Consider the following 144,179-nt stretch of genomic DNA (forward strand, 5'->3'; position numbering starts at 1 on the left):
AACAATTGGCACAGGGAGTCCCAATTATCCTTTCTTACCTGGGTAATTCAAAGTTGTTATTTCAGATTAATTATCACAGATTGATTGTTCGCCTTTTCCTCCAGGAAGTCTTCGTGACTGCTTGAGGATGGAGAAGATGCCTTCTTTTTCTCCTGGTACCCCAGCTTACATATTTTAGAGCATCCTACCATATTGTGTGCAGATTATCTCCACTAGGCTACGCAGGTTGAAAAGAGGAGCTACGGTTTATCCATTTGTACCTCTACTGTTTTACATGGTGTGCTCGGTAGACGTTGGTAGAATCGAGGCAATATAAAACATTTAAATAGGATATTTACCAGGAAAATGGAAATAGATCCCACGTGTAAACAAGTTTATTAGATTTTTAGTGCAGGGAATCTAGTTTGAATTCATTATACAGCAGCCGATGTAGTTTACTGGATGTTTTCCCTATCTGAGGCTTTCTAAACTAGGGGAGTGACTGCAAGAATGTAAGTGCCATGAGGACAAGGAGTCTGTTGCTTCTTTTTACAGAATTGGCCCCAAACGATACCCAAAATAGATTACTACAAATAGATCAAGTCAAAGAACATGCATATTGGTGTTTTTTTTTTTTTTTAGGTACACACCATTTAAGATTTTAAGAATTTGACCATCTACTGGATTTCATTTCTTTTATAAATGCTGGTGATGCTAGTTCAAAAAAAAATAATGGGTGAGAATCATAATATTTTCATTCATATTCTGATGATATGCTTAGAGTTTAGTATGTGTCTTAGGGTCGGACACACCTGGATTTGTAACCAAACACCATGATTTTATGTTGTGAGACCTCAGGAAGTTTATTTAATTTCACTAACTCTCATCTCAAAAGGACTAATATGTAGTATCAATTTGTAGCAAGTTAGGGAAAAATTCAAAAAACGTATAAATTAGAAGCTCGATACCTGACACAGTTGTTCAGTAAGTATGAGCTTGTAGTTTTAGAGGTATTAATCTTTCCTTACCAGTGAGATTAAACATTTGACTATGTCAAAAATGTTATCTTTGCTTTTGAGTACTATCTCTGTATTATCTTTATTCACCACCTATTGGAGGTAAATTTCTCTCTATTACTGAACTATAAAAGTTTACGGTACATAAAGACCAAGTCTTTGTGACACATATTTTCAGCATCTTTACCGATTTTGCCCTGTTATTTAATGTCACTGACAGTTTATTTTACTTTCATACCCCGAGAGGAAATAGTCTAGCTTTGCAAACATTTTTAGTTCTCTGCACTTTCCTGCTTCCTTTGCAGTTATGAACGGAGTCCCATAACTTGCTTTGACCAATAACAAGTGGCCAGTAGTGATCATGTGAGCAATAGTGTTTATGTCACATCTGGACAAATGAGTGAACGGCCAGGGCACAGTTGCTCTTCCATGCTGATCCTGGCAGCAGACGTAGAGCTGGGGACCACGTCAGCCTGCACTCCAAGGGACTAAAAAGAGTGGAGCCCTTCCTCCCTACAAATCATGCAAACAAGATAAACTTTTACTATGATGAACACCTGAGATTGGGGGCTGCTTATCACTACAGAATAATTCAGCCCTGTCCTCACCAATGCAAGGATATTTTTATTTGGTGATTTCCCCTCCTCCCCCAGTTTCATTGAGATATAATTGACATACATCACTGTGTAGGTTTCAGGTGTACAGCATGATGGTTTGACTTGATATATTGTGAAATGTTTGCCACAGTGAATTAGTTGGCATCTGTCATCTCATAGATACAATGAAAAGGGGAAAAGGAAGAAATGTCCTTGCAGTGAGAAATCTTAAGATTTATTCTCTTGGGATGCCCGGGTGGCTCAGTGGTTAAGCGTCTGCCTTCAGCTCAGCTCGAGATCCTGAAGTCCCACATTGGGCTCCCTGCATGGAGCCTGCGTCTCCCTCTGCCTGTGTCTCTGCCTCTCTCTCTCTGTGTATCTCTCAGGAGTAAATAAATAAAATCTTTAAAAAATATATTTATTCTCTTAAAAACCTGGTATCATGCAGCAGTGTTAACTATAGCCACCATGCGAAACATTACATCCTTGGCACTTGCTCATCTTGTAACTAGAAGTTTGTTGCTTTTGACCACTTTTCTCCAGTTCCTCCTCCCACCACCTCCACCTCCGGTAATCACAAATCTGATCTTTTTTTTTTTTTTCCTATGGCTTTGGTTTTCATTTTTTCTTTTCCTTTTAGATTCCACATGTAAATGAGATCATACAGTATTTGATTTCTCACACGTCACTTAGCATGATGCCCTCAAGATCCACTCATGTTGTCGTAAATGGCAGGATTTCCTCATTTTATATGGCTGAAGAGCATTCCATTGTGGTTGTGTGTATCAGTATTGTGTACGTAGTTGACATTTGAACGCCACAGGTTTGAAATATGCAAGTCTAGAAATAAGTGGATTTTTATAGGACAATACTGCCAATGTATTTTCTCTTACGATTTTCTTAACCTCTTCTTTAGCTTACTTTATTGTGAGAATACAGTATACGATACATGAAACATACAAGGTATGTTGATTGTATTCTTGATAAGGTTTCTGACCAACAGTAGGGTGTTAGTAGTTTTGGGGGAGTAAAGTCATACACAGATTTGCAACCACATGGAGGGTTGACACCCCTAATCTCTGTGTTGTTCAAGAGTCCACTGTTTATACCATAACTTTTTTATTCATTCATCCATCATTGGACATTTAATTAAGTTGTTTGCAGGTCTTAGGTATTGTAAATGGTGCTGCTAGGAACATGGGGGTGCAGGTATCTTTTCAAATTAGTATTTTGTTTTCCTTGTGTATATTCCCAGAAGTGGAATTGCTGGCTCATATAATTCTATTTTTAACTTTTGGAGGCTCATCCATACCGTTTTCCATAGAGGTTGTACTAATTTACAATCCCACCAATAGTATTCACAAAGGTTCCTTTTTCTACTTCTATAAAAGGGTGCCTTAGAATTTTGAAAGCGATTGCATTTGGACCTGTAGATGGCTTTTGGTAGTATTGACATTTTAACAGCACTCTTCTAATTCTTGAACATAAGATACGTTTCTATTTATTTGTGTCATCTTTTTTAAAAAAATCAGTGTCTTATAGTGTTCATAGTAGAGCTCATTCACCTCCTTGATTAGGTTTATTCCTAAGCTTTTAAAAATTTTATTTCAGGGATCCCTGGGTGGCGCGGCGGTTTGGCGCCTGCCTTTGGCCCAGGGCGCGATCCTGGGGACCCTGGATCGAATCCCACATCAGGCTCCCGGTGCCTGGAGCCTGCTTATGTCTCTGCCTTGTCTCTGCCTCTCTCTCTCTCTGTATGACTATCATAAATAAATAATAATTAAAAAAAATAAATTTTAAAAATTTTATTTCAGGGACGTCTGGATGGCGTAGCGGTTAAACTCTGCTTTTGGTTCAGGGTGTGATGCTGGAGTTCAGGGATCAAGTCCCACATCAGGCTCCTTGAGGGGAGCCTGCTTCTCCATCTCCCTCTGCCTAAGTCTCTGTCTCTCTCTCTCTCTGTGTCTGCCATGAATAAATAAATTAAATCTTTAAAAAGATAAAATAAATAAAAATTTTATTCCAAAGTTTTTCATTTTGATGCTGTTATGAGATCATTTACTATATAGAAACATTACTGACCTTAGTATGTTAATTTTGTGTCCTACAGTTTTACTTAAAAGAATTTGTCGATCTAACAAGATTTTGGTGGAATCTTTAAGATTTTCTCTATAAAATCATGTCATCCACAAACAACTTTACTTCCTCCTTTTATTTCCCTCAGATTATTCTGACAAGGACTTCCAGGACTATGTTGAATAGGAGTAATGGAGAGGGGCACCCATGTCTTATTCCTAATCTTAGAGAAAGAGCTTTCAACCTTTCAATGTTGAGTATGATGTTAGCTGTGGGCTTATCATATTTGGCCATTATGTTGAGGTACATTCCTTCTATACCTCATTTCTTAAGAATTTTCATCATGAACAGATGATGGATTTGTGAAATGTCTTTTCTGTGTCTATTGAGAAAATCATACAATTTTTCTCTCATTCTAGTAGCATGATGTATTACATTAATTGATTTGCATATTTTGAAAGATCTTTCCATCCTAGGTATAAATCCCACTTGATCATGGTGAACGATCCTTTGAATGCACTGCTGAATTCAGTTTGCTTGTATTTTATGAGAATTTTGGATGTATATTCATCAGTGATATTGATCTTTAGTTTTCTGGTAGCATTTTTTTCTGGCTTTGGTATTGAGTAATGGTGGCTTCATAAAAGGAATTTACATGTGTCTGTTCCTCTTTGACTTTTTGGAAAAGGTTGAGAAGGATTCTTTAAATATTTGGTAAAATTCACCAGTGAATCCATCTCATCTAGGCTTTTCTTTGTTGGAGGATTTTTGATTACCGGCTTAATCTTCTTGCTATTAATCGCTCTATACAGATTCTTTTTCATTCAGTCTTGGTAGTTTGTAGTTGCTAAAATTTTTTTCCATTTCATCTAGGTTGTCCAGCTTTACAATTCTTTAGATTTCTGTAGTATCAGTTGTAATGTCTCTTTTATATATATATATATTTTTTTGATTTAGCTTCTATTTCTTTTTTCCTTGTTTAGTTGAGCTAATGGTTTGACAATTTTGTCTATCTTTTTAAAGAACCAAGTTTTATTTTGGTTTATCTTTACTTGCTTTCTATTTCATTTATTTCTGCTCTGATCTTTACTATTTACTTTCTTCTGTTAATCTTTAGGCTTAGTTTGTTCTTTTTCTAGTTTCTAAATGCATAAAGTAAATTATTTAGGATATTCTTTTTTTTGAGATCTTATTTATTTATTTATTCATGAGAAAGATAGAGGGGGGGGCAGAGACACAGGCAGAGGGATAAGTAGGCTCCCTGCAGGGAGCCCGATGTGGGACTGGATCCCATGACCTGAGCCCAAGCCAGACACTCAACCACTGAGCCATCAGGTGCCCCAGATCTATCTTTTTTCTTAGCGTAGGCATTTATTGCTCTGAACTTCCCTCTCAGAACTGATTTTGCTGCACCCCATAAGTTTTGGTATGTTGTGTTTCCATTTTTGTTTGTCTCAAGGTACTTTCTAATTTCCCTTGTAAATGATTCTTTGATCCATTGATTGTGATAGGAGAATGTTGCTTAATTTCCATGTATTTATGGATGTAGCATGAATGAATGAATTTTGAATGAAAGAATTTATGAATTTTACTCTTGTTACTGTTCGTTTCAATCCATTTAGATAATTGGTATGATTTCAGGCTTCTTGAATTGGCTAAGATATGTTTTGTGGAATGATGTATAGTCTATCCTAGAAAATGTTCCATGTGCACTTGGGAAGAATATTTCCTCTACTATTGTTGGATAGAATGTTCTATATACGTCTGTTAGGTTCATTTGGCCTATAGTGTTCAAATCCCATTTCCTTATTTTTTTTTAAAACTTTATTTATTTATTCATGAGAGACACAGAAAGAGAGAGAGAGAGAGAGAGAGGCAGAGACACAGGCAGAGGGAGAAGCAGGCTCCATGTAGGGAGCCCGATGTGGGACTCGATCTCGATCCCAGGTCTCCAGGATCAGGCCCTGGGCTGAAGGCAGGTGCTCAACCACTGAGCCACCCAGGGATCTCCTGTTTCCTTATTGACATTCTGTGTAGATGGCTTGTCATTGTTGAGTGGCAGATATTAAAGTACCCAACTCTATGGTATTGCTGTTTATTTCTCCTTTTAGCTCTGTCAGGTTTGTTTTATGTATTTAGCTGTTCCAATGTTGCATGCATAAATTTTTATAATGGTTATATCTTTTTGATGTAGTGATGTAGTGTTGTTGTTATATAACGACTTTCTTTGTCTCTTTTTACTATTTTTGAAGTCTATTTTGTCTGATATAAGTATAGCTATTCCTGTGTGTGTGTGTGTGTGTGTGTGTGTGTGTGTGTGTGTGAAGGGTTACTTTTGCTTGAAATCTTTTTCCATCCTGTTACTCTGATGTTTTCTTTAAGGCTAAAGTGAGTCTTTTGTAGGTAGAGTATCTTTGCATCTTTTTTCTTTTTAAATCTATCCAAACTTTCTGTGTCTTTTGATTGGAGGATTTAATCCATTTACGTTTAAAATAATTATTGGTAAATAAAGACTTAGTATTTCTACTTTGTTCATTTTTTTTTATCCTGTTCATTTGTAGATCCATTACTTCTTTTTTCTTATCCCACTGTCTTTTTATATGTGTGTTTTGATGTCTTTTGGAATCAGTGTGTTTGGATTTGTTTACCATGGTCTTTGTATAATTTCTTTTGTGTAATTCCTTTTTTGTGTGTATGTGTGGTTACCATGAAGTTTACATAAATTATTTTAAAATTAGGGACGCCTGGGTGGCTCAGCAGTTAGGCGTGTGCCTTCAACTCAGGGCGTGATCTTGGGGTCCCAGGATCAAGTTCTGCATCAGGCTCTCTGCATGGAGCCTGCTTCTCCTTCTGTCCATATCTCTTTCTCTCTCTCTTTATCTATCTATCTCTCTCTCTCTCTCTGTGTCTCTCATGAATAAATAAATAAAATCTTTTTAAAAAGTATTTTAAAATTAAAACATATTTTAAATTAATGACCTGATTTCTTTACACCCTAGTCTTTACACTTTTACTCTTCCCCTCACATTTTGGGTTATTGATATTACAATTTACCTATTTTTTAACACTGTGTAACTAAGATTGTTGTAGTTTTGTTTTGTTTTTTCTTTTTTACTACATTTGTTTTTTAACTTTTAATTATAACCAGTTATAATTAAATTATTCAGCACCACTACCATATTATAGGATCCAACTTTGACTATATATTTATCATTACCAGGGACTTTTCCATTACCTTCTTATGTTTTTTATGGTGTTAGTGTCCTTTTATTTTCTTTCAGAGAGCCCCCTTTAGCATTTTTTGTAAGATCTTATAGTAATAATTCTGTAAACTTCTGTTTTTTATGGACTCTTTATTTCCATTTCCATTTCCCAGTTTCACCTGGGGATAGTATTCTTGCTTGATAGGTTTTTTTGTTTTCTTCTTCTTCTTCTTCTTCTTCTTCTTCTTCTTCTTCTGCTTCTGCTTCTGCTTCTTCTTCTTTCTTTCAGTATTTGAGTATGTCATTTCCTTCTCTTCTGGACTAAAAACTTTGTGTTGAGAAGTTTGCCAATAATCTTATGGGAGTTCACCTGTGTATAGCTTTTCTCTTTTCTCTCATTGCTTTTAAAATTCATTTTGTCTTTGAATTTGCCAATTTAATTGAAATCTGTTTGGTGTAGCTCTACTTGTGTTTAATCTACTTAGGGTCTTTTGGGCCTCCTGGTCTTGGATGTCTATTTCTTTTGCCTGGTTTGGGAAATATTCAGTCATCATTTGCTTTAAATATACTTTCTGTCCCTTTCTCTTTCTCTTCTGGAATACCCATAATGTGAATATGATTTCTTGTATCCCATAATTCTCATAGGTTTTCTTCATTTTCATTTTTTCTTCTTGCCCCTCTCACTGGATAAGTTCAATTGTTCTGTCTTCCAGGTCACTGATTCTTTCTTCTGCATCATAGAGTATGCTTTTGAACCTCTCTATTGAATTATTCAGTTAACTTATATTTTTCAGCTCTAGGATTTCTGGTTTTATTTTTTTAATGGTTTCTATTGTTGTTGTTGGTGGTGGTGAAATTCTTGTTCATGTATTATTTTCCTAATTTTGTTTAGTTGTCTATCCATGTGTTCTTACAGTTAACTGAATTTATTTAAGAGCATTATTCTGAATTCTTTGATGGATGATAGACCAATTTTTTGGATCTATCAGTTTTAGAACTTTCCTAATTTCTTTTAGTGGTGTTATATTTACTTGTTGTTTTTTTCCCCCGATCTTTAATTCCTCATGTTGATGTATGCACATTTAAGAAAGTGGTTACTTCTTACAGACTTTGTAGGTTCATTTTGACAGAGACACTTTGTTAATAGCTCAATTTCTATTTCTGATTGTGTTTGCTGTAACATCCTTGAGCAAGTGGGACCTGCTATTGGAGTTTATTTTTGGGCAAGGCAATTGCTTGACTTCTGAGGTTGGGGATAGTGTGCCACTGGCTGAGAACAGCTGGATAGGACTGCTGGCTTGGTGCCCTGCTCCAGTGAGGTAGTAGGATAGATGTCAAAGTTTTGTGGATTCTGTGGTCAGGCTTACTAGACATTGGGATTGGGTACTACACTCAGTAGTAGGTGTGTCTTGAATTAGCTTCCCTGCCTTGAGGGGGTGGCAGGATGGGACTAGGGCCTACATCGCTGATTGTTTGGGAAGTCAAATTAGCCAAGTATGTGCAGTGACTATACTAGTGAAGCGAGGTCTTTTTTTTTTTCTCTCAAAAGATAGGGAAACCACTCCACTCAAGTACTGCTGTAAACAGGGCTATTCAGTGGGCTCCACAGCTTCCCAACAGCTCTGGTTAGATTTTCTGGTTGGGTGGGCTGAAGGCTGTATTCAGCAATAAGTGGGGCTACAGATTAGTTTAATTGCCCAAGCACAGCAGGAGAAGCAGCTTTAACAATTCTTTGTTTGGGATACTGACTCAAGCTGATGTGGGCTCCAACTTTCCTGACTGAACAGGGCCACTGGTTTTAATCATGAGGCAATCAGCTTTGCCTTCCCTGCCTTTAGACTAGAGAGATGCTGGGTTATGCAGATTTCAGGTGTTCTCACCAGTTCTTTCTGTCAGGTGGAGCTGACACTATGACTCAGGGTCCTATGTGGATAAGACTAGGAGAGCCCACTTCAGGCAATTCCCAAATTTTCCTAAACTGGCTTTCTGGTCAGGAGGGGTTGGGAGCTACCATCTGCAGTAGTAGTTTCTGCCTGGGCATGGTCAGATGAAGCTCCAAGGCCTGCAGAACTCCTCATTTGAGGGCCCACGTTAGGCAGACCTGAACCCCACTGAATTCTTAGGTCCGACTGTGCTACAATCTGACTCTGCAGATGAACAAAATTGTTGGTTGGGAATACTAGGTCTCTGTAGGGAGGAATTTGGTTCCACAAGACCCTAGTAGTGCTGGTTTTTGGAAGCCCCTTCTCCCTTTCTCTATCTCAGGCTCTCAGTGGTAGAGTCCCAATAGGGAAAAACCAGAGTCAGGGATCCCATAAAGCACACTATAATGCTGGGAGGCTGGAGGTCACCCCAGGCTGTTGGTTCCCATGGGAGGAACTATAGTCTCAAGGGAAATCTCTTGCTATGGTGTTGCTTCAGCCTGGGGGAGAGGTAGTGCAGTCAAGATGAAGCCATTACTTTTACCCTTTAATGTAGTCTATCTTGGTATCTGTGGTACAGGAAGGTGGCTCACCCTCACTCCCAGCTCTTGGATTTTTTCAGGGACATTCTATCTATGAATAATTGTTACATGTTCTTATGGGTGGGAACAAAGTGAGGAAAGACCCACGTCTCCCTCTTGGTGGTCTCATTCCTTTGGTTATTATTTTTAAATATTACATTTAGACATATTTTCCTTAAAAGTACCTGTCTTTGATATTATGCTGTAAAAGCCCAGGAAGACCATTCTATTGGGGTGCCCAAACATTGACTGAATGGCGTTACCTGTACATGAATGTTTTAAAGCAAAAGTATTGGCTGAATGTCAGGAATTCTGTGTAGTTATAAATTATATGAGTAAGAAGCATAGTTGACCTTTAAGTTTCCTTCCAGCTGTTTGGATAATAAGTATAGTGCATAGTTACTACTCTCAAGAGACTTGCAATATACCTACTATTTGCAAAGAGAAGATAGAATCTGGGATAAAAAATCTTCCATTTTTTCCCCAAATAATAAGTGATAAATATGCAGGTAAAATAATCCCTAATTTGTAGAATAGGTGGGGATTTCCATGACTATATATTAAAGTTCTGTGCATGTCAGTATCTCATCAGTGACTCAATTTGGCCTAAACAGTACGAAATAAAAAGTAATACCTTTTTATACAAATTGAACAGATTTCTTATTGAGAACGTATTTTGGCGGTGGTGGTGTTTGAGTTGTTATATAGCTGAATTAATAAGACAAGTATTAGAGATGTAGAGCCCTACTGGATCCAAGAGGATGAATTCAAAGCACCATTAAATAAAGAAAAGAGTATTTCTCATCTGCTCTGACCATGGCAGCCCTTGAAGAAGTTGACACGGGGGTCTGGCAGGCACTGAGCTGCTACAGTATCTCATATCAACAGCTTTCTTTATTTTCTGTGCCATCAAAGGACTCCTTGAGGGCAGGTGCTCCCATTCAAATGGGCTCCCAGAAGGTATTTTCCACTTCTAATTGCCATCCTTCCTTTTTATTCCTCATGGTTCTTGAGTTTTGGGAGAAGACTAAAAAAGTTTAAGGTTAACTAAAGATAATTTGAAGAATTGTGTAAACATTTTCTTCCAAACGACGTATTTAAGTTCTTGGAAGAGAACCATCAAAGGATGAGCTATTAAGAAGAGTATAACATTAAAATTTGATTAGTAAGATTTCTGCTTTTATCCATCTCATGTATACTTTTTTAAATGATTTTTTTTCCCTTCATCATCAAAACTTTCTTGTTTCCATTCATCTCAGTGCTTTCACCTTTGGCAAGCAAGTGTAGGTTGTCTGTTGCACAGAGAAGACATGTTGGAGAAAGCAGGAGGGAAGTGAAATTGAGTCCTTTGCTGCCATTATTGTTACAAATATCTGAACTCAAAGCTTTTATAAAATTATCCTCTAACTTCTACCTTTTAACAGTGACATTGGGTGACTAATTTTATGCACCAGTTTCAAAATCCTGGAGGAAATATTCTGAAATATCTAACATTTTCTTCAAAATATACCTTCCATTCTACATGCATTTTTGAAATGTAGGCATGTACAAATTTGCATAATCCCTCCTGCCTTTCTCCTCTTCCATTTTCATTGCCTTTTCACTGAGCCTAGCATCCCTCTGTCTGGACTCTTTTTATCTTCTTGAGAAATTAAACATCCTGTGTTCTGTTGTGTTGAGAGGTATAATTCCCCACTGGGGAGGGAACCTAAAGATGTAACTGCCCTGTAAACACCCTGCAAGTCCATCTTATCTTCTAGAGGTAGCTGATGCCACCATTTCTGCACAAAATAGATCAGGTTGGCTATTGACTGGCTTTTTCTGTTACTGGCTTAGATTTTAGGTTTCTAAGGTATGTGTTTTAACTATATATTTTTCACTATAGTTCAGCAGTTTTTTATGAGGAAGAAAAATGATATATGTGGGTTTAAACAGTCTTCTTCTCACAGAAGTTCTCTAGATTCCTTTTTAACCACAGTGATAAATGGGTTTAACTTTAAGACAATGGTGCTTATTTCCCTATTTATTGTAGGAAATATGCTTACTTGTCATATTTGTGTTATAGGAAATCAAATTTGAGTTTACATTAAACTTGTAATATTTAATCAAGTGATAGTAACTTCCCTTCCTATTAACTCAAACAAACATAAAAACAGATTTTTTTGAACTAAGGAAATAGCACCTTTTTTCTCCCTTTCTTCAAGTATAGTGAGTTACTCTGTTGATTTTAACAGTAAAACTTTAAAACACTATGAAGAATGTTGGCTTTCACCTCCATGGAGGAATTTACAATGATGTAATGTAAATTTCAATTTACAAAAATTATACAATGATTTTTAAACTAAATTCCAATACTAATTGATTACATTTTCCACTTCTTTGGAAGATGAAAAGGGAAAGGAATATCTGATGTTTGTCCTTGTACATTTGCATTCTGATTTTAAAAATTTAAAAAAATCAAAAATAAAATATAATTGGGAATAAATGGGATAACCCAAAAAGTGACAATAGTGGCTTTTCATTTATCTGTAATATCCCTGGAACCAAGATTGAGTATACATTCATTGTGTTTCTTTTTTTGAGAAATAATTGATATAAATAACTGTATAGGCTTAAGGAGTGTGGCATAAGATTTGATTTACATATACTGTGAAATGATTGCCAGAAATAGGTTCAACTGACATCTATCTTCTTTTATAGATACAATAAAAAAAGACAAAGAAAGAAAAGCATTTTCTCTTTTTGATGAGAATTCTTTTTTTTTAAAGATTTTATTTATTTATTTATTTATTTATTTATTTATCTATCTATTTATCTATTTATTTATTTATTTGAGAGAGAGAATGAGAGCACAAGCAAAAGGGAGAGGCAGAGAGAGGGAGAAAGCAGACTCTGCACTGAGCTGGGAATCCAATGCGGGGCTTGATCCCAGGACCCAGGATCATGACCTGAGCCAAAGGCAGTTGCTTAACTGTGTGAGCCACCCAGGCTCTCTCCCATGATGGGAATTCTTAAGATTTACTCTTTTAATAATTTTCCTGTATATCATATAGTAGTGTTAGCAATAGTCATCATGTTATATATTCTATCCCTAGTACTTATTTACCTTGTAAGTTTGTACCTTTCAACTGTCTTCCTCCAATACCCCTCCTCCAACCCTCTATCTCTGGTAATCACAGATCTGATCTCTTTTTCTATGGGTTTGGATTTGTTGGGGGGATTTACATAAAAACGAGACCATACAGTATATGTCTTTCTCTGTCTGACTTATTTCATATCCATCAGGATCCATCCATGTTGTTGCAAATTGTAGAAGTTCCTCACTTTTGTGGCTGAATAACATTCCATTATTATTATACATACATATATATTATTACACACATACATATCACAATATTATTTACATACATACATACCACATTATTATTGCACACACATGCATACATACCACAGTAACATATGCACGTTACTATGTACACATACATACATACAAACCACAACTTCTTTATTCGCTCATCCATCAATGAACACTTTGCTTACATCTATGTCTCAGCTACTATGTAAATAATGCTGCTATATACATGGGGGTGCAGGCATCTTTTCAATTTAGCGTTTTTGTTTCCTTTGGATATATTCCTGGAAGTGGAATTGTAGGATCATATGGTAGTTCCATTCTTAATTTTATGAGAGAACTCCAGACTGTTTTCCATAATGTCTGTATTAATTTACAATCCCACTAACAGTGTATAAGGGTTCTCTTTTTCCAAATCCATGCCAGCATTTGTAATTTCTTGTCTTTTTGATGATGACCATTCTAATAGGTGTGAAGTGACGTCTCATTGTATGTGTGTGTGTATGTGCGTTTTAAGATTTATTTATTTATTCATGAGAGACACAGACTGAGAGATAGAGGCAGATACACAGGCAGAGGGAGAAGCAGACTCCTTGTGGGGAGCCTGATGCAGGACTCGATCCCAAATCCTGGGATCACAACCTGAGCGGAAGGCAGGCGCCCAACTGCTGAGCTACCCAGGCATCCCATCTCATTGTGGTTTTGATTTGCATTTCTCAAATGATAAACTATGTCCAGAATTTTTTAATGTACCTGTTTGCCTTTTACCTATGTTCTTTGGAGAAATGTCTATTTGGGTCCATTTTTTGAATTGTGAGTTTTTTGGAGTTTTTTTGTTTTTGCTATTGAGTTGTGCTAGTTCTTTATATAGTTTGGATATTAACCCCTCATCAGACATATGATTTGTAGATTTATTTTCCCATTCCATATATTATCTTTTCACCTCATTGATGGTTTGCTATGCAGAAACTTTTAAGTTTGATGTAGTCCTATTTCTTTTTGATTTTGTTGCTTGCACTTTAGATGTCGTATCAAAAAAAAATAATTACTAAGACTCATGTCAAAAAGCTTTTATTTTTTATTTTTATTTTTTTAAAGATTTTATTTATTTATTCATGAGAGACACAGAGAGACAGAGGGGCAGAGACACAGGCAGAGGCAGAAGCAAGCTCCATGCAGGGAGCCTGATGTGGGACTTGATTCCGGGTCTCCAGGATCGGGCCCTGGGCTGAAGGCAGCACTAAACTGCTGAGCCACCTGGGCTGCCCTCAAAAAACTTGATTCCTGTGTATTCATCTAGGAGTTTCACAGTTGCAAGTCTTATATTTAGGTCTTTAATTCCTTTCAACTTGATTTTTATGACTGATGTAAGAAGTGAGCCCAGTTTCATTCTTTTACATGTAAATATCCAATTTTCCCAGCACCATTTATTGAAGAGACCATCTTTTCTCTATTGAATATTCTTAACTTCTTGTCAAATATTAGTTGACAATATCTGTTTAAGTTTGTTTCTGGGCTCCTGATTCTGTTCTCTTCTTCTATTTGTTTTTATGCCAGCACCATACTCTTTTGATTACTGTAGCCTTATAGTCTAACTTGAAATCAGGAATTGTGATGCTTTCTGCTTTGTTCTTCTTTCTCACATCACTTTGGCTATTTGGGATCTTTTGTAGTTTCATATGAATTTTAGGATTGTTTTTCTACTTCTGTAAAAAGTTCTATTGAAATTTTGTTAAAGATTGAGTTGAATTTATAAATGGCTGTTGGTATTACTGACATTTTAACAGTATCAGTTCTTCCAATACATGAACATAAAATACTTTTCCATTTATTGTGTTGTCTTTGGTTTCTTTGATCAGTGTCTTATAGTTTTCAGACTAGAGATCTTCATTTCCTTGATTAAATTTATTCCTAAGTATTTTATTGTTTTTATGCTATTGTATTTTTTGTCTCTGTTTCCATGGTTTCACTGAATATGTTTAGATGTATACAAGCTTTATTTTAAATTATCTCCTTTATATTCTAAATCTCAAAGATGGGGATATTATCTTTTGTGTTTTTAAACCACATCCTATGTCTGTCTTAGCACAATGCTAAGAGTGGTATCAATTTCTGTACATTTAATAAAATTATGGCTAAATTTGTATTACTTGGATCTACATAGAGGCTGGTTAAATATTTAATTATCCAAAAAGATGAACCGCAATGAAGATAAATAGATAAAAATCAATAAAACAATTTTTCCTATGCTAATTCTTTTTTTAAAAAAATAGTTGACATGCAATGTTACATTAGGTTCATGTAGGTGTACCATTTAGTGATTTGATGAATTTATAGATTATATTCACCACAAGTATAGCTACCATCTATCTCATTACAGCGCTATTATAATATTGTTGACTGTATTCCTTATGCTGTGCCTTATATTCCCATGACTTACTCATTCCAAAACTAGAAGCCTGTATCTCTCTCCCCCTTTTAGCCATTTTCTCCAGCCCCCTACCTTCCTCCCCTCTGGCAACCATCAGTTTTTTTTTTTTTAATTTTTATTTATTTATGATAGTCAAAGAGGGAGAGAGAGGCTCAGAGACACAGGCAGAGGGAGAAGCAGGCTCCATGCACCCGGAGCCCGACGTGGGATTCGATCCCCGGTCTCCAGGATCGCGCCCTGGGCCAAAGGCAGGCGCCAAACCGCTGCACCACCCAAGGATCCCAACCATCAGTTTTTTTACTCTGTATTTATAGGTCTGACTCTGCTTTTTGTTTTACTCATTTTTTGTTTTTAGATCAAAACTTATGAGTGGAATCATAAGGTATTTGTCTTTCTCAGTCTGAATTATCTCACTTAGCATAATACCCTGTAGGCCTATCCATGTTGTCTCAAATGGCATGGGTGCATGATACTCCTGGTGTGTGTGTATGTGTGCATGTGCACACGGGCACACATATACGTTTTCCTTATTCATTTATGTATTGGTAGACATTTAGGTTGTGATGTTTACTTTAAAAAACAAAACTACCTACTTCATTTGGTTTCCTAGATATTTTCATGGCCCAACAATCTCCTTCACATACACCCAGTGTTCCTTTCTCTAAGGGATTTATTCTGAAGATGAATGCCTTGAGGTACAGTCCCACATTTGAAATAAAGTTCTTATTTTGTTCTTGGGCTCTACTTAAACAAGAAATTATTTTTGAAAGATTATTTTAAAGTAAATCATGTTTATTTGCTGAGCTCTTATATACAAGTTATTGTAGTAGGTGCTTGCAGAATACAAAAATAATATATAGTCTTATTCATTAAAGATTAGAATTATTTATTTTTTAAAAAAACTATTTATTAAAAAAAAACTATTTATTTATTCATGAGAGACCCAAACTGAGAGAGAGAAGGAGAGATATAGACAGAGGGAGAAGCAGGTTCCTCGCAGGGATCCCAGCTCGATCCTGGATCCTGGGATCACGACCTGAGCTGAAGGCAGGTGCCCAAACTGCTGAGCCGTCCAGGCATCCCAAGGATTAGAATTTAACTAGGAAACAAAATAGTCACAAATAAAAATTTAACTAACAATTCAGGCGCCAAACGAGAATGCTATGTGAATTCAGGTAAGAATATCATCAATGATAAGGGTACTAATAAAGTTAGTAAACATTTACATAGCATATATTATGTTCAGGGGACTACTCTGAATGCTTTACATATGTTAACTCACTTTAATTTTCACAGTAAACCCATATTGTAGGTACCTATTATGTCCCTTCAAAAGAGTGATAGATGCACAGATAGGTTAAGTAACTGCATGAGATCACATAACTGGCAGCGAAACCTAGAACAGAACTCAGATCAGTAATAATGTAAATATCATGGAGGGCCAGTAATATGAGTTGGACATAGAAGACGTTAATCGCCAGGAAGGTAATTAGAAAGCTCCAGTTCGTGTAAATCAAAGTTTGAAAGTAGAATATGCAAAACTAATTCAGTCTTTAAGGATGTGAGATATTATCTAAGTATAAAATAAACCTGTAATTTATTTTTTATGGAGACATTTTTGAGAATGAAAGGGGTTGCTAGCTGTATATGATGTATGGTCAACAGGCACAAACTGAGACCCATGGTCATCCTACTATTTCCCTTGCTTGTTCAGAACAAGGACCCCCATGCCCCCATGTCCCTAAACTGTTTCTGGCTATGGTGAGTGTGTGGTCAGCATTGCCAAGCCCATAGCAAGTTGTGCAAAATGTAGAAGAGAAATAAAAGCTTTAGCTCCACTCTCAGAGTTTGGTTCAATGTCTGCATTTCAGTGCAATTATCTTTGACGGTATGAACTCCTAGACTTTGCCTTCTTAGAGCTATTTTTCTTCTTTCACTGTTTTTGCATTAATGAACTTTATAGACACAAACTCTGACCTGCTTGAACTTATGCAATCCACTTGATCATTTGGGGTATGTCAACAACGGCAGGATCTGACCTACTCACTGTTTGACTTATGGAACTTGTCAGACTCTTCCTGCAGAGCCAAAATTATGTCGTTTGTGTAGTTCTAGCTACTCTTAGCTAGATCTGGCTCTTTACCACCTATCAAAATGATGACTTTTAAATATAGTGTAGTTATGGGACTGAAGTTGGAACGGATCCTACATGAAGTAAAGACATTTTCCTGTAGATGGGGAATAGGGGTTGGAGAGTCAGTTATTAATGGATTTGGGGCAGGCAGAAAAAATGACAAGATGAAAGTAAAATAGATCTGCTGGGATATGTAGGATAGATCACAATGGGAAACGGAGGATAGCAAACCAGTCAGGTGGACATATAATTGTCCATAAGTAAAGTAAAAGATGTCCTATGGTGGCAGCAGTGTGAATCCAAGTAAAACAGGTTGAAGAAATATTACAAAAGGAGAATTTTCAGAACACAGTGACTTTTCCAAACCTGGAGTGTGGCATAGAGTTCCTTGGGGTCAGTGAATCAGTGAATATTCTTGCTGATTTATTTTGTGTTAAATGGGTAAGGGAGTGTTAGTATTTCTTCTTTGTTTTCCCAAAGAATACAAGAATGCATCCTATTAGAACATATCTTTTTTTAAATTTCTGTTAAATGCATTTCCCTTAGCATCATCTGCTTCAGAACCAATGGGACATTTAGCTTTTTATCTTCAAGATGAAGCTTATTGGCTGGAATTGGCTGGCACAGGAAAATGCTCTAAGTGGTTGCTTTATCAGGTTAGCTAAGAGGGAACTATGTTTCCATAAATTTCCTTCTCTGTATGGTTCCAGGGAATGGGAACAAGTTACATGATATTTGGAAGGTAGATGTGAAGCAGCAGCCATTTTTAATACATTTCATGCATTTTTAAGATCAATGCATGAACTGTGACAACTCGTACGTGATATTGCTGATCTACTAGTTCACCTTATTAGCACCAAGCAGCACAGTATCGGTACTTAAAGAAGCAAGACTTTGACTAAGAATATGGCATGGAATAACAAGTGAAAGTAAGGAGTATAATGGGGTTACTTGGTTGCTTGTAAGTGTGGTAGAGAATTTAGGGAAAGAAGATTATGAGCTCAGAGCCTTAAATTCTCAGCTCAAAGTCTGGGAAGAAACCAGGAAGCTTCAAGTCTGCCTTGAAGGAAACCCTTTTCTCCTATAGCCTCACGGCCGAGATTTCTGAATATTAAATCCAAAGTTTACACTTGACACATGGTTAAATTGCCAAAGTCACAGAGTCTGTTATGTTAATGTTAAGGCATTCATTTGGAAGTAGTGGTATCCTGAAAACTGGGTTCATATTTGCAGATTTCATTGAATCTGAGGATGTTGGACCTTTGAATTTTCCTTTTTTTGTGTGTGTGTCTTTACTATTTGAAGTGATTCTGTTTTCTATTCCTTTCTGAGGAGGATAGTATCCCTTGCCTGAAGAAAGTGAAACGGACCCCATTTACCTTCCAGAGGACTGTTGTTCTTTCTCAGATCCAATACATAAGTGTTCCATTGCTTCTACATCTATAGAATGACAAGATTTTGCCAAATTATACTGACAGTAACGGGGGGAAAATATAGGAATATATTCTAAGTGTGGTAAGGAGAGTGGAAGGAATAAAACGTTGGGCTTGCATGCATCTGTTGATATGGCTTACTAAACAGTAATTCTGGATTCAGTACACACCTTAAATAACTGGTAGTCTCTCTAAAAGTCTGCTTGATTGTTTGAAATTTGTACCCCCCAAAGTCTCCCATGAAGTTGAAATGCCAAACAAAAAACTAGTGAAGTAGAAATGCCAGAACTTCCTTGGCATATTGTAGAGGAAGAGATCTCAAGGCTTAGTGAGCCCTCTATGCTAGAATACATTTCTCAATTAAACTCTGTTGATCTGTCCCCTAACTGTTCCCCAAGAGGGTCCAGAAGACAATTTCTTCACCATCACTGTGGTAAAACATTTGCGAGGAGAATATCGTTTTAAGAGCTTTTTAAATAGCTGTTCTCTGAATTCCTGCCAGTAATTAGAATGAACCTGGAAGAGGAGCTTGAACCCAAAGTGAGAATACAGCTGGTTGACACCTTGATTCCAGTCTAAGCAGAGAAGCCAACCACCTTGTGTCAGACTTCTTGCCTATGGAACATGAGCTAATAAATAAGTGTTGTCTTAAGCTAATAATTTTGTGATCATTTGTTATGCAGCAATAGAACATTAATATAGGTAGCAAAGGCCAAGCAGAGGCCATTAAAATTCCCTTTTTCTACCAAAATAGCTTGATAATACCACCACCCGCCACATTTTGAAAGGGATTGCAGAATTATTGTCATTATAAAGGACTTGAAATATGTAGGAATGGGGATTCCCAACACATTTCCATTCAATTAACCTTTTTGGCCTATGAAGAAAACAGACAGATCTTGAAAAATGCCAGTAGATGATCATGCATTTAATTGGATGATAACTCCCATTGCACCTGTTGGTCCAGATGTGGTTTCATTGTTATGGCAAATTGGCATGTCACCAGGTATGCAATTATTTATCCGGCAAATGATTTTTTCCCCTGTACCTATTAGCAAAGACCACCAGAAGTAATTTTCTTTCATCTGGAGGGTTTAGCATTATATACCTTTATTATTTTAACTCAGGGCTATATCCACTCTCCAACCCAATGTTGGATCTAATCGAGGAGACCTGTCTTCACCTCTCCAGTTCATGGGATAGCACACTCTTCCCTTACATTGATTACATCATGATAAGTAGATCTGATGAGCAGGAAGTAACACAATCTTTTGTTACTTGATTTAGACACTTGATAGAAGATAAATTTCTTCCAAATTCATTATTACCTAATATTCATTTCCCATTGCTGATACAACAAATTACCACAAACCTAGGGGGCTAAAAACAAAGCAAACTTATTGTCCTACTGTTTTATAAGTCAGAAGTCCTCTAATCAAGATCTACCCTCTAAACCAAGGTAGGACTGTATTTCTTTTGAAGACTCCAGGGCAGAATTTGTTTCTTTGCCTTTTCTGCCTTCAAAAGATTGCCTAACTTTATTGCCTTGTGGTCCTTTCCTGTATCCCCAGAGCTCATAGCATAGCATCCTTTAAGCTCTCTGCCTTTCTCTCTCTCTCTGACCTTTGCTTCCTTTATCACATCATCTCTCTGATTTGAACCCTCTAGCTCTCTCTTATAAGAACACTTGTGATTATATTGAGCACACCTGGATAATACAGTGTAATCTTCCTATCGTCAGTTAATCACATTTGCAAAGTCCTTCTGGACATATAAAACATTCACAGATTTGGGGAAATTAAGATGTAGACATCTTTGGGAGGACATTATTTTGTCTACCATATATCTCAATGAAATTTTTCAGGGTCCTTTGATGTGAAGCAGTCAAGATAATCTTTTCAAAGTGAAGGGAAAGTTGTTGCATCTGGTTCTTCCTACTACTAAGAACTATCCATAGTAATTGCGATTTGTATTTTGGAGGGAACATGTGCTTCGTTTGGACATGTTACAAACATTTACTGAGTAATCTGAAAAACCACTAGTTTTAAATTGGGTTTGGACAAGGAAGAGGAAGCTTTATAATAGGTCCAGTGGGCAATGTAAACTGCTCTGCCTCCTGGGCTATATGACCCAGGGGATACATTAGTCCTTGAAGTATCAGAGAGGGATGCCTTTGAAAGGCTCTTGTAAGCAAATCACGTTGCATGCCCTCAGGAATTTAGAACATCATTATGTTAATCTCTGAAGATAATGATTATCATTTTGAGAAACTGCTTCTGGCCTCAGGAGAGACTGAATACTTGGCCTCGGACTACCTAATTTCTATGAAACCTAAAATGCCCATTATTAGGTATGTACTATCTATAATGCTATGCATTAATCTGAGTATACACAGCAGCACTTTATCATAAAATGGAAGAGATATCTATAATATAGGGTGTAAGCAGATCCTGAAGGCACAGGTATACACTCCTGAGTCTAATGGCCCAAATGTCCGTGTATCATACTTATGCTGTATTTCCTCTTCCCTCTCAACATGTACTTGTGGTCTTAAGGGAATTTTCCTGTGGAAAAAAGACAGTGGTGAAACAAAATTCATTCAGTGAGCATAACTTCAAGTGATATACTTGGCTTTTGGCCGAGAGGACACGTGGCAAGAGGTATGGATCTCTACTGATTTGTTTCAAGTACCAAATGGTTTGGCCTGATGGTCGGAAGTTTAGAAGAAAAATAGTTGGATATTGATGACAAGGAAGTCTGGATAAAAATTTGTATTGACACACCTTTGCAGATTAGCAGGATTTGTGAGATTCTTGTGTCATGTAAATGCCCGTGAAAAAGTAACTTCATTGAGGAGGTTATTAATAATTGAGTAGGGAAGATAATGTATCCTGTGGAATTAGTCAGTCTCTCTCCCTAGACCCCTCTGAGCTTACCTAATGAATTCATGAACAAAATGACCAGGCTGGAGGGAATGAAGATTATGCCTGAACTCAGCAACATGGACTTTCGTTCACCTGAGTTGATCTGGCTGCTGCCTTTGCTGAGTGCTCAACCTGCCAACAGCCGACACTGGTACCAAGTCCATGATAAGATCCTGTTTTCTCATGTCATCTGACAAAAGTCAATGAAAGATTACTACAACCCAATGTGGATAAGACTGTTAATGGCTCAAACCATTCTGGATTGAAGGTATAGATCATCCTAGCAAGCAAGGAACTACAGGTGACTGAGGTAGCTGCTGAGGGAATATGGAAGGAGTCGTGGAAGAAGGTGATTTTAAAAAAACATGTTTAACCATGTGACAACTTATGGAATAACTGTGATTATTATGAGTATATCTATCTTGTTTTGATATGAATATACTTTCTATATTAACCAACTCAATTCTTTTTTTCCTCCCTTCTCCCATTTTTTTTTACCATCTAACATAATATATGTTAATAGTATTTAACTTTATGTTAAAGGTAAGTAAGGGGATATGTCATAGCCAGATGAAGAATGAACCTTCCCAAAGATGAATAAACAGCTTTGTATCCTCTTTGGGGGCAAGAATTAACATGTCTTCAATTTTATGAGGGACAGTTTCAAAAAGTTAGGTAAGGCTGGTCTTTCTATTTTGTTTATTTGGAAGTTTTAAGTATGATTAAAAGAGGACTATGTGGATGCCAGGGTAATAAGGATGAATTCTAGTGGCTTTGTACTTACTCTTTCAAATTAGTTAGGCTGAAATTACCTTTTCCACAAATCCATTCCCTGTGCACTACATGATTAAGGTTGGTCACAGGAGAAATTTGTTCAATATTTTGAAAATGGAAATAAAGCAGCAACCATTTTTTGTGCTTTGGAGATTATTGTAAGACACTAGGAACTATGGAGGCTCACATATTTTGTTGCTGATCTGCTGGCTGACCTTCTTAGTGTAGTGTTATCATTAAGGCCTGCAACTTGTCTAGTTCCTGGCATATATTCTTTCTAACCTCCCAGTATCCTGGCCCAGATTTGTCTGCAGATACATAGTGAAGGGCATCAAGCTCTCTTGAAGATCATACATATTACCAAGTAGGAGGCTATGAAATTTGGATGCATATTCTAGTTGGTCCTCATGGGATCCAGTTCTTATGAGTTCTAGTTTATGCTTGTTTTTCCCTATTTCTTTCCTGACTACTGAGCTGGTTCAGTAGTTCAACCAAAACCAGGCTCAGAAAAAAAACAAAAAAAACAAAAAAAAACAGGTTCAGAGATGACAGCCTTGTACAGAAGTCCCCAACAGCTCCTATATTAGCATAAAATAGAATTTTTCTAAGTCCCTTATTCTATATCAGAGTTTCTACTTCTCCGATAAAACTCTCTCTGCTACACGCTATAATATTTGTTACAATGAATTAGTAAAATATGACTGATCTTTCAGCTTTAAAGATAACATCTGTTTTAATTATAGTCAAGAAATAAGAACATAGAGAATGTGCTGGAGGAAGTTAATAAAGTTGATACTCAGGAACACTGGTTACCCAGGTGGAGAGGTCAAATGGTACATAGATATATACATGGAATGGAGATTTAAGAATGTTTGGGTTATTGAGGGCTAGTTTCAGGTCTGCATAAGGAATATCTCATTCCACGTTGGGTCATAAGGACTCTGGAACCAATATGAAGAGAATACCACTCGCCAGATATGGGGTAACTCAAGAAATAAGTGACAATAACCTCAAATGATGAAAACATTTTAAGCATTTTTAAATTCACAAATAATAAAAAAAAATCACTATTGGATGATGCTTGGAAATTAACTCATTACTTTGAAACCTGGTAAATTAAAAAAAAAAAGAAATAAAACATGTAATACTGGTTTTGTAAACTGTACCAGTTGGTAACTAATTAATAGAAGAATACTTTTTTATGACAGTTTTTCAGCTAATAAACAAAGTAGAAATGATAGATTTAAAGCATTACCATTTTGTAGCCCCTAATGAATTACTAGAGGTAGGCGTTCTTCACTAACAGCAGCTGACATTACAAAAGGATGCTTTCTAATGCAATGCACACCACAATCTATGAACGTTCTAGCTAAAGGTAATTCATATCAATCAATTATTCCAACTATCAATTTATAGTAAATAATAAGTTTATTTAAAAAGAATAAAATATTTTAATAAAATTTATAAAAACATAAAAATAAAAATATTGAAATCATAAAATATAAAAATTATAGTTAATTTATAAAAACTAAATAATAAAAAATAGAGAAACATGTAAAGGTGTATAGAGGAATGAATGCAGTAAAACTAAAAGTCTGAGAAACTGCAGATAGAACAAATGACCCAGTTTCTTCAACAAAGGGACAGAGCTGGAGAGAAAACCTATAGACTAAAAGAGGCCATGTAAACTTTGTGAAATCATTGACTTGTAAACTTACCATAAATGCATACTATGGTGTGTCTATTATACTTCTATTAACTTGGTTTAAAATACAAAAAGAAATTTAAAAACTAATCAGTGACTAGATCTTATTTGGATCTTGATTCCATTAAACATTAACCAATAATGGATATTTAACACACAATTAGAAATTTTAACATTTACAAGGTGTTTCATGACATTAAAAATTTTTTAATTTTATTCTGCATTACATCGATATTGTGGTCATCTGGTTTTAATGCTGAACATGCTTTGTCTCATGCCTGCTTGCTTTGGATGCTATATGTTGAGCTTTAACAAGATGTCACTTTATTTGTATAACAGCTACTTGCTTTAAATCAGTAGATTCTGGATATCTAAAATAAAAGTATTATATATAAAAAGAAAAGGAAACCATTGTTTTCAGATATATACTGAAAATGCAATAAAAATGCAATAAAAAGTTTGACTTCTAAAATTTAAAATGACACTATAAGTGTCTTTTGCAATTTCAGATTATCAGTGGAAAGTGGATGCAAAATGGTATTGATCTTTAAGAGATTTTGGTAGGAAGGTTCCTTTTTGGGGGCTAAAAGAAAGATTTCACAGGGCTCCTCAGATTTAGCCTACAGTTTCACTTTGATGCCAGTAGGTGCAGTGCCATTCTTGCCATGCTGGCTCAATTTTGTGTCCAGTAACCATGGCCTCATATACTATTTCCACTTGTTGCTGGAAAGATCCACTGTTAGTTCAGAAAAGTATTTTAAAAATAATATACACACATCACTCCAAATAGAGACAAAGATCAAATACACAGAGAAGATAAACTTATTCAAAGTTACCGTACTCTTCTCTGAAGCATTTTCCTAATTTGGGTAATTGCTAGCCTATTCAGAGTCACTTAAATGGCATGATTTTTTTTTTTAATTATCTTAAATAGAACGCACATATTGTTAAGCGACATTTATTTCCTAGAATCTTGAAAAAATATTTTAATGTACTTAGCCGATGCATGATTGGAAGTGCATAACTGTGACTGAATTTATATCAAAGAAGTAGGTAATTTTATGATCATTAATAATGGTTGTAGCTATGCAGGCCAAGACAATGATATGGGTAATTGAATCTCATGCTTCAGAGGACAAAGTGATTGCCATGACGAAATCAGGGAAAAATGTCTTGCCTTATGTAGAGCATTATGCATTTGAATACTTAGGTAGATGGAGACGAAGTAAGATCCCCTTTTCCAGAGGCATGATGGATTTTATGCAGAAGAACACTCATTGGATAAAACAGCGACATTGGTTCTGCATTAAAATGAATCATAATTTCTTTTCAACTTACATGTTATATGGGACTGTGGGTATGATCCTGGTTATGGCAGTGCCAGCTCTTGTCTGGCACATTGAGCAGGCAAAGAAAACAGTCTTGAGATACGTGGAAGGAAGGAAGGAAAGAAGAAGCAGAGGGGATGACAGGAGTTCATTTATGAAGTTCCAGAACCGAAGACATCTGAGAAACAGACTCTGAGCCAAAAAGTGCTGGCACTGCTGAATAGAAGCAAGAGCAAGACCAGCTGGTCATTCGACAAAGGACCACTAGTAAGTAAAAACTCAGTGTTTTTTTTGTTTTGTTTTTGTTTATTTCTTTGTTTTCGACCAGTGGCGATTCCTGTAGGAATTGTTCTGTAGAACAACATCTTGCCTCGGATTCCTCGCAGAGAAGATGACAGGAATGCATGTACCACCCAAGCAGCTTTTCACTAGAAAATATGGCCATCCTTCTCAGCTCAGCAGACAAAATGTTTACATACATTCTGTTCACTCAACAAATACTTTGGAGCATGCCCTGTGCCTGTATGATCCAGGAGAGGAAAATATGTAAGGATCACTCTCAGCTTCCCTTTATACCTTGATTCATTTCTTTTTACAAGGGAGTGAGTAGACCTTTAGTGGTAAGCCAACTTTGGCTACAAACACAAAGCCATATTGTTCAACCATCTTTATCAATCTTGATTATTGATGAAGATTATCTTTTGCTTTTTACCTGCGTATCTCCTGTTTCTTGTTACTTCATTGATTCTAAATGTGGAAGAGGGGGAAAATGGCTCAGGAAATTCCCAATACTGAGGACTGGAGAAAATAAAAATAGTAGCATCCATTCCCATCACTGTGCACATCACAGCTTAGTTTTCTAGATCACTTTTTTATTCCATAGTCCAGGTACCACCTTCTCATGAAGTGTTTCCTGGATCTCATCCCTCACCAGGCTTGGCTTAGGGGTTAAAACTTAGATTGATTTAAAAAGGCGAATTGGATCTGAGATTCTCTTTGCTTCTGGTCCTTTTCTTTACTGCAGCACTAAATACATTATATTAAAACCGACTGTTTGGTTTTCCTATTTATCACCACTGCTAGATAGTTGTCTCTGACCCAAAGGGACAAGTTTCCATATTTGTATTCTCAGCTTCTAATACAGCATTGTGGTACTTGGCCTTCAGAAATAATTTTCTGAGTTGAAATCAGTTGCCCTCTGGGACTTGCCTAAAGTCTTAGTGCCTCTTATATTTGACACAATATATAGATTTCATATGCCTGATATTCCATGCTGTTTACTGGGAAGGGCTGGTAAATATGCTGGTGTCCTTACCATAGTAGAGAATTACAGGGATTTCTCTTGTCTTTATCTTCTTAGAAGAGAAAGTTGAAGTGCACTTTATGGCCCAGACATCTCTGTGAGAATCATAAGCTATTCTTCTTAACCAGAAAGTGACCCTGGCTGTTAGAACTAATCATTGACCCATTGGGGCTCTCGCTATTGCTCTGCTATTGGTCTTGGCCCCCTTATGCTTACCTCTTAGTCAAAGCACCGGCTTATCACAATATCTTCTTAACTGTATGTCCTGTCCTTGCTTTTATTCTCCAAGTAGCATATGATAAGAGGAATTCTGGATTAGAAGAGGCATGCTTAACTGAGGGATATTGGTTAAATTATTTAATTCTTGAGAATTTGATTCTTCTTTTTTAAATAATTATTTAAGTATTTATTTTTAATTTTTTTAAAGCTTTTTATCCATTTATGATAGACACACACATAGAGAGAGAGAGGCAGAGACACAGGCAGAGGGAGAAGCAGGCTCCATACCGGGAGCCCGATGCGGGACTCGATCCCGGGACTCCAGGATTGCGCCCTGGGCCAAAGGCAGGTGCCAAACTGCTGAGCCACCCAGGGATCCCGGATTTGATTCTTCTTGACAGAAATAAGATGAACTCTGGGTTCTTCATCTCTGAAATGGAATTGAAACTTGAGATTGCTTATGATTCCTGTAAGATTTTGAAAAAAGAGTGAATTTCTAGAATGCCTTTGTAAATTTATTCAGTTCACATGTTTTCCTTCTCTAAGGTCCTAAAGCAGTTAATATTCTGTACCACACGGTTCCTCAGTTGATTATATATTGTCTAGTAGTGTTCACTAATTGTTTCTTATATAAAAATCTTGTTTCGGTAAATAGATTGTATACTCCTTGGGTTTAGGAAACACGTCTTCTGCTTCCTCATATTCCCTACACATTGGCTCTTTCCAAATCTCTCTCTCTTTGCACCCAGGTAACTCCCTGGTTTCTGTTCTCTCCTTTAGTTCTAACATGAAATGTTTTCAGCTCTTTAAGCTTGTAGGATTTTCTTAGTACAGTAGGACATTTGTCTCTCATCTTAATCATGGGAATGAAATATTACAATTATCCACATTTTTGTAAATGAGAAAGCTGAGTCTCAGAGTTGAGATTGTTTTTTCCCCATTGTCTCTTTCCTGAGTTAAGTAGTGAGATTGGGAGTGGAACTAGTTTTTTTCCCCTAAAAATTGTTTTTTAACCATTTATCTTGCATTATGGAAAAAGAAAATTTTAAAAAAGACAAAAAAGAAAAAGATATAGGGCATCAAGGAATTTTCACTATTAAGTTGTGACTAAGTGGAAGCAGTACTGTAAAATACTTGCAGACAAGGGTTTTTTGTTGAAATGAAAGAATGTGAAATGAATATACGAAGCACATAAGAGTATGTAGCGAAGTTAAGACAGCCTTCCTATATTTGAGGTGACATCCATGGAAAAGACGGTTGCATTTCAATCTGTAATCAGTGCAGATGGGAATGTGCTTTTCCCCTATCTCATGACATCAACCATCAGGAACACAATGAGCACCACAGAAGTAGCAAAAGGGTTTCTGAATGACAAGAATAACATAAAAATTCAGACCCTTAAGATCATATACATTTTTATAAAGTGTTTTCAAAGGCCTCAGAGCCTACCCGCTTGCATGTAGCTTTACTAACTTTATCACAGTTTTGATTATCTGGAACTTCCCATCTCCCAGAAGAATAGAAATATACGTCTGTTAGGTGGCAAAACTGTAGGAAGCACTGGTAGAAATGGTCATAGTGGTCAATGGCAAGAATTAATTGCATGATAGTAAAAGATAAGAGGAAAAAGCAAAACGATGGGTCATCGCTCTTAGAGCCCCAAAAATCTTCTATTAGAACTTAAGCTATTCACCCACTCATCTGTCCATCCATGAATTCACTAATTCAGAAAGTATTTGTGTGCCAGGCACTGTTGAGTGTCTTCCACATGAAGATGGATAACATGTAGTCCTTTTATCTATTTTGCTCAGAGTCTATTTGGGGCAAGAAGTACGCAAACCAATAATTACAATAATGTTAGGGTAAATAGTAAGAAAAAGAAAAGGAATGTAAATGTATCAGGTGTCTTGGGAACACAGAGAAGAGATATCTAACCCTGCTGGTGGAGAAGAGGAGGGAAGGAGGGAAGGAAACCGGTAAGAGAGTGTGTTGTTAGGTAAGGGAACAAATCTTGGACTCCATTAGAGCCCAGATAACAAAGAGGATACTCACACCAAGCCATGGTAGCAACAGCTTCTAATCAGTGTAAATAGCTAAAAAGGAACAAAAGTGGAGAGTGACATAGGAGATCCAGCTCTTCTCAGTGTGTATTTGAATGTTTTGTGGGATTTGTCTTTGCGGAGTCTTTCAACCAGGAGGAAGTAACTATGTTAATAAGGCCATGTTCCTTCTTTAAGGGCCCTTTCTGAACAGAATTGGCCACCTGCATGGTCTCTAATAGCAGTTCTGCCTCCATGTCTGAAATCCTAATGGTACTGATGCCTTAAAATACTGAAATCCTTTGTTCATATCATTATTATCTAGTAGGTTTAACATATTAATTTCAGAGTGGTAGTTAACAGAACTGCTAATTTGATTTATCAGAACCCTGAGGTAATGAAATGGCTCACAGGTATGCTTTGGTAGGGGTGTATATGTAAGTAGGGTTGGGAGTATTGCAGAAAAGGTAATTCTTTATCAGGAATGCTACTAGCTTCTGGAAGAACTTCTGAGCAAATATAGGAACTCAAGGATGACTAGTAGGGAGTACTATGATAGAGAATACCCAGAAAGAGAAAAAATGAAGGGTCAATATGAGCTGGGGCACCACACATATATTATGTGTGTGCTTCTCCTTTCCAGGCAGGAGTCCAGATTTAATTCAGTGCATAAGGACTGAGAGCACGGTCTATACCTCTCTTAGCCTTTTATCATCAGCATCATCAAGAGTGAAGAGGGAGCAATAGAAACTCAACTCTGCAACTCCCCCCTCTCCCCTGCAACATGCATGTTATCTCTTATTAGTTATCACAAGAAACTCTAGGCCTCCTGGTCATCCCTTGACTCCCAACTATAATTCCTATGGAGATGTGCACATGGCCTTATTCTCTGTCCTTTATCTTGTCCCCCACCACCTCGCTGCCGCCCCAACCACATCTTAAACATTTCCCACTGTGCCATTAGCAATTCATAATCAAGGGCTGGCAAAAATCCTCTATCTCTGCAATGCCTTCTCTGAGCTTCCATTCACCTTATTCTTCTAATGAAGGGTTTCTCAGCTTCAACAGTATTGACATTTTGGGCCAGATAATTCTTTGTTCTGGGAAGCTATCCTGTGCATTGTGGGATACGTAACTGTATGCTTGACCCTTATCTGCTAGATAAAGGTAGCCTTCTGCCCCAACTTCCAGACATTGCCAAATTGTCTCACATTGAGAACCACTAGCCAAACAAAGTGGCTCACTCCAAAGACATTGCTTCTCTTGAAATACTCTCAAGGTGTGGTGTTTCCCCATACCTGCACCCTTAATCCTCCTATAACTGGGACTGAGATGAGTAAGTAACCTCTTTGCTACTCTGACATCATACCTTCCTCCTTTCATTGTTCCCCCACCTCCTAAACATTTTAGCATGGAATATCATGTCATTAGATTATATCTCCTTCTGACCCCTCCCTGTAGTTTTACCTACTGATTTTGTATCATTTTCCCTTCATTTTTGATCACCTTAGCTGCTGGATCATTGTATTTGCAATTTCAGAACAAATAAATGTGATTCTTCCAATACTCAGTTTCTCAATTTTTGGATTTTTTTCCAACGACCTTGTCATTTACCCTATTCGTCTTCTCACTCTATGGGCACATCCTAGACATTGTAATTATCAATAACTGCAACTCCTTCATGAACTCAGTTCCTTTTCTTCAGTCTCCAGCTCCTGTCTTTTCAATTCATTCATTCTAATGCCCTGAGTTACTTCTGGTTCTCAGAGAAGCATATAGCATAGCAAGTTGGGATTAAAAATACAGGAGGCTTATTGGGGGAAAATGCTAATGAAGAACAAGAGGGGAAGCCGGAGGATGTTGGCAGATCCTTCAGACTGCAACGTAGATCCCTGTGGAAGAGAAAGGGGAGGTAGGCAGAGTGGGTAGGACAAGTCTTTGAACGCAGCGCAGCTCTAAGAATGTTTTGGCAGAGCCATCCGGGAGTCTTTGTAGTAGTTCAGTCACCAGTCATTGGGTGGAAGTTGGTCTTGGGAAGCTTGGTTTCAGTTCATTGGGCAGTGATACTCTTTGTACTTGTAGATCTTATAGATGCCTTCTCGTTGCCACCAGAGATCCCTGTTCCAACAGTCCTCACTCTCCCCATCCCCAACCCTATCTGGAACTCACCGATCTTGATTGAAACAGTTCTGACCTTCCCAGAAACCAGAAAAATCATCCTTTTTTCTTCTCTTTCTTTCACTCCCTGTATCCAATCTATCAGGAAATCCTGTTGACTCTATCTTCAAAACATCCACAATCTAACCACTTCCAACTACCTTCACTGCACGCAGGTTTCCATACCTCCATTTAGACCTGGATTCCTGCCAGAACATCCTTGTTCCCACACTTACTCGTAGTTTATTCTCAACATGGAAGTATTCTGTTTCTAAAACAAATTTATTTTATTTTTTTTTTTATTTTTTAAAGATTTTATTTATTCATGAGAGACACAGAGAGAGAAGCAGAGACTTAGAGGGAGAAGCAGGCTCCTCGCAGAAAGCCCGATGCTGGACTCGATCCCTGAACCTGAGATCATGCCCTGAGCCAAAGGCAGATGCTCAACCGCTGAGCCAGCCAGGTGTCCCTAAAACAAATTTAAATTATATCATCCTCTGTGCAAACCATTGCAGGGACTTCTTATTTCAGTGAGAAGAAAAGCCAATGTCTTTACAGGGGCTCTAAGCACCACATGGTCTGCCTACCTCAATTCCCAACCCTGCATTAACACCTTAACCTCTATCTCCCCATTTTGCCCAACTGCAGTGACTTTGGCCTCTTACTGTTACTTGATCATGCCAAGAACACTTCAACTTTTGGCCTCTCCACTGACTTTTCCCATTGTCTGAATCTCTCATATATTCCTTTTCTGTTTTTCTTTTTTTTTTTTTTAAGATTATTTATTTGAGAGAGAAAACAAGTTGGGGGGAGGGGCAAAGGATGAGGGAGAGAAGCAGACTCCCTGCTGAGCATGAAGCTCTATCTCCAGACCCTGGCATCATGACTTGAGCCGAAACCAAGAGTTGGACACTCAACCGACTGAGCCACCCAGGTGTTCACCTTTCTATGCAAACTTAATTTTGCTGTTTGAGCTTCAGTTTAATTGTTCAAAGTACTTTACGTATAAAAATGCTCTATTTTAAAGATGCAAAAGTACTAGCGATTATATCTTCCCACTAAGATTTTGATTGAAACTGAAAAGCACACATAAAAGGTTTTTTTGTTTTTTGTTTTTGCTTTGTTTTGTTTTTTGCCCCAAACAGAATGGGCCACTGAACCTTGGGCAGATCTACCCACACAGGTTAACAACCCTAGCTGATCTAAGAAAAAATTCTGGCTACCATTGGTGCCCCACCAACTGGGCATCAAGCCTGTCAAACCTGGACATTTAGCTGCTGCAAAAGAGCTTCCCTGTTTCTCTGGCCAACCCACCAGGGACTGTTTTCAGCTTTCAGGTTTGAATCTCAAATTCATGTGAGAGCAAGGTAGGACCGGCCAGAGTGCATTCTTGTGTCATGACTGATGATTTTCTGTGAACTATCTCTGGGCTGAGGGCTAAAGAGAACCACACAAGATCTCCTGCCGGCAGAGCTCCTGTCTGAGCTCTGTCTTTCCAAAACTCTTCAAAAGGCTACACACTGGGCAAGGCAGCAACCAATGTGGTGATGTCTGTTGGATGTTGATGTTTATTCTTTGTTTGGGAAAATGCTACACATTTTTCTAAGGCTATAATCCTGAAAAAGGGTAATGTGCATGTATGTTGAGGAAAGGATGATTACATTTGCAACTATGAGTGACATTATTGGAACTCCCTTTGTGGATATGCCGTGGGAGGTCAAGGGGTAATTATTAATCTCATCTGAAGCCACAAAGAAGTCATTTCCCGTAACTAGAGCTAGTCTACCCTTAAAGAAATAGAGAAAAGGAGAGAGGTAGCTGAAGGTTTTTTGTTTCTTTTTTTCCATCTCACTTATTTTATATCACAACAACCTGTTGTTGCTAATAACAGCTTGGAAGTGAAAGATTTGAACTTTGCTTTGGCATTATCATGTTATCATCACTGCAACAAAAAACATTTGGTTGCCTGAATTTTTCGTGGGTATTTAGAATTAATTTCAGTTGTCGTAGTAACAGAAATGGAATGACCTGGTGGTCAGCAAGGCCTTTGGAGTTGGATAGCCATTATGGTTCATTCCTGGTTCTGTCACATATAGTTGTGACCGAGTTCTTTGAGTCTCAGTTCCAAGCCATAACATGGGTAGTATAATATCTGTTCCATAAAATACTGGGAAAATTACCTTTTCAAAAAGCATTGAAAACATGGGGAGCAGTGATTAGCACTTAGTAAGCTTTCCATAAATGCAGTTTGTATTATGCTAAATATAGAGGCAGTGATACAAAGAATTCCAACAGTAAGTAATGTAAAATGATTGGTACTATTTTTATTTATCTTTTAATTCTGAATTTGACTTTTTCTGGATAGTCTAATGACATTTTAAGAGTGAAGCATCTTTCCATACTTTTTCTTATGACACCCCCAGTTGGGGTAAAACATGCTGTCTAGAAAGCAAACAAACAAACAAGCAAACCAAAACCAAAAAAAAAAAACAAACCCTGATTTGTATCATTTGCTAATTTCTCTGATATAAATATTTTCACTGTGGCCGAGGTTAGTCTACCAGCATTTTAACAACCATCTCATAAAAGTTCCGAGTATTAACAATCGGCTCTTGTGAGCCTGTGGAACTCAGCAAACTTCTGCCTTGGGAGCAACCCGAGTTCAGTAGTGTTTGTTTTCTTGTCAATGATCAAGCAATTCCTAAGAGGCAGAGTTAGAGTGGGAATTCAGACCTGCCCATCTAGTGCTCTTGCTCTTATTCCATCTGCCTAAAATTGTCTGGGATCACAAAGCTGGATTGATGATAGAGAGTAAAGGACTTGCTTCCACACGGGTTAGTAGTTTTACACAGAGAGTAAAAGTCCTCCTTTCCCCATGTACTTAACAGTACTTGACAACATCAGATTTAAGTTTTGTTGTTAATCTTCATGAGTAAAATTATAGCATATTGCTGCAGTTCACATACCTTCGGCAACTAATGTGAAAACAAATTAGAATAAGCCCCCTTTCTATTCAAGCATTAAGTAAGAAAAAATATGTCTCTACACAGGGAATCAGCTTTAAATCAAAGTGAACTCTAAAGTAAGTCATTTAGACCTAAAACTACTTTTTTGGTAAAGGCTCTGTGCTGTAAATTGTATCTCTTTGTTGATAAGAAAAGCCAAGGTTACAGAATATTTATGACTCAGAGAGCTAAACAAAGAACATACCTGATAAATAATCAGATTGAGACAAAGTAAGATGGAAAACTTGGCTCTACACAATTCCAGTTGGTAGAAATCTTGTATGAGGATTTTTCTTTTCGACCAATGTAAAGAGGAAAAAAGACTCTCTTTTTGCTCAGTTCTTTGTATGCTGTGAATTTTTTCTGAATTATGAAGCATACTTAGAATTATAAAAACTCACAAAGCATAACTGGTGTAAGAAATAACTTTTGTGAATACAATGTGTTTATATGATTCATATACAACTAATTACAAACCTCAACTATGTTGTTTTCTAAAACTATAAAACATCAAACCTCAGTGATGCTTGGATTTTGAGATAACTTCCCTTATACACTCTCTTTTACAAAAAAATTAGTTATAGAGAAGCTTTCAACAATATCAAAATTTAATATAAAACTTCCCTTAATTCTGAAACTAATAAAATTAGGAATATTTTCAAATGTTAGTGAATTTCTTTCATGTGAATTTTTCTCCACATGTTGGCCTATTCCACTAGAATTGCAGGATTTCTTTGTATATTCCAGAATTAATTTTTTGTTATGTACATTTTAAATATCTTATTCTTGCTTGTGCCTTACATTTATTTCTGTTTATCAACTTTCTTCACAAATATCCAGAAAAGAGCATTTACAGCTGATATCATACTTAATGGTAAAATACTGAGTGCTTTCCTCTTAAGGGTGGTAGCAAGGCAAAGCCACTTGCCCTCACCACTATTATTAAGCATCATATTTGAAATCCTAGTCAATGCAATAAATCAAGAAAAAGAAAAAAAATGCATATAGAATGAAATGAAAGAACTGAAACTGTATTTACAGATATGATTGCCTGTATAAAAAATACTATGGAATCCACAAAATACTATGGGATAGTGATTTTAGAAATGTTTTAGGATACAAGATCAATATATATGAAAAATTAACTGTATTTCTATACTTTAGTAATAAGGAACTGGAAACTGAAATTAAAACAACTGTACCATTTATAATAGCTTCAAAAATGAACTGTTTAGTATTAATTTGGCAAAATCTGTGTGATACTTACACACTGACAATAGCTAAATGCTGATACGAGAAACGAAGATGGCCTGAATAAAATGAAAGATTTTTTTGTTTTTATGAATTTATAATCTCACTATAGTAAAGTTTTCAATGTTTCTCAACTTGACCTATAATTATAATTAAAATCAAAATCCCAGCAGAATATTTTTAATGCATGGAAAACTTATTCTAAAATTTATATGGAAAGTCGGATAAGCTAGAATAGCCAAAAGAATGTTTAAAACTAATAAGTTGGAAGACACACATTCCCAGATTTTAAGATTTATTGGAACCTCTCAGGGATCAAGACAGTGCAGCAGTGGTAAAAGTAATGAAACAAATCCATGGAACAGGATTGAAAATACACAGATAAAGTTACGCACACATAATCAATTGATTTTAGACGAAGATACAAAATTCGATGGAGAAATGCCACCTTTCAGAAAATAGTCATGGAACTATTGGACTGGACATCTATTTCAATAAAGTAAACATTGTTCTCACATCTTTACAAAAATTAAATTGGATCAAATACTAAAGTATAGAATTCAAATCTGTGAAACTCTAAGAAAAATACAGAGATATTTCTGACCTTGACCTAAGCTAAGTTCTTAGAAAAACCTTTTAAAAGCATAGTCCATAAAATTAAAAAAAAATTCATATTTGGATTTATCACAATTTTTAAAAATTTCCTCTGCCAAAGACTCTCTTAAGAGAGTGAAAAGACAAACTACAGAGAGGGAGAAGTATTTTTAATCACATCTGACAAAGGATTTATATCCATAATATATAAAGAACTCTCAAAACTCAACAATAAGAAATCAGACAAGTAGGAACAACTGGGTGGCTCAGTCAGTAAAGCATCTGATTCTTGATCTCAGGATCATGAGATTGAGCCCCGCATCATGAGATTGAGCCCCTGGAGTCGGCTAAGATTCTCTCTCTTCATTCTTCCTCTGCCCCTCTCCCATCATCCCACTCACGTGCATTCTCTTTCTCTAAAAAAAAAAAAAAAAAAAAAGAAAGAAAAGAAAAGAAAAGAAAAGAGAAGAAAAGAAAAGAAAAAAAGAAAAGAAGAAAAGAAAAGAAAAGAAAAGAAAAGAAAAGAAAAGAAATCAGACAATTAAAAAAAATTGTGGGCAGAATATATGAACAGATACTTCACAGAGAAGATATTCAGATGGCAAATAAGCACCAGAATCATTAGTCATCAGAGAAAGCACAGTGAAACCACAGCGCAAAAACCATACTGTAAACCTTTGAGGATGGTCCAAAAATAAAAGACAGTATAAGTGCTTGCAGGGATGTGGACTAACTGAAACCTTCATACCTTGCTGCTTGTGGGAATGCAAAGTTGTACAGCTATTCTTGAAAATGACTTGGCAATTTCTTATAAAGCTAAATACATACCTGTGATGTTTCAACTCTACTCTTTTTTTTTTTTTAAGATTTTATTTATTATTCATGAGAGACACATAGAGAGAGAGAGAGGGAGAAGCAGGCTCCATGCAGGGAGCCCAGTGTGGGACTAGATCCCGGGTCTCCAGGATCACACGGTGGCCCAAAGGCAGCACTAAACCACTGAGCTACCCAGGGATCCCCTCAACCCTACTCTTGAGTATATACCCTATAGAAAATGAGAATCTATGTTTAAGTTCAAAAGGTTTGGGCCAGCGTTATTTATAATCATCCCAAACTGGAAATGGCCTAAATGTCCTTCAGAGAGTGAAGGGATAACAAACCGTGGCTCAGGTTTAAGATGGAATCCTTCCGTGCAATAAAAAGAAATGGACTATTTATATAACAACATGGATAATTTAAAAAAAAACGGATAATTTCTAAGGCATTATGCTAAGTGAAACAAGGTAGTCTCAAAAGGTTGTATGTTATTCTATTTATATGGCATTCGTGAAAGGACAAAGTTATAGGGACAGAAAGCAGGTTAGTGGATGCCAGAGGTTGGGGTGGGGAAGTGTTTGACTAAAAGAGACTAATAGCAAAAAAAAAAAAAAAAAAAAAAAAAAAAAAAAAAAAAAAAAAATTCAATTTAAAAAAGAGACTAACAGCACAAGGGAGATTTTGGGGGTGATGGAACAGTTCTGTATCCTTACTGTAATAGTAGTTACATGAATATATCCACATGGTAACGCATAGAACTGTACATCCAAAGGAGTGAATTTTATTGTTTGAAAATTCAAAAATGTATTTTATCCTGCATTTCTACGTCAGCAGGGATCAGAACAGTCCATCGTGTGGCAATAAGCTGTGTTTCTCTTGCTCTCCTAATAAGAGAATATAACACAATAAAAGTTACTGTATGAAGAAAAGGCAATTTCAGTGGTAATGCTCCAAGGTAAGACGTCCTGTATGAAAATGCGTTTTTACCGAAGAATAAAATCCACTGTATTCTGGACTTCAGATAGGAACAGACTCTGCCTGTTTTGCCAACCCCACGGTGACTAGCATGGAGCCTGGTGGCTAACGAGTTCTTAATAAATACTTTTACTCACATCCCTCAGTAAATGATGGTATGAACACAGACCTGCGGACAGTGGGAGAGGTGGGCCAGAGATGATACAGAGCCCGCGGAACTGGCTTAGACACTCTGTAGCTAATACAACAGGAAAAAAGCCAAACACCAAATCTCCTGATTTTTATTTTTCTAGTCTGTTCTTCATTCTCTTCTCTAACTCCTCTTCCTCATTGCTTAAGATTCAGATCAAATTTTATCTCAAAGAGTTTTCCATGACCTCTCCACCTCACTTTTTAAGAAAAATTGCATTTGCCTATTGGTTCTTTCTGGGAATATAGGAATGTTGGGGTATTGGGTGATATCAGCTCAGATGCCAGATCTAAAATACCTGGGGGGATCCCTGGGTGGCGCAGCGGTTTGGCGCCTGCCTTTGGCCCAGGGCGCGATCCTGGAGACCCGGGATCGAATCCCACGTCGGGCTCCCGGTGCATGGAGCCTGCTTCTCCCTCTGCCTGTGTCTCTGCCTCTATCTCTCTGTGACTATCATAAATAAATAAAAATTAAAAAAAAAAAAAGAAAAAAGAAAAAAGAAAATACCTGGGGTTTGGTTGGGTTTTGTCTTTAGTTAAGATATAACTGATCTATAACATCACATTAGTTTCAGGTATATAAAATAATGATTAAATATTTGCATACATTGTGAAATGACCACCATAGTAAGTCTAATTAGCATGCATCATGACAGATAGTTTTTTTTCTTTGTAATTAGAACTTTGAAGATCTTCAATCTTAGCAACCTACAATAATTGTTCAAGACAATATTATTAACTATAATCACTATGTTTTACATTACATCCCCATGACTTATTTATCTTATGACTGAAAGTTTCTACCTTTTGACTCCCTTTGCCCACCCCCAAACTTTGCCTGTGGCAACCACCAATCTGTTCTTTGTAAGTTTGAGGGTTTTACTTATTTTTGATTCCACATTTAATGAGATCATATAGCATTTGTCTTTCAATTTCACTTACCACAGTGCCCTCAAGGTTCATCAAGTTGTGGCAAATGGCGAGGTGTCCTTTTTATGGCTGAATAATACTCCAGTGTGTGTGTGCGTACACACCTTGTATTTATCCGTTCATTCACTGATGAGCACGGATGCTGTTTCTCTGTCTTAGCTATTGTAAATACTGCTGCAGTGAATGTGGGGGTGTGTATGTCTTTTTGAATTGGTGTTTTGTTTCCTACGATAGAACCCAGAAGTGAGATCGAGTTGCTCAATCAAATGGATTTTCAATTTTTTGAGGAATCTCCAGACTGTTTTCCATAGTGTCTGTGCCGATTCACATTCCAACCAAACAGGGCACAGAGGTTCTCTTTTCCTTGCCTCTTTGCACTTGTTATATTTCTTGTCTTTTTCATCACCACCACTCTGGCAGGTGTAAGATGACATCTCATTGTGGTTTTGACTTTGCTTTCCCCTGATGATTAGTGATGTTGAGCACCTTTTTATGTACCTGTTAGCCATCTGGATGTCTTCTTTGGAAAAATGTCTATGCAGATCTTCTGCCCAATTTTTTAATTCAGGTGTTTTATTTTCTTTTGAGTTGTGTGAGTTATTTGTATATTTTGGATATTAGTCCCTTATCAGACATGATTTGTACCCATCTTCTCCCATTCGGTACATTACCTTTTCATTTTGTTCAGAAGAAACCGGAAGAGCTTTCTGGTTTCATTTCACTTTGATATTTTTTCTTATTTGGATGCTGATAACTTGCATTCTGACAGTGAAAGGAACTGTATAGGCTATTGTATGATATACTCTGTCCTGTAGATATAACTTATCCCTGTAGATCCATTGAACACATATGAATGATAAGGACATCATTAAACATGTTGTCCTGTTCTTTTGTTAATTCTCCTCAGCACCTACATTTTGCTTAATGCACCTGGAGGGCAGTGTTGATGTCACATCAGAGCTGCTGTTCTGTGATGTTCCTCATGACCTCAATTCCAAGTTGGCAGGGAGCTTGGTTTTGCTAAAGTTAAGGGGTTGGGTGTATAAAAGGAAAAGTTGAGGTGGCCTCGTGTTGGCCCAGACTCTGATAGGATGCTATCAGAAACTTCCTGAGCAGCATCCAGACCTCTGAAGTTACATCATCAACACAGCCGAGGTATCTGGCAGGAACTCGTGTGATGAAGAACAAACCCTTATTTTTCCACCCAGTCTTTGTATAGGAATCTCAGTCCATCCATAGACAAACTCATTATTACTCCAAGTCTAAAAAAAAAAAAAAAAAAAAAAAAAGTTTTAGTCTTAAAAAAGGTTAGATTGTAGTAGATCCCTTGCAAAGAAACATATTATCATTAATGGAATTAAAATTATTATTATTTTTTAAAGATTTTATTTATTTATTCATGAGAGACACTGAGAGAGACACAGGCAGAGACACAGGCAGAGGGAGAAGCAGGCTCCCTGCAGGGAGCCCGATGTGGGACTCGATCCCGGGACTCCAGGATCACACCCTGGGCCAAAGGCAGGCGCTAAACCGCTGAGCCACTCAGGGATCCCCGGAATTAGAATTATTAATAGATTTCATTTCTTGTGAGGGAAGAGTGAAAGTATAGTTTTCCTCTAAATCTTGCTTTTACCTTCAGACAGTTTCTAATAAAAAAAGGCTTATCATCAAATTGATTTAATCACTGGATTTAAATGGTGCTTGACATTGAACTTAGTGATTATGACTTTGCTGTATTTATGTATTTAGCACTTTTGCACGTGGCACGCTTATTAAGCACAGCAAGTACTTTGCAACAAAGTCTTCTGAGTCTTCGCAAGCTGAAAGAGGTCTAGAGAGGTGTGTTCCTTCTGCCCTCTTGAAAACTCTGGAACACAGGTTTACACATGTGTATGAGCTGGAGTTGCCATTTACTTGAAGCAACATTTCCTGACCCCTTCCCTCATCGAAAGAGGAGTTTGGGGGGAATTTTAAAGGATTCTGACTGTAAGAGAAGAAAAACAAACTTGTGTCCTGTTTCAGAAGTAGCATAGCTCTGAGTCTGCTAAGGTTCCCACTAGGTAAGGAGAAAGAAGAGTGGTGACAAGAAGTGTCGGGAGCACAGAGCGCTTCTAGCCATGGTCTCTCACCAGCCTTTTCCGGTGACACTGGCTTATAATGGAATTACATAGTGGTAATAATGATCAGTACTCTGATTTAGCACTGACTTCCACAGCTTGCTTGCTTTATTTATTTATTTATTTATATTTATTTATTTAGATTTTTTTAAAATTTAAATGCAATTTGCCACCATATAGTATAACACCCAGTGCTCATCCCATCAAGTGACTTCCCTCATTTTAAAGTGGCCCTTTAAAATGTATTTTTGCCTCTTTTGCTGAATTTATTTTTTTAATAATAAATTTATTTTTTATTGGTGTTCAATTTGCCAACATACAGAATAACACCCAGTGCTCATCCCGTCAAGTGCCCCCCTCAGTGCCCGTCCTTAAGATTGTTTTTAATGACTTGTCTCTCTTGGGGATGAAGGCATGCTACTCACTTTTTGCTGTGTCTCCTATAGCCCATGGTATCATGTAAGCCCTCAGTGGGTACCTGGTTTTCAAGTGCATTGCTTGCTCTCTGAAGAAAAAAGATCATTGCCCAACGTTGGCGTATGTACAGATAGCACTAAATCCTCAACATGTTAATTTCTTGCCATTCAAAAAAGAAATATACTTTCTCTAGCTTGACCGAGGCTCTGTCCTTTTGACCTACAGCATTTTCACAGTTCCTTTAAATAGAGCGTAACTGTCACTTTTGACTCCATGAAATATTGTACTTCCACTGACCTTATTGGGTCTGCCTGGTTTTAATGGGAATATAAGCAACTATAAAAGAGCCAGTCATTCCAGCTCTTCCACAGAATCAATATATCCAACAGCTGCTTTCCTCAGCTGACCAGCATTCACTCCCCCCAGCAGGATGAGGAGAGGGAAGGTGAGTCTGAGAGCATCGTTAATGAGTAACCACTGCATTGGGCCTTTAACAGACCTCTGACAAGCCCAGCACTTTCTATACAGCCTACCTCCTCTCTCGTGCTACCTCCTTGCCCAGGAGCCATGCAGTTGAGGCTTCTGCAAGTCCATTCTAATCATCAGCCCATTTATGGCACTGTTTTCTCACCATCCTTCCTGGTGGCGGTCTCCTGAGGTTAGACAGCCCTGTAAGCAGCTTGCTTTCCCTCCTACACCCAAGGGGGATCTCATTCTTTCCTAATGAGGTGCTACTTTTGAGTTCCCTGAAGTCTTATGTTATCAACATAGAAGATAACAGACAGATTTAGTTTTATTTGGGAATTCTAATGATGTCTAGTGTCCTGCTTTGGGCAGTGCTATGGATTGAATGTTTGCATCCTGTCCAAATTCATATGTTGAAGCCCTTGTCCCATTGCGATGGTGTTTGGAAGTGGGGCCTTTGGGAGATAATTGAGTTTGGATAAGGTCATGGATTTGGAGTCCCCCTCCATGGTCCATGGGGGCATTGGTGCCCTTTAAGAGAGGATGTGACCAGAGCTCTTTCTCTCAGCCATACACTAACAGGACATCTCTCTACAAACCAATCAGAGAGCCCTTACCTTGCAAACCAAGAAGTCAGTCTAGGAACTGAATGGGCCATTGCCTTATGGTGGACTCTCCAGCCTCCATGACTGTAGGAAATAAATTTCTATTAAGCTACTCAGTCTGTGATGTTTTTGTTATAGAAGCCTGAACTTAAGAAGCTGCCTTCCTTTCTGGGACACTGTGAGGTAGAGCTGAATAATTTAAGATATGGCTATCAGTGATTTCCTACGTACTGATAAAGAAACCTCTGATACTTTCTGCTCATCTTTGTCCTTCTATCTGGATAATTGTCTCCTAAACTGAATTGTCTAGATCTGATACCTGAAACTGTGGCAGCCATTGTGTGACCTTGATTGGAGTCAGCCCAGTGGCAAACCTGACTTACAGAGCATGACCACGTGAGTGATGTTCCAAAGAAAGAGTCCTTGATGATATCCTTGTTCTGTAAAGTCCATCAACCCTTAAGCTTAATGTTCCTTTGAATTGCTTCATATTTGGGAAAAGGTAGTTTTTGTATTATTGACTATTTCAAATTGAGATTTTTTATGACTTGAAGCTGAAACTATCACTGATGTAGTTGGTCAAGTGAAGATTGGTTATTAGAGCTTCTACTTTACCTACATCAAAGGGTTCTTTTGTAACATATTCTTCAAATAGTTATCAACTGGGCACTTAATATCTAGGGAACAGTATTAGGCAGTGGTGATAGATGGCACATAAGAAATTTCCCTGCCCTCATAAAGCTTATCTTAGGAAAGAGACAATATTAAAAAAAATAGGCACATAATTATTTCTTTTCAATAATAAGTGCTGTGAAGGGAGAGTGGAAGGGGAAATCAAGGGTATAAGTAGTAAAACAAATTTGATTTATTTGTCTGGGAAGAATTCCCTGAAGATGTGATCTTGAAATTTAAGTTCGAAGAAGAGGAAAATGTGGACTCCAGAAGTCTTAGTGTGTTCTGCGTAGAGACAATGTGGATGCATAGAATCCCCAAAGACTGAAGGAGGAGGAGAGTCAGCTTTAGTGGAATAAAGTGAGTGGGGAGGAGTGTGAATCATAGGTGTATGCAAAGTATCTATTAAGTAATTGGCACTTGGTGTCAGCTCAATAATAGTAACTCATACTGTTAATACAATATTATAGGAATTGGGGGTTTTGCTTCACTAAGAATTACAGCATAAAAGTAAAAATCATTTCCAAGATGTTTGGGTGATTAATGAATGTTACCCTTATTGTTGATTAAGAAAGAGGAGACTGTCTGCGGGGAGCATTGCTACTCATTGAAATACAGGTCATCCGAAACCAGGCGGTTTTAGGGCCAGTGCTGCAGTGTAGTCCTGTGCTAAATGGACAATGGGTTACACAGACTTATGGACCCACTGCCACCTCCTTGTCCTGTTTTTCCAGCCTTGTACTGTAGCATCAGCTCCAACTGCACACCCCAGGTCTATGGAAGGATGTGATTGCACATCAGGACAGAGCGATCTCATTGTTTTGTAAACTTACAGTATAGACTATTTGTGATGTTGACATCAATACTTTCCTGTCTCAAAAATACATCCTGCTTTCTCAAAGCTTGTGAGTCCCAGATGTGACATAAAAAAATGTTCTGGTGATAAGCAGATAAGATAAGGAAACCCAGAAGGAGGGAATAAAAGGAGATTTAACAGTGGGAGAGAGGGAGGGTCATGTTTATCTTGGACATCTTTACATATTCAGAGCATTTAAAATTTTTTTGTGTGTGTGTGTGTGCCAGTATCTATCATGGTATGTTTTCAGGTGCTGGCAGATACCAAAATTGTAAAGTGATGGAGTGTTAATTTTTAATAAATTCTCAGGAATAAATGCAATAGCTCATCCATGAAGGATGACTGTTTTTTTTCACTTATGAAGAGACCTTGATAATATATTAATGAGCAGCATAATGCTTACCCTTCAAGGGTGACATGCTCCATATATATGCAAAAGCCACATCACCCACACTGAACTTTGGATAGTGTCCAAATGTCCTCCCTCTATCCTGGTTGTGTGCCTCTCATATCTGTTTGCTAGGTGCTTACTCTGGCAAAGCATAGGCATAAATAATAGTGTCTGGAGGTTAAGGAACCTACCCATGTTCTGCTGATTGATCAATTAGTCAATTTCCATTGATTACCATAATGTTCTATTAATTTCATTATGATGTCTAAAGGGTAATCCGTAGCAATTAAACAAAAAGACACTTGATAGTTTTTTGTGGTAATTGAATTCATAAATTTATTAGCTTTCAGTTGTTTACTTTTAATATAAGTAATTAATATTTCATGTTACTCTTTTAAATGGGAAAATACTTATGAGATCTTTTTAATTAAGGAGCAGATATTGATTTGAAATGAAATCCCTAAAAGCCCTGAGTTTGTAATTGGATAATACCTCTGTTATCAAAGAGGATGCATTCTGATTATATTTGTATTTATCAGAAATCTTATTCCCTGGCACAGAAGGCATATGGATCTGTGCTTAGATGTCATCCAAGGAATAAAGCTCTATGGTGTGAAGAGATCATTAATACCAGCTGAAATAATGCCAACTGTAGCAGGAAACATCGAATAAAGGTGGTCTCGGGACAGAATGGGATTTATAAGATAAAAGCAGAGAAGATAAGAGAAGTGCTGGTCCTCAGGTTGAAGATGGAGGAAAGCGATGTTAAGGAGGCATTAGGGAAGGTACAGTGGGAACCCTGTGCTGGAAAGCTTAGTTCATAACAGTGGGCAGAGGCTTTTCTGACCCAATGGAAGGAGGGGGGTTGGGCCTAGATTTTAGAAATCTTCTAATGTGGAACATGGAAGAAGTCTCTTATTTTGCTATAATTCATGAGTACCAAGAACCCTTAAGAGGTCACAGGATGGTGAAGGTCCTATGGCCCAGGCTGGTCAGAATCTCTTCATTTGGGAGGAATAAATGCAAGACAGAGAGAGTTGGATCAATCAGTTGAGGAATGATCATCATATGCATGAAGCCGAAACAAGGAAAGAAAGAAGCTTAGAGGACTGTTGTTTCAGAAAGTAAGGAAGTCAGGTGCAGATAGAAAGTTAGTTCCCAGGGAGACAGACTGTTCCTGACGCATTTGGCTTAGTATTCCCATGCCTACAACAGTGCTCAGCTTGCTGCAAGCCCTCAAAAATATATATTAATGCAGAATGAATGTGGGCCTGTTGAAGAAATAGGGCAGGGCTAGTTGTTCGGGAGAAGGTCTGGCTTAGTACCTTTGGGCTGATGTTTTAAATACAACAGACTGGATTGGGGTGGCGTGGGGTGGGAGCTTATAAACAACATGAGCTTATTTTTCACAGTTCTGGAGGCAGGAAGTCCAACATCAGGATGATAGCCAGACTAGTTGGGTTCTGGTGATGGCCCTCTTTCCAGTTGCAGATGGCTGCCTTTTTACCATACCCTCACATGGTGCAAGGGGGTGAGGGAACTCTCTCAGGCCTCATCTGTAAGGCACTAATCCAGACCCCTCATGACAAATCACTTCCCAAAGACTCCACCTCCTAATACCTTCACCTTGGGGGTTAGGCTTCAACATATGAGTTATGAGGAAACACATTCAGACTGTAGGTCCAAGGGAGCTTATAGACAGTAAGTAACGTAACGTGGCTTGCATTTCTTTGACTTCTGCAGTTGTCTTCAGCTTTTCCACTACTCAGTGTCTGCCTTAAGGGCAAGATTGCTTGATTTCTATCTACCTGGATCATTCCATGAAATTCCACAACTAAAAAACATTTCAGGGCATGTGTGCTGCTATTCATATTATATGAATGAGCTTTAACCAACCAGCCAGTAAGTGTGAGGGACTAATGGTAGATAATTTTTGTTGTTGTTTTTGTAGTCATTAAGGATGTGGGAGAGGTATAGAGAGAGTAAGAGAGCTTTGCGGTTTGAAGTGGTCATTATTATCGGGGGCGGGGGGGAGCATATAAGTTAAAGACAAATGCTCTTAGACTTTACCAGATTTTGTATGTTTTTGTGTGGGATCAGCACTCTTTACCTTTACTATGAGACCACATATATAAAAGTGATTCCAGCACATAGTTCAAGTGCTGCCTGTGACATTTTTATAATTTGCTATAAAACAGTTTTATTCACAGTAAAATGATAACTATTATATGTGCATTTAAAAATTGTCTGTCACTGATATTTCTTCCATTTTGTCAGGACAAAGTCGAATTCTTATCAGACAATGACATGGGACAATTGCCTCCATCTTTAGAGATCCTTCCAAGCTATAGATTTTTGTTTGGAATTTTATTATAACATTAATAATATGAGATACTAAGTGCTAGAGAAATAGTGTGTAAATTGGAACATGCTAGGCTGTCATGACTTGAGTTCTAGTCCTGTTTCATTAAATATCTGGGTGACCATAGGCAGGCACTTCAAACCCCAGGCTTCACTTTTCTCATCAGCTAAATTATAGAACTAAACTGGATCATCATTTAGGTCACTTCCAGCTCTGAAACCTGAGGGTAGAGTCTATGATAACACTGTCTAATAGGAATGAGCCACAGATATAATTTTAAATTTTTAGTAGCCATGCAAAAAAAGATAAGAGACAAGTGACATTAATTTTAATATATATTAACATCAGTATACCACAATGTTATCCTTTAAAAAACCTAAAGTTATTAAGGTTATTTCATATTCTTTTTATCACACTAAGTCTTAGAAACCCAATGTATATTTTACACTTCCAGTGTTTCTCAGTAGCCATTATATTAGATAACACAAGTCTGTTATTCAGCTTGACAAAAAGGAAGAGAAGATATTCCTACAACATGTGCAACAGATAAAGGGTTTTTTTCTTTTCATGGAGTGATTAGGGAAGAAGCTAAACTACTCAAACATGAGTCTGGCTGAGTTGTCCACATGCTAGCAGGAGCTAGAATTTACTCTCTTTTGATGCTCTCTTTTACTTAGTTGATGTCACTTGATCCTCAGTTGTGACTTGAGCTCTGCCTTAGAGTTCTCATTGTCTTTCTGTCCGTCTCTTCCTTCAGCACAGTCACTACTAGCCTCAAAGAGTCTTGGCTTCAACAGAGGTTGGTGAATCAGCTCTGCCCTTCTTTCTCTGTCTCATCCCAAGGGTCTTCCTTGCCCTCCTTTAATCCTTAATGTGTCCTCAGCAATAGCAACAAACAACTGTTGTGTGAATTACACACCACCAGTATCGAGGGCACATCTTGAAGAAGTTAAACATGGTGGTAGGAGATTGAAGATGGGTGATATGTAATACTGTTTTCAAAATCAAAGAGGAAAAGAAATATAAGAGTTTCTTGGGGCCCTGGGTGGCTCTGAGGTTGAACGTCTGCCTTTGGCTCAGGGCATGATCCCGGGATCCGGGGTCGAGTCCCACGTCGGGCTCCCTACCTGCAGCCTGCTCCTCCCTCTGCCTGTGTCTCTGCTTCTCTCTCTGTGTCTCTCATGAATAAATAAATAAAATCTTTTTAAAAAATAAGTTTCTTCATGTTAAGATTGACTGATAAAACACAGAAACTCAATTTGAATTTCAGATAAATGACAATTTTTAGTATAATTATATCCCAAATATTACATGGGATATACTTATACTAAAATAAATCACTATTGATCTGAAATTTAATTTTGACGAGGCATCTTGTATTTTTTTCTAAATCTTGCAATCCTTTCTCATGGAAACCTTCAATATCTGGTGTCATTTCTACTAAAAAATGTGAGCTCCTTCTTCAGTCTTTCCAGTGTTAATCTCATACATTTTTAGAGAATTCTTTTTTTTTTTTTTTTTGCTTTGGTCCTCTGTGCAACCATATCTTACACTAGTCTATGAATATAGCAATCTACTTCAGATGATTTTCTGAAGTCTAATATAATCACACAGTTGGGAGACCCACAGTGACACTTTTAGTGGGCTTTTTTTTTTTTAAAGATTTTATTTATTTATTTATGAGAGACAGAGAGAGAGAGACACAGAGAGAGAGAGAGGCAGAGACACAGGCAGAGGGAGAGCAGGCCCCATGCCGGGAGCCTCATGTGGGACTCGATCCTGGGACTCCAGGATCATGCCCTAGGCCGTAGGTAGATGCTCAACCACTGAGCTACCCAGGGATCCTCTTTTAGTGGTCTTTTTGAGTTTGCAGTCCAGTTTCCTTGGGTAAATTTTTCTCTTAGTGTGAGTTCAGCTTATGGCTTCTTTTTTCTGCCATCCCCCAGCCTCAAGTCCTAGTCCTCTGAGAGAAGTCTTTGAAATACACACAGAAACACACACATACGCACACCAAGATCCTCTCCGAAACAGTAATTCTGGAGGACTATGTAGTCTATATCTGTAATAAGGAAGGGGAAAATGACTTCCTAAATTCAACACATTCTTAAAAAAAATCTCACTTTTCAAAAGAAGAGAGAGAACTTTCCTATTATTTTGTGGAATGGTTTAGATTTTACTTTCTGGGTCTCTAGCTCTCATTTGCTCAGCAGTCAACCTGAAGCTGAAAACAAAGTTTGCCTAGTGGTCTCCCTGGAGCAGGCTCATAATGGTGTCTTCTCTCTGAAAATAGTAGTTGTCCCTCACAACCATAGCTCCGTCTCCCCACTTATCTCACATACACACACAAATATGGAGTAAGTGGAAACAGCTATTATTTTAAAGGAGCACCTTTTTCTTCCTTGTTGTCATGGTACACAAGGAACTGTTAGTAATTTTATTCTCAAGTAAAAGGCCAAAGTCAGGTTAGATTGCCTCTGTATAGGACCCAGGACTAATTCCAGGCGAAGTTGAGGAACAAAGCAGGCACTTTTATCATCTCCCTTAAGCTCTTTACATTCTTCCGTGTAGTTTCTACAACCTGCTGTTATGATCTCAGCCTCCGAACACCCTCCTCTGTCCCCTTAAGATTAATCCCTGACATATTACTTGCATATAGTCAGTTAGTGGATCAAGGTTTGTGACAGTTTGCAAAGTTTTATATCATGGTTATATCCCTCTGTTAGTGCTTCTGATCATCATGATTGGAAAACCTCCTTGCGACCTGTTAAACCTCCTGAAAGCCTAAGTTGTGAACGAGCGAGAGTTGTAACTCCTGAAACCCCAATGATGGCCGCCTTCCCACCATGCTGTGGCTGCTTCTATCTCTAGATGACACTATTTGGCTTTCCTGCACCTTTATCCAAATGCTTGATAGTATGATTCTGACCCAGCTTCCTGGGCTTCTATTTAGGTGTAGATATTCTTGAAATGCAGAGCTGCCCCTTCCCCCTCTGAGTATTTTTTTTTCCTCAACTGGGATATGTTCACCTTCAACATCATTTGCCAATAATTCTCCCAAGTTGCAATGACATTCATGAACTTGTAAGAATTCCTTTGGGTTAAATGTCTCAAGTGTATCTTGTTTATTACCCATACATCTTTCATTGCTATAGACACTTAGAAGTTGTTAGATTTACCTTTTGATTCTCTTCCCTGTTATTTCCTTTTATGAGTTACTTGGCATCTCTTCCATTGTTTCTTGCTTTCTCTTTCTTTTTTCCTACTTCATACCTAATAACCTCCAGGGCAGCACTTTATGGTATAAGCTGGGCATTTCCCCATTTTTCCCTCAGGTCTCAGCTGAAATCTTTCTCTATCATGTTAGCACTTCTCGAAAACATATTCTTCTCAGGCCCCATGAGATGAACTCTGTTCCTTGCCAGGAGCTTTTCATTTTGGTGTCATGAGTCATGATTTTAAGAAATACACAAAAATATCCTTTTCTTTGACACCCTCTCTATAGCCAACTGTTCACATCTCACAACTTCCAGTTGAATCTTAAGTCATGACTTTTAACTGGAAAAAGAGATAGAAAACTCAGCTCTAGCCTCAAGCTCTTTTCTAGCCTAATAATTTGTTGAAATGACAGACACTCTTCCCATTTTTAATAGGATAATTTTATCTCATACCATTCATGTATGGTATAAATCTGTTATAATAATTCAGAGAAGTTATAACATGAATATATTAAATGCACTGTACATAACAAAGTGGTTATGGGGTGTAGGTTCTAGATGCACAGGACCTGAAGTAGGGTATGCTGATATGTAGAATAATTCAAATCCAGTCTCTGGTCTGGTTCACTTATTTATAAAGTTATAGAAGTGTCCTTGAACAATAACTTAGACTTATTGATAATTGAGCTTAGACATTAACAAAAAAACGTGCAATGGGTATGAGGGGGTAGTGGGCATGAGAGCTGGATTACAGGTGGTGGGATGGTCAGATGAATCTCCATGGAGGAAAATGCAGTTGAATGAAGAAAGTCTTTGGGCTTTGTTGGGTCAGTATAAGCAACTAGGCTTGAATGTGGGACGGGAACAGGGAGTTGTCATAAAGCATTAGCCAGAACAGAAAGTATTAGCTCATCTCTCTTGAAGGCAGCTATGTACCCAGAGAAGATGGGGACTCTATAATAATACTAAAATAACCCTGCCGTCAGGGGAGACAGGAATTCTCTGGGAGTTTAGGATGGGATACTTTTTACCTCTTGAAGGAATGTGTCAGCACCTGAAATCCAGGGTTAGCAGTAATGGAGAACAGAAAAAAGTCTATGTTAATGACTTCATGAGACCAGATAGTTTCACATTAAAAGCTGTAGGCAAAACAGTGATGGACAGTTGATGATGGATGAAAGGGGACCTCCCAGAGCACAAGGAAAGCAGAGATTATAATGTCTTAAAATGTACTTGAGGTTTGTTTGTTTTTTTTAATTCATATGTTTTAATTCATTATGTAATAATAATATCACAGTCTATTTTACAAGGTAAATGTATGAGAATGTATGAAATAGAAATTGCAGGAAAAAAAACTAAACAGAAGTCAGGAATATAATTTTTTCCAAAACCAGGGGCCAAAGGAAGATGTGTTGCCTGTAGGGCCCAAGGAGGAGGCATGGAGGGGGCAGGAACAGCATTGGCTCTCGTGGTAAGCGTTTGTCCCTGTGTTACCCTGGGAAGGAGTCAAAGCTCACCCTCTGGCCTGGTCTGTGGTTGGGAGTTTAGTCTGGTCAGTGGAAGATGGCAGCTTGGGAGGAAACAGCCATCTGGTTATCTATACAGAACTGGTCCCCTGGTGGCCCCAAGTGGGTTTTGTACAGGGAATTAGGGGTGGAAGTGTCAATAATCAAATGTGTGGAGGAAAAAAGTAAACAGTTTCCTCCTTTCCCCCAAATATCTTTCCCCAGATAAGTCAGATATGATAACAAAGACAACTGGCTTCAAAAGAAAAGTTCATTACACATTTCCCAAGAGGAGCAGCATACCACACCACAGAGAATCACATAGGGAAGCACCATGGTTGGTTAGGAGGTAAAAGTAGCAAGCGGAAAGCATGGGCACAACCTTTATTACCATGATGGTGGGAAGTTGTTAGTTATGGGCATCCCCTATTGAAAAGCAAGTGAAGCACAGATGTTGGAGTTTGTGTTGGGAGGGTTTGTAGTTAAGATTTTTATACACCTGTAAAAACTCAGGGGGCATGACAGGGAGACATCTTGTTCTGTTAACAAGACTCTAGGACACTGGATGCCAAATCATCAATCACCGAGTCTCAAGAATGACTGTTAACATGCAACAATGGTACAAATTAAGTGTCTGGCAAATCCTACTTCGGTGTCTTTGGAGAGCAACCAAGAAAGGAAGGGGCTGGAAGGATATTGGTAAAGTGACCTTCAGGAAAACCTCCCACTGTTGAGAGAGAACATTTTGGTCACACTTGCAAACGTGTGACTTAACAGAGCCTGTTGAGGTTTTCAATTTGATAAAGACATTTTACCAATCTGGAATTCCTGATGGATCAGTATCTACATTTCAAAATTAGGAGCATCCTGACACTAACTCAGTAACATGAAAATGAAAGCATTTCTCCCTTGAAGTCAAAGACAGAGAATGAAAGAAAAATGACTTGTCTTTAACTTGGTGAGCCTTCCAGAATATGTCAAAGGAGAAAGATAAATGTTTTTCTTCATTACAGGGCTAAGTATTCTTTGTAGGTAGTAGTATTATCTAAATATTCATAAACATTTGAATCAGTATGAATTGGTATACAGTGAGGAACAAAATGTGAATAAAAATGTTCTCTGGGTAGAAGAATAAACATCATAGTAATGTTGATTATCTGTAAGGTAATGGAAAATGTTAATACCATCCTATTAAAAATGTCATCAATTTTTATGGGTATAAATAAGTTACTTATAAAATTAGAGTAGCAAACAGCCAAGAATAGCTGGTAAAGAAAACCAATATGGGAGTGCTATCAACTAACTATATCCTCCCAAATTGATTATGTTGGAATCCTAACTCCCAATGTGATGGTCTTTGGACGTGGGGCCTTCAGAGGTTATTAGGTCATGGGGGTGGAGCACTCATGAGTGCAATTAGTGCCCTTATAACAAGAGACCTGGGAGTAGTTCCTCACCCCTTCTGCCTTGTGAGGACAGTGAGAAGACAGCCATCTATGAATAAGGAAGTGAGTTCACCCTAGTCACTGAATTAGGACCTTGATTTCAGACTATCCAGCCTTGAGAACTGTGGTAAATAAATTGCTGCTGCTTGTTAGCCACCCAATCTATGGTAATTTGGTATAGCAGCCTGAACAGATTAATAGAGTGCTAGCTATATCAAATATTAAAACATTATAAAACCTGTATAATTAAAGTGTGTGGTTTTGGTTCATGGGCAGATAAAAAGTGTATAGAATAAAAAATTCTAGAATGAGAAAAAATGCATTTGAAATTTTTATGTATAATAATGTAGCATTGGAAATCAATTGAGAAAAGGTAGACATTGTAATACAAGGTGTTGGGACAATTAGGTAGCCATTTGAAAGAGATAAATATGTTTCTCACATTATACATTAAGTTTCAAGTGATACCACTATATACATGTAAAAACAACAAAAAAAACCCATGTTATCAAAATAAAACATAAGAAGTTGCCTTTAAAATTTGGGAGTGGGGGGATCCCTGGGTGGCGCAGCGGTTTGGCGCCTGCCTTTGGCCCAGGGCGCGATCCTGGAGACCCGGGATCGAATCCCACGTTGGGCTCCCGGTGCATGGAGCCTGCTTCTCCCTCTGCCTGTGTCTCTGCCTCTCTCTCTATCTCTCTGTGACTATCATAAATAAATAAAAAAAATTTAAAATAAATAAATAAATAAATAAAATTTGGGAGTGGGGAGATTTGGAAAAGCCTTTCTCCATATGATGAGTAAAGTTGCGTTCTTTCAGGAGGATCTAGTGGGGATTCTTTTCCTTGTACTATTGTCTAGCTTTTAGAAGGTAGCCATATTTCTTGGCTCATTGCTCTCTCCTTTGACTTCCACTTCCAAGTTCACATCTTTTCCTCTGACTTGACTTTCCTTTTTCTCTTATAAAGACTCTTGTGATTAAATTGGATTATCTTCCCATCCCAAGATCATTAGCTTAATCATACCTGCAAGGTCTTTTTGCCACGCAAAGTAGCATATTCATAGGTTCTGAGAATTAGGACATGGACATCTTTGGAAGGCTGTTTTTCTGCTTAACAACAGTATTCCCTCTGGTCCCCAAAGATTCACATCTATCCCATATGCCAAATACATTCATCCCTTTCCAAGGTCACAGAAAGTCTCAACTCATTGTAGTGTTAACTCAAAGTCCTCACTTTCTTCTAAACCTTATATCAAAGTCCTGAATCTCATCACCTAAATCCTCTAAATCAGGAAATGGTGAGATTCTGAGTATATTCCATACTCGGGAAAAATTCGTCTCTATCTGTGTATTGAAAAACTAGAAAATAGGTGATTTGCTTCCAAATTATGATGATGCTGCAGGCATAGTATAGCCGTTTTAGACTTTATCTATAAAAAGCTAGAAATGAAAGGCAAAAGGGAGCCATCAGTCCCAAGCAATTTTGAAATCCAACTGGGCAAAAACCCCATTAGGTTTGAAGGTCTAGGAATAATACTCTGTGTCTTATGGTTCTGGTCTCTAGGCACAAAGTCCCACTCTTAGAATCATCTTCCTCTCGTATGAAGGGTAGAACATATCTGCAGCTGAGTGGTTTTATCCACCTGTTTCCTGCATTTAGGAATTCCAACAATAACAGCTTCATTTTGTTCTTTCTTCCTTTTGATTCAAGGCGGTAGTAGTGTTTCTCTTGGTTTAAAATTCTCCAGAACCTCGGAAGCCTCCTGTGTATGTCATATTCAGTCCTTAATATGAGAGGCTCCTTCTATAGTATGTTCTGGACAATCTTACCTATTTCTTGACTTCTGCTGAGCTGACTAAGGGGATCTGTGGGTGACAGACTTGGCTCTACACATGCATCTAATAACATGGATGGATCTCAAATGCATTATGGTAAGCGAAAGAAGCCAGATTCATTCGTATACCATTTTGAAAAAGGCACAGCTTTTTGGGTGAAGAACAGAGCAGTGGTTGCCCAAGAGTGTTGGACAGGAGAAGGTTTGATTTCAAAAGGTAGCACAAGGGAATTTGGGGGAGGTGTTGATGAATGTTTCTGTATCTGATTGTTTTGGTATTTGAACAACTCTCTGAATTTATCAAACTCATAGAATTAAATATCAGAGTGAAATTTGCTGTACATAAGAGAAAAATAAGTAAAAATAAAACAGAAGGAGGGGAATTTATATTAGATGACTCCACTCTCTTGTGAAAGTTTTAGAAAGAGAGGAGAGTGACTGTAAGAGGAAAATAAGAGGAAAATTTGTCCCAGGAGAACATAATTTGTAATAATCTCTACTCTCTCTGCCTTGTTTATGCTTTCCAAGATAGGCTGATCCTGCAGAGAGCATTCAGCGCTCCTGTTTGAAGTTTCCTGCAATGAGCTCAGCAACAAAGCCCAACCTTCATCTCTGTTCAGCTTTAAGATAGAATGCATTTTTTCACTGCTATTGAAATCTCAACGTGTTGGTGTCTTTTGTTTGTTTCAGATTTCTATTTAAATTCCAGTCAATAGTGTAGATTACTTTCAGGAGTAGAATTTAGAGTCATCATTTACGTATAACACCTAGAGCTTATCACAACAAGTGCCCTCAATACCCATCGCCCATTTATAAAAAAATAATAAAGTAGGATTCAAAAATCCTAGGGTTAAACTCTCCATCTGAAGTGTGTAGAGCATTTGTTGACCTTTAATTCATTAATAATAGAATAATTTGGATATGATACTCTTAGGTTACTTGAGAATAAGATCTGGTTCTACCTTACTTTGATTTTTTTTTTCAAAATTCTCATCGTAATCCCCTGCTAATACCGCAGACCTTCAATATATCTGCCCTGACTGAATGTATCTGTCAACAAACACTCTCTCTCAGAAATGCAAATATCCTGCAGGCTTTGAAAATTTTTGTTTTTTTTTCTTCATCCTGTTTTATATTTTGTATGTTTTCCACAATAAGCATGAATTACTTTTATAATTAGAAAAAAGCAATAAAGGTTCTTTTGCAAATGCAAAACTCTGGGAGGGTTTGTTTCAACCTTATTGCCACTCTTGAAACAATTGAGTTCCCTTGCACAGAAAAGGGAGTTTTGATTTGGGAAGAGTTTAATAAGTCATTTAAGAACAAGGATTACTTTTGAGGTGGGGCTTATGGCAGTTGGAGAACACCAGAGATTTGATGAGAGTTAGAAAAGAGATGCAGAAAGGGTGTGGAAGGAAATGGTCTAAAATATACTTTGATATGTTCAAATCATTTTTTCTGGCACCACTACATTATTAATAATAGGAAGAAGTAATTCTGCTTTTTTCTTGTCCCTCCGGACTGACCTGATACTGTACATTGGATGTAGGGATTCAAGAAACCTTACATTTCTTAGAACAGTGTTCCCCAAGTCCAGAAGCTAAGGTTGGTTGGTGACAAAATTATTGAGGTTAGCACGAAAATGAGACAATAAGAACACTGTAGATATTTTTTTATAGACCTGCTTACTTATTTAAAAAAAAATTGGTAATACCTTTTCTTGAATTCGGATGTGAACGTGTTCTATAGAATAGAATGATATTGATAGATCTCAGTTAATCTTTAAAGATTTTTTCTAGGGCACCTGGGTGGCTCAGAGGTTTAGCGCTGCCTTCAGCCCAGGGCCTGATCCTGGAGACCTGCAACCCTGTGTCCAGGGCCTACCAGGTCGCACATAGAGATCTCTTGACCTTCTGTGGCAATCCAACTATGGTATGGATTTGCATATGTGAACTAGATTAGGATCCAGTTCCTTTGAATAACTCTGCAGGTAGTGCACACCAACTTGACAGAAATGTCCTTAACAATGTTCACATGTTGCAGATAAAAATATAAATTTCATATCCATTTGGTATGATTCTGACACTGTGTTTTTCAAATATGTATTTCTTAGTTTGTTAACTTATGTATAGTCTGACATTTTCCAACAAGATGTAAGTTTCCTTGTGTCTAGTACAGCACCTGGCAAGTGTCTGAACTTTTTTTTTTTTTGAATAAATGAATGTTCCACTTCTGTGCCATCTGCCCAGTGGCAATGTCTTGGTTATATTACATCCTGTGGTGGCAGACATATCTGGCATTCAGTAATCACATTTCTAGCCTTCTTGGTGACCACTGCACCCAACCCTATACCATCTGCTGCGACGCAAAACTCTCAGGGATGATGTCTGGGCTGGGTTTGAAAAGAGAAGTCAAAATTTTCCAGGTGTTAAGTATTGACGGGTTGGAAGATAGAGGAAAGGGAAGATTCCAAACAGGGGGAACAGTGTATCAAATGGAATGACAAATGGTTTCAGGTTCTCTTTGTCGAATTGTTCTCTCCATCTGGAAATATTTTCACTTTTCTAGGAGTGGGGCACCTCTAGGCAAAATAATACTAATACTAATACTAATACTAATACTAATAATGTTTTTGCTTTCTTTTGGTCTCTTCTGTGGACTAAATCCTTTAAAAGGCTAAGACCACCACTCATTTAGTTTTGGCTTTGTAGAATTTTGCTCAAGCAGCATTCAATGTGGGATGCTGGGTGGCTCAGTTGGTTAATTCTTGGTTTCAGCTTGGGTCATGATTTCATGGGTCATAAGATAGAGCCCTGCCTCAGGCTCACAGCTCTGTGAGCGTCTGCTTGAAGATTCTCTCCTTTCCCACCCCTGGTATTTGTGCACACACCCAAGGTTTCTGTCTCTACCCCCCGCCTCAAAACTTAAAAAGCACTAGTATTAATTGAATGAAAGGTCATATACAAGTTTCTCTAATAATAAAAAAATACTTCAGTTGTACTTTATAGTTTTAAAAACCTGTTGTCAGATTCATATAAAGTATGAGAGAAGTAGAAGAGGGATTTACCTTCATTTTATCAGTAAAAGAAAAAAATCTGAGTATTATGGACTGAATATTTGTGTCTCCTCAAAATTTGTATTTTGAAACCCTAAGCTTCAGTGAGATGGTATTAGGGGGTGGGATCTTTGGGAGGTAGTTAGGTTTAGATGAGGTCAGAAGGGTTCAGCGAACAGAAGGGAATTGGGTCCCTTAGAAGAAGAAGTAACAGAGTTTCCTTTTTTCCCATGTTTGGACACAGTGAAAAGGCAGCCATCTGCAAACCAGGAACAAAATCTGTCAGGGCTTTGATCTAGGACATCTCAGCCTCCGGAACTGTGGGGAATAAGTGCTTGTTATTTTAAACACCTGGTCAATGGTATTTTGATACGGTAGCCTGGATGGACGAACACTGAGGATTAAAGAATTAAGTCTAGTTCAAGATGATATATCCAGAGTGTAGTCAATCCAGGGCTTGAACCAGGCCTCCTAATCTCAACCCAGTGCTCTTGGTATTCATTCATTCATTCATTCATTCATTCACTCTTTTGTTCATTCCTTCAACAACTATCATATCCCTCTGACTTATTAAATTTGCCAACAGGGTGCCTTTGGAAAGATTAAGAAATGTGTTTCTCAGAAGGACCCACAGGAGGAGAGCAACAATGTTGTTTGGGGATATCTGGAACTGGATACGGGGAAGAGCATTCTAGAAATAGAACATAATTAATAGCATAATGAAAGTTCATGGGTAGGAATAGTTTAGTTCCAGGGAAAGAATGAGATAAAAACAGATGAATCCAGTGTAGAGTCTGGGTACAATTTCCAGGATGACTGCTGAGTTAGAGGCTAGGCTCCACATGAGGAAGAGAAGTGATCCTGAGCTATGAAAGTGAGCACAAATACTTTCTCAGAAGAGATCTTTCAGATATTGTTGCAGATGGAGTTCTGATAAAGCTTTCCCATGGACATATTTAGATGTGCCATTGATCTGGGATACCTCTGTTTATTCTTACCCTAAGGCTGAGAGATAAATCAGTTTAGTTTTGAAGTCTCTTATGGCCCAGCTTTCCCAGAATCAAATACCAACAGTGACTGACACAAGATTTAGATTCAGTGAGTCAGACCAATGGATCTAAATGCAGATGACTTGACAGCTTTTCCATGTTGGAAATTCAACACGGATTCAGTGTACCCCACCCTGATGATCTGGAGCTAAAACGATTATTGTCTCTTAGGACAATTATTCTCCTAATTTATAACATATTCTACTTTAGAACCTGGCTGTGAAATTTACTTTTTAGAACATATTAACTAAAAACTCTACTCTTGTTTTTGCTTGAGTTTGAAGGAAGAAACTAATAACAATGAGATAAATGCCAGCATTTTGAAACCAAATTAAGTTATATCACCAAAGAGAAATCTCCTTTCTCTCTTTTCCTTTTTTTCTTATAGGTAAAATCTTTGCAAATTTGATTTTGTAGCTTCTGTTATATTTGGTGTCTGTTATTCTGTGATAAACCATTCATCTGTTCCCAAACCCTACAATCCATTTTTCTTTACTTGGGAGTGGGGGCTCTCTCTCTCTCTCTCTCTCTCTCTCTCTCTCTCTGACTCTGTCTCTTTCTCTAACTTTTTTTTTTAAAGATTTATTTGGTTATTCATGAGAGACACACAGACAGAGGCAGAGACACAAGCAGAGGGAGAAGCAGCCTCCATGCAGGGAACCCGATGCGGGACTTGATCCTGGGACTCCAGGATCATGCCCAGGGCCGAAGGCAGATGCTCAACCATTGAGCCACCCAGCTGCCCCAGGGAGTGGGATCCTCTAATGGTAGAGGATTCTCTAATGGTAGAATGGCTAACTGGGAGCCCCAGACAATGTGTAATCAACATGCATGCTTGGACTTACACAATTTTTAATGCTCTGTAAAGTCAACGTCATGATTCACTAATTGAAGCACAAGGGCAGGATGTAATTAATGTACACCAGACCACTGTGTCAAGCATGGACAAAAAACATTATTTCATGCTCTAAAAATCCCACAACACATCAGAGTGATGAGAAAGGACCAATTACCATTAAAAACTCTTATCTCCTCAGGACTACTCAAACTGCTATGATTAGAGATGTTTTCCTTTCCAAAGACTCTATGATGGAAAATGAACATTTTTTAGAAGTACCTCACCTTCTGGGTAGACAGAGTTTGCCAAGTTTCTCTATAATAGCTTTGCCATTTCCAGCCTCTTCCTTTTTTTTTTTTTTTTTTCCAGCCTCTTCCTATTCCTCTTCAAATGCGTTTCCTTACTGGTAGAAAATCTTCTACCCTTGCCTCTTAGTATTTGGTTCATGTGGGATTGAGGTTTCCAGGATAGTTATCTGATCCTAGATAGATCCTTCAGCGTAGTATAGGAGAAGCTTTTAAAGCAGCAACTGTTCGGGTTTGTTCAGACTTTTACTAACCCTGCGAATCCATCCTAGTGAATATTAGCACTGAGAATATGTCATAATTTTTAGTTTTGTTGAGGTGGGAAGAAGCAGTGAGAACCACACTTCTTCATATATAAAATAGGAAGCGCAGTTGTGACGGGAAAATTCAGAGAATGGCTTGGTATCATGGAAAAAGGAAAGTGAGAAAAATGAGTGGAAGTGTTCCAGTCTTTCTGAAAGCCTGTTGAAAGGTACTTTGAAGGCACCGTAAATCACCAGTTCTCAAGGAGTTGAGCAGACTGCTGGAGAATGACTCTAGATCCAGATCTAGGTCTTTTTGTCTTTTTTAGTAATCATGCAGCTGTTGGAATGACGAGAGTAGAGAAGGCTCTCAGGTCATAACTAGCTGTGTGGCTTGGCCCTGTAGCCTCACTCCTATACTTCTTAGTTTCTTCCTCTGCAGAGTGCAGTAGATGATATCTAAGGAAACTTCCCTGTGGCATTTATTATCTATTGTTCTGTGAGCCTGCTGACTCTTCATTATATGCAATTTTCTTTTTCTTTCCTGCTCCATTTGCTAAGGAAAATGGAAGTTAACCTCCAGGGAAAACTGAAATGACGGTCTTAGATCCTACGGAACCATATGTTCAACTTGATTCAAAGGAATAAGCATTTATTGAGTGTCTAGTATGCATTTAGCTAGTAATATATCAAGGACTCCAATAGGATTTAGTAGGAAAATAAGGCCCAATCTTTATATATATATATATATATATATATATATATATATATATATATATACCAACAATCTAATTGTGGTAAAACAAAATATCAAAAAGGAGTGAGAAGCTCTAGTAAGATTCTGAACTAAATATAATCAAGCTATAAATTACATCATCTAATAAAATATATTTTTAGAGAATTACTGGGCATTGCCTAGGTTTGTAGTAAAGGTGTTTCTGGGCCCTATTTACTCGTGTGTGCCAGAGTGTAGGTCAAAAATGGCAGAGATTCTGGGGAGGATAAGAATGGATTTGCCATTTTGCCTTGGGATGCTTGTGAGTATGGCAACTGAGCTTATGTTATTGGTAAAATCTACTTTAACTTTCATTTGATTCATTCTCAACTCTGTGTCTGCCTCCCCCACATCAGCTCCCAGTGAGGATATCTGTTGGAAATTTTGCACTGAAGACATACAGTAGCAACTTGATAACATAAATTCCATCACTGGGCCTCAAATGTATATATACAATTACAGATTGAAAAAGCTCATACTAGTGCTTACATGCTATTTATAGGATTGACATTCTTTGCAATATGCAGAGAAGAATGATGAGGTTGAATATTCAGAGGTTGACTATTTTTCTTAGAATCACTATTAGGCTTTTAAGAAATTTCAGATATGCCTGTGCATTTCCATGTAGAAAAAAAGATAAGTGGGAGTCTCTTTCCAAATGTAGTTAAGGAAATCCTCATGTTGGATGCTCAGATTAGAGCCAGGTTCTTCAAAAATGTACCAAGAGAGGGGCACCTGGGTGGCTCAGTTGGTTAAACACCTGACTCTTGGTTTTTGACTCAGGTCATCATATTAGAGTTGTGGGATGGAAACCAAGTTGGGCTCCCTGCAGAATCAGCTTGAGATTCTTACCCATTCTGTCCCTCTCTGCTCCTCCCCCTTGCTCGTGTTCTCTCTCTCTCTCTAACAAATAAATAAATCCTTAAAAAATAAAAAGAAAATGAACTAAGAAAATATAAAATTCTCTTTCTTCCTAAATTACAAAGAAGGTATCAGATTATGTTGGTTGTGTGTTTGTTGGAGGTATGAAGTGGGTGCTAGTGCACATGATCACCTACTTCTGGCAATATCCTGTAAAATAAGATTGTCTATGTCATGCACTAAAATACCAGTGGGTGCAGAAAACCCAAGAACTGGAAAAGGATTTGGGTCCTAGCTATTCATGCATCCATTGAAAAGTAGACTATTCTTTGTTGAACTAGAAGGAGCCACAGAGATTTTATCGATGAGTATTGTAGATAAGAAAGGCAAAGACGTAATAAACAGCAAGTATAACAGACACTGAGACTTACAATAAGCACAAGGCTTAAAAACAGCATGACAGACAACACCATGTAAGTTGTAAAAGCAAAAGTGAATCTAACTTAATTCATGAACACAAGTGAAATTTAACATGGATTTTTCTCATAAACGCTACTGATAATCATAAAAGAAACTTACGTCATCTTACTAAAATGGTAAAGATAATTACTTTTAACCAATTCCACCATCTGGAACCCCTTTTGTAATAATAAGTCATGGTAAAGGTTAAACAACCTCATTTTCACTTTATAAGCTATCCTGTAATGTTATGCCTCTGAGCTTCATATCAGTTTTTTAAGATTCAAATATAATGGATATATTCTATTTTTGGTGTATATCATATTATTTGACTTTTTTGTACATTAGAAAAGGATCCCTATGACAAAACTAGTTACCATCTGTCACCATACAAAGTTATTGCAATATTATTGACCATATTCTTCATGCCATACATTATATCCTCATGATTTATTTATTTTATAACTGGAAGTTTATACTTCTTAATCCCCTTTACCTATTTTTGCATATACTTCAAGACCTCCTCCCTCTGATAACCAATTATTCTTTTCCTGTATCTGTAAGTCTGTTCTGTTTTGTTTTATTTGATTTTTTTCGTTTTTTAATTTCACACATAAGTGAAATCATATGGTAGTACTTGTCTTTCCGTGTCAGACTTTTCACTTTTAAAATACCCTGTAGGTCCATACATACTATTGCAAATGGCAAGATTTCATTCTATTTTTTATGGCTGAGTAATATTCATATGTGTGTACACACATCTTTTTTATCCATGTATCAATGGGTAGATCACTTCCATATTTTAGTTGGTGTAAATAATGCTGCGGTGAACATAGGGGAGCATATATCTCTTTGAACTGGTGTTTTTTACTTTCTTTAGATAAATATCCAGAAGTGGAATTGCTGCCTCAAAAATATTTTGAATATTTTGATGACCTGCATACTGTTTACCACAGTGACTGCGGCAGTTATTCCCATTAATAGTGTACAAATGTTCTCTTTTCTCCATTTCATTAACACTGTTATTATTTATCTTTTTGATTATAGCTAATCTGATTAACATGAGGTTATCCTTCACTGTGGTTTTGATTTACACTGTGCTTTAATTCTTTTGAGTGTAACTGCTTAGTTTTCCCAGAGCCATTTATCAAAGAGACTGTCTTTCCCTCATTGTACATTATCCCCTTGTCACAGACTAATTGACCATCGATGAGTGGGTTTATTTCTGAGCTCTCTGTTCTAGTCCATTGATCTGTGTGTCTTATTTTCTGTTCATATCATACTTTTTTGATTATTACAGCTTAGTGATATAGTTTGAAATCGGGGAGCATGATATATCCATGGTGTCATTTGAAACTTTTTTGTTTCTAATTTTATTTATTTGGGTCCTCCCCCTATTTTTCTTGATGATTCTGACCAAAGGTTTGTTAATTTCATCTTTAATGAACCAGCTTCCCAGTTTCTTTCATCTTTTTTTCTCCTATTTATTTCCATACTGATCTTTATTATTTCCTTCTAACTTGGACTCTGTCCTTCTTCTAATTCCTTTGGATGTAATATTAGATTGTTTGGGATTTTTCTTGCATTTTGAGCTAGGGAGCTAGGCCTATATCACAATGAACTTCCCTCTTAAAACTGGTTTTGCCACATAGATTTTGTAAAGTTGTGTGTCCATTCCCATTTGCTTCCTCTTTTATTTCTATTTGACCTATTAGTGGTCCTGTAGCAGGTGTTTTATTCTCAACATATTTATGTGTTTTCTTATTGTAATTGATTTCTAGCTTAAAACTTTTGCGGTTGGAAAAGATGCATGATACTATTTCCTTGCTCTTGAATTTACTGAGAGTTGTTTTGTGGCCTAACATGTGACCTGTTTTGCAGAATATTCATGTATGTACACTTGAAGAGAATATGGATTCTGCAGTTTTTGGATGGAATGTCCTATATCTGATCTAATGCATCATTTATTTATTTATTTATTTATTTATTTATTTATGATAGTCACAGAGAGAGATAGAGAGAGAGAGAGGCAGAGACACAGGCAGAGGGAGAAGCAGGCTCCATGCACCGGGAGCCCGATGTGGGACTCGATCCCGGGTCTCCAGGGTCGCGCCCTGGGCCAAAGGCAGGCGCCAAACCGCTGCGCCACCCAGGGATCCCTAATGCATCATTTAAAGGCAGTGTTTTCTTACTGATTTTTTTTGTCTGGGAGATCTGTTCATTGATGTCAGTGGGGTATGAAAGTACTCTACTATTATTGCATTGTTGCCAGTTTCTCCCATTATGTGTCCTAAGATATGTTATATATATATATATATATATATATATATATATATATATATATATATATATTGGTGCTTCTCTGTTGAGTGTATAAATATTTATGAATGTTATGTCCTCTTCTTGGATTGATCCTTTTATCATTATGTAATGCCCTTCTTTGCTTTTGTTAAAGTTATGGTTTTAAAAAAATTTCTTATATGAGTATCACTACCTCAACTTTCTTTTCATTTTTATATGCATGGAATATCTTTTTTCCTTTCTTCACATTCAATCTGTGTCTTTAGATCTGAAGTGAATGCTTATAGGCATCTTACGGATGGGTCTGGTTTTTTTTAATCCATTCAGCCACCCTATACCTTTTGATTGCACCACTTAGTTCATTTTAATTAAAGTAGTTATTGATAGGTATGTACCTATTGCCATTTTAATTGTTTTCTGATTGCTTTTGTAGTTGTTCTGTTCCTTCTTCTCTTGGTCTCTTCCCTTGTGGTTTGATGGTTTTCTGTAGTGTTATGTTTGGGTTCATTTCTCATGGTTTATGTATCCATTGGTTTTTGATTTGTTGTTACCATAAGGCTTATATACATTTACATGTATATGTGTGTATTGATAAGTAGACACATATGTATATATTAATCTATTTAAATTTCTGAACAAATTTCAAAAACATTACAATTTTACTCCCCCTTACACATTTTATGTTTCTGATATCATATTTGACGTCTTTTTATCTTGTGTATTCCTTAAATACTTATTGTAGTTATAGTGGATTTTTCTATTTTTGTCTTTTAAGTTTCATACTAGCATTTTTAAGAGGCTGATCCATTGTTTTTCTTATATATATTTGCCTGTAACTGTAAGATATTTTCCTTTCATGTATTTTCTTACTTCTAGTTATAATTTCTTCATTTAAAGGAGACCTTTAGCACTTTTTTGTAAGGCTGGCTTAGAGGTGATGAACTCATTTAGTGTTTGCTTGTCTGGGAAAATCTTTATCTCTTGAATTTTGAATGATAATCTTACTGGGTAAGTATTCTTCGTTGTAAGTTTTTCTCTTTCAGCACTTTACATATTATCTTACCACTATTTTCTGGCCTGTAAAGTTTCCGCTGAAAAATCAGCTTATAGTCTAATGGGATAGATAAATGGAAATAGGATTTCCATTTATGTGACTTTTTTTCTTGCTGGCTTTGTGATTCTTTCTCTGTCTTTAACTTTAGCCTTTTTAATTATTATTATGTCTTGGTGTAGATCTCATTGTGTTCATTTTTTTTTTTTTTTTTGAGACATTGTACTTCCTAGACCTGGATGTCTGCTCCCTATCCCAGGTTAGGGAATTTTTCAGCCATTATTTCTTTAATATCTTTCTGCCCTTTCTCTCTTCTTCTTCTTCTGGGACCCTAGAATGTGAATGCTAGTAACTTCATTTTGTTGTAGAGGTCCCTTATATTATCCTTCTTTTCAAATATTTTTTTTTCTCTTTGCTCTTCTTGAGTGACTTCTCTCTTCTGTCTTCCAGGTTGCTGGTCCATTTATTTCTATATCATCAAATCTGCTATTGATTCTCTCTGGTGTATTTTTTATTTAAGTTATTGCATTCCTCCACAGTGGTTGGTACTTTGGTACTTTGTTATGTATTTTTAATTCTTTGTTGGGCTTCTCACTGTTGCTCTGTCCTTCTCCCGAGTTCAGTGAGCATCTTATTTTTTTTAATTTTTTTTATTTATTTATGATAGTCACAGAGAGAGAGAGAGAGAGAGAGAGAGAGAGAGAGGCAGAGACATAGGCAGAGGGAGAAGCAGGCTCCATGCACCGGGAGCCTGATGTGGGATTTGATCCTGGGTCTCCAGGATCACGCCCTGGGCCAAAGGCAGGCGCCAAACCGCTGCACCACCCAGGGATCCCCAGTGAGCATCTTTATTACCATTGTTTTGAATTCTTTATCAGGTAAATTACTTATCTGCTTTTAATAAGACTTTTACCTGGGGTTTTATCTTGTTCTTTCATTTAGAACATAATCCTCTATCTTCTCTTTTTGTTTGACTTTCTTTGTTTGTTTTTATAAATTAGGCAGAACAACTACTTCTCCTAGTCTTGAAGGAATGGTTTTGTGTAGGACTGTTTCCTGTATAGACCGCATGTGCCTGGTGGCATTGGCAGGCTGACTGGAGAGGGTACAGACTGGGATGGCAGGGTCCTGGGTGTGTTATGTTGAGGCTGCCGTGACAAAGTAACTGGAGCTGGGGTAGGCATGAGCCAGAAGTATGCCATGGGTACACCATGCTGGGACCTCCCAGGCAGGTTCCTGGAGAGGATGCAGGCTGAGAAGGTCCTGGGATGCACCATGCTGGGACTTCTATAGCAGATGGCTGGAACTGGAATGGGCACAGGCCCACCTTGTCAGGAGAGCTCGATCTGGAGTAGGCATGGGACAGTCGAGTACCTGGGTATGCCACACTGAGGCTGCCTTGAAGGAATGGCTGGAAATAGAACAAGTGCTGGGCAAGGGGTCTGGGTGTGCCTCACTGGGGCTTTCTTTGTGGAGAAGATGGATGGAGTATGGCCAGGTAAATGCCAGGATGCATTGCACTAGGGCTCTCTTGGGATGGCTTGATTTGGTTGCATGTAGGCTGGGCATATCAGTTTTGGATTTGAAGACTTCCAGTTTATTATCTGATCTTTTGTGTATAATAAACTCTTACTTAATATTATTTCACTACTGTGGTTTTAAATTTTACTATTTCTGAATCTTTGACAACACACACCTGTATCCTCTTCAGATTTAGCTTCCTATACTTGCTACTTCTGGCAGGACTGTCTTAGATTAATTTCTTTTTTACAGGTGATGACTCCAAGTTATAGATATTTAGAGGAGTAAGTCTATAAGTTAGACTAAGCCATTGCAATTTTTTCTCTAAAATTTTAACTAGATGGAAAAGAAAAGGTGACCAATACATTTCTTGAAAAAAAAAAATACATTTCTTGAGCTGAAAGATCAATTACGGTCAAGACAATTCCGCGTGAGATATCTGCAGTCCTGAACTATGAGAGAGCAGGAAACATGGAAATTGATTACTTCTGAGTGCATAGAGGGAGTCTAGCAAATCCTGAGGTGGGGCAAGAGCGGGTCAGTAACAAAGAGTAAGAGTTGAAAGATAATACCCATGATTCGGTCCCTAACTTTCTGATTCCCAACTTCAGGTCCACGAAGCCTGACTATGCTTACCTTCAGGATAATACTGTCAATCTTTCTAGCAACCACATCCCATGACTTTGCTTTTGAGAGTTTGTGTGTTCCTCAGACTCTGATCACATGCCTAGAAAAGGGCACAGCAAGTTAGGGGAACAGACTTAGAACCTAAAACCATTTACCAAAGGCATGCTACCTTCCAGGTCAGTGTTTTACCCCCGACCCTCATTACCAGCTGCTCAACCACACTGCCTAGAGGTTAATTTCCTTTTATCTAAGATTTTTTGGTGGTTTAATAACACAGTGAGTTCATTTTTTCAACGAGAATTAAAAATCTTAAAAAAGCATCGACAGAAAAGTCTCATAAGGGGCATGAATTATTTATAAAGATTTAGAGTTCAGACATCTATTTTCCCAAACAATAAGCTCATTTTTAGTATTTTCAGGTTGGTTGGTAGTTTGCATTTTTGTTTTTGTTTTTTTGTATCGCTACATTCCCTTACTCTATGGACTGCTTAGTGCATTATCCACAAGTAATTTATTTAAACCTTTTATATTATCATCTTCTTAAAGTTTGTAAATCCACACTACTAAGTGAGCAAAGCAAGTTATAAACCAGTATGTATTGTATGTTCCTGAATGTCTTTATAATTTCATAAATTGCCTCTACTGGTGCTCTTTTTTTGTGTGTATGCTCAAATTACTACAGGCACCTCCTTTGAGCCTGGAAAACTTCCTTCAGCATTTCTTATAATGCAGATCTGCTAGCAAAATCTCTCAGGTCTTGTATATCTGTGTGTCTTTATTTCATCCTTCTTTTTGGAACTAGTTTTGCTGGATGTGGGATTTTTGGAGGAGAATTTTTGTTTTGTTTTGTTTTTGTTTTTGTTTTTGTTTTTTCCATTCAGCACTTAAATTCTCATCCCCCTATCTCTGGCCTGCCTTGTTGCCAACGAGAATTCAGTTCCTAATCTTACTGCGGATCCTTTATATATGATGAATTTTCTTTTCTCTTGCTACTTTCACAGTATTTTCTTTCCCTTCAGCATTTTAACTATGATTTGTACTATGGATCACTTTACATTTTATGTAAATTTACTTAGAATTTGTTGAACTTTTGAGTATGTAGGTGAATGTTTTTCATATGAGAAGTTTTTAGCCATTATTTCTTTGAGTATTATTTTCTGATCTTTTCTATCCTCTTTGGAACTCCCTGTACTTGTATGTTGGTGCACAGAGTGTTATCTCACATTTATCTAGGACTCTATTTCTTCATTTTTCTTCTTTTTTTCCTCTGTATTTTTCTCTATCAATCTGTATTCAAGTTTCGTGATTCTTATAGTTCAGATTTACTATTTTCCCTTTTGGTAACTGTTTTCATTCTGTTATTGTACTTTCCAACTGCAGAATTCCCACTTAGTTGTTGTTGTTGTTGTTGTTGTTGTTGTTGTTCTTCTTCTTCTTCTTCTTCTTCTTCTTCTTCTTCTTCTTCTTCTTCTTCTTTTGTAATTTTTATCTCTAGTGATTTTTCCTAATCAGTGAGAAATTGTCATCGTACCTCCCTTTTTAAAAAACATTTTTTGTTAAACATACTGTAACTGCTTTTAAATCTTGGTCTGCTAAATATACCATCTGGATGGACCCTCTTAAAGTCTGTTTCTATTGCCTGGTTTTTGTTTGTAGGCAACAGTTTCCTATTTTTCTTCATGCCTTGTAGTTTTTGTTGAAAATTGGACATTTATGGTAATATGTTGCAGCATTTTTAAATATTGAGGCCCCTCCTACCCTCCTTTGCTTACTTATTTGTTTAGTGAGTTGACTAGACTATTTTAGTGAAATTTGTTTCTTCCACACACAATGTAGAACCTCTGATATTGTTCTTCTGAGGGTTCAGCGTTGGCATTCACGGTCATTCCGGGACAGTGGTTTTAGCAAGCCTCTCCTTGACTCTTTCCCTGATAGCTCTCCTATTCTATCTTTGTTATGACACCCAGCTGTTAGTTTCCACTAATTTCTGACTTATTGCTTTATTGTTTATATGACAATGTTCTGGGGCATAAATTGCTTTATAGTCATAATTCAGACACATTTTCAGAAATAGTTTTTGAGACTAGTTCTTGAGATATATTTGGAACTCACAAAGTTTCTTATTTTTCATTCTAGCCATTCTGACAAGTGTCAAGTGATATCTCATGGTGGTATTAATTTGCATATCCCTGATAATTAGTGATGGTTGAGCATCTTGTCATGTATCTGTTGGTCATCTGTATGTCTTCGTTGGGACAATACCTACTCAGGTCTTCTGCCCATATTTTAATGGGATTTTTGAGGGTGTTGACTTATATAAGATCTTTATATGTTTTGGATATTAACCCCTTATTGGTTGTATGATTTTCAAACATAGTCTCCCATTTAGTAGGTTGCCTTTTTGTTTTGTTGATTTTCTTTTGTGCAGTACAAAACTGTTTATTTTAGTATAATCCCAATAGTTTAGTTTTGCATTTCATTTCCCTTTTCTGAAGTGATATATATAGGAAAATCTTTCTATAGCTAATGTCAAGGAAACAACTGCACATGTCTCTTCTAGGAGCTTTATGGTTTCAGATATCACATTTAGATCTTTTTATTCAACTTTGAGTTTATTTTTTGATATAGTGTGAGAAGGTGGTCCAATTTCATTCTTTTGCATGTAGCTATGTAGTTTTCCCAGTACCATTGGTTGAAGAGACTATCTTTTCCGCATTGTATATTTTTGCCACTTTCATCATAGGTTAATCGGCCACATAAGCATGGGTTTGATTCTAGGTTCTCTGTTTCATTGATTAATATGTCTGTTTTTGTGCCAAACTATACTATTTTGATTACTACAACTTTGGTGTAAATCTTGAAATCTTGGATTATAATACTTCCAATTTTGTTCATCTTTCTCAAAATTGCTTTCACTATTCGGGGTGTTTTTTGGTTCCATAGAAGTTTTAAGATTATTTGCTCTAGTTCTGTGAAAAAATGTTGGTATTTTGATAAGGATTGAATTAAATCTGTAGACTACTTTGGGTAGTATAGACATTTTAACAGTATTTGTTCTTCTAATCCATGAGCATGAAATATCTTTCCATTTGTGTCATCTTCAATTTCTTTCATCATTATAGTTTTCAGAGTGTAGGTATTTCATTTCCTTGGCTAAGCATCTTCCTAGGTATTTTATTATCGGTGAATTTCAAAAGACTTTAAATAGTTGCTTTTTAAAATTATTTTCATCGGTTATGATTGTTTTACCAGAGAGTGGGGCCACAAATGTCCTCTTTCTGCCATTCTGGAAGTGGAACTCTAAAGAATACAATATTGTAATATTGTACAATATTGTACAATATTGTAATATTTCATAAATTCCCATGCTTTTCTATAATTTCTGTCATGAATATTACTTCTGTTATCAGATACAATTCAAAAAGTCAAATATTTAAAGAAAATCCTTAGTGTTTTAAAAATGGGGAATAGGGGATCCCTGGGTGGCTCAGCAGTTTGGCACCTGCCTTCAGTCCAGGCCCTGATCCTGGAGACCTGGGATCGGGTCCCGCATCGGGCTCCCTGCAAGGAGCCTGCTTCTCTCTCTCTGCCTGTGTCTCTGCCTCTATCTCTCTCTTTGCGTCTCTCATGAATGGATAAATAAAATCATTTAAATTTTTTAAATAAAAATAAATAAATAAAAATGGGGATAATATTGTAGTATATTTTCAGAGGATCTTTTTAATTACTAAAAAAGAATCATTTGTATTTGGAATTCCAATTACTTTCATAAAAACAGATGCTTCCAATCAGCTTGAGGGCACTTGAAAATAGTTGATTCTCTTAAATATTCTGACTCTCCTTTTGCAATCAATTCTTACACCAAGATTTTGTAGCTTTCGGTCATGCCCCTGTCTAAAGTATAATAATAATTTTTTCCCTTCTTTCTCAGCTGAGAATTCTTGAGGTCTCTGTAGTATTCCTGTCCACTTTTGGTCTCCATGGTATTCATCATGTTTGTTTACTTGAAATGAAAATTATTCAGAATTGATGTGTGTCAAACTGTGAGCAATCTGAGATTTTACCCTGCGTACAAGATAACATGTCAGCATACCACACTTTTCATGGATGCTGGCAGAAGACAAAACATTCTTAGGTGAAAAATAAAGGACAATTTATTAGTTACAGCAACAGCCATAACCACATTATCATCATTTTGTTTTGGCTCCCTAAGCTCCATTTCCCATATGGTAACACCATGAGGTCAGATAACTTTTACATAGATTGTAGATTGCATTATGCAACAAGAATCCTCGGTTTAGGAAACCCAAATCTTGTATAATGGATAATAGTTCTGTCTGAACTTTGCACCAGAGGTAGGGTGGGGAGTAAATAAATATATATGGGGGGGAGTAAATAAATCTGCCTTTTGCTCGAGAAGGAGAAAGTATTTTTATCATCCAAGATCATTTGCTATACAAATACCCTTGAAAAGATAGTCTAGAACATAGCTAGTCAGTAGTGCTTGTGCATTCAACATGTACATAAATGTGACTCATGGAAAAGCATCTTCCAACAGTGTGAATCATTTAGTTTCAACATTTTTGCACTGACAACCTAATCAAAAGCAATACGTGAAAATGGGAACTTCGTTGGAAATAGTGTTTCATTTAGGTGACATTTTCATATAACTGAAGTTTATACCTGCAGGTACCAAAATTTCAAAGGATGAGTACTTGTGATGGAAACATTCCAAATTATTATGTCATCTTAAACAGATGGTAGAAACATACTGACATTTATTAGTATGGAGACACAAAATAATAATTAAAACCTATTCTCTAATATCACTGTGCTTTGGGGACATCTGATTGGTGTTTACATAAAGGCTCCCCCAAAGTAAGTATGACAACACTGTAGAGTAGGAATTGGCCATTTAGTCCAACTCAGTTGATTAAGTCATCAGAACCAGTAGTTATTTAATTAAACCTAAGGCACTACTTTTAAGCGTGGAAGGAAGAATTCTAGGATCTTATACCTTGCCCTGGAATGGTGAAACATGCATTTACAATATATTAGTCAATTAACATATTAAATATCACTAACTTTAATTAATGAAAATCCGTTGCTAATACCCATTAAATTAAATTTAAGAGTAAAACTCACTAATGTCATCAATGAAAGCTTTTTGTTAACATTTGATATGCTAAATAACGAAACATCCACTGTGGATCAGAATAGTTTAAAATGCTTATAGTGGCTGAGTATTTTCATACTAAATGCTGGAATGTGTATTCTTGTTCAGGGTGAAATATTGCCCTTAAAGTGTAGAGTAAACTCAACTAAATATGCATACGTACTCTCCATGCTGGCATATAGTGTAAGTTATAGACTTGGTGATAAGGAGTTACTGTTAATTCCACTTACAACTAAGGAAACAGAGGCACACACTGGTTGTGGAACTTACTTAGGGTCACAAAGTAGAACATGACAAGCTTAGTTCAGAGTCACCATCTACTTCTGTTGAGTATTATAATTACTGCTACATCTTTAATTTTTTCCCCATATGCTGTCTCTACCAAGTAGTCGATTTCCATTACTTACCTCTTTTATGGGTCTCTTTTTCCTGCTTCTACTAGTTAGCAAATTAAAATTCTCTGGGAGCTGAGAATCCAGATATATGGGTTTTTTGAGCTTTTTTTTTTTTTGCTTTAAACAGCAGTCAGTAGGACTGAATGAAAGAGTAGGGCCTGGGTTTGGTACTGGGACATTGTGAAACCTGCTTCCAGGATTCCTAAAGGCTGTGGAAATCTGTCCTCTCCATAAGTGCTTTGTGACTGTGTTTAATTTTAAGGTTAACAAAGAGGGGAATGGGAGCAGGTGATGGCTGGGTTGTACTTGATGACTCCCACTCCATTTGGGAGCACGTTTCTGTGGTGACCGTCTGGTATTGTGTAAGGATGATTATTAATTCCAGCTATCAGCAGGGCCTGAGCCAGATTAATCTCCATATGGCAGAGAGACACAAGAGATCTGAGTGTAACCATCGATACACACAGGTCTCAACCTTATCTGCATGCTGGCATGGAGTGTGTCAGTTTCTAATTCTTCTTTGGGAATATATCATTTGATTCATGTGTGAAAGATCAGTGAGGGAGGAGTATAAATCCCACTTTTGTTCAGCCTCCTGGGCAGTTTGAGCCTGCTAATTTCCACAATATGCATGCTGTATAGCAGAACAGCAACCTTTCAGATTTACAGTCTCTCCTTTGAGTCAAAATTAAGCAGGCAACCATTTATTAACATTTCAAAAACAAAGACCCATGTTCTGGTTAGCACTACAAGTTTAGGGAATTTTGATGAATGAAAAGCCCTTCTAAATACCTTCACCCAAGGTGTTCATTTGTGAGCATGTGCAAGCATATGTGAGTGTTGGGCAGTGTGTGTTTAATCTGTTACCCCTCACATCCACAGGGCTTACTCTCTCACTTCAGTTAGGTCCCTGGTCAACTGTCCCTTTATCTTCCCTGAGCACACTATATGGAACAACACTCCTCCTCATCCTATGCCACTGTCCCTTCTCTTATATCTTCTCTATTTACCTTTATAGAATCTATCACTGCTCAGTACATATAACCTGGCTGTCAGAATCACTCCTTAGAAAAAGTCCAAGGAGAGCAAGGACTTTGCCACACTCATGATCACATCTTTAGAGTCTAGAATGCCTGGCACACAGTAGGGATTTGATGATTATTTGATAAAGGAAAATGAAACATTTACAAAGTTTCTTCTCTGCTTTCCTTTGGCAGTGGGGAAAAGGCAATTAATGTCCTTCAACATTCAAAGTAAAGAACTTTAATTTGTCTAGTGCTGTTGGCAAAAAATATTTCATTTAGCTGCCATTAGTCCTTGTTCTAGAATGACTCCATGCTGTTGAATTTTTCTGCTTTCGCTTGGAAGAAGCAGTGAAATTGTGTGATAGCAACTAAATTTTTCCTCTTCTTTTCTTTTAGCATGCAATCTGCTCTCCATAGAATAACTAGATTATCCTTAATGGTCAAACACAAATAATTAGCATTTTGATCTAGACGAGTTGGAGAAAGGCCAAAAACTCTTAAAAGTAAGGGGAAATAATTACATGGCCTCCTCAGAATCAGTAAATTGACTATATAATGAGAAAAAAAGTTTAGTTTACCAGTGGCCCCGAAACGAAGCATTAGTAATGTTTATTACTAGAAATCTGAAGAACCTAAAATTATTCTATTATTTTTTTAAAACTTAATTTAACCAATAGTCATAATGATACAGAAAACCTTTCAGAGAAGAAGGTCATTATAAAAAAGACAGGTGGAATTTGCTTAATAATTATTAGATTCTACTAATGTTACCAAATACTCATATATTATAACATGCTGTTATCCAGAACCACCACGCTTTATGAAACAATTCCTTTTAAGTTACCAGTATAAAAGGCAAATTTTTCTTTTTTGCCAAAATTTGTGGCTGAATTCTAAAATTCAGTAAAGATAAGGGCTCCCAGCATGCTCCACACTTCTTCATATTCTGCATCCATAATGTGGTGGAGTCCAAGATGAGGTAAATATATAGATTGTCCCCCAGCCACAAGAAAGCATCTACAGCTTGGGCCGCACACACACTTCAAGAGGCCATTGTGAAAGACTGTTTCTACATAGGATTCTCGGTTGGTCATCTCGACCCAAATTCATCGTTTTGCTTCTGACTTATAAAGGTCTGCCCTCATCCCTTGCTTCCTCTCAATCTTCAACCCACTGATAATTCTTGACCCAATTCAGTTCTTCCTTTCTTGGGAAGCCCTGCCTGGCTACTCCCGCTTATGGGTCTGAATGCTCGCTGGCATATGAAACTACAATGAGGATGATGGTGATAAATATTTCTTGAGGTCTTACAATGTGCCAGAACTATAGTTTCTCATTATTATCTCACTTAATCTTCCCATAGTAAGATATTACCATTATCCACATTTTTGCAAGGTCATTTAAGGCAAGAGACTAACATCTATATTTTTCTTTCTTTCTTTCTTTCTTTCTTTCTTTCTTTCTTTCTTTCTTCTTTCTTTCTTTCTTTCTTTCTTTCTTTCTTTCTTTCTTTCTCTCTCTCTCTCTCTTTCTTTCTTTTTTTCTTTTCTTTTCTTTCTTCTTCTTCTTCTTCTTCTTCTTCTTCTTCTTCTTCTTTCTTCTTCTTCTTCTTCTTCCTTCCTCTTCTTCTTCTTCTTCTTCTTTCTTCTTCTTCTTCTTCTTTTCTTCTTCCTCTTCTTTGTCTTCAAGATTTATCCATTTGTTTTAGAAGAAGAAAGAGAGCACAGCAAGGAAGGAGCATCAGGAGAGGGAGAAAGAAACCCAAACAGACTGCAGTTAGCACAGCCCCACACAGGGCTCAGTTTCACAATTCTGAAATCACAACCTGAGCTGAAACCAAGAATTGGATGCTTAACTGGGTCACCCAGGCGCCCCATCCTATATTTCTTTAGTACACTGTTTGAAGGTTTTCATAATCGCCAGTGGACTTAACTAAATAGTTGCTGATTGTTTGATACATTGGTCTAAGACATATTCCTCTTTCACAGTCCTAGAGAGATGACTATCATGTCTTGTTTATTGTTTCCCTTGTATTCTTGGCAATCTCTTGAGGCAGTTTCTTCACTAACAGTGATGAGTTGTTTGGTTCACCCAAACCCAACATAAGGCAGAACTTTTTTTCAGTCACTTAATGGCTAGGCTAGATAATGCTTGTTCCTTTATCCATTTCTCATGGAAAATACTTAAGATAGCTTCAGTCTGCCATGAGATGGATCATTGCTAGCCCATTCATTGCTCTGCAGTCAATTGTGGAATATTTGAGCCCACTCAAAACAGTAGAGAGGGAAATACAATTAACTCTCCCCTTCTTACAGATAAGGAAACTGAGATTAGTTGGCCATAGCAGGTATCATACTTCCCAAAGATTGGCCCTTGGCTCCTTCTCCTGCACCATTACTGAGCCACTGCAAAAGCCGTGATGGATACTGTGTCAGAGTTCATCCCCTGACTCTCCTGGATCTAGAGTCCTGTGCAAATATCAACAAAGCAAGGTATTAGGTAGCAATCTTTAAAAGTTCAGAGAAGGTAGAGGACACTCAGTGTCATTTTATGATACTCAGTGATAGCTTCTCAGAGGAAGGTATAACTGAGTTGGCAATTAAGTGTTGTGCAAGATTTTGATAAAAGGAAATGATAGAAATATTTTGTGAACTATAACAGTAAAGAAGTGGTAGCACCAAAGCCATACTTGGAAGCTGAGAATATTTGGCTGGAGGAAGGACCTCTTGAAACAGTGGGAAGAGAATTACCTCTGCCACAGATCCACGCATCCGAGAAAAAACCTATGAAATTTTGCAGATGAAAATTATGAAAGCGTTTGAGCATGAAGGTGATGTGATAGAGGTATTTCATGAAAATTTATCTAATTGTGGCTTTCAAATTCAAACTGAGTGGTAAGAAACTGGAAGCTGGCCAGCCAACTTAGAGGCAACTTAGATGCTTTAGGGCCTGATTACCTCAGAGCTCCCACACATTATAAGGAAACCAGTTAGGATGTTATGACTCAGAGAAATGAGATTTCATTTTTGATCCAAATATTTTCCTAGTAAATGGAAAGAAGATTTTTTTTTTCTTTTTTTGTGTGGTGGAAGTTTGTTAAACATGGAGATCCTCCACCCAGATTTCTCTTCAGGAAGAGGTTGATGGTTAACTGTGGGGAGTAAGGTCATCAGATAATCTGCTGCTCTCAGCATGGTCAGGATGTGTCTCAATGGCTGAGAGCTACTCAGGGCATGCTTTCTGGTGGCTAAAATAGGCAGGGTACAAAGTATGGTCATTTCTGCACAATGACAGACATCCTGATGAACAATATTTGCAACTGCTCCCAGATGAATGAGTTGCAGCTTTGTGGGACCTGCACTGAAGTTCAGTTTTTCCCTTTCTTCAAATCTGCTTCCAAATCTCAGTGACCAAAAACAATGGATATTTAGTTTCTCACATAGCACATGTTCATAGTAGCTGTTCTGGAGGCTTTGCTCTTACTTTGCTTATGTTCTGGGACCCAGGATCTTGTTGGAAAAACTTACAGTACCACATATCTCTTCACTCAATTACTCATCATGCTGATGGCCATGGCAGAGGGAAAAAGAATTCTGGAAGATTTCACATTTAGATACTTTAGCCTGGAAATGATACATGTGACTTCACACTTACCAGCTAGAAGTAGTCATGTAGACTCACCCAACTGCCTGGAAGTGTAGGAAGTGCAATCTTACCATGAGCCAAGAGAAGGAGGACCTAGAAATATTTGGTCAAGTCCACAAATAATAAAAATCTTTTCATTTCTCTATTCTTCTTGCTAATCTTTACTTTTATTATTTTCCATTTGTCCACCTGAACTTAAAACCTGCCAGCATACCCATAGACACAACTGAGGGTTTTTAAGAATATCCATGGATTGAGGATCATTGAGAGACTTCTCCCTTCTGCCTAAAATAGGGTTTTGTTTGTATGTGTGTGTGTGGTATTATTTACAATACAAAGTGACTATTTCCTTATAGAATTAAATTAGGCATTTGCTTAGCATCACAAAATAGGGAAAGAGAAAGAGTTGGGCAGGGTGGAAAAGATGTAATAGAAAACCCATTTTGTGTTCATTATAATATCACTCCTATGGCAAAATTACCTGTATCCCTGACAAAGATGAAAGGTTTTACTCCTGATTATCAAAAACAACTCCTCTCATTAACCATTCAGCTCACCACTTAGCTATTTATCCAAATGTACACATAAAATTAAAAACAAATAAAATAATCCATAAAGGCATACTAGCATAGGCAGGTAAGGGGATGGGATGGGAGAAATGCTAGGAAAAAGATTGAAAAATTATATTAAAGCCATATTTCACAAGGAACAGAAAAGAGATTTCTCATTAGCTCATCCATCTCATTATCTTTCCAGAAGATCTCTCAATAGTCGCTTCCACAAAGACAGTTTTTAAAGGCCCAGTTTTGTCTTGCTTAAATATAGGTTCAGCTATCTGAAGAAAAATGCAACCTTTTCTAGAAATGTGTTCACCTTTACCTGTAATGTTGACTCATGCTGGGGATTAGGAAAGTTTATTCTTCAAGAACCTGTGATCTAAACTCCATAAACATCACAGAGGGTAGAACAATATAAAAATCTTTCTGAATTGCAATTAGAATGACCTAGGTTAGAGAAATGAAAACAATTCTCAACTGAAAGTATCATTGCATACTGGAGTAGTTTATGGTCAGTAACAACTACCATGTATGGTGAGCCTCTGCTTACTATATTCCTAATGCTGGGGTAAGTATATAGGTTCATTATTCCTAACCTTCACAGTGACCCCATGATGTGGACATGTATTAATATCCCAATGTCCAATAAAAAAGACTCAGAAACACTGAAAAATTTGCCCAAGTCTACATAGGGGAAAAAATAGCAGAACCAAGATGCAAACCCAGGTGTGAGAGAGTATCAACTATTTGTTGAAGTAGGTAGAACTCATTCTTTTTAATGGTGATGATGGTAGGCACCTGGGTGGCCCAGTGATTGGACGTCTGGCTCAGGTCGTGATCCCCGAGTCCTGGGATCAAGTCCCACATGGGCTCCCTGCAGGGACCCTGACTCTCCCTCTGCCTATGTCTCTGCCTCTGTGTGCCTCTCATGGATAAATGATTAAAATCTTAAAAAAAATAGTGATGATTGTGATGATAAGAACATAATAGTTGAGCACTTAACTATATGAAAGCCCCTCCCATAGGCACTATTGATGTATTAACTCGTTTGGTCCTCAAAAACATCCAGTGAAGTGAATGCTAATCCAACATTTCATAGATGAAAATATTGACATGAAACTAAGAGAAGTTAAAGTAGTAGTAATAGTAGTTGTTCAAAAAATAACTTGCACCAACTTTGATTGATCTTAACTACTTATGGAGGACATAGCATGAAGCAGACTTTAGAGGACTGTGGTTCCCAATACCCATCTGTCCCCTGCCATCCAGTGCTGATACCATGTGAAGAGTGGAGATGAAGCATGGGAACTCTGGAGTCAGATTGACTGAGTGCTAATCAAAGCTGAATAGGCTTGGGGGAAAGTCCCTATATTGGTTTTCTGGACTGCTGTAACAAATCACCACAAACTGAGTGGCTTAAAACGATAGAAATTTAAGTAAATTTAAATAAATTAAAGAAAGAATTTGTAAGGGCTCACTAGCATAGGCAGGTAAGGGATGGGATAAGAGAAATGCTCGGAAAAAAATGAAAAATAATCTTTTTGTGTTTATGTATAATTCAGGAAGCCAGAATCAAGGGACTGTGGCTGTCTCTGATGGTGTCAGGGTAGCATCTGTTTTAGACCTCTCTTCTGTGTTCTGGTGCTTACCAATAATCCTTGGTGTTCCTTGGTATTCCTTGGCTTATAGATACATCACTCCAATCTCTATCTTCACTTGGCATTCTCTACAGGCATCTCTGATTCCATATTTTCTCTTCAAATGAGAACAACAGCCATATTGGGTTGAAGGCCCACTGCAATCAGATGTGACCTCATCTTAACTCTATGACATCTATAAAGACCTATTACCAAATAGGTGATGTTCACAGGTTTGAGATGACGTAAATTTTAAGGGGTATACTATTCAACCCTGGACTATCCTTAAAATTCCCTATGTTTTATGCGTAAAATGGGGATAAAAGTGACACCTTGTCATAGAGCTGTCCTGAAACTTAATATATGTAAAGAAAATTAAGAATGAGCTCAATATAGAGTGTTATTTAAGAGTTCACTATTTTAATTATATGACCAAGTTCTACTTGAAACTTGATAGAATCAAGAGTTACATTAAGCCCACTCCTGTTACAAATAGGTGTGTGCATTTTCCCCCAATTCTTATATTTTTCTGTAAATTAATAGAGCTGATGGAAAAAACTGGTGCTTATAGCACTTGGTTTCATTGCAACAGGGCAGGCTTTCATCCGAATCAATGCAACAAGAGTAAGGTCAATATACAAGTCATTCTTTATATAGTGACATAAAAAATACTAGATTTCATTCTCTACCTTTTTGGAGGGAGAGTGTTCCCCTTTCCTTTTCTTTAGTTTATTATCATTCCTATTTTCTTTGTCCATATTCTGCATCCAATGAGGTATGTGCAGAATATCAAAGAGAATTTTCACTGTGGCCTGAGCCTAAGAAATTATGAGATTCACACAGCAAACAAATAAATTCAGACAACAGGGGCACCTGTGTGGCTCAGTAGTTGAGCATCTGCCTTTGGCTCAGGTCATGATCCTGAGGTCATGGGATCAATTCCTACATCGGGCTCCCAGCAAGGAGCATGCTTCTCCTTCTGCCTATATCTCTGCCTCCCCCATCTGTATCTCTCATGAATAAAAAATATATTTTTTAAAATAAAGGGTGGACAACAATTGCATCCATTGCTGTAAGTGCAGTTAATTTCACTTTCACGGCTGCCTACCCCCAAAACCATTGAAGTAAGATTACCTGACAGGTCGATTATGTGTTTTAAAAATAAATCCTACAATATTAATTCTGCCAATCCATGAGCATGGAATATTTTTCCATCTCTTTGTGTCTTCCTCAATTTCTTTCAGAAGTGTTCTATAGTTTTTAGGGTATAGATCTTTTACCTCTTTGGTTAGGTTTATTCCTAGGTATCTTATGCTTTTGGGTGCAATTGTAAATGGGATGGACTCCTTAATTTCTCTTTCTTCAGTCTCATTGTTAGTGTATAGAAATGCCATTGATTTCTGGGCATTGATTTTGTATCCTGCCACACTACCAAATTGCTGTATGAGTTCTAGCAATCTTGGGGTGGAGGCTTTTGGGTTTTCTATGTAGAGTATCATGTCATCGGCGAAGAGGGAGAGTTTGACTTCTTCTTTGCCAATTTGAATGCCTTTAATGTCTTTTTGTTGTCTGATTGCTGAGGCGAGGACTTCCAGAACTATGTTGAACAGCAGTGGTGAGAGTGGACATCCCTGTCTTGTTCCTGATCTTAGGGGAAAGGCTCCCAGTGCTTCCCCATTGAGAATGATATTTGCTGTGGGCTTTTCGTAGATGGCTTTTAAGATGTCGAGGAAAGTTCCCTCTATCCCAACACTCTGAAGGGTTTTGATCAGGAATGGATGCTGTATTTTGTCAAATGCTTTCTCTGCATCTAATGAGAGTATCATATGGTTCTTGGTTTTTCTCTTGCTGATATGATGAATCACATTGATGGTTTTACGAGTGTTGAACCAGCCTTGTGTCCCAGGGATAAATCCTACTTGGTCATGGTGAATAATTTTCTTAATGTGTTGTTGGATCCTATTGGCTAGTATCTTGTTGAGAATTTTTGCATCCATGTTCATCAGGGATATTGGTCTGTAATTCTCCTTTTTGGTGGGGTTTTTGTCTGGTTTCGGAATTAAGGTGATGCTGGCCTCGTAGAACGAATTTGGAAGTACTCCATCTCTTTCTATCTTTCCAAACAGCTTTAGTAGAATAGGTATGATTTCTTCTTTAAATGTTTGATAGAATTCCCCTGGGAAGCCATCTGGCCCTGGACTCTTGTGTCTTGGGAGGTTTTTGATGACTGCTTCAATTTCCTCCCTGGTTATTGGCCTGTTCAGGTTTTCTATTTCTTCCTGCTCCAGTTTTGGTAGTTTGTGGCTTTCCAGGAATGCGTCCATTTCTTCTAGATTTCCTAATTTATTGGCGTACAGCTGTTCATAATATGTTTTTAAAATCGTTTGTATTTCCTTGGTGTTGGTAGTGATCTCTCCTTTCTCATTCATGATTTTATTAATTTGAGTCTTCTCTCTCTTCTTTTTAATAAGGTTGGCTAATGGTTTATCTATCTTATTAATTCTTTCAAAGAACCAACTCCTGGTTCTGTTGATCTGTTCCACAGTTCTTTTGGTCTCGATATCATTGAGTTCTGCTCGAATTTTAATTAACTGTCTTCTTCTGCTGGGGGTGGGGTCTATTTGTTGCTTTTTCTCTAGTTCCTTTATGTGTAAGGTGAGCTTTTGAATTTGAGATCTTTCCAGTTTTTGAATGGATGCTTGTATTGCGATGTATTTCCCCCTCAGGACTGCTTTTGCTGCATCCCAAAGATTTTGAACGGTTGTATCTTCATTCTCATTAGTTTCCATGAATCTTTTTAATTCTTCCTTAATTTCCTGGTTGACCTTTTCATCTTTTAGCAGGATGGTCCTTAACCTCCACATGTTTGTGGTCCTTCCATACTTCTTGTTGTGATTAAGTTCTAATTTCAAGGCATTATGGTCTGAGAATATACAGGGGACTATCCCGATCTTTTGGTATCGGTTCAGACCCGATTTGTGACCCAGTATGTGGTCTATTCTGGAGAAAGTTCCATGTGCACTTGAGAAGAATGTGTATTCAGTTGAGTTTGGATGTAAAGTTCTGTAGATATCTGTGAAATTCATCTGGTCCAGTGTATCATTTAAAGCTCTCGTTTCTTTGGATATGTTGTGCTTAGAAGACCTATCCAGGGTAGAAAGAGCTAGATTGAAGTCACCAAGTATAAGTGTATTATTATCAAGGTATTTCTTCAGTTTGGTTATTAATTGGTTTAAATATTTGGCAGCTCCCACATTCGGGGCATATATATTGAGGATTGTTAAGTCCTCTTGTTGGATAGATCCTTTGAGTATGAGATAGTGTCCCTCTTCATCTCTCACTATAGTCGTCAATGTTACCCAGGGCAATTTATACGTTTAATGCAATCCCTATCAAAATACCATGGACTTTCTTCAGAGAGTTAGAACAAATTATTTTAAGATTTGTGTGGAATCAGAAAAGACCCCGAATAGCCAGGGGAATTTTAAAAAAGAAAACCATAGCTGGGGGCATCACAATGCCAGATTTCAGGTTGTACTACAAAGCTGTGGTCATCAAGACAGTGTGGTACTGGCACAAAAACAGACACATAGATCAATGGAACAGAATAGAGAACCCAGAAGTGGACCCTGAAATGTACGGTCATCTAATATTCGATAAAGGAGGAAAGACTATCCATTGGAAGAAAGACAGTCTCTTCAATAAATGGTACTGGGAAAATTGGACATCCACATGCAGAAGAATGAAACTGGACCACTCTCTTGCACCATACACAAAGATAAACTCAAAATGGATGAGAGATCTAAATGTGAGACAAGATTCCATCAAAATCCTAGAGGAGAACACAGGCAACACCCTTTTTGAACTTGGCCAAAGTAATTTCTTGCAAGATACATCCACAAAGGCAAAAGAAACAAAAGCAAAAATGAACTATTGGGACTTCATCAAGATAAGAAGCTTTTGCACAGCAAAGGATACAGTCAACAAAACTAAAAGACAACCTACAGAATGGGAGAAGATATTTGCAAATGACATATCAGATAAAGGGCTAGTTTCCAAAATCTATAAAGAACTTATTAAACTCAACAGCAAAGAAACAAACAATCTAATCATGAAATGGGCAAAAGACATGTAGAGAAATCTCACAGAGGAAGACATGGACATGGCCAACAAGCACGTGAGAAAATGCTCTGCATCACTTGCCATCAGGGAAATACAAATCAAAACCACAATGAGATACCACCTCACACCAGTGAGAATGGGGAAAATTAACAAGGCAGGAAACCACAAATGTTGGAGAGGATGCGGAGAAAAGGGAACCCTCTTACACTGTTGGTGGGAATGTGAACTGGTGCAGCCACTCTGGAAAACTGTGTGGAGGTTCCTCAAAGAGTTAAAAATAGACCTGCCCTACGACCCAGCAATTGCACTGTTGGGGATTTACCCCAAAGATTCAGATGCAATGAAACGTCGGGACACCTGCACCCCGATGTTTCTATCAGCAATGGCCACAATAGCCAAACTGTGGAAGGAGCCTCGGTGTCCATCGAAAGATGAATGGATAAAGAAGATGTGGTTTATGTATACAATGGAATATTACTCAGCCATTAGAAACGACAAATACCCACCATTTGCTTCAACGTGGATGGAACTGGAGGGTATTATGCTGAGTGAAATAAGTCAATCGGAGAAGGACAAACAGTGTATGTTCTCATTCATTTGGGGAATATGAATAATAGTGAAAGGGAATATAAAGGAAGGGAGAAGAAATGTTGGGAAATATCAGGAAGGGAGACAGAACATAAAGACTCCTAACTCGGGGAAATGAACTAGGGGTGGTGGAGGGGGAGGAGGGCGGGTGTTGGAGGGGAATGGGTGACGGGCACTGAGGTGGACACTTGACGGGATGAGCACTGGGTGATTTTCTGTATGTTGGTAAATTGAACACCAATAAAAATTAATTTAAAAAAATAAAATAAAATAAAATAAATAAAAATAAAAATAAATCCTAGCATCAGCTGTTGATTCTTAGTGTTTCTTAATAATCCCAATGAATAAGGTCACTCAGTTAATTCAATGTTTATTTTCAATCATAGATTTAGAACTGGAGGGTTCCTTAAATGAGCCAGGGCCCCTCCTTCATTTTACCAATAAGGAAATATTTATCTACTTTGGTTTATAGTAGGCTGTGACAACAGTCCCTACAGAATTCCATTGTGTTCTTAAAGCTCCCAGTTGTAGTACCTGAATATGCAGAAGTGATTTTTTAAAAGCAAAAGTTTGGTTCAACAGAAGAAATAAGAGTCACAGGAAATGAAAACAAAAATCATGCTTATTAGTTACTGTCGGAAAAAGCCACAAAGAGTTAAAGACGTCAGACCCAGTGGCATAGTGCAGTTTTTGAGTACTTAAATATATCTAAACCTTGCTGAATTGCAGTTCTTTTGGGTTCACATTAATTCAGATTTTCAAGTTTAGAAAAATGGTTGTGTAAGCTCTCATTTTGCTCAAGTTGGCTTTATTTTCAGTATTACTTTTGGCAGCACTCCCACAAATAATTTTAAAGACTAATTTTGCTTGGCCATATTTGAATTTTTAATGAGTTCATATTTCGATAGAATTTCCCTTAACCCTAGGCATGCTTGGTGAATGTTCTGATTTGCTCAGAAAGTTCTTGCTAGGAATTTGCATGTATGCTAGTCATTTCTAAATTAAGTAAATGAAGAATTCCATGTAGACTGTCTTAAAAGAGTATATATAAGGTGCCTGGGTGGCTCAGTCAATTAAGTGTCCTACTTTTGATTTTGCCTCAAGTCATGATCTCAGGGTCATGGGATTGAGCCCCTCATAGGGCTCTGTGCTCAACAAAAACTCTGCTTGAGATTCTCTCCCTCTTCCTCTGTTTCTCCCACCACTCTCACACTCTGTTTCTCTCTATAAAATTGATACAAGCTCTAAAAAAGAGTATATTATGTGGTCATAACAAGTCAGAAAGGCAGTAATAGAAAAAATAATAGAGGATACCAAGAAAGAGAATACATTTTACCCTTGAACATGTGTTTGAACTATGCAGGTCTACATATACCTGGGTTTTTTCCAATAAATACAATACTGTACTACAAATGCATTTTCTCTTAGGATTTTCTTAACATTTTTTTTCTGTAGCCTACTTTATTGTAAGAATACAGTATTTAAGACATATTCAAAATATGTCAATTATGTTATTGATAAGGCTTCCAGTTGACAGTAGGCTCTTAGTAGTTAAGTTTTGAGGGAGTCAAAGTTATATGTAGGGATTCAATGCTCCTAATCCCCATGTTGTTCAAGAGTCAATGTACAGTAAAATACTCTATCTTATTTCCCTCCTGAAAGCAGATGTTGTTTCTTTGGGACTAGAAAACTGGGCTGAATAATGGAAAGAATACTAGGTTTCATCTGACTTTGTCATTTGAGTCAACCTCTGGGTTCGTACTAGTTTAATCTATGTCTGTCTTCAGACATCATCTTCTTACCTGGGGAACGAGGTGGACTGGGCTCAGAGAACTTTGCTTTTTCTTGCCCTGAAATTCAGAGTCTTCATCACTCTGTGATGTAAAAGGCCATTGCTCAAAAAGCTTAAGGCATTTTATGAGTTGCTTATGTAATCTAAAAACTCTTGAAATAAAACATAGATAAGCATGGCCCTTTAGATGGAGGTGTCTCAGGCTGGTGAGCCACCTGCTGCATGTTTTCCATTAGGATATGTTATAATAATTTGTCCATAACTTGGAATCAAGAGATCTGGATTTATGTCCTCACACTACTGTTTGCTTAGGAGAGTTTCTTTGTTTTACTTTCCTTAACTGTAAAATGAGAATAGCAATACCTTCTCTACTCACCATTTAGGGTTTTTATCATGAAACAATGAAATTTGGACCTGAAAGTCATTTGCTAGCTATAGGGTCCTAAGCTGTGGCTTCTTTCCTAGAGATTCTAGATCACAAAGAACATATCTGTCCTTTTAGAAGAGTAACATCAAATTTCGCTTTGCTCCCTTATATGAATCCAAGACACCCTAGCACTCTACACATCATTATACCCTATAAAATATCTTAGGAAACACTTAAAGAGTAGAAATATCAGGGACCTACATATCCAACGTGCTTATGTCATCTCTGGTCATCTTTACATGAGTTCCATTCTCAATTTTGTTCAGTCCCTACAAATAAATTCTGGTCCTTTCTCTTCTTATTCTTGGCCATAAGTGTTCTGACACTTCCTTCTGCAAATGCCCCCGCTCTGAAAGCTGCCCTGGCTTAGGTATTGTCTTTGTCTTCCCATGTCTTTAAGAGCATCACTAAGTTATTCAATGTTTAACCCTTCATTTGATTTAATAAAATATTATTGAATATTGCTCTGTTCTTGGTACTCTTAATCCCAGAGTACAGCTTTGAATCTTACAAAGTCCTGGTCCCCATGGATCTAATAAAGTATATCATTTGAAGTGTTTCGACTCTTTTTGACCTCTTGAGCCAATGCTGAGAATTCATGGGAAAAGCCCCTTCTTCTCCTTCCTTAAATGACATTCTTTCTAAATCCCTCTTTCTACTGAAAAAAAGGGGGGGGGGGATAATCTGCACAAGGAATAGTCTTCCTTGTCGTCCTTTTATTCTCTGGAAAGAACTATCTTATAAAAAAACTCACTAAATAGGGATGCCTGGGTGGCTCAGTGGTTGAGCGTCTGCCTTCAGCTCAGGGCGTGATCCTGGAGACCCAGGATCGAGTCCCATGTCGGGCTCCCTGCATGGAGCCTGCTTCTCTCTATGCCTGTGTCTCTGCCTCTCTCTCTGTGTCTCTCATGAATAAATAAACAAAGTCTTAAAAAAACTCACTAAATAGATATTTGTTAAAGTTATGTGGTTCACATAGTGCAGAGACTTGCTCTGCATTTATTTTATTTGGAAATTATACATTCTGATGGCTGTAGGTGGGTTTATCAGAATCAGAGGGAGAGCTGAGAAACTGAGTCCCCTACACTCACCAGATCATGTACATTTATCTTATTTCAATCTATGAAACATGACTTCACTCTCTGTAGACTGACCTTGCCCAGGATCCCTTCTGGTGACCTTGTCCTGTCATTGGTGTTCAGGTGGCATCAACAAATCTCTGTAAGTCAAAAAGTGATGCCTCTGGTAGAGCCCCACCTCACAGCTGCAAAAGAGATTAGAGCTACCACAGCTTTGGAGAACAAAGTTGGGAGCCTAATGCACTATAATTGCTAATCATCATCAATGCTGATTAGTCTATTGAAGGAGAGAGAATGAGTCAGCGTCTGTCACTTACTGCTATCCAACAGGTGAGAATACTGTGTGTTGGCAGGAATGCTATGGATTTCATGTGTCTGGATGGAGTGGAAATGACTCAGAGCCCAAATTAAGGAAGTATAGCAGCCCAACAGAGAGGCATTAACTCAGCTGGCTGGGTTCCTGAGCCAGCACAGAATACACAGTGTCAATTGACAACTGGATGAATGTTTATTGAGTCCCTCACTCTCTTACTCTTCAGTTGTCTCTCATTAGCTTTTTTGAGACACAATATACATACCATAAAATCTGTCTATTTTAAGTATGCTATATAATGTTTCTTGGGAAAATTTAGACTTGTCCAACCACCAAGTCAAACCAGGTTAGAACACTTTCATTGTCCCCCAAAGATCCCTCATGTTTATTTGCAGTGGATACTCATTTCCACTTCGGTCTCAAACAGTCATTAACCTACTTTCTATCTCTATGTGTTTGCCTTTTCTAAACATTTCATATGAATGGCTTCTTTGCATTGGCTTCTTTCACCTAGCATAATGTTTTTGAGGTCTACCCACAATATAGCATGAATCAGGAGCTCATTCCTTTTTAAGAAATGAATAGTATTCCATAGTGTGGATATATCACATTTTGTTTATCCTTTAACCCACTGATCGACATTTGAATTGTTTCTACTTTTTGGCTACTAAGCACCAAATATTGCTAGGAATATTTGCATGACTATTTCTGGGTTTCCATCCACCAGTTAGAGTCTCCTATAGTTGGGATTACCTATGTGCTAGACAAATGTATCTTAGGTCTCCGTGTTTAGAATTCCTCCAAATATGTGTGTGCATGTGTATTATATACTACATATGAATCTACATAGGTGCTGTACACTGCATAGACTTACTGTGTTTCTCTGATCTCAGAACTCATGAGGTATCATTTTTAGGGTACCCCTCACTTTTGTAGTGATGAAACAGAAAAATAACACTCAAACTTCCCAGTGATACTGAACCAATGAGGATGATAGGGTGGGAAGACCCCAGGGAAGCAGTATTCTGGGTCATCGTACTTGTTCATGCTAAAGTGGCTAGTCATATATGGAGGACACTAGAAGGAAGAGAAGTGATGAGCAGAGTGAAGCAGGAAGAGAGATCAGTCATTTTTCATGAGGATATGTAAAAGGAGGTAATGGGAGGAAGTACGCAATGTACAGGTGTATGTACACTAACTGTCAGAAAATCTGGTGATTGTTTTATAGTCCTCATTATATTTAATATTTACAACCACTCTAGGAAGCACCTAGAATTACACCTATTTGATATGTCAGAAAATTAGAGCAATACAAGATTAATCAATATATCCAAGGATAATATTACTCATAATAAATATCAAATTTAAGCCTAAGTAATTGTGATTACATAGCCCAAGTCTTGAATAGAAGCCTGAAATTGGAGGCCCCTGGGCGGGTCAATTGGTTAAGCACCTGCCTGTGGCTCAGGTCATGATCCCAGGGTCCTGGGATTGAGCCCGCACATTGGGGTCCCTCTCAACAGGGGGCCTGCTTCTCCCTCTACTTCTGCTGCTTTCTCTACTTGTGTTCTCTAGCTCTCTCTCTGTGTGTCAAATAAGTAAAGTCTTTAAAAAAGGAGCAGCTGTAATTGTCTCTCCATAACATGAGGTAAGAAAACAGAAAGGTGTTCTGGGGAAGCCCCAGTGGCTCAGTGGTTTAGGGCCTGCCTTCAGCCCAGGGCATGATCCTGGAGTCCTGGGATCGAGTCCCACGTCGGGCTCCCTGCATGGAGTCTGCTTCTCCCTCTGCCTGTGTCTCTGCCTCTCTCTCTCTCTCTCTCTGTGTCTCTCATGAATAAATAAATAAAATCCTTAAAAAAAAAAAAAAAAAAAGAAAGGTATTCTGAAGTTCCTAGTCATCCTATAGTCCTTAAAGACAGATTTAAATGTTAGGTAACCAGCTCTCTGGTTGTCTTTCCCCTGTGTAGGAAAACACAAACTTCAGCTCCAAACTTGCCCTGAATTTTCCATATTCTGAGAGGAACCAAGGATATGATATTAAGCAAGATGTGGTACCTTGGCCCAGAAGAGCGTGAGAGTGTGTGTGTGCGTGTTTGTAATGGAATATTATCAGAAGAAAAGCTGGGAATATAAACCAGAGACTAGTTTGCTGAACCTGTTCAGGAATTTTAATCGGGTGGCTGCAAAAATTGTAACACAAGCTACAATTAATACAATGCTGCATGTGAGCTCACATATTACGTGCTTTGTGTCCATTACACATTTCCCTCTCAACAAGAAACCTATGACGTAGGTTTCATGATCAGACAGTAGATGCTAGGTTTTGATAATCACAAAACAAAGAAAAGAAGCCTTATAATTTCAGTTACTTAAAAAATAAGAGTTTACTTCTTATCACGTTATGTGTCCATTGCAGATAGTCTGGGGTGTTTGCAAATCAGTCTCTCAGAAACCGAGGCTGACAGAGACCTTTCTTAACACGTGCATCCATAATTGTTGAAATTATGAGCTAGGCACTGGGTATCAAAGTCCCTGTCTTGACACATGTGAAACATCCACACCGTATTAGCTGAAATAATCTACATTGACCATAGCTAATTTCAAGGATCAGGACAGTGGAGTCCTATTGTGTGACCAGAAATGGAGAAAGCACCGGTAACACGTGATAGTTGCAGCGACTACCAGACGACCATAGTCTTTTCCTTGTCACCAATATCGGCTCACTCTCTTTTTTCTATGGAGAAGTTTGCAGTGGAGGAGACCACTTAGGGGGCTCATCCAGTTACACTATCGAGTCCAGGATTTCTGGGTCTTCAGCTCTTTGCTGAAGATCATGGGTATGCTTTGGTCTTTCCATCAGGTATGTCTTACTTTGGGTCAGACATACCTGAACGAATGTTTGAAGCTGTCTTCTCTTATAAAATAAAGTGGCAGAAGAGAGACAAGATGAGCACAGTAAACACTTCTCTGTAGGTAAAGTGAAGAAAGAAATGTACACAGCAGCCATTTGTCCGTAGCAATCTTAAATCTTACTGTGCAGGCACCACAGGTGCTGGTGTTCTGGACCTGCAAAATATCCCTTTTTAGGCATTGTTTATGCCCCTCTGGGGGTTCCCAATTTATTGTTCTCTGTGGCTCCTGACTCTGAGGAATTTTTCCTTTTCTGTCATCCGGCTTGGGTACAGCTGAATCGGGTGTTTGAGAATGTGCTTCATCTGGGTTGAACAGACTTTGTAGCTTACTTTCTGCCTTTAAAAGGTTGGGGCCAAACAGTTATACTAGGTCTTGTGTTGCCACAGAGATTTTTTTTGCATGAACTACTACTCTCTTAAAAACTCATGAGGAAAAAAAAAACAAAACAAAAAAATAAAACTCATGAGGAAAGAAAGGTCAGATTTCAGTGGCAGTGCTGAAGTTTTGAAATCTTCTAAACACAGTTACAGAAGATGAGAAGAATTAAGTTAACAAAAGCAAGGACCCCAGAAAACTTCTACAGAAAGCAGCTTGATGAAATACCATCAGGCCATGAGAGACGTGAGTGGGGACAGAGCACTGTGTGCTGATCAACAACTGTGCAAGAGTAATGAGGGTGAACAGAGGGAATGGAATGGCCCAGAGAGAGCAGAACTCTCAGCGAATCAAATGATCACTCACCTTCTTAAAATGTCCCCAAATACTGTGAACAGCTCCCTGGGGCTCTGTGGGCACAGAACCAAAATTAGGAGTTGGTTTCCAAATTATGAGTCAGTGAAAATAGGCTACAAATAAGTTCAGGTGGAGCCGGAATAGTCTGGGCTCCATGGACGTTTTTCTGAAAGCAGCCTTATTGAGATGTAATTCACCCCCCATATAACCCGCTCACTTGGCGTGCACAGTTCCATGGTGTTTCATGTACTGACAGAGTTGTGCAACCATTACATCATTCAGTTTTAGAACATTTCCATCATCCCCAAATGGAAGCTCGTATCTCATTTCTAACTTCTCCAGCCCTAGAAGACACATAATCTACTTCCCATCTCTATAAATTTGCTTCTTCTGACACTTCATTTGAATAGAATCATACAGTATGTCCTCTTTGGGGCTGGCTTCTTTCATTTAGCATGATTAGTCAAAGACCCATTCATATTGGAGCATGTATGAATGTTTCATTCCTTTCATTGCTGAGTAATATTCCATTACATGGACCTAGCATATTTTACTTATCTATTCATCAGTTTGTGGGTATTTGGGCTGTTAGCACTTCCGGGCTGCCATGAAAAAGCTACTGTGGTATTTATGTGCAAAGTTTTGTGTGGACATATGTTTCCATTTATCTTGAATGTATCTGATAAGTTGGATTGCCAAGTAACATGGAAATACTAAATTTAAACTTTTGAGGAAATGCCAGACCGTTTTCCAAAGTGGTTGTACCATTTCACATTCCCACTATTAAAATATAGCATTTGAATTTCTCCACATCCTCAGCAAAATTTGTTGACTTCTCTTTCTGCAGCCATTTTAGTGGGTCTGAAAGAGTCTCTTGTGCTTTTGAATTGCAGTTCCCTGGTGGCTGGTGATATTTACATGCCTATTGGCTATTTGTGTATCTTCTTTGGAAAAATGTCTAGTCAAGTCCATTGTCTTTTCTTAATAGAATTACTTGTCTTTTTATCATTGTGTTGTAGGAATTCTTTATACTATTATAGATTGGAAATCCCTTTTCAAATATATAGGTGGCAGGTGTTTTTCTTCCATTCTGAGTTATCCTTTCACTTTCTAGGTGCTATGTCTTGAAGCACAAAAGATTTTAACATTGATGAAATCCAATTTATCCCTTTTTTTTCTTGTTATTTGTATGTTTGGTGTTCTATTTAGCAAACCATTGCTCAACCCATGGTTGTTAACCCTTCTATTTTCTTCTAAATGTTTTATAATAGTAGCTCTTACATCAGGCCTGTGCCTCATCTTGAGTTAATTTTTGTTTATGGTATGAGGTAGGGGATCCAGATTTCCCAATTTCTTTTTTTGCATGTAGATATCCCATTGTATCAATGCCACTTGTTGAAGAGACTGTACTTTCCGCAATGAACTGTCTTAGCATTCTTACTAAAAATGAATTTGCAAAATAAATAAATAAATAAATAAATAAATAAATGAATGAATTTGCAATGAATGTAAGGGTTTATTTCTGACATCTTAATTCTTTTCCATTTATGTATATGTTTATCCCTTTAGGAGAACCACATTGTCTTGATTACTGAAACTTTGTAGTAAGTTTTGAAACTAGGACATGAATTAACATTCAGCATTGTATTTTTTCAAGTTTGCTTTGGTTCTTCTGGGTGATCCTTGATATTTCCATATGCCATTTGAAAATCAACTTGTTAAAAAAAAAAGAAAAAAGAAAATCAACTTGTTAAGTTTTGTAAAAAGCTCAGCTGGGATTTTAGTAGAGGTTGCATTGAATCCATAGATTAATTTAGGGAGTTTTGCCATCCTAAGAAATATTTCGTCTCTATTAAATTAATGTGAATAATTCTGTTTATTTATATCTTAAAATCTCTTAGTCTTATAATTTTCAGAGTATTAGCTTTGCACTTTATTTGTTAAATTTATTTCAAAGTGTTTTACTTCTTTTTATGCTATTGTAAATGGAATGTTTTATTAATCCCACTATTGGATTTTTTATGTATAAAAATTGATTTTTTATATTGTTATGTCCCCATAACTTCACAAAAATTATTTATTAGTTTTAATAGTTTTTTTAGTGAATTTATTAATTTTCTGTATAGATATTGCAATGCGTGTAAATATAGTTTATTTTTCCTTTCAAATTGGGGTGACTTTTATTTTTTATTTTAAAAAATTACCATTATTATTCTTTGCTTAATTGCCTTCCCAGAAGTTATAGTAAGATGTTGGATTGAAGTGAAGATAGCAGGAATCTCTGTCATGTTTCTTAGAGGGAAAGCATTCAATCTTTCATTATTAAGTATGATGCTAGCTCATTTTTCTGGATGCCCTTTTTCAGACTGAGAATATCTCCTCCTAGTTGTTGAGTTGTTTAAGCTATTGGGTATTTAGAAAATACTTTTTCAGTATCCATGGAAATAATCATGTGATTTTCTAAAAATTTTATTAATATGATTTATTACATTAATTGATTTTCAGCTATTAATCCAATCTTGCATTCCTGGGCTAATCCTACTTGCTTATGCTGTATTATCCTTTTTCTATGTCACCAGATTCAGTTTTCTAGTATTTTATTAAGGATTTTTGTGTCTATGTTCATAAAAGACATTGATTTATAGTTTTTGTTTCTTTGCGTGATGTCTGTCTGGTTTGAGTATCAAGATAATCTTAGCCTTAGAATCCATTGGGAAGTGCCCCCACTTTCTCCTGCTTTCTATTAAATTTCACAGGTGTTTTAGAAGAGTTGGTATTATTTCTTAAAATGTTTGGTATAATTCTCCAGTAAAATAATTTGGGCCTGAGTTTTTATCTGTGGATAGTGGTTTTGATTGCTAAATAATTCTCTTTACTTTTTTAAGTCTTTTCAGATTTTGCATCTTTCTTGAGACAGTTTTGGCACTATGTCTTTTTAGGAGATAGTCCTCTTTTTTTAAGTTATCTAATATTTTGGCAAATAGGTGTTCATAGTATCACTTATGATCCAGTTTATTTCTGTAAAGTTGTTAGTATTTTTCTCTTATTTCTGGTTCTAATAATTTTGTCTTTCTTTTTTTTTTTGTTCAGTATGACAAAGTATATGTCAATTTTGTTGATATTAGAAACAAACCTTTTTGTTTCAATGTTTTTTTCTATTGTTTTCTATTATTTATTTTATAATGTGCCACTCTAATCTTTATCATTTCCTTCTTTCCTTTTGCTCTAGGGTTAGTTTATTTTTCATTTACAGTCTCTTAAAAGAGGAAAGTTTGGGTTATTGTTTTGAGAATATTCTTTTTTTTGAGATTATTCTTATTTTTTAGTGTGTTTACAGCTATAAATTTCTAAGCACTGCTTTAATTTTGTCCCATAAGTTTTAGTATGTTGTATCTTTATATTCTTTGATCTCAAATATTTTCTGATTTCCCTTGTGATATTTTTTCTCTGAAACATTGATTATTTAGAAGGTATCCAATTTCCATACATTTGTGAATTTCCCAAATTTCTTATATTTACATCTAACTTCATTCCTCTGTAGTCAGAGAGCCTGTTTTTAAAGAAATAATTACACTTATTTTACATTTTAAATATATTAAGGCTTGTATTATGGGCTAGGATATGGTTTGTTCTGGTGAGAGCTCTATATGCAATTGAGAGGAATTTGTCTTTTCTTGCTATTAGGGAGAATATTATAAGATACCTGCTAATGTAGTTTATAGAGTCTTTCAAGTCTCCTGTTTCCTTTTTTATCTTCAGCCTAAGTCTATCAAAATTAGTGAATGTGAGATACTGAGATCTCCTGCTATTAGTGTTGAATTGCCTAACTTTCCCTTTAGTTGTGTCTGTTCTGACTTCAAGTAATTTGGGGCTCTGTGGTTACATTTATAATGGTTACATTTTTCTGATGAATTGATAGATCTTTTCATTATTATAAAATGTCATTCTTTATCTCAAAGAATGTTTTTTATTTTATTTAAAAAAACTTTTAATTAAAAAACTTTTTATTCTATTTTAAGTAGGCTCCATTCCCAACATGGAGCCCAATGTGGGGCTTGAACTCAAGACCCTGATATTGACTGAAGCTACCCAGGCACCCTGAATATTTTTTAAAGTCTATTTTGTCTGATATTAGTATATCTACTCTAGCTGCTTTCATAATATATATATTTTCTTTTTATTTTCAAGTTGTAGCTCAATATAAAGTGTGTCTTCTGCAGACAATACATAGCTGGTTGCTGTTTTTCCCTTCATTTTTAAAATGTCTGCCTTTATACTGTATTAGATAATCCATTCACATTTAATGCTATTATAAATATAGTTGAATTTTCATTTACCATTTTATTTTATCTTTTCTATTAATCTGATGTGGAATGTTTTTGTTGCTGTTGTTTATCAGTTCCTCTTTTACTATTTTCACCTGCATTTGGTGAATATTTTCTATTGTAACATTTTAATTGTTTTAATGAATTATATATATTTCCAGCTATTTTCTTCATGGTTGTTCCAGGGCTTATCATATATATTAGTCCATCTGAGTTTACTTCAGATTTGTACCTTAATTCTAGGAAGTACAACAACATTATTCTTTATCATCTCTCTGTTTTGTTCCTTTTTTTATGGTATTATCAATATACATGTTATGGGTATTTATGTTATAATTCCAAAATACATTGTTGTAATTATTGCTATACCTAATTTAATCTTTTTTTTTAAAAAAAGTGATAGAAAGGAGCAAGATATTTTAGTGTTATGTTAAACTTTTAATTTACATTTTCTGGCTTTTTTATTAGTTTCTGTGAATTCACATTACAATTTTGTGTCACTTCCTTATTCCACTAGAGCTCTGCTTCCACCTACTTCCTTCATGATGTTTCATGAAGTATATTACCTTTCTGTATGTTATTTTGGCCTATAAATACAATTATAATAATTTTATGCAATTACTTTTTATATTAGTTTAAAGAAGAAAGGAGGTTTTTTTTTTTATAATTACATAATTACCTTTGTAGATATTCTTTCTTTTTATATGTAAATTTGAATTTCTGTCTGGAGTCACTTTCTTTCTGCCTGAAAAATTTCCCTTGTTATATCTCCTCTAGGTGGATCGACTAGTAATGAAGTCTCAGTTTTTGCTTGTTTGGGGAAGTATGTAATTTACTTTCATTTTTCAAAGATAGTTTTTCTGGATATAAAATTCTTGTATGGAATATAACATCCTATTGTCCTCTGATTCCAGTTTTAATGAGAAATCAGATCTTGATCTTAATAGTTTTCATATATGTGATTAGTCATTTTCTTTTGCTGCCTATAAATATTTGGCTTTGGTTTTCAGCATTTTTATTATAATGTGCGAGTGTGGATCTCTTTGCTTTTATTTTATTTATTTATTATTTGTTTTCACTTATTGCTTTAAATTTGTTGACCTTCATCAAATTTGAGAATTTTCTATGATTATATTTTTAATCTTTTTATATTTCTTTATCTCTTTTCTTACTAATACTACTTTTACATCTATGTTGGTATGTTTAATGGTGCTCCACATTTCTCTAAGGATATTTTTTTAAATTATTTTTTCTCTCTATTCTTCAGAGTACATAATTGTAGTTGATCTTTCCTCAAGTTGGTTATTTTTTTTCTTCTTCCAGTTCAAATGATGAAACCACCTAGTGCTTTTTTAATTTTAATTATTAAACTTTTAAAATCTAGAATTTCCATTTGTTTTTCTTTTCTAAATTATATTTATTGATATTCTCTAATTGATGACACATTGTCATCTCCTTTTACTTTACTTTTTAATTCCAGTATAGTTAACATACTGGAAGTATAGTATTTTTGTTTGTCCTTTTTTCCTGTGTTCATTTCATTTCTTAATTTCTGCATATGAATGCAATAATCTGGTATTTATCTTTCTCTGACTGACTTATTTCACTTATCGTTATGCTCTCTAGATCCATTCACATTATTGCAGATGGAAGATTTAATTCTTTTTTATGGCTGAGCAATATTCCATTGTATTTATATTCACCACATCTTCTCTATGCATTCATCAGTGGACACTTGGATTGCTTATAAAAGTTGGCTATTGTAAATAATGCTGCAATAAACATAGGGATGCATGCATCTTTCCAAATTAGTGTTTTTTATTTGGGTAAATACCTAGTAGTGGAATTACTGGATCAGGTAATAATTATATATTTTTTAAATTTTTTGAGGAACCTCCATATTTGCCACGTACATCATTTTACATTCCCACTAGCAGTGCATGAGGGTTTCTTTTCTGTACAACCTTATCAACATTTGTCATTTCTTGTGTTGTAGCCATTTAGTCGTGTGTAAGGGTTTCTTTTTCTCTACAACCTTGTCAACATTTGTTGTTTCTTGTGTTTTAGCTATCCTGACAGGTATGAGGTGATATCTCATTGTAGTTGTGATTTGCATTTCCTTGATGATGAATAGTATTGAGCATCTTTTCATGTCTGTTCTCCATCTAGATGTTTTTTTGTTTTTGTTTTTTGGAGAAATGTTTGTTCATTTGTCCTGCCCTGTGTGTCTGTTGAGTTGTGTAATTTCTTTATGTATTTTGGATACTAACCCTTTATGGGATATAACATTTTCTCTCATTCAGTAGATTATCTTTTTGTTTTGTTGATGGCTTCCTTTGTTATGTAGAAGACTTTTATTTTGTTGTAGTCCCAATAGTTTATTTTTACTTTTGTTTCCCTTGCCTCTGGAGACCTACCTAGAAAAATGTTGCTTTGTCTAATGTCAGAGAAATTACTGCATGTGCTCTCTTCTAGGATTTTTATTATTTCATGTCTCATATTTAGTTCCTTAATCCACTTTGCATTTATTTTTGTGTATGATGTAAGAAAGTGGTTCAATTTTATTCCTTTGCATGTAGCTGTGCAGTTTTATTGACACTATTTATTGAAGAGACTAACATTTCCCCCATTGCATATTCTTGTCTTCTCTGTTGAAGATTGACTATGTGCTCTCTTTCTGTTGATTTATGTGTCATTTTTTTTGTGTCAGTACCATGATGTTTTGATTATGAGAACTTTGTAGTAAATTTCAAAATATGGGATTGTGATACCTCTCTAGTTTTGTTCTTTTTCAAGATTGCTTTACCTATTGGGGGTCTTTTGTGGTTTCATGAAAATTTTATTGGTATTTGTTCTAGTTCTGTGAGCAATGCTGTTGATATTTTGATAAGGATTGTATTAAATATGTAGATTGCTTCAGGTAGTATGGATTTTTTAAAACAATGTTTATTCTTCCAACCTATAAGCATGGAATATCTTTCCATTTGTTTGTGTTGTTTCCAAATATTTCATTAGTGTTTTATAGTTTTCAGAGTACAGGTATTTCTCCTCCTTGGCTAAGTTTATTTATAGGTATTTTAGTATTTTGAGTGAAATTGTAAATAGACTTGTGTTATTCATTTCTCTCTCTGTTACTTCATTATCAGTGTATGGAAATGTAAAGAAATTCTGTATATTGATTTTGTATTCTTTGACTTTACTTAAGTCATTTATCAGTCATAATTTTTTTTTGGTGGAATCTTTTGGGTTTTCTATATACAGCATCATGTCATTTGTAAACAGTGAAAGTTTTACTTCTCTCTTACCAATTTGGATGCCTTTTATTTCTTTTTCTTGTCTGATTGCTGAGGCTAAAACTTCCAGTACTATGTTGAATGAAAGTAATGAGAGTGAACATCTTTTATCCCTGATCTCAAAAGAAAGTTCTCAGTTTTGCACTATTTTTTTTTAAATCTTTTTTTTTTTTTTAATTTTTCTTTATTTATGATAGTCACAGTGAGAGAGAGAGAGAGGCAGAGACACAGGCAGAGGGAGAAGCAGGCTCCATGCACCGGGAGCCCGACGTGGGATTCGATCCCGGGTCTCCAGGATCGCGCCCTGGGCCAAAGGCAGGCGCCAAACCGCTGCGCCACCCAGGGATCCCCAGTTTTGCACTATTGAGTAAGATGTTAGCTGTGGGTTTTTCATACAAGGCCTTTATTATGTTGATGTATGTTCCCTCTAAACCTGCTTTGTTGAGGGTTTTTATCATGAATGGATGTTGTACTTTGTCAAATACTGTTTCTGAGTCTGTTGAAATGATCATATGGTCTTTATCTTTTCTCTTGTTTTTTTTTCAGTGAATCACATTGATTTGCAAATATTGAACTACCGTTGTATTGCAGGAATAAATCTAGGAATAAATTTGCAGGAATAAATTTCCTCCACTTTATCGAGGAGGAAAATTTTTTAAAATATTGTATTCAGTTTGTTTATACTTTGTTAAGGATTTTTGCATCTGTGCTCATCAGAGAACCCTCTTTTGGTAATGTCTTTATTTGATAAATTACCAAATTTCTCTTTGATAATCTGGTTTGATATCAGGGTAATGCTGGCCTCATGGAATGAATGAAAGCTTTATTTCCTCTTCTAATTTCAGAGTGGTTTGAGAAGACTAGGCTAGGTGATGAGGCATGGACAGGAACTCTGTCTTTTCTGTTTTTATGTCTTTCCCTTCTGTTATAATTTGTAAAAACAATTATTATTGCATATTGTGGCAGTCAACCTTGTACTTTTCTCCTCAGACTTAGACAATACAGGTTCCCACTGCATCTCTATCTCATGCATTGAAATGACCAGTGAATGTTAATCCAGGGGTTATTTTAAAAGATAACCTTCCAGGCCTTTCAAAATTATACTGAATAAATCAAAGAAATTGCCATTGAGATTGAAATAATGCATTAGAGTTCAGAATTTGTCACCTTTCTGTAAAATCGTACCCAGTGAGCACCATTCCTTGGCCACATTTTGAGAAACAGATATTGGTCCTTGTGATCCACTAAGGAGTGCCTGTTGAATTGGCCTTCTACTTATTTAAAATTTCCATTCTTTTTTGAGGAATATTTTGAGGTTTTATTATTATTAGCAATTACATAACTTGACATGAATGACTAATATTTTCTTTATCATACACAAGGTGTGATTAGAAGTGTATTTACAAAATGGTTTTTACTGATTTGTGATATAAAATATAAGCAAACAATCTGCTTACTGTGAAAATGCACCTTCAAGACTCCCCTTCTACATTAAGCCCCTTCTATATGGAAAATCTGGGGCTACCTGTTGGCTGGTTACATTGATGAATGATGACTCTGAAATGGTTTGCAATAAGAGGAAGTTAAAGAGTCTGCTGGAGCCTTCCAGTAATTGGGATCTCTCTCTACTCATATGTCTAATGTTCCTGGTGTACAAGTAATCTTACAAGTTACAAGTTCAGACTTACAAATATCTACTTGTTTACAGAGTTAGAATCATTTTATTTTTAACTAACCCTAAGAGAAAACAAAAAGCCAGGTAGTCTGGAGGAAGTAGAAAAATCTGTATTGAAATTTGGTTCTACCTCTGAACAACTGGAGCATGATTAGATAGGGTACCCTTAAAATATTTGTTTTATTAAAGTAGCAAATAGGACAATCTGAATCTAAATTCAAGGCTACAGACTTTAAGAGCAGGGACATCAGCACATGGCAGAGAAGGGAGAAAGGCTTGACCAGAAATAGGGAACTAGCCGGGCATATTAAACCAAATTTTGGCAACAAGATATCTTGTTCTTTGGAGAAGAGGCTCCAGGCAAGGATATGTATACTGATAATTAAGTTAAGAACCCAGTGACTGGGGAAATAAAAACCAATATCAGAGTGATGTGGAGAGGAAATTGCATCCACCCTTTTTCATAAGACATTTCCTTCAGAAAAGGCTAATTTGGTAAGCATTTGCTAAACTACTGGATGGTTCTTTGTATTTCCCTTTCTAGGGGCACAAAAGGGCCTAGAGCCTGGAATTGGGTCAGACAGTGAGAGAAAGAGCTAAACTGAAGCTTATTTCTAAGTTTGGGGACATTAGAAGAGCAGGAAGTCAGGCAGTCTCCACAGAAAGTTACTTTCTTGAATGTCTGCTTTCCTCCTAGAGCTTCCCTGAGAAGCAGTCCTAGGTCATGGGATTTATGATAATTATTTCAGAGGATTATGATTGGGTTGGATTAGGACATCTAAGTAGAAAATCTGATACACAATAAGTTCAGAAATTAATACCACTTATTTTGAACTCATTTGAAGGGTGCTTATAACTCTTAATTTTCTCAATTTTTCTTAGTCTCTGTAATAGTTTTTTTCCCCCTGTTTTGTCTAAGCCACTCAAAAAATAGAAATTTCCCCTCATAATTCAATAATCAGTACTTCATGGAAATTTAAAATTAACATATATACTTTTCCAATAATTCAGCTTTTAAGGTCCCCACCCAATGATAGAAGAAATATATGTGCAAAGGTACCTACTTACTTGGAGAAAAGTAGAACCGACTTAAACATCAGTTAGTGGATATAAGGTTAAATACATGATGGAACATTTACACAGTGAAATACCATGCTATCTCTAAAATAGAGTACATTTCTATGAGTTGATTTTAAAGTAGAGCTGAGATACAAGGGTAGAAAAGAGAAAGGTCATTTGTTGTATGTTTGTTTGCATAACTATTTTATAGAAGAATCTGAAATACTTTTTATTTTTAAATGTAGCACATGCAAGGTGTGGTGTAACTATGTCAGCAGTTAGAAAGTAAAGAAATTTATTTTTTATTTTATATTTTATAATTGTGTTTGGATTTTAAAATAGTTTAAAAAACAGATAATCTGATTTTTTAGTTCATAGACTGAAAAAGTGAGAAATGTATGTTGGCCTGAGACACAAATGCAATAATTCTTTACTATATGTCTTACTTTTTTTTTTCTTTAAATAGTTGAAATATTTCATCTCCACAGAAAAGCACAAAAAAAATTTAAAAAGCTGTATAATCCCAAACACAGTTATTACCACCTTAGCATGTGCCATCTTGGCTTCAAATCTTATTTATAAACAGACACAAGCAAAACTGCTTTATTGGACATTCTGCTTTTACATTTTCTGTGCTATTTCCATTTCTCCTCTAGAATCACTATCCTAAAGTGGTGTACTTCTCTCTCATCCATGTGTTTTTTGACATTTAGTCTTTACAACTCTTTGTTTTATCATTATTATTGAGGCTTACAAGATGTAGTAACTTATACTGCTCACATGCATAGTAAATGATGAAACTTAAATTCAAACCCATGGTAGTCTGTCTTAGCCTTCAGGTATATTTTACTAAGAAGTGATTATTTTTTCTTATAATTGCAGTTATCTTATCTGAATCTTACTATTATGAGTTGAAGTATGTCTCCCCCAAAGATTTTTCATTTCTAACCCTCAGTACCTATGAATCTGACCTTATTTAGAAATAGGATGTTTGTAGATGTAATGACTCTAAGATGAGGTTATACTTGATTAGGATGAGACCTAATTCAATATAATTGGTATCCTTATAAGAAGAGAAGAGACACAGACAGGCATAGTGGGAAGAATGCCATGTGAGGATGGAAGCAGAGACTGGAGTGATGTAGTTGCAAGCTAACAGACACCAACAGTTGATGATGACCACCAGAAGTTAAGGGAAAGGCATGAACATATTCTTCCCTAAATCCTCGAAAGAGAACATAGTCCTGATGACACTTTGATTTTAGATTTCTAACCTCTAGAACTGTGATGTAAGATAAATCTGTATTGTTTTAAGCCATCCTAGTTCACAATACTTTGTTACAGTAATCCTAGGAAACAATACATTTTTTCATTGAACAAATATGTGCATGAATATGGATTCTTGAACCAAATTTCCTGGGTCCATATCCTGGTTCTCCTACTAACTAAATGCAAGATCTGGAGCAAATTATTAACTTCTTTCTGCTTCAGCTATTGAGGATATTAAGAAGCCTTTAATGCAAAACAAAGTGAAAGAAAAAAAGTAATAAAAATAAAAGCATATTTTGGCAGTATATAAAGCAAGTTGATTATATAGATTATCAAAAACTAAAAGGGACCACTAACAATGAATACATTTAGCAAGACTGATCCATAAATAGAAAAGACACAAGAATATCAGAAATGAAAAGAGAGAGAACCATAGTTACATATTACAGTATAGATTTTTTTAGATCTTAAGAGGTTCCTATTAACAATTTTATGAAAGTGCATTTAGAAATTTAAATAAGAAAAAATATTTTCTAGAATATAGATGACTGATACCAACCAAAGAAGAGCATCAAAAATCTAAATAAACCAAAAAATAGACATTGAATTGATAATAAAATTACTTCTCTGAAAGACTAGTTCCAGACATTTTTACAAACTCATTTCCCAACCCTTTGAAAAACAAGAATAAGGATTGCAGAAAGAGGTAATTGTCTAGTATGGCATTCATAACAAAATTGTTCAGGACAACACAATCAAGATAATAACATGCAATTTTACTTTTGAGCAGTGATGCAGATATTCTAAGTGAAATACAAACATATTACCTAAATATTACCTAATTACTAAGGGGATAATATGCCAGAAATGTGAGGATGATTTAGCATCAAAAAACATAAAACATATCAGCAGTAGTGGTTTTCTGGAGAAAATCTTAAGAGTATCTCAATAAATGAAGATATGACAACATTTTTAAAAAATGACCTTTGTTAAAGTGATATATCAAAATCTTACTGAAAACACAGTTAATAATTAAACTTCATAATCTTTTTCATAAGCAGTTTGTACATCTTCAAGAGCTTTACTGCTCCATTATTATCTTTTATTTCTTTGCATTTTCTAATTATTTTATAGTATATACAAACTGTTAATTTTTATATATGGAACTTTTATTCACTCGTTTTGCTGAAATATCTTAGCTGGTTGGCTGTCTACATAGAAAAAAGAACTTTAGTTCCCATTATAATATCTTTTATTTCTTTTTCTTATCTTATTGCATTAACTAGTGGTGTTAATGATGACAAGATAATCACTGAACTCATTTCTAGTCAATATGTAATATTTGTGGCAATTTATAGGAGGTACGCTATAAATGACCAATGATGAAATAAAATAATATTGTCAGTAATAACCAGAGTAATACAAATTAAAACCACAGAGATGCCATTTAACTCACATCAATTGAAAAGTATGACAGTCCCAAAGGTTCATAAAGGTGTAGAAAATCATAAAATCACAGTGACAGAAGTATAAATTTATATATTCACTTACAGCAGTAGTTCTCAAAGTATTATCCCCAGACCAACAAAATTAGCATCACTTGGGAAATTGTTAGAAAGTCAAATGGTCAGGCCTTATCCCAGATCTGCTGATTCAGAAACATGGCTTAGGGACACAAAATCTGTGTTTTAATAGGACTCCCTTATCCTCGTTCCAATTGTGATACCAAAACATACCAAAAGTTCCTGACTTAGAATAACAAGCTAGTAAGTTATTTGATATTATCTGCCAAAGAGAAAGGTATAACGGTTCAAAGTATAAAACCTCGAGGAACTCATGGATCTATGTAAGGAACATGAGGTGAAAGTTTAGACTGTATTGTCTGTGATAGTATAAAATTGGAAATTTATTATAGTTGACCTTCAATAGGAAAATAGATAAACTGCAATAGAACAAAATAAAGGAATACTGCATAGCTCTTGGAATGAATGAATGAAAGTGAATAAATCTCTCTTAGTTAAAAATAATTTTGAATGATAAAGCTATGCTATGTAATGCTACTTAAGAAAGTGAAAGTTTATTGAATCTCCAATGTATGCTAGGCACTATTTACAATTCTTTATGTGTGTTTCTACATTTAATTCTGTAAGCAAGCCTCTGAGAGGAAATAGAATTAGATCCATATTTGAAAATGAGGTAAGGCTGGTACAGAGAAGTTAAGCACCATATCTAAGGTCACATCACTAGTAGGTGGCAGCCTGACTCTGGAGTCTGAGCTCTAAGCAATAGTGCCTCTTAGTATGGAAAATTCATCATTGATCCTAAGTTGTTAACAGTGGAAAACAGGACCATATATTATTAATGAAGAGAAACCAAATTCAGAAGCGTAGCTATTTCTGAGGGGAGAGAGAGTAGGTCCTGGGAAGGTTTAAACTTGACTGGAAATGTTTCACTACTTAAGTTTTGAAATAAATAGAGCAAGGTATGAATATTTTATTTAAAAGATCCATATTATGCACAAACTTTGTTTATGATGTTAAAAATGCTTAATATTTCTAATAAAACCTTATCTCTTATACAAAGGGTGCTTTTAAAATTGGACTTTGAAACAAATTTTTAATTTATTTAAGAACCCAGGAAAATTCATGAAATAACTTTCAAATCACGCAGATTTATGACCTGAGACAAAGTTATTAAAAGAAATACATCCATGAAAGACCAGAAATAATTTTGTCAGTGATCTCCTCAGCGAAGTTAAACTATTATTAAGTATTCTGGGCATGGAGATAACTAGACGGTTATATTTAAAAGGACAGTGACATTTTAAATCTATTTCATTCTTTGAAATTTAATTTAAAAATTAACAATTTTATGTATGCAATATCCAACACGAAGGCAGCATCTGGTTTACTTCTTAGAGACATCAGCCATCCTTAGAAGATTGTTCAGGGCAAGAGATGACTCACTTTGTGTAGTTCCTGGACAGACCAGAGCAGATTTTAGGCTATCTACTATTATCACTAACTAATAGAGGCCAAGCTGTTCCCACCTTCACATCATCAGATCTTAAGCAACGTGTGTCCTGCAATCAGTCACCGTCAGATGTAGACAGAAAAAGATGAACATCATCTGTTCTCCCTGTCGTGGTCATCCGTCACTGCCTTGGGGGAATTCCGTAGAGCCTAAGGAGGAATTGTAAGTAGTGTAGAAAATGAACCCAGAATGAGAACTTAGGAGATATGTGTGCTTGTCCCAACTATGTTATAAAAATAATAGAATTTTCGGATGTTAGCATTAAAGGGATCTCATAGATCATTTCGCCCAGTGCCATCATTTTAAAGATGAGATTCAGAGTGAGGAAGTGACTTGGCCAATGCCATATCCAACCCATCATCAATTATTTATCGAAGAACAGATGAATTGAAGTGAGAGATGTGCTCACATACAAATCCTGGACTCTGAATCTTGGATATACTACAAAACAGTGGGACTGTGTCTGGGGTGGATCAGTATCTCTTACAGCTCTTTTAATTTTCAGTGTATTAAATAGGGTACAGTGAGCCCTCCACCTCCATCCAGGTTTACCGTGAAATTAGAACAAAATAGAGGCATTTTCCCACTTGTCTCTGATTTGCTTTTGGTTACACCTATTACTCATCTTTCTGCTTTATTAATTCCGCGTCATAAAATAAACTCTTGTTACCACCACCTTTTTAGATGACAGGAAGCATTAAATCTAAATGTAGAAGTCGTCTAGTCCCCAAAGATTAAGATGCTATACAAATGTAAGGGGAATTGGAGAGTGGTTTACCTGTTGTTTGATAGACTATTGCAACTTCTCCTATTCAGCCATTGTCTTGGAGTTGCGGGTGTGTGCATGTGTGTATCGAGGGTGGACAAAGTAGAGGCAGCTGGGGAGGGGAAGACGCATGAAGCACCCAGGAAGGGACAATAGCAATTTGGAGACATAGCCTGATAGGGGAACAATGCAAGGAGCCTGGAGTTGGAATACAAACTATCAGTTGTGTAATCTAAGCAGAAACCAATTCTGGCCAAACTGCTCATATAGAGATAAAAAATAGATTTGAATGTACTAGGCACTTTTACCCAAACCCAACTTCACTTACCATCATATATGATCCAGAAACAACTCACAGGCATCTTTTCTGTGTCATGATGTAATGTGTGGTTCTTGAAAACATGGCTGATGCAAACCTTTAACGATGCTAAATACCCATGTCAATTGTCACTAGGAGAACTGAGCTCCTAGTCAACCTCTTCCATGTGACTCACTTATCACAGGGTCTGACCAGAGATCTGCACTTCTCAAAATGTGGATCCTTCTCTTGGTGTTTAATTGGGGCCAGAAAGCCCCCATAATGAGTATTTGTGAAATGTTAATTTTAGTTGACAATTTAGGGAAGGAAGATACTGTTATTTAACACCTAGTTTAAAATATCTTCACATAAAATGAACATATCATACAGTGCAATGCAAAACCTACATGCTAATAGGAAAACCAGTGACTAAAAGAAGTTTCCCATAGCATGTGCTTGAGGTAATCTCATAGGCCCTTGGATCTCTACCTTTGTCATCTGTGCTGTAAGGGAGAACTGTTCCTAATCCTCTCACTTTACCATGTATCAGGCATTGGATAAGAGTTGTCCTCTGGGATCCCTGGGTGACTTGGCGGTTTAGCACCTGCCTTTGGCCCAGGTGTGATCCTGGAGTCCTGGGATCAAGTCCCACATCAGGCTCCCTGCATGAAGCCTGCTTCTCCCTCTGCCCGTGTCTCTGCCTCTCTCGCTCTCTCTCTGTGTCTCTCATGAATAAATAAATAAAATCTTTATAAAATTAAAAAAAAAAAAGTTGTCCTCTGGGAGGAGCTGTGTCCCTAGTAAGACAGAGATGGCTTTCTTGGGCTGAAGTCCAATGCCATTGAGGAACTCAACTGTGAGCTGTCAACTATCAAGTATCTGCAGTTGGAGTAATGAGTGCCTCAGTCCTGAGAGGAATCTGGGCTGCAAACCCCACATCCCCTACGCCCCGTCTGCCAGCTGCTCTCCATACTTACCTTGCAACACAATTCTGCGGTGAGAATTAAAGGGCTCACTCTGGGTATGCTTTGCAAACACACGTACCCTGAGAGGGCAGCTGATTCCAATGAGAACCATCTAAGGTCTTCAAGGGCTGGATTAAATTCAGAAGCAAGTAAACACAGGAAAAGCCTTTTTTTTTTTTTTAAGAAGTTATTTATTTATTTATTTATGAGACACACACACACAGAGAGAATGAGAGAGAGGCAGAGACACAGGCAGAGGAAGAAGCAGGCTCCATGCAGTGAGCCTGATGCGGGACTCGATCCTGGGACCCCAGGACCACGCCCTGAGCTGAAGGCAGACACGTTAATTGCTGAACCACCCAGGTGTCCCCAGGAAAAGCCTTTTTACAGACCACCAAATAAGCTTCTTTTCCAAAATTACTATTCTTTTTGACTCCCTCCCTGTCCCCCTCAAACACATTATTATTATTTTAATTTTAGTTAACATATAGTACAACTGGTTTCTGGTGTAGAATCCAGGATTCATCACTTGCTACAACACCCAGTGCTCTTCACAGAATGTGCCTTCCTTAATACCCTTCACCCACGTATCCCATTCCCTCACCCATCTCCCTCCATCAACCCTCTCAGTTTTGTTCTCTATCATTAGAGTCCTTATGGTTTATCCCTCTCTCTCCTTTTCACCTCCCCCCATGTCTCTTTTCGTTTCATTTGTAAGGTTCAAAACCTTAAAATCTTAAAAAGCATAGAACGTCACTTAGATAAGTTGTCAGGTGTAACCCAAGCACCTGATGCTAAATGCTGGTGCATTTACTTTATACGACCCTCTTTACTTATAGTTTGCCTCCTCCCAACTCTAGATTATTTTTTTCTCCTTTTTTCTGGATTCCTTATGGGGCTAGTTCAGCATAAGGAGGGGTAAGCTTAGAAATATACAACAAAACAAACCCAGATATTACTAAGAAAAATAAAAAGCTGAGATTTAAAAAATGGTGAGATATCATGAACTAAGGGCAGGAAAATTAACTTGCATGCATCTGAAGTTCAGAGGAGAAAGGGGATGGGAGAGAAAAAAGAACGAGCCTTATAAAATTAACACAAAGGAAGAAAAATCACTTCGTTTATTTGGATTTGGTGTTATTCATGGCTACAAGCAGATACCAAAAGTAATCATTTTCAAGGAGGCAATAATAGAGGAAAAATTTTGGAGGAAACACTTGAAAATAAGTTATTAAAAGTAAACTATTACATGGATTCTGATTTGCTTTTATCTAATTTCTTGATTTCTGCTCTTAGAATTTATCAGTTCCTTGTTATTTTTAAATTTTAAAATCATTTTCCACCAACCAAAAACTACTGAATTTTGTTCAATTACCTGCAGCTCTGTTTCTAATTTTCAGAGGGAAATAATTAATGCTGTCACCAGAATCTTCCTTCTTATTGTTCTTTCTGGCCCAAGCAGAGCCCATCATCAATTAGAGTCTGCATCAGTTAGCAATTGCTGTGAGAAAAAAAAAAAAAGAAAGAAAGAAAAAAGACAAACAAAACAACAGAATCTGTGGTGGTGGATTATATGGAGTATCAACTTGGGGGAGCTTAGGTAGGCTTGAAGCATGTAGCTCATGTTTCCCTTTCCTGGGTGGTTCCAGACCAGTGTGGCAAGGAGAGGCATTTTACTCCAGATGCAGAAGGTAGAAGTTGAACCATGTCTTTTGTGTGGTCAGAAGCTGTCTATGTGATGGCACTGCCATAGCACACCCCCTTGTCTCCTGGATCACCTCATTGGAACCAACAGGCAACTGAGCTGGTCTATCCTCCAGCTCTCCTGACTCTGAGCCAGGTAAGAGCTCAACTCTTCCTTCAGGGACTCCCCTGTCTTCTACGTTGAAGGTTTGGTGGAATGAGCAACTGAGAGGAGTCCCAGTCCTCCCTGCTCACCCTCACAGGCGCCAATCTATCTTTGCTTCCTCTTGCTTCCCATTCATCTTCTTTTCCCAGGTGCCTGCTTTTTGGAAGCAGCACGAGGTACATACACAGCCTCACACAGAATGTGTAGCCAGTTGCAGTAGGTCAGATCCCTAAAAATTTCCTCTTTTCCTTGCTTTCATTCTGCTTTGCATCTACTAGAATTTTTGTTTATTCGAACAAATCTTATCTAATGCAGAATTTGGAACTAGAAATAGTCCTAGAGGAAAATGGGTGACAAGAAAATCTGGGCAAGTATGTAGTTAGACCTCACTAAATGGACAGGAAATAGATATAAATGTGTTTCCAATTCAAATGCTCACTAAAGAGTAATGAGGATCTTCATAATCAAGTGCATAAGATGATTCATCTTATGGACATCAGTCAGCCTATTTGCCTAGTTACCCATTCTTCCCATGAGCTCTCGAAAAAAGTGGCCATAATAGCAGAGATGATCATGCATTGGCTCAGCAACCTGGTTTTTCCACTTACCAGGGCCAACTGGCTGCATTCACTGCTGAGTATCCAATCTTCCAATAACAAATATCAACACCGAGTCCCGGTTGGGGTAGCATTCTCTGAGTGGATAAACCAGACACCTGGAAGAAACTTGATTATACAGGACCAATTCCATCATGGAAGGGGCAGCACTTTGCTCTCATTGGAATAGATACTCTGGATGTGGATTTCTCTGTTCATAATGCTTCTGCCAAAACCAACATCCCTGGATTTGTGGAATATCTTATTAATTGTATTTCACAGGTGATTCTGACCTGGACATTTATTTAAAAGACAATGAAGTATAGCATTGTGTCCATTTTCATGGAATTCACTGGTCTTACCATACTCCCCACAGCCCTGAAGGAGCTGGTTTTACAGATTGGTCAGATGGCTTTTGAAGTCTCAGAAATACTTCAAATGTTAGTTGGAGTGGCACCACCTGGCAGGGCTTGGAAATGTCATGTAGGATGTTAATGTTCCAAATCAGTGACCAACACATGGTACAATTTCTACTATAGACAAGATTCATGGGTATGATTATAAAGGAATGGCTGTGGAAATTGATCTCACTATGACTCCCTTGTGCTAGATGAGCAAAATATTTTTCTTCCCCTCCCTGCAACTTAGGGCTCTGTTGGTCAAGAAGGTAGTTCCCAAGTGGAGAATACTTTCACCAGAAGAGACAACAATGTTTCAGCCAAATAGTTAAACTGGAAGTTGAGACTGTCCACATGATGCTTTGGGCTCTTCATACCAGTAATCAATAGGCAAAGAAGAGGGATATTTGTACTGTAATTGATTATCATGGGGAAATTGAGCGGCTGCTTCACATGGGGATAAACAGAACTCTGTTTGGAATACAAATGGTATCTCTGGAGTGCCACTTAGTATTCCCATGCCCTATGACTAAAGCCCTTGGAAAACTAAACAACTTAATACAGTCAGGATCACTAATGTGTAGACTCTTGAGGAGCAAGGAGACATGGCCAACTAAGGTGCTTGCTTAAGGCAGTGGTAATAAGGAATGGGCAATGGAAGAAAGTGCTTAAACGACAGCAACAAAACTCAGCTATGACTGTGGGACCAATTTCAGAAACATGAGAAGCTTGTGTAAATCTTGCCCAGGGTTGAGTTTTCTTAAAAGGGCATTCTCGTGCATCTGCCATCAGCTGAAAGTTTGGCTGTGATACGAGGCTCGGCTCCAGATGGTCATTCATCCTCCAGCAGACTAGTTCACTGTGGTCTCAGACAGTAGCAGAATTTCTTGTTGAACAAGAGGAAGACAAGAAAAGTGTAGAGCAATACCATGATGTCTGCCAGGCTAGATTCAGAACGTGAAGGGACCACAGAGTTTCAACACAAAAGGTGAGGATATAAAAAGTCCCTTCATTGTGGTCGTTAATGCAGTTAGGGTACCATGGAAACTTAGTTTATCAAATATACTAGGATGCTGATAAATGTGCCACTGAGCTGTTTGAAAAAAATGTTAAAGTCTTAACTTAGATTTTGACCACACACTCCACCTACTTAGAATTTGCTTCATTTTTCTGTTTGTTACTAAGAATTCAACCACATTTTCCCAGGGTTACCTTTGTATCTCTAATTTTGATGTTTTATGAGATTTGATCTTTGCTCTTTCCTGATTACCCCAAGAAATGACAACAAGAAGTTTATTCGTGGCACCCCGTGAACTATATCAGACTCCTCAAATTAACATATTCTCTGAATAAATTTTGTGTGGATCCTGTGCAAACTGTAGCTTCTAAGACAAATCATCTAACCGTTTTTCCATTCATCTAATTTGAGCCATATGAACTCGCCAACTTTCAATCTTTTTGAACTATAAAAAATGGCAGTTTCAGACAGCTCAAATAGTAGATGACTGATTTTTTTTTTCTTTGTCCCCTGTGGCACAGTGTCCTCGAGTGTTTCCTGGCATTTAATACCACCTGGGACCTCCCATCTTTACATACTCTTTTCAGATGCAGTTCCCTTGTGCCTGGCCTACTTAGTGGGCCAGCTCAGGCATTTAGGAGACTGAAACATCGCCATTAACTGCAGGATCAAAAGGCAACAAGAGGAAGCTAGTAAGCAAAGAAGGCAGTGAAATCTCCTTCTTTCTCCTGTGAAAATGTCAGTGTCCCCGGGAGGTATACATTCGTTTTATTCTTTTATTGTGTTTGAACTATACTGGGGTAATAATAGTCTGGTATTTAAGGCAGTTTAAGATGAAAATTTTCCTGTTGAGCAGTTTCCATGTGTTGGTTAGCACCTTATAAAAGTCTATTAATTTAAAATTGCATTTGTAATTACAATTGGCTTAGGATTTACAAAGTGAAACAGGTAAATGGGGATATGTGTGGAGGTAAGTTACAGGAATGAGTGAGAAAAGTAGGAATGGGGAGTTTGTATTTTTTTTCTCCTCTTTTTCTTTTAAAGAATGATGATGATTTTTATTTGAGAGGCTGATATCTGGAATGTTCTATTTCTGTTTATGTGTACAAACCAATAGCATGTATTTATAGTCTATCATTATAAAAATAGACATGGAATCATAATGTTCTTGAGCCTGGAAGAGTTTTAACAGTATACCAGATTAACTACCCAAGTCTCCTCGAGTTGTCATCCATCTTTTCCAAGGGATACAATCATTCAGGTGATACTTGATCCCTCCCAGGGTACTCTTGCAGTGTAAAGTAGTCTGTCCTATTTGATGCATTTCCAGTAATTAATAGTTTTCTTAAGTGAGCCAAAATCTGCCATGAAATGTTTGTCTATTGATCCTAGTTTCTCCATTAGAAGACTATTTAGGAAAAAAAAACAAATTGAATTTCATTTGCATAACATAGAGTTAAGAATTGTCATTTTGTGCAAGTATTGTAAATTGGAAAAGACTATAAGCAAATATGTGCTATTATTACTGTTTCATATTTTAAAAAATCAACTATTTGAAATCACTCATTAGGTCAGTGAATTGAATAATTTATTCAAAAATGACCTAAGCTTCTTTGTATGATTAAATTCCTAAATTAGAGTAATATTATCAAATGCTAGTCACTTATATTTAATTGGAAGTATTTTAGAAGCTTTCTATAGCTGTATTTTACTTTTTCCAAAGATAAATGAAGGGATGAATATACATTTTATGAATAGATTCATAACGTTCAGTTAAATATTAATCTAACCTTTGTGTATTTTATATAATTTATCTTACAAAATGGGATTTAGATACAACTATTTATAAATATTTTTATTAGAAAGACATATGTCTGAAAACAATGATTTAAACTTTTTTTTCTTTGTTATAAGTAGCTTATCCTACACTGTGCATATCTACTTGGCAAGTCATAGTTTTGTAGGAAGAATTGCACTAATTAAGAAAAGAATTAGATGAAGAAACAATTGATACTATATGACTTTCTTATACTTCTGGAAATTCATCTGCATATCAATAGCTATCATTCTGAGACAGAGGTTTGTTTTTTCTTTAATGTTTTACCCCACTTTCTCTTATTCTTTATAATCACACTATGTTGTCATTGGTGCCAGGTTAGATGCAAAAATTAAATGGCTGAAAAACAGAAGGACTTAGTCATCAACCCAAAGCCACACAACCAGTGACTGGCTGAGCAAGATCTATCTGACCCCTTGCCAGTCTAGGATCAAACTTACTGTTTCACTCTTAGTCAAGATCATCTACCTGACTGTGCTCTCCATGTCTTTCTGATGAGATTCCTTGCAATTCTAATGTGCATTTTTTGCTTCCTCAAAGCTCTTAAAGACAAATTCTCAAATTGATTTAGCTGACCCGACAAGTGAAAGTCAATGTCACTACTTCAGGTCTTTGCAAATAAGCCTTTTTCCTTTGTTGTGACCAGAAATTCTGTCTAGAGCCCCAACCCTGGGCATAATTATTTGTGGAATGCTTGGAGGTTACAAGTGCCCCTGGCTGCTTCAGGCTGCTCAGTGTTCTCACCCCCACACCCATCCCACAGCTGCCTTGCTTTTTAACTGTATTTCTCTCTCCACCCTAATTTTGAAGAAAATACCTGGTGGGAATTAAGTCCTTCTGGTATTTTTGCTCAGGTTTCTATTTGATCCAGCCCAATCTGCTGCACTAATTTCCCTGAAAACCAGCCTGCCCTGCCCTTCTTGTGCTCCAGAATGCCACCAGAGTAATCTTTAAATATAACCAGAACATTTCCTCTGCTTAACGCCACCTAGTCCACCCCATGGAATTAGCTGTCTATAACCTACTATATAAAATCAGTACTATAAGCTGCTGAGAGTTGGGCCTTAGCCTACCTTCACAGGGGCATCTTCTCTGCGAAAGTCCTCCAGGGTGTCCTGCACACCAGCCACACTAAACTTGTCAAAGCTCCTATGTGAGTTGTCAGTTATTGTATTAGTTTCTTAAGGCTCCTATAACAAATTGCCACAGATTTGGTGACTTGAAACAACAGATGTGTATAGGGTAATGGTGGTGGTGGTGGCCAGAAGTCCTAAATTAGTATCACTGGGAGTCAGAAGATCCTTCTTCTGAGAAGTGAGAATCTCTTCTTTGCCTCTTCCAGCACTTGATGGCTGCCAGCATTCCTTGGCTTGTGGACATGTCACTCCTATCTCTGCCTCCATCACAATGTCTTCTTTTCTGTATGTGCCAAATTTCCCGCTCCTTCTCTCTTACAGAGGTATTTGTGCTTCCATTTAGGGCCCACCTGGGCAATTCAAAATAATCTTCCCTCTTCCCCAATCCCCAGATCCTTAATCATATCTGCAAAATCTCTGCCATAGGAAATAACATTCACGGGTTCTGAGGATGAGGATGTAAAATTATCTTTGGGGGCCATCATTTTGCCTCCCACAGTTATCTATAGCTGAGTAACATATAACCCCCTTAAAACAATAGTATATATTAACTCATATTTATGGTGAGCCAGGAAAATGGGAATGGCTTCAGTTGGGGCCTCTGGGTCATAGTCTTTTACAATACCACAGCTACCTCAGGACTTGATTTGGAAGGTCCCACTTTCTTCTTGTGGTTGTTTTAATATTTAGTTCCTCCTGGGTGGTTGGACTGAGGCCTCAGTTCTTCATGAGCTGTTGGCTGGAAGCCTCTCTCAGCTTCTTGCTACATGGCATGGACCTCTTTTTAGATCATCTCACATCATGGCAGCTTGCTTCATTAGAGTGAGAAAATGAAGAAAGGCTAACTAGAAGTGCCTCGAGGAGGGTGTTAGCAAGATGGAAGATTGACACAGGCATCTTACCTGATCGTGGAAGTCACATGCTATCAGCTGCCTTGTTCCATTCATGAGATGAAAGTCATTAGGTCCACCCCATGCTCAACAGAGGGGATTACACAGGGGCATGGATACTAGGGAGCAAGGGTCACCAGGAGCCGTGTCAGAACCTATCTACCTCAGCTCTGCAAACCTCACATGATCCTTCATGGCTGTGGGCCTTAGCGTGTGCTTTCCCCTCATGCTGGTCCAAGCGATCTGCTTGGAGAATTCATCCATAAGCTCCTGCTCTGATCTCCAAGGCTGTCTGGTCAAGCAATATTTGGAATCCCACAACATTTTGTTAACACCTTTTCTGTGCTCAGTACCTCTCTGGTAGTGTCCAGCATAGAATTGGTACTCAATAAATATTGTTCTGAATAATAGTTGTTTTCACAGTTGTGTAGGTTTTTTTCTTTTTTTTTTCACAGTTGCATAATTTAGTGCTTATTTGATTGAAATGTCATTGAAGTTCATTATTCATAATTTTCCTTGGAGAATTTGACTAAATCTACAGTGCTTTAGCAGTGTTTCTTCAACTGTATTGCATAAATTTCTTAAGACTTCTGTTAAAATGCAAATTCGTATTCTCTAAGCCTGAGCTAGAGCTCAAGATTCTGAAGTTCTAACATTTTCTAAGCTGATGCCCATGTTGCTTGTCTGAGGATCGCGTTGTGATTTGTAAAACATAGAGAAATGAAGGCAAGAATAATGTTAAAGAGGTTATAGGGAGGGATATTTGAATTCAAGTTAAAGAAATGTTCCAAAAGTAAAATTGGTATAAAAAAGGATGTGGGGGAGGGGTGTATATATAGTATGTATATAGTATGTCTGTCTGTGGCTATGGGTATGAATTAATGAGTTCATTTCCCCTGGGGTCGATCAGATGTGGGCTGGAAGTCCAATTGTTGGAGATGATGTGACTCGGGTAACAACTAGAATAAGTTCGAGTTTTCTCAAAGTGACCCATAAGGTGCTATTTTTCTGTTTAGATGCTTAAGGATACCCATGTGAGAAAAACCTAAAATATATCTAATTTTATTTGTGTTACCGTTGAACTTCTGCATAAGATTTAATTTTTTAAAACAAATTTCACTTCTTAGAATGCATAATCACAAGCAAAACACACACCAACACACAAAAGACACACTACACCAGCAGAGTTTCTGATGAGGCCTGATCAGAGAACACAATTAGATATTAAAGACAAGGTTCCTTGATGCACAGCCTTTCCATTTTTTATATAAGAATCATTCTCCAGTCTCAAAACCCTTGACTGGATTGCAGTGAAAACTCATGATCTACCAAAAGTGTCCAACTGCTAAATCACTCAAAACCCCACCCAGTAAGCAAACTGACTCACAGAATCCATGAACCATATGATAGTGTGCTCTGTTTCCAGGAGAGCCCCTCTGGCCTTCCTACATCTTACATACTATTTATTCTGACTTCATAGATGACTCTAAGAGACAATGTGACATCATGGAAGGAAAAGGTGGGAGTCCAGAGATAGGGTTGAGACTCCGCTTTCCTCAAGCCCCCGCCCTCTCCGAGCCTCTACCCACAGAAGGGTAGTTGTACATCAAAGTTGGCAAACTTTCTGTAAAGGGCCAGATAGTAAATATGCCATTCTTTGTGGGCCAAACAACCTCTGCTGCAGCTGTTCAGCTCTGGCATAGACAATATGTAGACAAGAGTGTGGCTGTGTTCCAGTCCGACTTCATAAAAACAGATGGAGAGCTAGATTTGGCCTGTGGGCCTTACTTTGCTAGCTAACCCTTGTTCTACAGGACCGTTGTGCACCTGTCCAACTCAGAAGATTTATGATTTAAAATTACATAGGATCTGGTAACTTTTCACTGAGATATTAATAGATTATACTGGCTTGAAATACATTTGCTTTTGAACAGGGAACAGTGAGTATCTGAACTCAAAGGGACACAATGCTACAGAAGATTTTCAGGCATTGGGGTCAGGTAGCAGGTAGCTGCGGGGTTATTTTTGATTCAAGGATCTTTGGAGGGCCCTGAGAGTATGGCAGGTTGGAAGTTACTTGCCCTGTCTATAGGTAAGGTCAACCTGGTTACTCAGAGGGAGCCATTAGCAGTTGAGGGTCCCTGTTGAAGCCTTTCCGGGACTGCTTCCTTGCCAGGACAGCTGAGAAGCCACAAGGGGAATAATGAGCTCTGTTGTTGGAACTGTAAATAATGAACCGACTGCAGTAGTTCTGCTCCATAGGGCCCCATACTGACTGCTATTCAATTGTAAATATCCCCTTTCTGCTGCTGTACTGTAGGACAGAGAGTCGTTGCTATATATTATGCTAAATATTCCCTTGAATGCAACTGCAGAAAGAGAGAGAGGACAATGCAGGCGGCAAAACCAACCCATTAACTTGCTGTACATCTGTTTCCGTCTCCTGATAACTCAAGGTGCTAAGACAGCCCACGCCTTTCCTTTAAGACACAGGGATATTTTTATAGGTATGGAATGCGTATATGTGTATATGAATACATTGCCATTTGATTCCTTCAGTGGCACCTTTCTGGAGATGAGAGACCGACTCAGGCCATTTATTTTTCCCTGCAGTGTTTTTCCTCTTTCACTTGGTCTTGTTCTGCTTTAGCTGATGCAGAGCCTTTCCCCTTGAGAAGCTATTGAATAGCTGGGGAGATACTTCAGAGATGCTTAAATTAATATTCATTTCCCATCTAGTGCCCACTGCTGTCACCAAGACCCTGGCTTGGATTCCTAACCAATTATGGCATTAACTCTTCCTAGCTGGGATCCTTCCATGTGCCAGTTTTCTAGGCAGATTCCTTACTCCTTGTTTTTTTTGAACTTTGAGATCCTGGACTCTGAACTACGACCCGGTCCTCTGGACCTGGCCTATTTCTGTTTCCTGTCTCTGAATTTGATCTCCAGGCTTTTATGGTTCCTACTAAGCTTTTGGAACTTTCCCTTACTGGACAGTGCTTACAGCAGGGCAGTTCAAAAAGTAAATTTATATAGCTGCAGAATGTAAAGGGATCCTAGAAATCATTAATAACTCTCTATTTTAAAGATGATGACTGTGAGGCCAGAGATGTTGTCTGATTGGCCAATGTCGTGCAGATTACACCCAGGTGTCAGCCTCCCTTCCACTCTCCACCATCTTCCTTCTCGTTAGTTTCTCTCCTTCTCTTGTATTTGGGCAAAAGTCTTTGTGTTTCCTCATATCCTTTCATGACTTGGTTCCAGCCTTAGGTTAGGAAATGAGTGGTTCTTGGAAATACTGAGGTCTTCCAGGACTTTGTTAATATCATGTTCCCAACTCTTTAAAGTGCTATCAATTTAAGGATGTGTTTGTAGCATACATCTCCCAAATATCCAGGTGAGATACAAGTGGTAATTTCTCAGCACAGCATGATGTAACTTAAAAATGGAACACAGCAGTGGGCATCCATGCTGTTAAAAAGCCTTCAGCCCTCCCTTCTTGGAGGATTTTTCACTGTCTTTTTTATAATAAGCCTCAGCCTACAGACATATTGTCCAGATATTTCCCAGTTTTATTATCAAGAGTCCCTTCACATCACCCCTTATAAGGTTTCTTTCAAGTGCCCTGATTCCTATTTACTCCTGTAGATCCCTGTAGCTCTTTTTCTTTACCATATACTCATTGATCAAAGTCCAGATTCCACCCAAATGTCAGCCTCTCGCCTGCCCCCACTATTCTCCTCCCTGGGCAGTCCACTCTGTTCTAGTAAATTTGACGAGGTTTGTGTTTCCTCACATCCCTAGTAGCCTTATCAAATCATTCTGATAAACCAGGCTGTCCAATATAAAGTAAGGGAATTTATGAGTTTAAGTGTCTCTGTTTTCTTTCTCACTTTGCTTGTACTGAGAAAATAGCAGAGAATTTAGACTAGACTCAAATTTTAAACTTCCTCCAGTTTTAAGTCAATTATTTTGAAAAAAAATTAAATATACTCATTGGCTTTGAGGGAAAGAAGGAAAATAATCTTTGTTAGTTTCCCATTATGGGAGTATAGCTTATGTCAGATACGCTCTTAGGCATTCTTATGTTTTCTTCTCCTTAAGTGCATCTTCAATTTTTCTGACCAAAAATCGAGGTAGGCAGAGGGCTCATGAATCAGCTTAACCCATTTTCACTTGCAGTTGCAGCAAAATGGTGTCTCCAGAGGGGCTGTGTTGTGGAGGGAAGGTATAGTTGGGAGTCTCTATTCTTGGATTCCAACCCTCACTCTGCAAATAACTTAGCCTCATGCCTTTAGTTAAATCATTTTACCTGTTTGGAATTTAATTTCCTGAAGGAATACTTCGGCAGCAAGAAACAGAAAAATGGAGCAGTCATAGTTTTATCAAATAGAGGGTGACTCTCTCCTGTAACCAGGTATCTGACCATTGGTAGCCTCTGCTGCTGTTTCAGTAGCTTTATAGCACTAGGGCCAGCACCTCTACAATTCTTCCAGCCTTGGCCTTATTGTCTCAATATGTAAGCTGTGGCTCCAGGCCTTAAGTCTGCATTTAGGACAGGAAGAAGGGGAGGGAAGCATCCTTCTGCTTTGAACCTTTCATCAGCAAAAGGAGAAGCCATCTCAGAAGTTCCCTGAAGACATTTACTCATTTGACAAAATCACATGAATAGCCCAGCTGCAAGGGAGGCATAAGCAGTTAGTTGTTGCAGTCCCCGTGGTGGAGGCAAGGAGAAGAAAGAGATTATGATTATGTGTTGAGTTAGCCAACCCACAGTGTCTACCGTGCCTCAAAAAAGGCAGAGGGTGTGCTGCAAATGATCTCGAAGACCTCTCCCAGCTCTGCCTGTTTGTGAACCTCTGAATAGGGAGAAAGAATTCAGTATGTGGCATTGCTTTTACGTGTATAGAAGCTCCTGGTTTCTATGCAAGTTCTCCCCAGGAAAGCGTCCTCTGATACTCTAGGTGCAGGTTGGAAGAGGAGTTGGAGAAAAGGTTTGGAGGAAACACTGATGCTGTACCTCTCTGGGTTTCTCCAGACAGTAATAGAGTCCTCCCATGGTAGCACAGTGTCATCCCCAGAAGGAAACGGAGGAGACCAGTATCCGCAAGATAATGCTGTTTTGACAATTCTAGGAAAGGGGAAAAATGAAAACGTCTGTTCAGATGGAAATATTCCTAAGATAAGTAACACACATGTTAGTATTACATAATTATTTTTCAATTATTTTAATGATTTTCAGTTTAAGAAGTTTAAAATATCTAGAGACAGCATTTCATTTTAAAAATTCCTTTTCACACATCAGTGGGATCACACAGATTTGTGGCAGAGGACGAAGGGAGGTGGGGACTGGAGGAAGGTGGTCAGAAGTATCAAACTTCCAGATATAGGCTAAAAGTACCCTAGGCGTGTGAGGTGCAACATGACTGGAGCTAACACTGCTGGATGATATAAAGGAAAGTTGAGAGTAAATCCTATGAGTTTTCACCATAAGGAGAAAATATTTTACCTATTTTTTTCCCTTTTCATTATATTTATGAGAAGATGAATGTTAGCTGAACCTATTGCAGTAACCATCTCACAATTTATGTAAATCAAACCATCTGCTGTACACCTTAAGTGTATACAGTGGCTCATGTCAATTGTTTCTTAATAAAATTTGAAAAAAATGTCCTTTGTCTTCCCTCACATATCTAATTTTGCATGATTATAGACAATCTTACATGCATACTATTTTGTGCCCTGGTTAATTCCACTCACCATAATCAGGTTATTATTATTTGGCAGACAGAGGTGTAAGAGGAAGTGAAATGGAATGGCTGAATGAAATTGTCACAGAAGGCTGGAGAGAGAAGGATAGCATAATCCTGGTGTCCTGGTGTAAAACTTGGTTCCTTTACCAATGTGTCCAAGTTCTTTGTGTGATTATAAAGATGGGGAACTAACAAAAAAAAAAAAAAAAAAAGTAGGTTATGGCTACAGGGATAGTAGGATTCTCCTTAGGAATCCAAAATAGGTACGTAACAGCCAGCTACCTCTTGGCCTTTCTTAACCACTTGTAGGAAATAACTTTGACCTACCAAGCTCGCCTCCTTTGTTTCTATGGAGAAAGCTCCTTTATAGTATTTCTTTAGAAGGGCATATTTACTTACTGTATGCTTTAAGCACATTCTGAGAGGAAAGTATGCTGCTGACAAGGACTGGGTCTTCTAATACCAGGACCACACAGAGAAAATCTGATGGGATCTAGGCAGAGCATATAATGCGTGATTTTGTCAGTGAGACACAACAGAATGGTAGACAGGCATTAACTGGAGAGTAGACATTGTCCTCAGATCTTCATTTGTTTAATGTCATATGAATTCATGAGAGTTTGGGTCTCTCATCTGGTACACGGGGGTGGGATCTTCATTTTTTCATGTATAGTTGCTCACAAACCACTGTGGTTTGCCCTGTTTGAGATGTATTACATTGATGACTCCGGTCTTTTTTTCCTGTTTCTGGACATAGAATTGTGGGAGATGTAGAAGTGGTAATTTAAGTATTTTGGGAATCATTAATGCAGTTTGCCAATAGTGTTAATTTTTCCTCCCTTTTGAGCACACACAATTGCATTTTTGGCTTCTTTGTGGTTATTTGGGCCAGTACAACTAGTTTCTTAAAAATATAAGTGATGAGTTTACTTCCATGTTAAAGAATTCAATTATGCATTATATGCGTGAGAACTGTTAAAGCTTTCTTTCCCTCCAGTACAACTAGTTAACACTGTTCAAGGTTGTTGTTTCTCTAGTTGTTTGTTCACAATGAACAGAACTCTTGGGGAATCTGATAAGAGTGAGAAATACACCTTTGTTGGTAAGCCATTGAAGTTTGGGGGATATTTACTACTATTCCAAAATTTAGTCTATCCTGACACAAAAGCCATTTTCTAACATAGAAAGAATTTGAGATCTTTTACCTCAGGCCACAAAGAAAAAATGAAACTGTCAGGGGCACATCAGAAGTTTAAATATAGCATATAGATGCAGATTTACTCATCAGAAAGGGAATTGGACCTAGTTCTACTTCTCCTAGTGATTAGTTTTGTAACTTGTGGCACATCACTTGATTATCCAATGCGACTATCAGTTCTTTTAAGAAAAGCAGGGTAATGTCTTGTCTTTCCTTTTATTTATCCAGTTTTCAAAATAATGAAGTGGCTCCCTGTCAACTTCAAAAGGCAACCAATTACCTAGAATATGAATCCACTGTAATTCTTATTAAAGCTCAAATTATCGGTCCCATTTAGGTGTCTTTTTGAATTGGTTCCCATGTACTTTTGGAATCACCCTGGTAGTCTTTGATATGTTCCATGTTCTCTGCTATGTCAAGATATTGGAGGTCAAAGTTAAGGCTGAGCCACTTATCCAAGAAGCTTCAGTTTCCTTTAATGGAATAGAGTTTTAAGAACAGTCTGGACTTGCTATTGGTACTAGTTTGGTCACAGTCTTCTAACCTTTTCATGGACAGAAATAGGGGAAAAATAAATCTATATATATATGATATGTTGTGAATTCATACAGATCTTTCCAATTAAAGTTTAGGACTATAATATTTTTGCTTAACTTCCCTATTACTATTAGGAGATAATTTTTCATGGATCTCTTTTGTTCTTGAAGATGTTGAGAGCAGAGATACTGACCATATGTGTTCTTGACTATCTTCTAAAGGAAATTTGTATAGTACACAGCTTTAAAAGATAAAGATAATGTCTCTCTCTTGAACAAAGGGTGGATTTGTTTACTGTCTAGGATAAAAAAATCTTTATCACTAGGATAAAGGCTAGTGAATCAGCCAGGGTTCTTAAGAGAAGGAGAATGAATAGGATAGATATATTAAGAAAAAAATAAGGAATTTTGCTCCTGTGATTCTGGGTGTGGCAAGTTCAAAATCCCTAGAGCAGGCCAAGAGCAGGCTAGAAACTCAGGCAGGAGTTGATGTTATAGTCTTGAGGCAATATTTCTTGTTCTCCAGTTTTTACTCTTAAGGCCTTCAACTGATTGAGTGAGGCCGACCCACATTATCAAGGGTGAGCTCTTTTACTTACGGTGAATTGATTGTAGCTATGAATTGTATCTATAGAACACCTACACTAGTATTTGACTAAATCACTAAAAATGATCATCTGATGCTAAGCTGGTTTGCTTACAGACCAGTTTGTAAAAGATTCAGTTTCCCCAAATTCCAGGTTACTCGACTCTGATGCAGACTTGCTGCATTGTGCAAAGATCTAGGCTCCTCTGTGTCACTATTATGGGTTTTAGGGAACAAGGAGAATTAATGAAAATGTAGCACTAACGCTCATGCTTCTTGCTATAAATAATAAAGTAATAGGTGGTGAGTTAAAAGTGCATTCCATCAGCATCCATGAAGCTGTGATGGCTTTCCTCTTAGCTTTCACGTTAGGGCAAAATCTCAGACCTGTCACAGTTCTTGACCATTACATCATTACATCTCTACGTTTTTCCTTTCATAGTAAGAGTTTTGGTTCTCAAGAACATAATCACAGTGGATAGTAGAATGTTCTGTAGTTATTTGGTTTGCTTTATCCACCTTACCCACATTATTGTCTTAGAATAGCAGGAGTAATGACATCACTTCTTATTGTGATTACCAGAGAACAGTTCCTTTTTTTTTTTTTTTTTTTTGCATATCTTATCCCTAGTCTCCTATTATTACATTAAGGTCATTGTAAGTCTACATTTTCAGATTATGTAATCATGACTTTCTTCCTTTATACTCCATTTAGCTTTAGTTTTACAAGTAGCTATACATGTAATAGTACCAGCTATTATACTGGTGTCTCTAGTAATTTTGGTTCTCTGAGGTTTTTTACTGTGGTAAATTCCTTTAGAAGGTCTTTTGGGGACAGTATGACAATACGACATGAATTCATGCAACTAGTCACAATCTGTGTCTTTTAACTTAAAAGTCAGTTTTGTTTGTTATAAAGTTTTTGTTCCATTTTGTTTCCTTGTATGTGTAAAATATATTATTCAGCATTCTTCTGGCATAAGACCTATCTTTTGGAATATCTGATGATAATTTTTTTTCTTGAATCTCTTTTTTTTTCCATGAAATTTTTCATGAACTAAAGTTTTTAGTGTTCATTAGCATTTATTTTTGTTTTCTTCAAAAATGCTATTATTTCTATGTTGGATCATCTTTGCTTATCGTTAATAATTGCCATGTCTTTCAAATTTTTGTTAACTCTTTCTGTTATATTTTTGATATTTTCTTTCTTTACACCTGCTGTTTCATTTAAGGCATTATTTGGTGTGATCATTCTCTTTTGTTGTCCTTCTAGTTTAATCTTCCTTTCTATATTTCTCTTTTTGAGTTTATACCTCATTTCTGAATTTTCTAATTCTTATTTGTTTTTATTGTTTTAATAATGTATATATATGTGCTAATTTTTAGTTATTTTTACAGTTTTAATTCACCTCCCTTCTCTTTTTGTTTGAGCATGCTTTGATGATTTCATTATATATAGGAATATTATCCTGTTTTTTTTTTCTTTTGTTTTCATTAGTAACTTTGTATGGAATTTGTTTTTTAAATTTTTTTTTAATTTTTTATTTATTTAATGATAGTCACAGAGAGAGAGAGAGAGGCAGAGACACAGGCGGAGGGAGAAGCAGGCTCCATGCACCGGGAGCCCGACGTGGGATTCGATTCCGGGTCTCCAGGATAACGCCCTGGGCCAAAGGCAGGCGCCAAACCGCTGCGCCGCCCAGGGATCCCTGGAATTTGATCTTATGCTTTTCCAATGCTCAGATTAATGGATTTTAGTTTTCCTGAAATTTTAGAAGTGCATCCAAATAGTTTTTTTTTTTTTTTTTTCCCACAAAATTCTGTCCTCTGTTATTGTTGTTGAATGTTCAAAAATACTATGGCTCACATTCTGAGACTTCCTGGTGCTATTATTTCCACTCACTTTTATTTGAATATTCTCACCCCTTTTTCTCTGTTGTCCCAGTCCTCTTCAGTCTTCATTCCTCACAGATTATTCTCCATGTGAGGCAAATGGGTTTCATGAGTTTATAAGGGTTAGACTGTCCCAGCCCCCTCAGTTCTTCCTAAGGGTCTCTCATACTCATTACTGTTGGAGTCCTTAAATTTACTCACCACATTTTTCAGCGAAGTCCTGTTTCATGTGTTGGAGTTTTCATGTTCTCAGGTTCATCACATACCCATTGGTTCCTTCTGCTTCCTTCCATTCAGCCAGTAAGATCTTTGCACTGTCAGTCTTCTGTTCCCTAAGTGGATTTATGTTAGATACCTTATCACCCAGCTTTGTTAAAAATGTTGTACATAGGTTTTTAATTTTTATCTCTAGGTTCTCCTTTTTTTATGTGAGGATTCAGGAAAACCAGAGACTGTGTGGCTACCACACTGTCATATTTCTGGAATTACCCCATCCATTTATTTTTTATTAAAACAAGTTATTTAATAGCTACCATAATGTAGAAATTTAGAGATATAAAATGAACAAAGTGCTACCCCCTATGTTGAAGTACTAGTGCAAAATTGAGAAAAAGCTTTGAATGCTATGTCATTCGTTTTTTAACTTAAATTATTTTGTAAGAATGATATGCATATAGAAAAGTGCACGTCTTAAATGTATAGCTCAATGAATTCTCACAAACTGAAAAACCCATGTAGCTAATATGTACATTAAATAACATAATATTTTCAGTATCCATCAGCTTTCCACTTATCCTCTTCCTTTCCCAACCCTCTGACTTATAATAGTATAGGAATAACCACTCTCTTTACTTCTAACAGTTGTATATTAGCTTTTTTTCTTTTTTTCATTTTTTGTTATGTGAATGGAATGATATGATATGTACTTCTTTGGTCTTTTTTTTTTTTTTTGCTCAAAATTATGCTTGTTATAATCATCATTATTTCCATGTATAGTTATAGTATTCATTTCTGTGTTAATAAATATACCACAATCTATCCATTCTACTGATTATAAACATTTGTATACTGATTTGGAACTATCATGAATAGTGGTTGTTAATGAATATCCTAGTGCACGTCTCAGACAAATAAATATATGCATATTTGTTAGGTATCTACCCAACTAAGGATGGAGTTGCTGAGTCAGAAGTTAAGCATATATTCAGTTTCAGTAGCTACTTTAAAACTATTTTCAAAGAAATTTTACTGCCAATTTAATTTTTATTCAGGGCTGTGGGTATGATCTGAATCAGGGAAATCTATGACCAAGACTGACCTTTAAGAAAATAATTTTGGAAATTCTTTGTAAGAATAAATTGGAGGGTTGCCTAGGTGGCTCAACTGGTTAAGTAGCCAACTCTTGATGTTGACTCAGGTCATGATCTCAGGATCCAGGGATGGAGCCCGCATTGGGCTCTGCATTCAGCAAGAATTCTGCTGGAGATCCCCTCTCTTTTCCCTCTGCTCCTCCCCTACCTCCCACTCATGCTCTCTCTCTCTTTTTCTCTAAAATAAATAGATAATATTTTAAAAGATTTTATTTGTTTATTCATGAGAGATACAAAGAAACAGAGGCAGAGACACAGGCAGAGGGAGAAGCAGTCTCCATGTAGGCAGCCCGATGTGGGACTTGATCCCGGGACTCCAGGATCACACCCTGGGGCTCAACCACTGAGCTACCCAGGTGTCCCAAATAGATAAATTTTTAAAAGAAAAATAGTAGAAGGATATAAAGTAAAGAAGACAGTAAGAGATTAGAATATATTAAATGGAGTAGAGGAAAAGGTATGGATATGTATCACCTTGTGCTCATAGAATCTGCTAACCCTGTGTAAGGGAGAAATCATAATGACAGTCTGTATAGAAGTTTGAGTGGGATGAGGATGATGAGTTCAGATACGCTATGCCAATGCAGAAAGACCTCAGGGCCTACTTACATGCAACTCTATCCCTCTTCCTTAGCTCCCATTCCTACAAGTCTTGAGGTGATTCCACAGGCTTCCTGGAACCATATAAATTAACAAATAAAAGACCATATATTTTTTACACTTAACTAGTAATGCAGTGATTTCAGTAATACAGGGCCCTAATAACATAAAACACCCATTGAGAAGAATCTGAAATTACTGCCTCCTTCTACTTCACACTACTATATCATTTTTATTTTATGTCACACACAAAAGTTCTTGAAAGGAGCTAATGGAGATTGACAGCGCCTGGCTGCTGCTCTTCCCTTGAGGTAAACAAGTGAACACCCACTTCTTTATGCCTAGGCAGTGCTGTATCTATCTAGATCCCTGTGCTCAAAACCCAAAGCTCTAAATTGTAATGGCCCAGTTGTTGTGTTTTTCTGCAGCCCACCTTCCCCTATGAATAGGAAGGAGAATGTTCCCTGATAGCCCAAGAAAGGGAATGTGACACCAGCAACTCCACATCATGCAGAAAATCTCATTTGGGGACAGTGCTTTGCTATGTTCTATAGTTTTCTTCAATCTTCCAGTACTGATGACATTTGCATCTGAACAGACTCTACCTCTTACAGGCCCATCTGCTTCTGCTGTTAATTTTTTACCTGGAGCCCTAATTATAACTGGCTCCAGGCGGAAATGCCTGTGACGTCACCATAGGGAGATCAGGAGTTCATGTGGGAAATAAGGTGCTGGAGCAGATGGACACCCTCTGAGCAATGATCTTGATGTTTTGTAAATATTCACTCCGTAATATGACAGTATAAGGAAATACTGAAAACAGAAGGAAGGAAAATAACTCCTAACTTCACCATTCCTTTTTGTTTTTGTTTCTTTTTTTTCTAAGTTACCACCTGGTACCAGAAGTATAGTGCCATGACCTGTAGGTATTAGAATCATACTTTCAGTAAGCCTGGCTTCTCTAGGGCCAGAAAAAATAGGTCGAGACTGACTTGGCTTTCAGGTTAACAGGTAGCTCTGGATCCCATGACATCAGCATCCCAGGAGTAGCCATTACAACAGTTGGAAGACACTCCTAGAAGGATTCCATCACAACATTTGTATAATCCCCATCTCTTTCACATTGAAAGCAGATTCAAGATGCTTCTAGATTCAAGTCAGACTCCTGTCTCATGATAACTCAGGGGACCATTATTACAGGAGGCAGGAGGGGAAGATCTTCGTTTCCTTTAGTATGTCTATGCGATATGGAGCTTCAGCCAATCAACTGTCTAGGAAATTACCTGAAATTATGTACTCCGCATATGTGTGTGCCAAGAATATATAAAATTCTTCACCAAAGATGAAACACATACCTACCCAATATGGAGAAAAAGAAAAGGTGATAGGATGAAATGCAAAGTTATAATCAATATAAGAAGGAGATTAAGAATCCTAAGACAGTCTCCAGGCAGTAAAATACTCAACTTCTAGTTAAATCCCTCCCCTCTTCTTTTCAAAAAAAGTTTTAAAATATCTTTCTTTTATGATTGTTTCATTGATTCCATTAGCACATATACCATGACTTAATAGAGCAGGTCAGTTTATGCCAGGAGGAGTTAACATGGGGCATCTAATTAATTGGAAGGGCTTTGCTTTAGTCTGATTATGTATCACATTTCCATTTACAAGGATAAAGTTATAAGGAGATTTTTTTTCACTAGTAGAGTGGGACCTGACACAGTCAGCCAGCCTCACAGAAAATGTGCATGTACAATTTATTATCACCTTAGCCCTTAAAGATTCAGTGAGGAGAAAAACACAAGGATCCTTTGTCAAAGAGGAGTTTTTTCCCCACTCCAGGAGGGGTACGGTGTTTGATCTAATGGCAGAAATGGTCAGGCAAATATATCTCAATAACCTGCAAGTCCTCAAGGAAACTGGGGCTTTACTTGACTAGAAGAGAAATAGATTTCCACAGGAGAAAGCAAATCTGCACTGACAATGAGCAACTGTTGCCTTCAGCCCTCCTGAGAAATGCTTCTCAGGTTCTCCCTCTTACGGGATCATTTGGGTATAGAATTGCCTCTTCTTAGTCAAGCTTAGGTCAAGATTGTCTATCATATCAAGAGCTAATAGTCATGTTGGGGCTTGTTCCTACTCTCCTGAGCAGAAGTATCCTTTTAAGACATTTAAAAAACTCAGGTGTGTGTTCCCATTTCAAGTCCAACATTGATGTCTGAATTCAAACTATCATAATTTCATTAGGTTGCATCAGGTGGCTTTATAATTCAGTACTACTGGCTTGCACTCTGTGAGGAGAATCCCATGGTCAAAGATAAGACTTTTTGTTGTAAAATGGAATTTGTTTGGGTACTGCCTAGACTCTGAGCAGAACAAGTTTATTTCAGAGATCTCTTACCAAGACGGTCTGGAAATAATGTGGATCTATGCAGGCATATCAGAGGATAGACAGATTTTAGCCAATATGTGGGAGGAGCATAGAAATAGGGTAAAACAAGCTTTGCGGAAGCAATAAGACAGATTTTTTTTTCAAGAAACTTCATTTCTTCAGAAGAGCGCTTAGTTTGCAGATAGTGAACAAAATCCTGACATCTAGAGCTCAGAGTCCTATCCGTACAAAATAGAAAGAAGATAGAAAACAAAATACAAGTAAACTAGTGATTTCAAGTGTTTAAAACAAAGCCAGAGGGTAAAAATTTACAAAGTGCTGGTAAACGGATATATACTCACAAGACTCATTTTCCATTGCCAATTCTGGAAGGATAGCATTTTCTTGCCCATAGGTTCTTTTAGATCACCTAAAAGTAACTTAACGTGGGTAAGAGTTCATGGTTATAATCTGATTTTCCTCCTCTCTTGCTCTGATGCCCCCTTTAAGGCATTAGAACAAAATGGTTGACATCTTAGGCTCAGAGTCAGAAAAAGGCTAGGCAGCTTGAACATAGGCTGGCCTGAGATTTTCTTTCTGCTAGCACTGCTTCTGAGAAAATTAGTGCATTCATTTCACTGTCTTTATTCAGAAGCCTTGATTTAGAAAAACATCTCCAATTTCTTTTTTCACGTACTATATATTAGGACAGGGTTTGCACACTACATCTCACTGGCTCAATCGCCTTGGCTGCCTGTTGTAAGCAAGTTTTTCTGGCATGCAACCATGCCCATTTCTTTTATCTCTTGTCTGTGGTAGCTTTCATGATACAATTGCAGTAATTGGCATGGAGATCTTCTGTCCTGAAAAGCCAAAACTATTTGTCTCTTTACAGAAAAAGACCAGGAGGAGACATTTCCAGTTTCTATCATTAGAGTCTTAGTGAACTTTACCATAAAGTTCCAGTAGGGAACTCAAAAGTCTCCAAGCATCTTTGGATTGTTCTCTGTGATATTGTAGGAGGATTAGGATTTTGAGATAAAAAGATCTGAGTTCAAGTCTTAGCTCTAGCACTTAATTTTATGATTTATCACAAGTTTCAGAACTTCTCTCAACTTCCCCTTTAAAATGGGTTTGAAAATATTTGTTTTACAGGATTGTTGTGAGGTCTAAAGTACCCGAAGAATCCTGGGCACTTTACATAAATTATCTTATTATTCCCTCTCACATTGTCACACCTGTCACACCTTTCTCCCTACTCCGCATGATTTGGAATTTTGGTGGACATTGTGTTCTTGCTGATTTTGTTATGTAATTCTTTAGTAAGGAGGCTGGAACAAATCATCTGAAACGGGATTAAATCACCTTTGTTCTGGAGAGATCCTAGGGATTTAAGCAGACCCTTGCTCCCTCTTATAGAGGATTGGCCCTAGTCATCATGTGCTAGGTACTGTCATGATTTATTTTCCAAAACAAACAAAACAAAACAAAACAAAAAAAAAAAAACAAATTAGCCTTGTTCCTCTCCATCAAGAAAAAGTAATCAAGAGATGGACTCCTGATTCTAACTTTTCTGCTAATTGAAAAGGAGAGGTGTCAGGATCATTTTGACAAAGCCTTCTAACCAACTATTCTCATGGCCTCTTTGGCCAGTATTTGAGTAGAAATTAAGATGGAAAGAAAAGTAGTTCTCTTGAATAACTGCATAATGATCCCAACCTAATGAATCTGACTTAGTAATTTTGTATTTTGCAAATAAGGGAGGATGTTCTAGAAATAGCTACAAGACATTGCTCATTTTATCATTTTTGATGACCTTCATAAATTGATGCACTGTGCTTTGGTGTCTTTTGCAGAGTAGAAGATGGGGGCCCGAGCATTGCTCCACTGACAAAGCTAACTTCATCCTGATATAAACAGTCCTGACTCCCAGTGATGTGAGACAACTTGCTTATTCTTGCTGAACTTTGTTTTAGTTTTCTATTAGATTCTCTAATTGGCTATTTATACCACTTTCAGGCATTGTGTACTATCACAGGATAAATAAATTTTCAAAAATGTAACATGTGTAGCCAGTCCACAATTAATGAAGGAGCCTCACTTATTTTGTCTTGAAGTCAGTTGTTAGGAATTCAAAATTTATTTTCCCACGGAAAAATATTATAAAGCACAGGCAGGTTATTAATTTAGACCATTTTGGTTCTCTAGAGAATGTCAATGAATATTAAAATCTGTTTAAAACTGTTTTCTCCTTCATAATGCTATTTCTCTATAGAACCCATTTAAATTTTCCAGCGTCACATTTCATGAGCATACCCATTCCCAGCATAACTCCTCTCCTTTGTACCAGGTCAGAGTGGAGGTTAAGGGCATCTGAGATCCCAGGGATATGGGTGACTGAAGGGAAGAAAGGAGAAGAGGAAGTGTTGGGGGGCTCAATCCCCAAGCCTTAGATACCTTGTGTTTCATAAGTGAAGGAATGAAGATGCTGAGTGTCCCCAATGGGAGCAGGGAAAGTTAAGAAAGTTCCAGCAGTCTCTCTTGAGGCGAGGCTGTGGGAGGGGAAGTATTTGCGTTAAAAGAAGGTTTGTGATTAAGCAACATTAGTCTTCTGATGATGTCCAAGTTCTATGTCTTGTTAGTCATTTATCTGCAGCTCCCAACACAACAGCAAGCAAGTAGTAGGCTTTTAATAAATACTGAATTGTCCAGGGAGATCATCCTAGGGAGGGTAAAAATAAGTCACTTTGGATAGGATCTAGCTAGCATAATCCTGCTCAAATTTATATTTTACTCTCTAGAGGGTTGTAAGCTTACAAATGTTTGCAAACATTTACATACTGTGGTATACAAAGGGCAGGGGTAGAAACCGTTGATGGAATAGAATTATGACTATACGTTCTTTGGTGAGAGACTAGATTAGAAAATCTGCTACCCCAACACACTCATTATTCAAAACATCCATCCAAGAAACAATAGAGCAGAGAGGACAAGAGTTCCCGTTTCAGAATCAAATAGGACTCGATTTCAATTACAGTTCTGTGTGACATGGTGGAGTCTCTGTTTTTTTTTTTTTTTCTCAAAATCTCCACTTATTTATGGATAAGATGGAAGTATTCTTAAGAAAGAGTTCCACGTTAGACTGTGGAAGATAAATGGAGATATAAGATGTAAAGTACCGACTGCATAGTAAGGGCGTAATGAATGCTAGCTGGTGGGATTTCTCACTTTTAGAAAAGGTTATGAGGAGATACGGTGAGAGCCTTCCTGCAAGTGCTGAGAGCGGAGGTGCACCTGGGCCAGGGATCCACTTCAGCTCTCTCTGCAGTATCTGAACTCCCTGGAATGCTGATCACGGCCATCTCAGCTAATCAGGGCGGGAGAGGGAACGAAGAGGCATGAGGAGTGATAATCATGTCTTCCCTGTGGGTTTGTGTCACTCACCACGGCTTCCACAGCCATTGTGCTTGTACTCCAGGCAGCTCTATTATTAGTTTTGGCTGCTGTTTCTTCTCCAGCTGCGTGTCCAACAGGGTCCGTTGCCGAATACCAATCTGTCCTCACATGGCACAAAAGCACTGTGGCAATCTATTAAAAACTATCCCCAGAACTCTAGGCTTCCCATGGTCTTGGCCCCCACGGCTCAGAAGACCTCATCCCAAGTCTCCAAGGTATCCTTTGTTACCCACCTCTGGCAGCTGTACTTGCAGTTTGTTGCTCTGAACTAACTGGTCCTTGGCAGAGAGAACTCAAAGCCAGGTATCTGAATTTGAGAGATGAACATTTCATTCCTCCTGGAATCCATCCTGGTTATCTCCCATCCCCTGCCTTCAAGTCATGGTCCTCAAGTCAATATGTCGAAGCCTCATCTGTCACCCATACCACAGCCTTTTCATCAACTGTATGGTGATGGTGTCATGGCGTGAACCTGCCCCACACCTGCTTCTGATTTCTCTTCCCACATCTCTGAATTGCCTCTTCATTAACCTGCATCTTGTATGTGGTGGTACCTGTCTAGCCATCTTAGCTGCCTGAGCCCCACCACTGGGAAATAGTATAGGAACTCCTATCTGTGACCAATGGGGATTTGACACTTTCAAACTTCTTGCTTTTCTGTGGTGTTCCCTGTCCATACAGCACCATCCTGGGTTGGCTGCTACGTGGAGTTTTTGTGTTTTCGCAAGTGTTCACTCCTATGAGTCTTCCATCATTAGCACACTGACAAATTCCTGCTCCTCCTCCTTCCTGTCCTCACAGTCGTCTGGAAGAATCGGACAAAAAGCAGCTAGTTGACAAACATTAACTGATTATGTTGTGATTACTGGGAGTCAGTTGGACTGAAAGGCGACCCGAGCAGAAGGAAGAGATGGAAAGAATTGGAGAGCAGACTGGGTCCTGTTATACCCCGGAACTGCCCTGAGATCCTTATACACATAAACACAGTTAATTCTGGAATTAGCCATTTGAAGTAGGGACATGAATGAGAATACTATCGAGTGATTATAAGGAGTGTGGACAATGGAGGGTGATTGCCTGGGCTCTAATCCTAGCTCCTCTAACTAATTATGAGACCTTTAGAAAGTTACTTAATCCCTCTGTGTCTCAGTTTCCTCATTTATAAAATGAAGCTAGTAACACTTACCCTGTACAATTTTCCTGAGAATTAAATGTGTTAATACATATAAACTGTGCAGAGCACATCCAGGTATATAATTAGCATTCATTAGTTATTAGTTGTTACTACAATTATTTAGTGTATTTAAAAATTGTATCCTCACCTGCAGAGCCTGGCCATGGCTATTGGATATTTCCACCAAGGACAGAGAAGCCTGACTTTGGACAGTCATACCCCTTTGTCTAGGCAGAGAGCCCTAAAGGTCACTGCCAGATGACCTTCTGGAGACTTGAGGAGAGCAGGGCACTCTTGCACTCCCCTTGTGCATCAATAAGGCCAGCATCTTTTCATACTCTGTTCAGTGGCAGGTTCTGGCATATGTTTCAAGAGCATCTCAACCTTTTGCATACTATTACCATAAACTGTTAAATCCCTTCTGTTACTAGAAGCAAATTGGGAGCTAATTAAGCATAATCTTTCTGTAAAAAATCCTGTTTGGGCTTTTCAGAGTGGGACACATTCTATTTTATGATTCCTTTCGGAGAATTCCCCACTTCCCATTTAGAACTCTTTCATTTATTTATTAATCCAAGAAAAATACCCATGAAAGATCTCCTGGGGAGATGAACATACAGTTGAAATAAAGTGCATTTTCTTATTAGAAGTCTTAACCATTCTGATACTCACCAGGCTCCAAACTTCAGAGGAAGAGAAGGATTTGGCCCATCTCTAAATTCCTGTTGCTCCTTGAATCATTAACACACTGTTCAGCCATTACTTGATACCTAAATTTTTGTGTGTTGAGATATATAATTTTTAAGTTCTAAGCTCATTGAAGTTACAGATCATGTCTTGGGTAGTCTTCTTTATGTCTGGCAATTACTTGACTCATGCTTGCCCCCTTGAACCCTCATCTCCTGAAAGTGCCTCAAGTTCTCATTGTTCTGCAGATCCATGTATTTCACTGGGGTCCACCAGGAAGTCTACTCGTCACCTCTCCATTCTTGTCATAAATGTGTTCCAGTTCTCTGAGCCTCCTCACTATCTTGAAAGTCCAGGGAAAGCCCTTCTACCGTAGGGTGGTGCTTCTATCCTAGGATCTTTCTGCATAATATTACCTCTGTCTCAGTGTTCTCCCTTCCTCCTTCTCTCATTATTGCACCTTTTCCCATCAAGTTAGTATCTATTCATTCTTCAGATGCCTCTTTAATGCCCTTACCTCCACCTCATCAACCTTTCTCCCCTCCACTCCTAAGTACAGTTCTTTGAAATTAGCAGAGAATTATCTTTATTTCATTGAAGGTACTTTTCAATATTTATAATTAAACTTTTATTAATGCACTTAATTGATTAATGCCATTCTCTTGACTAAGCTAGAAACTCCTGTAGGGGAAGAACTCTTTCTGCTCATCATTGCATCTTCAGCATCTAACACAAAAATTTAGCACACATGAGGGCTGCAGTAGATACTTCTAAGTTCATTAATGCTGAGCAAGTTTTTTTTTTTTTTTCAGTGATTAAGGCCTTGGTTATTATTAGAAGATTCAGTAAAGTCTTCTAGAACAAGGATTGGGTATAGGGTTTCATGACGGTATATAAGGAGTTTCGGGTTGAACATGTACTGTGAATGGCTCTGGCTGGAATGCAGTAGACAGGCATCTGAAGGACAGAAGTCAGAGTAGAGGTCACTGCCTGGTAGGTCATTCTCATCTAGTCTGTGCATAAGCAGTCATGGCAGGATAAGCTGACATGATTCAGGATAGCAAACTAGGAGTAGGATTGTGGAGTTCTTGGGGGTTAAGCAGAAGGGAAATCTGGACGATAGGCAAGAGAGATGGAATTCCTTTTATTTGACACATTTATTTATTACAGAAGTATGATGTGCCAGACACTATACTAAGCACTGTGGATCTATACACAAACAATCGTTCCTTTTCTAGAGTCCTGGGAGGTGTGGGGTATAATTAATCATAATGTGTTGTGGAAAGGACTATGAAAGGAATGCTGTAAGAAAACAAATTGGTAGATTTTACAAGAAGGCTTTTTGGAGAAAATGACACCTGAGCTGATCCTTGAGGAATGAGCAGGAGAAGGCCATGAGTAGTAGACACGGAAGGAGACGGTATAAGTAATAAGCAACTGTGGGAAAGTGAAAGGACTGGGGAGTGCTCGGAATATTTGAGGTACTAGAAATCTCTTATGGATGCCAAGAGTGTGGGGGGCAAATTTGGGGTGTTGGGTTTAATAAGCAATAAGGACATGAACTTGATTGGAGTGAGATTTGAAAAGCCACCGGGATGGGGAATGATCAGACACATTCGTGATCCAGTCTGTGCTTAGTAGGTGACTTTGCCCTTAGAGTGGGAAAGAGGAGCTGGACTGGTTTCAGGAAGATCATTTAGGAAATGTGAGTTTATGAAAGCAATACATAGTCACAATAGGAAGGTGACTTGTTAAATGCATAGATCTAAGAGGAAGTGGAGGCTCAGATGGGAAGGAGGGTGACTGAGAGGCTAATCCCAAGAGGTCCAGAAAATGAGAAAAGATCACTTGAGCTTGAAGGTAGAGGAAGTAGCTGAGTCAGCATGATCTCCTTTCTTTGTTTCTCATTGCCTTGCTCTGTCTTTAGTGGACTCTCTCTTAATCTATGAAAAGAGCACAATATCTCCTGGTCCAGAGTAAGAATTGGATAAAGTCAGTTTATCAGTATTGATAATTAACATAGTGCCTAAAACCCTGCTGATACAATACTTGACCATAACATGTAAAATACAGTGTCATAAAAAGAACTCTAGGTATGTATATCAAAACAACCCTCAGATATCATCTAATTTCCTTTTTATTAATAAAATATATGCTTTGGAAGATCTGAAAATTTGAGCTTAACAAGGAAGATTCACCGACACGCAGAAACCCACAAATAGTTCTCAGGGAGTCAGATTCCCTGAATATCATTCTTAAACCTCTTAGGGAACCTGAGATCTGAGGTTGAGAACTCTTGATGAAATCCAATCCCTTTATTTTATGGAAAAAGGAACTTAAGCTCAACGAAGTTAAGGTCCAACTCCAAAGCCACATAGTACTTGGAAATTCAAGACTGGAACCCAGGGTTCAAAATACTACTGATGTAGAAAAGATATTAAGGTTTGAAGCCAATGGCCAGGAAAGAATTCCTGAGACATGTTTGGTGCAAGAAGGTGGTTTTATTAAAGCACAGGGACAGGACCAGTGGGCAGAACTAGCTGCACAAGGCTCATGAGGTGTGGCCCATTGTCTACTTTCAAGTTGGTGGGGTGTAAGGAGATGTATGTCTCTGAGGAATTTGGAAGCAAGATTGCCAAGACCTTGAAGGGCCCAGCCACTGTTGGGGAAAGGTCATTTATGACTATCTTAGTTGTGAGATACTTCGGATGTATACGGGTGGGTGGTATGCTTGGGGGATGATTGCCAACATGTATCCTGAGAGCTAGAGGGAGTTTCCAAAAGAATTTGTATATGTTAAAGTAGACTTAAAATATCCTGGGGGCTCAAGCTCAGGTTGCCTTTTGCCCTTAGCAAAGTATAACGTCGAGGCAGCTGAGGCCCTTGAGGAATGCCCCTCTGCCTGTTTCAGGAACTTGTCAGTGGGCTGTAAGTAGTAGGGAATTTGATAATTTTTCTTTGCCTTTGTTTCTCACATCACTATTCCCCCAAATTCTTGATAAATTCTAATGAAGCTTAACATCTTATTAAGCTAAAGGCAATCTCTAGTTCAGGTCACATTTTGTGAGGGAAGATAACACAACATCACTCAGGTAGAGATTATCTTTTAATCACTCAGGTAGAGATTATACAAAATAAACAAAAACATCTCCTGCTGTCTTCAAGTTATCCCCCACCCCCTTTGAAAGTCCTATATTTCTTCACCACAGAGCATGGATTTAAACTCAATTTACTCATCATTGTGCTTTCAAGTGGACTTCCATCTTGCCCTCCTTTTGCCTTTAAAAGACATGGATCTCTTTACCTAAAGCATCAGAGAGGAAGATTGCAGAAGGCTCCCCAGATGTCCCATTTTAGATCTAACACCCTTCAAAATTGTGACTGTATCACTGTACTCTCAGAGAGATGTGTGTCTGACGACCCAATATGCTGTGTAGTTTTTATACTTATGTTGTTCTTTTCAGGCTCATCTTGGATGGCTAAAACTTAGATCAAGGTTTGGTTTGTTTGTTTGGTTTTTAAGGTTTCTGAAGTAATGAGGACTGGGAAAGATTACATATTTCATAGAGTTTGTAAATGATTTCACTTACTGCCTATTCAGGTGTTTAGTAATTTTTTACTCATTATATCTGCAACATCTGAAAAATGTAGCAAAACAAAGGTCTTGCAAGTGTATCATGATTTTAAAAATGCCATTTTTTATTTGCTAAACATAGCTTATTCATAGTGTTGAGTAGACATATTTTCCTTTGCTATGGTAATTGATTTCTAGAGAACTTTGACCTGCAGTTTCATCCTCAGGAAGTGTTTATTGTGTGTGCCTACAATGTAAACAGCCCCGTGCCACACAAAGGACACGTGCTTGTTTCTGCAGCAATGAATGCGCAGCATTTAAGGGCAGACTGGCATTCAAATGGTGCAAATACAAATACGTAAAAAAACGTGGTGGATTTAATCTTGGGTCAACAAAGGGGAAATAGCCTATATATTGCCATGGTGAGACAAGATGTATATTTTTAGCGTCTTAGAAGCCATTATTGAATTGAGAGAAGCCCCATTACCCTTGCCCTCTCCCTCCCTTCCTCCCTCCCTCACCCCCAACACCCCCATGGATGCTAACTTGTCAACTTCATGGCATAAAAGGTAGTGTTACCTTGAAGAACAGGTTGTGTTTGAAGGAAAGACAACAGAAAGGGGAAGAACTGAGAGTGGCGCAAAGATCAACATCCTCATCAGTCTGGCTGACCAATAGCTACCAAGGAGACATGTGGGAAAGAAGGAAATACAAGTTTTCAGCTCTGGGTTGTGAGGAGGGTTGGCTGTGAACAAAGTGACAAATGTCTAGTTTGTAGTGTGCTTTCTCTCTGCCAGGCAGGAATGGATTCAGATTTTTGTGGTGCTTGAAGCTTATATGATTTAGGGGTTTCGAAGAATAAGAATACAAAACAGTGAATACATAAGTAAGTAAAAAACTAAATATTTATTTGAAATGAGAAAAAATTACAACAAACTAAACGTATAAAAGCAACAAATATCATAAAGATACAAATTTAGGGGAAAAAAACATAAATGAGTATTTATTACCTTCCAGGCAAACCATTATAATCTTTTTTTAAGTTATATATTTTTGGCTGCATATTTTTGATCACCTATTTGGTTGAAGTGATTTTGCAATATTATTTTCTATAAAGAGAATAGCAAAGTAATTCTCTTTCCTCAAGAATATTTTTCCTCTAAAATTTGTCTTTTCAGTTGTACAAATTGTTATGAATTTAGGATTGTTGCCAAACTTGGCAAAACCTCTATCACGTTTCATTTAGAAATGAGGTATTACAGATGTGCTCAGTGTTTGTGATACTGCTACAAGTTTGTACAACCACGGGAATTCTGATAAATTTTGTTCATCCCAATTCCCATCAAAAAAGAAAGAAAATGTCTGGGGTATTTATAATTATATGCACTTTGCATTTTCTAGAATATTTTCACAAGCTAGAACTTCTATTTTGAATTGGTATCCAAGAGAATTAAATCTTCCACTTCCAGTTCACACGTTTGATGATTGGTGGAACTTCCCTGTGTTTTGGTAGAACCTTGATTTCTTTTTTTACTTATCTGTGAGCATCCAGTACTGAGAACTGACCCTGCACCTTGGTGTCATGACCACAGCTGATTTGGCACCATGGGAGTTAGGTCTCCTTTTAGAAGCCATTCCTGGACTGTGACAGGTAGCAAATAATTATATATCAGGTGACTACAAATCATATAATAGAGCCAATAAACTTGAACCAAATATATCCCAATTTTGCCTTCTCTTAGAGGATCCAAATAAGGGACCCTTTGTCACAAGGGAAGGCCTCATGCAAGGGGTAGAGTTTGTACAGGAAAGAGACAGTGACCTTAATGGAGGCATGATTAAAACATATAAGTTGAAAATTTTACAAAAATATAGATCTGTGTGAACATATTATTAAGCTTACTAGGCCTATTGGACAGGCCCTAGAGCTCAAGCTTTATTAGCTTCTTGAGCAAGCTGCCTCTGATGACAGACATTCTCAAGTACCATATCTTGGGGCACCTCAGTGGGCTAGACATCTCACTCTTGATTTTGGCTCAGGTCTTGATCTCGGGGTCATGAGTTCAAGCCCTGCGTTGGGCTCCATGCTGGGCATGAAGCCTGTTTGAGATTCTCTGTCTCTCCTCTCCCCGCTTAAAAAAAAATTAAAAAATAAAAACTAGAGTATCAGATCTCCCAGCATCCCTATGTACCAGGGCTCAGAGCTTAAACCAATTTGTTCTCTCTCTCTCTCTCCTCTTTTTTTTTTTTTTTGGAGGAGTGGTGGTGGTGGACCTGTTTATTCCCTCTCTTGATTGCAGCCAGCCTCTGGTCTTAAGTATAATCTGTATTCATACGAAGCCCAATTTCTTTTCTCCTTTCTCTGGAGCTTCAGAATCCCATCTAAGTGTCTTCTCAGTATCTCCTGGGTGACTTGGATCACGTGGATAACGAAGAGGCCATTCAAACTTGACAACATCATCGCAGCTGAACTCTGGATCTTGTTTTCTAAACCTTCTCCACCCATAGACTTCTCAGTTAGTGGCAACTTTGTAATTGTTCACCCCAAGAATATAAGACTCATCCTGTCTATTAGAGAATCCTGACCTTTCAAAACATGTACAGAATTTGGTCACGTTTTACAGGTTTTACAGCTACCACCTTGCGCATGTCCATCACCATCTTTCACCTGGACTGTATCAGAAGCCTCAAAGACCTCTCTGCTGCTGCTTTGCTCCCCTGTGGTGGATTTTAACACAGCAGCTTTTTTGTTTTTCTCAAGTTTTATTTAAGTTTCATTTAGTTAACATGCACTGTAACATCAGTTTTAGGTGTAGAAACTACTGGTTCACGACAAGTGTACTCCTTGATACTCATCACGCATTTAACCCATCCCCTGCCCACCTCTCTTCCAGGAACCCTCAGTTTGTTCTCTATAGTTAAGAGTCTGTTTTCTAGTTTGCCTCTCTCTTTTTTCCTCCTGTATTCATCTGTTTTGTTTCTGAAGTTTCACATATGAGTGAAATCATATGGTACTTGTCTTTCTCTGCTGACTTACTTCACTTAGCATACTACACTCGAGCTCTATCCATGTCATTGCAAATGTCAAGATTTCATTTTTTATGGCTGAGTAATATTCCATTATACACACAAATGCATACATTCACATACACACACCACATCTTCTTTATCCATTCATCAGTTTATGGACATTCGGGCTGTTTCCATAGTTTGGCTGTTGTGGACATTGCTGCTGTAAACATCAGGGTGCATGTTTCCCTTCAAATCCGTATTTTTTAATCCTTTGGGAAAATACCTAGTAGTGCAATTGCTAGGTCATAAGGTAGTTCTATTTTTTAACTTTTTTCAGAACCTCAATACTTTTTCCAGAGTGGCTGGAAGAGTTTGCATTGCCACCAGCAGTGCAGGAGAGTTCATTTTTCTCCACATCCTCGCCAACACCTGTTATTTCTTGCGTTGGTAATTTTAGCCATTCTGAGAGGTGTGAGGTATTATCTTATTGTAGTTTTGATTTGTATTTCCCTGATGATGAGCGATGTTGAACATCTTTCCATGTGTCAGCCATCCGGATGCCTTCTTTAGAAAAATGTCTCTTCATGTCATCTACCCATCTTATAAACTAGATTATTTGTTTCTTGGGTCTTGAGTTTTATAAGTCCTTAATATATTTTGGATACTAACCTTTTATCCAGAGCACCCTTTAAAATGTAAATCAGACCTTGTCATTCCTCTGTTCAGCCCAATTAAATCTAAGAGACCGGGCAGCCTGGGTGGCTCATCGGTTTAGCACCGCCTTCAGCCCAGAGCGTGATCCTGGAGACCTGGGATTGAGTCCCACGTCGGGTTCCCTGCATGGAGCCTGCTTCTCCCTCTGCCTGTGTCTCTACCTCTCTCTCCCTGTGTCTCTCATGAGTAAATAAAAATAAAATATTTAAAAAATAAAAATAAAAAAATAAATCCAATATAACCAAAGGTTATAAAATGGCCCAGAAGGTTCTCATGACCTGTCCTTACACTGTCAGACCTCAAACCCTCTTTTTCCAGTGCACCATCACACTTGCTTCTAAGAGGCTTAGAAGCAAGGGTCTCAGGGTATTTATGGAAGGTACTTACTTGGGTAACGTCCTTTCCTCAAAGTATTTCCCCAAATGTTACCTCCTCATGAGGCTGCCCTGCCTACCATGTTCAATGCTACCTTTGCCCCTCCAGCCACCTGGTGTTCCCCATCCCTTTTACCATGCTCTGCTGCTTCTGCATTACCATAGTACTAA

Source organism: Vulpes vulpes, chromosome 5 (assembly GCF_048418805.1).
Source record: "Vulpes vulpes isolate BD-2025 chromosome 5, VulVul3, whole genome shotgun sequence".
NCBI classification, from domain to species: Eukaryota; Metazoa; Chordata; class Mammalia; order Carnivora; family Canidae; genus Vulpes; species Vulpes vulpes.